The sequence below is a fragment of the Engystomops pustulosus genome, chromosome 5, assembly GCF_040894005.1.
Source record: "Engystomops pustulosus chromosome 5, aEngPut4.maternal, whole genome shotgun sequence".
NCBI lineage: Eukaryota > Metazoa > Chordata > Amphibia > Anura > Leptodactylidae > Engystomops > Engystomops pustulosus.
Window position 1 is genome coordinate 192,492,389 of NC_092415.1, and position 144,179 is coordinate 192,636,567.

The window sequence follows — 144,179 nt, forward strand, 5'->3', positions numbered from 1 at the left end:
TTAAGGACTAGGCCCTTTTTAGTTTTTGCGTTTTTATTTTTCACTCCCCACCTTCAAAAATCTATAACTTTTTTATTTTTCCGTGTACAGAGCTATGTGATGGCTTATTTTCTGCGTAACAAATTGCACTTCGTAGTGATGGTATTAAATATTCCATGCCGTGTACTGGGAAGCGGGAAAAAAATTCTAAATACAGTGAAAATGATGAAAAAACACATTTGTGCCATTTCTTGTGGGCTTGGTTTTTACAGCTTACACTGTGCGCCCCAAATGACAGGTCTATTTCATTCATTGGGTCAATACGATCACGGGGATACCAAATTTGTATAGGTTTTATAATGTTTTCATACATTTACAAAAATTAAAACCTCCTGTACAGAAAAAAAATTCTTCATTTTGCCGTGTTCTTGCGCTAATAACTTTTTCATACTTTGGTGTATGGAGCTGTGAGTGGTGTCATTTTTTGCGACTTCTGATGACGCTTTCAATGCTTCTATTTTTAGGACTGTGCGACCTTTTGATCACTTTTAATAGAATTTTTTCTATTTTTCAAAATGGCAAAAAAAGGCCATTTGCGACTTCGGGCGCTATTTTCCGCTACGGGGTTCACGCAGTGAAAAACGGTTATTATATTTTGATAGATCGGGCATTTTCGGACGCGGAGATACCTAATGTGTTTTTGATTTTTACGGTTTATTTATATTTATATCAGTTCTAGGGAAAGGGGGGTGATTTGAATTTTTATGTTTTTTTAATATAATTTTTTTTTTTTACTTTTTTTTATTTATTTATTTTACTATTTTTCAGACTCCCTAGGGTACTTTAACCCTAGGTTGTCTGATTGATCCTACCATACACTGCCATACTACAGTGTGGCAGTATATGGGGATTTTGCATACCATCTATTACAATGTGCAGATCGCACATTGTAATAGATAGCCTCGATCATGACAGCCTCGGATCTTTGTGTGATCCCAGGCTGTCATGGCAACGGATCGCCGCTCCCCGGTGACGTCACGGGGAGTGACGATCGGAGCCAAGATGGCGCGCCCACGCACCGCCGGCCCTTTAATGCCGCCGGCAGTTTCGCCGGCGGCGATCAAAGGGTTAACACCCGCGATCGGTGCAAGCACCGATCACGGGTGTTAGCGACGGGCATTTGCTTCATTATGAAGCAAATGCCCGGTGAGTATGAAGAGGGCTCAGCCCGTGAGCCCTCTTCATACTCCCCCATGCGCAGTAAGACGTAAGGGTACATCTTATTGCGCTATGGGGTTAAAGTTTTTTCTCCAATAAAGTGGATTTAAATCTTTCTATTTTTTGCCTAGATGTTGGACACATCTTCTATTTCGGACTTACAGAAGTCCGTGCATCGGCCCACTTATATATATAATGGTGAGCTGCACCATTTTTCTCATAATTGTATAACAATGAATTCCCCTTGTTAGCATCCTCGGGGAAAGTCTTCCATAATCTCTCTGTTCTTACAGTAAAGAAACCCCTTCTATGCCAAAACTTTCATCTCTCAGAAGGTGTATACTGGTTCTGGTTATAATTTTGGACTGAAATATATCTCAGAACAGATTGGCCTCTCTCTGTATTGGCCTTTACAGGACATTTCATCGGCTTATTGATCATTTTCAGCCATCAGTCATTTAGAGCCCAAATGAACAAACAGCGATAAGAACAAGGCTACACATGGCTGCCAGGGATTCATGGGAGGGTACAACTCGTGAAACATTAACAAATTTTTTCTAGGCTGACAAACCGCAGACAAAGTCGTGCCTGTGGAGCGACCTGGTGGTACCACGCCACGGCAAGTCCAACCTGCTTTGCTGTGGGCTCTGGTGAAAACCGGGCAAACTTAGACTCCACTCCCAGGTGTCGGCCTACGTCATCGTCCGCAGTGGTAGAGTGGGTCCACTACCCCTGGAGACTGGCAGATGTATTATTAATCCTGGTTCTTATGACAACAAAACATTTTTAAAATTCAGTTGTCACAGAGACCAAAAAAATTTTCACTGGGGTTACAACTATAAAGTATGCAGTTCCGACTTACATTTAAATTCAACTTAAGAACAAACCTACAGTACCTACTTGTATGTAACCCGGGGACTGCCTGTAAATGGTTGAAAAAATACTCATGTCCATTCAGTTCAACCAAGGAAGGGAAAGGATTTAGGGGAAATAATTCTATATAATATAACCATCAATGTTATTTAGATCTTAAAGAGCATCTAGGCTCTTCTTGAAGTTCTCTGCTGCCCCTACTGTGACCAGCACCTGAGCTCGGCTGTTCCACAGTTCCCCTGACAGGCCCATCTTCACAGAAAAAAACAGAAATGTAGATATTTTTGCTCATTTACTAAACAATAAAAAATGAAATATCACATGGTCAAAAGTATTCAGACTCTTTCCTATGACGCTCATATTGAACTCACATGCTGTCCATTTCCTCTTTGATCCTCCTTGGCATGGTTCTACTTCTTCATCGAACTCCAGATGTGTTTAATTAAACTTATTGGACTTGATTAGAAACGCAACACATCTGGCTTTATAAGGCCTCACATCTCAATGTGCATGTCAGAGCATTGAAGAATCATAAGGTCTAAGGAACTGCCCAAGAAACTAAGAGACAGAATTGTGGCAAGGCACAGATCAGGTCAAGGTAACAAAAGCATTTCTGCAGCACTCAATGTTCCTCAGAGCACAGTAGTCTCCATAAACGTTAAATGGAAGAAGGTTGGGATGACCACAACTTATTTGTGTTAATTCTAAGTGGTACGTGTGGAGAAAATCAGGCGCTGCTCATCACCTGCCAAATACAATCCCAACACTGACCCAAGGTGGTGGCAACATCCTGCTATGGGGGCAAAGACAGGACCACTGGTTGTAATTGAAAGAAGGAAAGAATGAATGGGGCCAAGTACAGAGATATCCTGGATGAAAACCTCTTTCAGGGCTCCGGACCACAGGCTGCGCCTAAGGTTCACCATTCAACAAGACATGACCCTAAGCCCGCAGCTAAAATAACAAAGCAGCAACAACAGAACATCTCTGTGACCATTCCTAACCATCCACCAACCTTCACTATCCAACCTGAGGGAACTGGAGAGGATCTGCAAGGAGGAGGCAGAGGATCCCCAAAACCAGGTGTGAGAAACTTGATGGATCTTCCCAAAACGACTCCTGGCTGCACCAGCTCCCAAGCTGCTTCTACTCTAAACGGAGCAAGGGGCTGAAATCTTATCCCCAGAGGCTGAAATCTTATCCCCGGGGGCTGAATACTTATCACCAGGAGCTGATACTTATCCCTGGGGGCTGAATACTTATCACCAGGGGCTGAATACTTATCACCAGGGTCTGAATACTTATCACCGGGGGCTGAATACTTATCACCGGGGGCTGAATACTTATCACCAGGGGCTGAATACTTATCACCAGGGGCTGAATACTTATCACCGGGGGCTGAAATCTTATCACCAGGGGCTGAATACTTATCACCAGGGGCTGAATACTTATCACCAGGAGCTGAAATCTTATCCCCAGGGGCTGAATACTTATCACCAGGGGCTGAATACTTATCACCAGGAGCTGAAATCTTATCCCCAGGGGCTGAATACTTATCACCAGGGGCTGAATACTTATCACCAGGAGCTGAAATCTTATCCCCAGGGGCTGAATACTTATCACCGGGGCTGAATACTTATCACCGGGGGCTGAATACTTATCACTGGGGGCTGAATACTTATCATCAGGGGCTGAAATCTTATCCCCAGGGGCTGAATACTTATCACCCGGGCTGAATACTTATCACCGGGGGCTGAATACTTATCACCGGGGGCTGAATACTGATCACCGGGGGCTGAATACTGATCACCGGGGGCTGAATACTTATCACCAGGGGCTGAATACTTACCACCAGGGGCTGATACTTATCACCGGGGGCTGAATACTTATCACCAAGGGCCCAGTATTTATCACCAGGGGCTGAATAGTTATCACCAAGGGCCCAGTATTTATCACCGGGGGCTGAATACTTATCACCAGGGGCTGAATACTTACCACCAGGGGCTGAATACTTATCACCAGGGGCTGATACTAATCACTGGGGGCTGAATACTTATCACCGGGGGCTGAATACTTATCACCAGGAGCTGAATACTTATCACCGGGGGCTGAATACTTATCACCGGGGGCTGAATACTTATCACCAGGGGCTGAATACTTAACACCGGGGGCTGAATACTTATCACCGGGGGCTGAATACTTATTACCAGGGGCTGAATACTTATCACAAGGAGCAGAATACTTATCACCGGGGGCTGAATACTTATCACCGGGGGCTGAATACTTATCACCGGGGGCTGAATACTTATCACCAGGGGCTGAATACTTATTACCAGGGGCTGAATACTTATCACAAGGAGCTGAATACTTATCACCGGGGGCTGAATACTCATCACCGGGGGCTGAATACTCATCACCGGGGGCAGACAGTAGGTGTTCTCCTTAAGGAGACAATGCCAATTAAGGCCACCTTAAAGGCGTGTGGAGACTTAAAGCCATAATGCTCCACTAGGGAATTCTGGGAAGAATGCATCACCGGGGGCTGAATACTCATCACCGGGGGCTGAATAACTATTACCAGAGGCTGAATACTTATCATCCCGGGCTGATTACTTATGATCGTGTGATATTTCAGTTTTTCTTGTTTAATAATTTAGCAAAAATATCTACATTACTGTCTTGTGAATATGGGGGGCAGAGTGTCCATTAATGAGCAAAATGGAACTTTTTGGATCTTACCAATTGTCTGCAATGAAACAAAGAGTGAAACATTTATAGGGGTCTGAATACTTTCCATACCCCCTGTACATACATGCTCAGCATATGACCCCCTGCACATGCATACTCAGCATATGACCCCCTGTACATGCATGTTCAGCATATGACCCCCTGTACATGCATGCTCAGCATATGACCCCCTGTACATGCATGCTCAGCATATGACCCCCTGTACATGCATGTTCAGCTTATGACCCCCTGTACATGCATGCTCAGCATATGAGCCCCTGTACATGCATGCTCAGCATATGACCCCCTGCACATGCATGCTCAGCATATGACCCCCTGTACATGCATGCTCAGCATATGACCCCCTGTACATGCATGCTCAGCATATGAGCCCCTGTACATGCATGCTCAGCATATGAGCCCCTGTACATGCATGCTCAGCATATGACCCCCTGTACATGCATGCTCAGCATATGAGCCCCTGTACATGCATGCTCAGCATATGAGCCCCTGTACATGCATGCTCAGCATATGAGCCCCTGTACATGCATGCTCAGCATATGAGCCCCTGTACATGCATGCTCAGCATATGACCTCCTGTACATGCATGCTCAGCATATGACCCCTGTACATGTTCAGCATGTGTATGAATAGCTCTGGAGGTGGCTTATCTCCACCAAGAACAAAAGGATTGGACCCAAAATCCTGATCCGTCTTTCTCCTATACATGTTTCCAGATAAAAGTAGAACCCATTATAAGTTTGGCTAGTCCATAAGAAGTTGTCTCCATGTTCCACAAAGTTTTGGGAGTAAACGGGAGTCTGGGTCCTACATGGGACATGGACACCTTGTTTGAGCTGAGTGTTGCCCCCTGATCAGGTACTTGGAGATTGTTTCAGTGATATGACAGGTCTACAATAAGAAGTCTTGTGGTGTGAGGCTCCTAGTAATAGCCGGCTGCCATGGCGTCTCCTGTGCTTGAGCTTGTGACCTGGGTATGTAGGTGTGAGAGAGCAGTGGGAGAGCCACCCAATAATTCCTTCTATTACACATAAGAGGAGACTCATTGTTCGCTGCTCTTAGCCAATTTGTACATTCTTGTCAAGGAATGTGAGCAATGCGTGTGCATGGGTGATCCCAAACTATGTGACCGTCCCTATCCACACACAATGGCACCGCTCTGTCATACATGGGGTAAAGGTGGCAGTCTCATCTTCATCCCAGGACAGGGAACAAAGCTCAACGCGGACCCATACTCTGATGTTCTTCTGAGTTGTCCCTTATTGTCCAATCTCCAACAATCTGATATTGATGATCCCAAGGAAAAGTCATCAATATCATAAAGTTAAAAAAAAAAAAAAACATTGAAAGCTGCAGGTAAAAATGCCAATTGATACCTGGATTGTAGCCAATTTTAACATAACCTATTGCAGGCAGCATGCTATAGAGCAGGAGGAGCTGAGTAGATTATACTTAGAATCCTATCTGCAGGCGGCTTGTTATAGAACAGATTATACATATGCACTGCAGCAGGCAGCATGTTATAGAGCAGGAGAAAAGGAGCATAATGTACATAGTGTCCCATCTGCAGGCAGCATGTTATAGACCAGGTGGAGCTGGGCAGATTGTACATAGTGACCTATGTGCAGGCTGTACGTTATACAGCAGAAGTAGCTTAGCAGATAGTACATAGGGCCCCATTTGCAGGTAGCATGTTACGGAGCAGAAGGAGCTGAACAGATTGTACATAGTGTCCTATCTGCAGGTAGCATGTTGTAGAGCAGGTAGTGCTGATCAGATTGTACATAGTGTCCTATCTGCAGGCAGCATGTTATAGAGCAGGAGGAGCTGAGCAGATAGTACATAGTGTCCACTCTGCAGGCAGCATGTTATAGAGCAGGAGGAGCTGAGCAGATTGTACATAGTGTCTTATCTGCAGGCAGCATGTTATGGAGCAGGAGGAGCTGAGCAGATTGTACATAGCATCCTCTCTGCAGGCAGCATGTCATAGAGCAGGAGGAGCTGAGCAGATTGTACATAGTGTCTTATCTGCAGGCAGTATGTTATAGAGCAGGAGGAGCTGAGCAGATAGTACATAGTGTCCTATCTGCAGGCAGCATATACGCTGCTTGGTCCTTAAGACAGAAGTATCCTAATGACAAAGTCTCTCTGTAATGGAGATGGTTTTCATGTGTGAAATTCTCAATCCATTCTATAAAAATGCAGGTTTCATCAAATACAAAATATATATCATGTGGAAATTCCACCTGCTTTTTTCATAAAAATATTGATATTCTGCAGTTATATATAAATAATTATGAGGCACAAAATCCATATAATATGGAGAAAACTGACCTTTCTGTGGTGAGATTCATATACAGCAGAAGTGGAGGGTGCAGTTTAGTTACTATCCTAATTATTATATAATAAGCATACACATCCCCTCCCTTGCCACTAGGGGTCTCCCTTGGCTATGGCTATATATGACCTTGATTATAATAGGGCTATTGTTGCCCTGTATGGAGGAAATGTTTTTAAAAACTTTTTGAAAACTTATAAATGTAGATAAAGTATATGAGGAATGCTTTGACTTATATAACCACATGTCTCCTAATATACAGCCATTTTTTCAATTATTTATTGTATTTTAACCAGGCAGCTCAGATAGAACAGTGTCCTGCAGGAGAAACCTTAAAGGGGTATTCTCCTCTGGGCATTCACATTTAGTTTCACTAATCTTCCATATATAAACATTTCTTCAATTGGATGTTATTAAAAAAATGCTCCTGTGTGAAGATAATTTCTCATAAATGTAGCCATGTTGTCCCTTAGAAACTAGATAGCTTCCTCGGTTACGACCACCTCACATTTTGGAAGCGGTGGCCAGACATGCGCTATAGAGTCCTGCCTGACCATATGGATTCAGCATTCATTACTACAGGACGGCTGTGCGACATGTAGTAACTCCCGGACATTTCATATACAAAAACTTTTTGTTTATTTGTACAATCCCTCAGGCAGAGGTGGCCGTATCCAAGGAAGCTCATCTCGTTTCTAAGGGACAAAATGACTACATTTATGAGAAATTATCTTCACACAGGAACATTATTTTTAATAACAACTAATTGAAGAAATGTTTATATATGGTAGATTTATCAAACTGAATGTGAATGCCCAGAAGAGAATACCCCTTTAAGGACACTCAATGGTGAGTTGAAGGGGAGAGTGGTACCTTGTAAATCCACATGCATTCAGGAGTGGATTTGGCCCCATGCTATTTTTATTATCTGGGGTCTGTGTAATGCACAGATCCTATGAGGAAGGTAGAGCAGGGAGTATAGTGCTCCCTGCTCTGCCATAGCTTTAGGCTGTATTGGCACCCTGTAGATGCCAATACAGTTTAAAACATGAAGCTTCGGTAAGAAGGATCACCCTCAAACGCTCTACGATCAGAAGGTTTACACTAAAAAGGTCCACCGTCAGTAGGCCCACTCTTAGAAGGTTCTCCCTCCAAGGGTCCACCATCAAAAGGATCAGCCTTACAAAGTCCACCATCAAGGCACTTACAGCTCTGGATAAAATTAATTACTAAGTTCATTATTCACAGTTCTGCTGCACCTCACATAATAGACTAAGTTATGATTAGCCATCACTGTCAGCATATGTGCATGGCTAAAGTAAGCGCCCCCCTTCCCAAAAGTTTATTGAACTAGTGAGAACCTGAAGGTTCACCCTTTGCCGCTGCAGCTCTATGTGTTTCAGATCTGTAAATATTAGGACAGCGATTGATGTATTTGTAGACATTACCGTCAGCGTTTTATTCTCATTTGCTAAGTAGTGTAGATTTTATGTTACTGCTGATTTATTACTGTCACTTTAGCCAATTATATGTAGAAACGTGAATTTCCTTCCAGGAACAACTGCGGGAAGACGAGACAAGAATATTTTTGAATGATGACTTCACTCAGTCTCATGTTAATCCAGTTTTTTTAAGATTGTTTTTGTACATGTCCGGTCCATGTAGGGGGTGTGGTTTTTTAGTGTCAGGGCAAACTTTTACAACTTACATTCCGTACATTCCAACGAAACTATAAATTTTGGCACTTTTTTCTTACTTTTTCTTTGCCTTTCCTTCAGGTACCATAAAGTCTGCGGTGCTATTCTTGCAATCTGGTTGACACCTGGTTATGGACTTGGTTATGAGTCAGTGGGATATATCTGGATTCTTAGGGACCCCAGCAAAAATCTGATTTGATATAGGTGTCAGGACTTTGTAACGATTGGAAACCATAAGGCTAGTGTGACTGGGGCCGTAAAGAGAATCTGACAGCAGTTTTAATGATTCATATTCCAAGTTTGTAGCTTCCCCAGGTGCACTTAGGGTCTGTCCTCACACTGCTGTGCTTTTAGCTCTCTGCATTGAGCCATTGCACAGCCACTTCACTCTGCTGATTGACTGCTACAGCTTTTTCTATAAGCAGAGGGGAGGGGCTGTGGATTTATTTAACGCAGAGAGCTCAGAGCACAGCAGTGTGAGAGCAAGACTCGATAATACTATTTAAAAAATCAATTATTTTTGCGATCCTCCTCATACTTACAACATAACCAATGGCATGGAGACACAGATCTCCAGGGACAATACTTGACACTGTCTGCAGAGATCTAAGGGCGCAGCGGTTGGAGTGGACATTGAGAAACTACAATGATCGAATATAAACACAATGGGGCTCATTTACTAAGGGTCCACGGGCTGCGATTCCGTAGAGTTTTCCTGAATATTTCCATTGGCGCACGCGATCGCATTGTAGCGCATCGGCGCCGGCTTGCATGCAACAGAAATCGGGTGGCCGTGGCCATCGGACAACCCCACAGTTTCGGACAAACTGTGGAATTTAAAAAACGAAATGTGACGCAAGATCAAACACTCACATGCACCAGGAAGAAAAAGGTGAACTCCAGCGGACCTCGGCGGACCTCGGCGCAGAAGCGACTCATGCAGGAAATTGGACGCACAAACTTAATGAATCGCGCCAGAACCGAATCCTCGTCGGACAACGCACCGTGGGATTGCGCCAGGACCAGGTAAGTAAATGTGCCCTATTATTTCACAGTCCTGCTTCTTCTTTCATACATAAAGGTATAGCTACACAGAACACCCAGGATAATACCTAAATCTGTTAATTAGTTATCACACATTGACATTGAGAAACTACAATGCTGGAATATAAACACATTTTTTCACAATCCTGCTGCTACTATCATACATAAAGGTATGGCTACACAGCACTCCCAGGACAATACCTAATCCTGTTAATTAGGCGCTTCTAACATCACACAATTAGACAGTTTGCTGGAGAGATCTAAGAGCACAGTAGCGTGAAGAAATACTCAGTATATGCTATAATTCTGGCAAATAAATGCATTTTCACAGTCCAGCCACTACTAACAACACACACAATGGTTTGATTGCCTAGATCTCCAGAGACAATACTTAACATTGACTGTGCATAGCCAAAAATACTGATAAATTCCCTTTAAGACGTGCATATTAGTGTAGCTGCCCCAATGCAAGATCTGTACCAGGCCCTTAAGTCTGACCAAAGTCTGGACATTATAAACATTATGACATCACACATTGGGGGTCATTTACTAAGGGCCCGATTCGCGTTTTCCCGACGTGTTACCCGAATATTTCCGATTTGCGCCGATTTTCCCTGTATTGCCCCGGGATTTTGGCGCACGCGATCGGATTGTGGCACATCGGCGCTGGCATGCATGCGACGGAAATCGGGGTGCGTGGCTGAATGAAAACCCGACGGATTCGGAAAAAACGCCGCATTTAAAAAAAAAAAAGTGTTGCGGAGCTTGCACTTACCTTCACTAGGAATAGGCCGGTGAACTTGAGTGCATTCCGGGGAACTTCAGCGCAGCAGCGCCACCTGGTGGACATCGGAGGAACTACCTTAATGAATCCCGGCCGGACCCGAATCCACCGCAGAGAACGCGCCGCTGGATCGCGAATGGACCGGGTAAGTAAATCTGCCCCATAATCTTATTCTTTTAATATAACCTATAGGACCCAGAAGAATGGAGCCTGGTCTATACACAGGGTAATAAAAGGCGCTTTATACATCGTATACATTTTTATTCATCCTGTTCCATAATTTATGAATTCTCTTTGGAACTGTGCCTGCATCCTGTTTCCCTGGTCTCTCTCGTACCGAAGGACCTTGACAGTATGAAAAAGATTATGATTTAAAGTGATCGACCAGGCTCCAAATCTCCTCACAAGTAAAACCATCATTGTGTAGGGCATTTTATAAGCTTCCCAGACATACATTTCCTACTCTCCAGCGATGTCGCTTTTGAAAAAACTCCAGTTTATGCAATTATTTTTCTAGGTGCACAAGGGGCGGGGCTATGACTACAGTGCACCCGTTATTCTTGCTACCTTATCCAGCACTGCCAGTGTAGACAGTGATTGACATTAATCATACAAACAAGTTGTAAAGAAAAAAAGAGGTGCAGCAGCAGTTATATCTTCGCCTCTAATGCCTGCTTTAATTATTTGAGGGGTGAAAGTACTTTAGGTAATTAAAAGAAAGTTCTGTATAGTTATGTCAGGATATGTGGGATTTACATCAAGCAAAAATTCTAAAAATGTTGAATTCCAATTTTATATAAGATATTTTATAACTATAGTTGAGTGGACCCCAATCCGCAATTTCAGACAGAAGTTATGGCCTGGCGTTTGGCCTCACCCCCCTTCGGTAACACCCGTGAATAGGTTTGGCACTGATCGTAGCTGTTACCCTAATTTTCATAGCGAAAAAGGGTAACGGTGCCAGCAGCAATCATAGGTGTTACCGAGGGGATGAGTATTTGGGTTCAGCTACCCGCATCGATCTGTCAGGTTCGGGTTCGGCTGAACTTGGCAAATCTGAACCTGAATGGGTCCACTCGCCCCGATAATAACACATTAATAATATTTAATTTTACTTTAGTTTAACACTTTTATATCCATGGAAACACATGTTGTGGGGCATGACGGGGGGGGGGGGGCAGTGCCCAGCGGCAAAATGGGCCAGCGCGAAATGGGCCAGGAACAAGCGCACCTAAACTCTCCACTGCCTGAGGAGAGCTATAGAACCTCCCCTTCTCCTCCGCCCCATCCACTAGAAATACTTCAGGTTATTTATTTAGTAGGTAGTCTCTATGAAACGACGTTTATCAGAAGTGTCTGAGGTAAAACTGTTCTAGTTGCCAATAGAAACCAATCAAAACTCAGCTTTTATTTTATAAACTGCGGTGGGAAATTGAAATCTGAGCTCTGATTGGTTGCCATGGACACTTCTGATAAATCTACCCAGGTAACGTAGTAGGCCTCATTTTTAAAAACTGTCTGAGGTAAAACTGTTCTAATTGCTCATGTCAACCAATCAGAGATCAATTTTAATTTCATAGACAGCTGTGTTAAAATGAAAGCTGACCTCTGATTGGTCGAAAAGATAAACTAGAACAGTTTTGCTCTGACACTTTTGATAAATCTCCCCCAGTGTCTTTATTTTTAAATGTCAGTTCTGCTTTGTAGCTGGTTACTCTGCTCCTGATGTTGCCCCCCATCTTGCTGCAAGAGGTGCTGCTTAAGGCAAGAGGCTCAACTTGCCTCATGGACGGCGCACCCCTGATTATAGCGCAATTCTACACCAGGCAGGACCTGGCATACAACTTCCCAGCATTGCAGCTGCCCACCGGATATTTTAAGAGGTCAGAGCCTCTTGTTGGAGTCATTAGCATCATGGAGCACCATGTTCCGGCATTTGGTAAATCCCCCCATTGAGTTTATATGCAACAACCAAGTAAGACCACAGTGTAAAGCATGGTGGTGACAACATGTATCTGTCCTAATACTAAAATGTAGCTTATCAATTATTACATGATATCGTTACCAAAGGCTGATGATGGAGTGTGGTGAATCATATGACGAAATTAAAGGAATGAACATCCCCTATAACATGTAGTGTAAATGACTCCCGTTGTATATGACATTGACAATTCGAGCAGATGCCTTTCTAGTACCCTACCCAACAGCTACGGGCCAGGCGGTTCTGCTAGATGTGGTAATGCTCGGCACTGACACGGTGGATCAGCTGGGGCTGTCACTTCTCATCAGATGCAATATCTGGCCATCTGTGTCATGAAAACATACACAATCCAAACAAAATATCCCCTTCTGGTAGCGCGCTGCCTGGCCGCAGTCCCGGAAAGCTGATAACATATGCTCAAAGACCTCCTACATCAAATGTCACAGATTGCTTTTAGACTGTGAGCTCTTCTGCATAGGCTACATTGACATTGCCGCATGGGGGAGGTATATACGGCCGATATACGTCCCCGATAGACGGCAATGGGTGCATAGAGCCCTACGGGAGCAGTACGTTGCAGCACAGGTGCGGCACCGTATCGCTCCGTACCCCGGGTAAAGATAGGACATGTTTTCCCGTATTATGGCGCCATGCGCCATACATCCCTATGGAGAGGGGCGGCGGTGAGCAGCGATCATCTCCTCCTCCTCTCCCCGCTATGGTACGGCGTGCAATGGCAGTGTGGATGTAGCCTAAGTCTTATGATCTGTCTACTTATGTGTTATCATATTGGAATGGATTCAGTCTGCATTTACGGCTACAGCCATGTAAGGATTGTGGAATGAGCATGCGGGATTGGCAATACACCACAGCTATGGAGAATATTTTTGTTAACTTTTCAACCACAACGAATATGGTAAATCTGATCATAGCAATGGATTTTTGAGTCAATCCTGGTCTTCTTTGATAGGTTACATGACCACCTTCCCATTGGAAATAAAACTTGCTCTGATCCAATATGGCGGCTTTCAAGATGGCGGTCATGTATTAGACATAGCCTAAAACACCCCATAACTTGCTGGAGTATCCAGATATGTCATTTTCCATCTTTTTTTCCTGAAGTAATAAGCTTGTTTACCTGTAATTATAATCCTACCTGTGATGATAATGAGATAACTGCTGAGAAGTGATCTCTACAGATCAGGAAGTATTAGACTATTATGAGGTCTTTGTGAAAATGCCAGATTTCAGGATCTTTCTGAATATTGATAGTGACATGGCATACATTTGTTTCATCAGGCGGCTTTATTATAAAAGATTCCCATTAGAATTGAGGCTAGAGAATATGATTAACATGAGTAACGAGATTATACACATTGTACACCTCACTCAGAGGGGAATATTAGTCACCGCATAGGAGATTCCTAGAATAACTTTTCCCGACAGCATGAAAATCATGTAAATCGCCAAACACAATGCATTAGTGTGTAACCCGGAGAGCCATGATGTGAGTGTCATGTCATTCATTAGTTAAAGGGAATCTATTAGCATTTTTATTTGTTTCCTAAGCCAAATAGTGAAACCCATCACATTGTTCTCTTTACGATTGTAGATTAATTTTATTATGTTATTTGTACATAACTGTGAGAGCTGCTATATTCCCTGGGTTTCTCTTCTAACAGCATTTATGATGATGTCACAGAAAGGGGGAGGAGATAAGCAGTGAAATCATCTATTGTCAGTAGTGATGTAATGATGGGTCAGTGTTATCTATATAGAGGTCATTGTACAGTGAGGGGGAGGAGATAATCTGTGACATCATCTATTGTCAGTAGTGATGTAATGATGGGTCAGTGTTATCTATATAGAGGTCATTGTACAGGGAGGGGGAGGAGATAAGCTGTGACATCATCTATTGTCAGTAGTGATGTAATGATGGGTCAGTGTTATCTATATAGAGGTCATTGTACAGGGAGGGAGAGGAGATAAGCAGTGACATCATATATTGTTAGTAGGGATGTAATGATGGGTCAGTGTTATCTATATAGAGGTCATTGTACAGGGAGGAGGAGGAGATAAGCTGTGACATCATCTATTGTCAGTAGTGATCTAATGATGGGTCAGTGTTATCTATATAGAGGTCAATGTACAGGGAAGGGGAGGAGATAAGCTGTGACATCATCTATTGTGAGTAGTGATGTAATGATGGGTCAGTGTTATCTATATAGAAGTCAATGTACAGGAAATGGGAGGAGATAAGCTGTGACATCATCTATAGTCAGTGGTGAGGTAATGATGGGTCAGTGTTATTTATATAGAGGTCATTGTACAGGGAGGAGGAGGAGATAAGCTGTGACATCATCTATTGTCAGTAGTGATGTAATGATGGGTCAGTGATATCTATATAGAGGTCATTGTAGAGGGAGAAGGAGATAAGCTGTGACATCATCTATTGTGAGTAGTGATGTAATGATGTATCAGTGTTATCTATATAGAGGTCATTGTACAGGGAGGAGGAGGAGATAAGCAGTGACATCATCTATTGTCAGTAGTGATGTAATGATGGGTCAGTGTTATCTATATAGAGGTCATTGTACAGGGAGGGGAGGAGATAAGCTGTGACATCATCTATTGTCAGTAGTGATGTAATGATGGATCAGTGTTATCTATATAGAGGTCATTGTACAGTGAGGGGGAGGAGATAATCTGTGACATCATCTATTGTCAGTAGTGATGTAATGATGGGTCAGTGATATCTATATAGAGATCATTGTACAGGGAGGAGGAGGAGATAAGCTGTGACATCATCTATTGTCAGTAGTGATGTAATGATGGGTCAGTGTTATCTATATAGAGGTCATTGTACAGGGAGGGGGAGGAGATAAGCTTTGACATCATCTATTGTTAGTAGTGATGTAATGATGGGTCAGTGTTATCTATATAGAGGTCAATGTACAGGAGGGGAGGAGATAAGCTGTGATATCATCTATTGTCAGTAGTGATGTAATGATGGGTCAGTGTTATCTATATAGAGGTCATTGTACAGGGAGGGGGGAGGGGATAAGCTGTGACATCATCTATTGTCAGTAGTGATGTAATGATGGGTCAGTTTTATCTATATAGAGGACATTGTACAGGGAGGGGGCGGAGATAAGCTGTGACATCATCTATTGTCAGTAGTGATGTAATGATGGGTCAGTGTTATCTATATAGATGTCATTGTACAGGGAGAAGGAGGAGATAAGCTGTGACATCATCTATTGTCAGTAGTGATGTAATGATGGGTCAGTGTTATCTATATAGAGGTCATTGTACAGGGAGGGGGAGGAGATAAGCTGTGACATCATCTATTGTCAGTAGTGATGTAATGATGGGTCAGTGTTATCTATATAGAGGTCATTGTACAGGGAGAAGGAGGAGATAAGCTGTGACATCATCTATTGTCAGTAGTGATGTAATGATGGGTCAGTGATATCTATATAGAGGACATTGTACAGGGAGAAGGAGGAGATAAGCTGTGACATCATCTGTTGTGAGTAGTGATGTAATGATGGGTCAGTGTTATCTATATAGAGGTCATTGTACAGGGAGGGGGAGGAGATAAGCTGTGACATCATCTGTTGTGAGTAGTGATGTAATGATGGGTCAGTGTTATCTATATAGAGGTCATTGTACAGGGAGGGGATAAGCTGTGACATCATCTATTGTCAGTAGTGATGTCATGATGGGTCAGTGTTATCTATATAGAGGTCATTGTACAGGGAGGAGGAGATAAGCTGTGACATCATCTATTGTCAGTAGTGATGTAATGATGGGTCAGTGTTATCTATGTAGAGGTCATTGTACAGGGAGGGGGAGGAGATAAGCTGTGACATCATCTATTGTCAGTAGTGATGTAATGATGGGTCAGTGTTATCTATATAGAGGCCATTGTACAGAGAGGGGGAGGAGACAAGCTGTGACATCATCTATTGTCAGTAGTGATGTAATGATGGATCAGTGTTATCTATATGTAGATCATTGTACAGAGAGGGGGAGGAGATAAGCTGTGACATCATCTGTTGTGAGTAGTGATGTAATGATGGGTCAGTGTTATCTATATAGATGTCATTGTACAGGGAGAAGGAGGAGATAAGCTTTGACATCATCTGTTGTGAGTAGTGATGTAATGATGGGTCAGTGTTATCTATATAGAGGTCATTGTACAGGGAGGGGATAAGCTGTGACATCATCTATTGTCAGTAGTGATGTAATGATGGGTCAGTGTTATCTATATAGAGGTCATTATACAGGGAGGAGGAGGAGATAAGCTGTGACATCATCTATTGTCAGTAGTGATGTAATGATGGGTCAGTGTTATCTATGTAGAGGTCATTGTACAGGGAGGGGGAGGAGATAAGCTGTGACATCATCTATTGTCAGTAGTGATGTAATGATGGGTCAGTGTTATCTATATAGAGGCCATTGTACAGAGAGGGGGAGGAGACAAGCTGTGACATCATCTATTGTCAGTAGTGATGTAATGATGGATCAGTGTTATCTATATGTAGGTCATTGTACAGAGAGGGGGAGGAGATAAGCTGTGATATCATCTATTGTTAGTAGTGATGTAATGATGGGTCAGTGTTATCTATATAGAGGTCATTGTACAGGGAGGGGGAGGAGATGAGCTGTGACATCATCTATTGTCAGTAGTGATGTAATGATGGGTCAGTGTTATCTATATAGAGGTCATTGTACAGGGAGGGGGAGGGGATAAGCTGTGACATCATCTATTGTCAGTAGTGATGTAATGATGGGTCAGTGTTATCTATATAGAGATCATTGTACAGGGAGGAGGAGGAGATAAGCTGTGACATCATCTATTGTCAGTAGTGATGTAATGATGGGTCAGTGTTATCTATATAGAGGTCATTGTACAGGGGGGGAGATAAGCTGTGACATCATCTATTGTCAGTAGTGATGTAATGATGGGTCAGTGTTATCTATATAGAGGTCATTGTACAGGGGGGGAGATAAGCTGTGACATCATCTATTGTCAGTAGTGATGTAATGATGGGTCAGTGTTATCTATATAAAGGTCATTGTACAGGGAGGGGAGGAGATAAGCTGTGACATCATCTATTGTCAGTAGTGATGTAATGATGGATCAGTGTTATCTAAATAGAGGTCAATAGAGAAGTTGTGATATCACGTAATTGAAGTGACTGCTGCAAAGTATAGCCCTACAAAAATAGCATGAGAATTTGTTTTATTTTTATAAATATACATAGTACATTGGAAGATGTTTTTTTTAACATAAAATATGTAATAAAAATAGATATTTATTTCTGGTAACAAATTTTCTTTCCTCAATATTTAATATGGTAAATGACTGATTATTTTTCTCTCTTCTGTTTTTATAGACATTATCCTAAACAGTCCTTTACCACTGTGGCAGATACTCCCGAAAACCTTCGACTGAAGCAACAGAGTGAAATTCAGAGTCAGGTAACTGGATAGTCACAGCCCGTGGCCTTGAATAGAGAGTGAAGTCACAATGATCTGATAACTGCTGAGCTCTTGCTTGCTTGGCGCTACCAGGTCCGCGCTGCGCTCCATACTGACCTGCTTACTGGATCACAATTTTGCAGAAGACCTGACACCATTCTTGATACATCTGATATTAGAATTTTTTTAGAAACACACAAAATATTACCATTCTGTATCTAAATTATCTGGTTCCTCTGTAATTCCTCCTGAAAATGATAAGTTAATGTTACCCATATACAATGTATAGTGCATATCCATGCATTCTCCAACAATCTCAGACTTATAAGAAGAACAATAATACCAAGTTGCCAATCTTTCTCCCATACATTCCCAGAGGGATAACAGAAGAACATAGAAGTGCTCCTAAAATGCTATGTCTTTCCATACGGCTCCCTTCTTCTGAGCAAACTCGGCGGAGGCCATTGGAGGCAATGAGGGACGGATGCAAAGTATTGCATCCCTCCCCTGGCCTCCGCTGAGCGTATATGTCGTCCAGCAGGTGGGAGGTCCCCAGTGATGTCAACGCCCATAACAGGGGGGAAACAACCTAAACATCATCAGCTGCTGCTATTGGTTATTTCTCCTCCTCTCATTTACAGGGGGGGAGGAACAGGATGACGTGTTTCTGTGTATGAGCATCCAGTGGGGTACATCTTCACCCTCCATTGTAAGGACACATCTACCTAATATATCCTGAAATCCTGAAATGTAACACTAAGGCTCTCTGGTCTACATTTGTATTAAATCAACCTTTATGGAAAAAGATTCAGGCTTTTTTTACTAAGGGTCAGTGGATCGCACTTTCGTCGGATTTTCTACGTTTTCAGGATTTCTGCCGCTGGGACAGGTACTTAACTGGGGATTGTGTCACACGCGATTGGATTTTGGCGCAGCTGCGCTGGCTTACATGCGACACAAATCGGGGGCCAAACGTCAGACGATCTGACTGATTTGGACTGAGCGCAGGATTTAACTTTCAAATTGTGTGGCAAGACAATGCACTTACATGTACCAGGAAGAAGAAGGTGAACTCCTGCGGACCTGAGTGGGGAAGTGACACATGCAGGATATCGGGCGCACAATCCTCGTGAATCGAGGCAAAGTGCATTGTCATTGGATAATGCACTTTCAGGCATCGCGACAAAACAGGTAAGTAAATGTGCCTTATTATTGTAAAAGAAAAATCCTTCTAATATGTAGAAGTTGTCTCCAATGAAGAACCCAATGAACATGGCTCAAATTTGTTTCATAGAATTAAATTAGATTTTCCATTAAGATAAATAGGAAATGTTACATATGTAAATCCTGGGGTGTGAATTTAGATTTATATGTAAAACTTCTGAATGACTTAATCTGCACCAATAATGACATCAACCACAGAGTTACATTGAGCTGTCATTATTGGTGCAGGAATGAAGTCATTCAGACTCGCCCTGCAAAAAAATAGAATAGGAAATGCCGCCCTTCCTTTCCAGTGACAGCTGATTTTATTATATTGTAGTGTTAGAACATAAAATATTATCTGCACCATTAAGTCAAGTCCGAAGTGTCCCCCGACAGGGAGGCAAAAATAAATCATCTAATTAAAACAATGCAGACAAAAACTCAAGGAAAAACTGAAAAGGAAACTAAAAACTCTAGGAAACTTCTATAACATCACATTAGAGGAGTAGTAAGATCTTTCTAGTGTAAATGATAATTAATCATTCAAAGTAGCGCGAGGGGCGGAGATATTAAATAATAATATATATAAAATATATAAAAGTGATACGTTTAACTCCAAAACCTATCCTGAGCCTGAACCTGCGACCTATTTCTTGTGATTTCATGCCAGAAGGTGGTGTAAATAATATGAAAAATTTGATACTTTTTGTAACTATTAAAAGGTATTGTCCACTTTAAGCAAATAATTGATATTGTTTGTGTAAAGAAAAGTGATACAATTTTCCAATATACTTTCTGTATCAATTCCTAGATCTTTGCTTGCTGTCATTCTATAGGAAGCTTCATTGTTTACTTCCTTGGGATAAACATTCATGGTCATGTGATGCAACACAGGTGCACGGCTCGTTATATCTCTGTCATGTAATGTCACACAGGTGCACGGCTCGTTATATCCCTGGTCATGTGATGTCCCACAGGTGCACGGCTTGTTATATCCCTGGTCATGTAATGTCACACAGGTGCACGGCTCATTATGTCCCTGGTCATGTGATGTCACACAGGTGCACGGCTCATTATATCCCTGGTCATGTGATATCACACAGGTGCACAGCTCTTTATACCCCTGGTCATGCGGTGTTACACAAGTGCACGTATCGTTAAATATCTCTGGTCATGTGATGTCAAACAGGTGTACGTCTTGATATCACACAGATATGATTACTCTCTGTGATACTTACTAGCTGTGAACCTGTGTGAGATCACATGACCAGGTAGTAAACAATAAAGCTTCCTATAGAATGACAGCAAGCAGAGATCTAGAAAACTGTAAAGAATTTACAGAAAGTAAATTGGAAAACTATATAACTTTTCATTACACAAAAAGTATCAATTATTTATTAAAAGTGGAAAACCCCTTTAACCCCTTAACGCTCTGCGCCGTAGCTCTACGGCGCAGAGGTATAAGGGATGTATGAAGAGGGCTCACGGGCTGAGTCCTCTTCATACAAAGGTGGGGGTTTTTGCATTTTGCACAAAACCCCCACCGCTAATAACCGCGGTCAGTGCTTGCACCCATCGCGGCTATTAACCCTCTCAACGCCGCCGGCAAAGTTGCCGGCGGCGTTTAAAAGACGGCGGCGCGCGGACGCCGCCATCTTTTTTACGATCACCGCGCCCCCGCGCCCCCGCGCGATCGGTTACCATGGTAGCCTCGGGTCTTCTTTTGACACGAGGCTACATGGCTTAAGCAGGTTCGTTACAATGAGCCAGTGGCTCATTGTAATGTATGACCTGCAAAAATGCCATATATTGCAATACTGTAGTATTGCAGTATATGGTAGGAGCGATCTGACCATCTAGGCTTAATGTACCCTAGATGGTCTAAAAAATAGTGAAAAAAAAAATAAAAAAAAAGTTTAAAAAATAAAAAAAATTAATAAAATATTAAAAGTTCAAATCACCCCCCTTTCCCTAGAACGGATATAAAACATAATAAACAGTAAAAATCCCAAACATATTAGGTATCACCGTGTCCCAAAATGCCCGATCTATCAAAATATAACAACGGTTATGGGCGGCGGTGACCTCCGAGGCGGGAAATGGCGCCCAAATGTCTGAAATGCGACTTTTACACCTTTTTACATAACATAAAAAATGAAATAAAAAATGATCAAAATGTCGCACAGACCTCAAAATGGTAGCAATGAAAACGTCGCCTCATTTCACAAAAAATGACCCCTCACACATCTCCGTGCACCAAAGTATGAAAAAGTTATTAGCGTCAGAAGATGGCAAAAATTTTTTTTTCTTTTTTGTACACATTCGTTTAATTTTTGAAAATGTATTAAAACACAATAAAACCTATATAAATTTGGTATCACCGCGATCGCACCGAACCAAAGAATAAAGTAGGCATGTTATTTGGAGCGAAGAGTGAAAGTCGTAAAAACTGAGCCCACAAGAACGTGGCGCACGTGCGTTTTTTTTTCAATTTTTCCACATTTGGAATTTTTTTCCAGCTTCGCAGTACACGGCATGTTAAAATAAATAACATTACGGGAAATTAAAATTTGTTACGCACAAAATAAGCCCTCACACAGGTCTGTACACGTAAAAATGAAAAAGTTATGGATTTTTGAAGTTGGAGAGCTAAATTATTGTTAGGTCGTCAATAAAAAATCACAGCCCCCCCTTTAAATCTGCCATTTTTTCTTTATGGTGACATAATCCAGCACATATGTTTTGAAGCACTATGTATTATTACTTGGAAGGAAAAGGGCTTATGTTTGACAATACGCGTGAGTCAGGCTCCTCATATTCCGCTTGCCACGTATACTATATATATATAGAAGTATTAAAGATTCAGTGTGCGTACACAATGCTCTTACTGCTTCACATATTCTCCTTCAAAGCACAGCTTATCCCAGGATGAGATTTACCTCCTGCGAGGATTCATGTTCACATTCATAACAACACTACCTGCTGGATAATATTATGTTACCCAAAAAGAATTCTAAATCTATGAGAATTCCTAATTCTATAATTATTCCAATAACAATTACATTGCAAATGTAAAAATAATATCAGGGTATTTGTAATTACTGTCCTATTTTCAACGCAATTTCACGTTTATATATAAAAAAAAACTTTATTAAAAAAAAACTTTTGACATTTTTACATCTGCAGTCAAAATCACGATAAACCAGGGACACTTACTCAAAGGTCCAGGCCCCGTGACTGTGGTAATCTTCTTACGGTATGTTTCTTATCCATGGCTTCCTTCCTTCTAAAATCAACATTTACTAACTAAATCAACTAAAATTATGCTAATGAGCCTAAAGAGCCCCCTCCATAATGCAGATTCACGGGCTGTTTAGTTGTCTCACCCTCAGTTCCCTCAGCACTCCCCCCTACCTTTGCCTGCTGTAATCTCATGGAAACAAAGGAAGCTTCAGCACACACCTCCTTCTGGCTCATTAGCATAATTTTAAAAGTTGATTTTAGAAGGCAGGAGGACATGGATAAGAAATATAAGAAGATTACCACATTCCCGGTGCCTGGATCTATGAGTTAGTGTCCAGGGTTTATCAGGATGGATTTTGATGGTAGATTCCCCCCTAATGTGCCACCTAGGACTAACTTGAGGGTTGGACAGAGGGAATAATTAGGGAGTCCTTAAGGTGCCAACTCCTTATAGTTTTGGGGCCTGGTAAAATTTGTGCATTTCCATTCTTTAGCACCTTGAGGACACATCCTATTTGGGCTTTCAGGACCAGGCACTTTTTTCCCAAGAAATTAATTTTTTTATTTTTAATCTGATAATCTTAACATGGCTTGTTTTTTTGTGGGAAGAGTTGTATTTTCCAACAGCCTCACTTTTAATTATTTTTTTAGGTTATAAATGTATCTTTTAGGTTAGTGTGATTAAGGAGGCAACAAATATGTACAGGTTTTCATATCCAATTTGTGCTTTGGCGCCATATTCTGACGGCTCTTTTGAAATGAAAAGAGCAATACTATACTACGTTCTCAGCACATCGGAGCCCTTCATTGTAAAGTTACGTCTGGAGAATGCCTGATGTGTACTTACAATGGAGGGCTTGGTCGTATGCCACTATATGCTCATACAATGGGCTACATTGTTGGCTTCAACCCCTCCTCGGGAAAGCAGGAGAAGGAGTGGACACCAGTGATTGGCCGATGACGATGTTTCCCCAATAATGTGACTGTACTTATTTGGACAATTACATCAATGGGGGTCTCCCAGAGCTCATCTTCAAGGGGGTCGGGCTGGATGCAGTACTGTTTAATCTTTCTCCCCATAGGCTCCAATGACATATACATTGCTCAGCAGGAGGGAGATTTCTGTGTCTTTCCATTCTGTGTTTCCTGCCGGTTGCAAGATATACTGAGCAGTTGGAAGCAAATAGGATGCCTCCCTCTGCCAGTATATGTCTATGGCTTTGTTCAGCATATACACCGTGAGCCCTTCTGACATACATGCTTGGGGGCGTTACTACAGGGGAAGCAGCCATAGCAGCTGCTATGGGGCCAACAGTGTCAAGGGGCCCCAGCATATGACCTGACACACTAAGGAACGGAGGAAGTGCATCATTATATACATGTATTACATTACATTGTGTTACATATTGTACAGCATATATATATATATATCTCATATATGTGATGCATATATGCCGTATCTGTGATGTGTATATCCTGTATGTGTATACAGTGTATGATGTGTGTGTATATACTGTATGTGTGTAAATATACTGTACATTTGTATGTAGCATTGTATTTACTTGTGTGTATATACTATATATGGTATGTGTGCACATGAGTTTGTACATGTGCGATTGAAGCACTGTGATTATCGAAATATGTATATTTTTTAAGTGGGGAGGGGGCCCCATTCAGAAGCCTGCTATGGGGCCCTGCCTCTCCTACTTATGCCCCTGTATATGGTGAACAAAACTAGAAAACGAGATGGGAATTTAGCCTTAGGGCTTGTTTTGTGCCGGATAAGATAACTTTTTAATTGGCACCATTTTGAGGTTTGGGGTAGATCTCACACGTTGATCTATTTATTACAGGAAGTACTAAATGGCAATTTTGGCATATTTTTTATTATTATTATTTAAGTCCTTCAAAGGTTGGCTATACATAACATAATATCCTCTTAACAAAGGTTGTATTAATACCCATTTTGTATTTTTAAAAATATATTTTTTATATTATATTATATATAAATTTGGTATTATCAGTAGCAAATTGATACTAACGCACAGAATTAAAGCAGCCAAAGAAAATAAACTGTTGCTGCTCTGTCACAGTCTACACAGCAAAGCTTAAGTGAAATCTAGTCTATGATATCATCTGACTGCTATATACTGTACCAATTTAAATATTTTTATGGTTTACCTGTAGATTCCAGCGAAATGATGTGCAGATCATAATTTATTGTTGAAATTATATATTTTGTTTGTAGGTAAAATATAAAAGAGACTTTGAAGAAAGTAAAGGACGAGGTTTCAGCATTGTCACAGACACACCCGAGCTACAAAGACTCAAAAAAACTCAAGAACAGATCAGTAATGTGGGTATAATAGTTATGTGTGTGCAGCGTGGCATGTGGACATATGGTGGAGATGTGTGAATGTGTGTCAGGTTCATATGTGGATATATACAAATGTGGAATAATCACTTATTATAATTATATAGAGATGAGTGAAAATCCATCCTACCAAAAGGCAACTACAAGTATAATAACAATCTCATTGCATATACAAAGCTATAATGGAAAACCACACAAAAAGGTCATACAAATGGAGGATAAATATAAAGATATTTTGCCATAGAGGCATTAGGAGTTGTTCCAAGTTTTGAATTTATCCGCTATCCTGGGAATACAAGCTGATCGGTGATGATTGGACTCAATGATAGGTGGGGAATGTTCATCCTGTTGTTCTGTTCAATAGTGAAGGAGTGTTGGAAAATGCAGAGCAGGTCACTCATCTATCTCCAGCATCACGCTCATGGTCTAAGTGAGTGCCGGAGATAGCACGAGAATGGGACCCAAGGGTGGACCAGTCATGAGTCAAGTTGAGCCTCTTGCCTCAGGCAACATCAACTGCAGGAAGGTGGTGGGTAGAACCGGGGAATGATCATCCTGTCGCCGTGTTCAATAGTAAAGGAGTGTTGGAAAATACAGAGCAGGTCACTCTTCTATCTCCAGCATCCTATTCACTTTATTAGTGAGTGCTTTAGAAAGCACAAAAATGAGACCCAAGTGTACACCAACCATGAGTCTAGTTGAGCCACTCGCCTCAGGCAACATCGAATGCAGGAAGGTGGTAGGCAGAACAAGGGAATGATCAACCTGATGCTCTGTTCAAAAGTTAAGGAGTGTTGGAGAATGCAGAGCAGGTCATTCATCTATATCCAGCACCCCATTCATGTTGATATTGCTGCGGTTCCCATCAGAACGTGGCCCCCGTCCTTCCCATCCAATAATAATGTATCATGTTAGTTTTTGAGTATGTGAGTTTCCATGCAGTGTCTCACACTCCTGCTGACATCAGCTGTGAAGAAACACTATTTCCAATTTCAGATCCTGCTTCGTAGTAGGTCAATCCCCCCTGATGCTGCCCACCACCTTCCTGCAAATGGTGTTTCCTGAGGCGAGAGGCTCAACTGGACTCATGGCTAGTGCACCCTAGGCTCCCATTCTCGTGATGGGTGGGGGTTCGAGCAGTCGGTTCCTCACCAATTAGCTTGTCAACCTATATCCTGTAGATAGGCTTTTATGTGAAAACTTGATACAACCCCTTTAAGGAAATACCTCCTGAGAATTGTAGATCTTCATAGCATGTACTTCTCTTACTACATTTATCTTGTCTTTCTAACAATCCAGTTTTTTTGAAAATATTTCCAGTATTTTTGTAATCTAAGACAATTGATCCTGTGTGAGAGAAGCCGAAAGCTATTCCTGACCACACACGCTACAAATGTATCCTCACATCTAATGGAGAAGCCTCTTTTTATATTCATTCTACAAACCTATTTCCCAGGATCCTCTACTCTCGAACATTCAATTTAAGAAGCTTGGATAAGTTTAAAAGAAGGACCTTTTATTGTTCACTTGGAAATGTTGGGTATTTAACCAATGGAGTTGCTGCTTCCATTCTCATAGGAGCTATTGAAAAATGAGAGCTGAAATTTGGTTGGTTCATTTTTTCCGGTTCACTTGTTTTAGGTCTACATGGAATCTAAGGTCCAAGATGCCTTCCAAACCAATTCAAGTGACTTTTGTTAGATTGAAACATATGTTTGTGGTCAAAACACAGAAAGGAGCATGTTTTTATGAATATGCAAATCAGCCAGCAAGTGCATCAGGGCTGGAACACATTTTCCTCCAGAGGAGCTAGGAATGTTGGGAAGTGGTGGAAGAGGAGAGTGAAAGCATTAGCTACAACTTTGTAAATTGGCTCCACCCCTAAGACACTTAGAGGTTGATCTGAATATCCTTAAAACCTGTTTGGGGGCATTTTGGACCTGATTAAGGATGTCCAATAATGAGCATACCAATCATGTCTTGATGCCTACAATAGGAGTTGTATAATGACCACATCAGTCTATTGATAAGGGGAATGGGAATCATTTGGTTGGGGGAATCAGTGCATAAACATATAGCCAAAAAAGGGAATTTTTGAAAACTGGCAGAAACTTCAAATCTACTACACAAGCTGGTCCTTCCAAATTCTGCAAAACTACCAGAAGAGGAATCTATGAAGAGGCACGCCGGGTTCTACGTAAAACGTAAGTACTTTTATTCATAATTTATTAGAACAATATTAGAATACTATAATGGGTAATGAAATATAAGACTAACAGGAGTGCACTGGATTAACCCTGTATACCTAAAAATGTGTAATAAACAATTTGGTCACAAACAAAATGGCGACACATTTTTTGACTCGATAAAGTAAAGTATTCAGTCTATTCAACGTCCATGTCTGTAAAAACGTATCCCCAAATTACATATCCAGGGCAATTCTAACAGCATATGTCATAAATGTAGATTCCACCTATGGGTCCTGCACCTATTAAGGAAAAAGTGGTCTGCTTACCCCCTGGCCAAATGCGGAGTTTGCTGCAAAAGCACAGGTACACTGCATTCAGGACTATAGGAGTCGTGAAAATAGCCACAAGTAAAGTCTGAGATATTTTTGGTGCTCCAATAGATCTGATTGGAGAGTGGCAGCGCATGCGCCCCCTTGCCGCGGTGCAGGCAATCTGCATCCAATTATATAGCAGAGATGAAAATAGCCACACTCATAGCCAAAGCTATTTTTGATACTCCCATAGACCTGAATTGACAGTGGCTGCGCATGCGCCCCCTTGCGGCCCAGGCAAATGGAGAGTTTGACGTGCAAGTGCAAGCAATCGAGAATATAGCAGAGATGAAAATAGGCGTACGTATAGTCTTAGCTATTTCTGATGCTCCCATAGACCCGAAATGAGAGTGCCTGTGCATGCGCACAAAACTCTCCATTTGGCAAGCGTGCAAAAAAGGGTTCAATGAGGTGCTAGATGTTAGAATAAGTAAGTAAGCTCTTGTTTTTACACAACCTCAAAATTAGGTCTTTATGCCTGTCTATTAAAGGTCTTTGAGTTTTATCCATAATTTGGAGCAGTACTGGTTTTGTTCCCAAAATTATATTTAAAATTTAACCATAGACATTCCAGGCTGCCTCTATGATTGTTCCCCTCACTAAATGAATTCAGTGTGATCCTTCATGTTTCTATTCCAGCCAATCCACATAGGAAGAAACTGTATTCATGCAATTAGATTTTAAAAAGTTAGAGAATTTTTGTCAGTCATGTGACATCCTGGTATAAAAAAAGAAATATTTTTTTTAATTTCAAGGGGACTGAAATGTTATTTCTTACTGTTTGTTGTGTTCGAAGGTCGTAGATGTCTGACAGTTCCCACAGTTTTGTTCCAGACCTGGAAATGTTGTGGTAAGAATATGGCAGCCAAGCTGTCCTGGCAGACCGGAGGAGCGGAGGAGGAGCGGAGGAGGGGGTAAAGATCTGGCGGGTTTTGTATTGCACAAACATCTTATCCACAGATATAACCACAATCTTGATAAGTGCAGCCTTCCAGGCTCATGTGTGAAGCTATAATGTGACCCCCATATGGTTATCCTGATCCTACCCAGTGATGATCTAGTAAAACATCAGACACTTATTAAAGGGAAGGAGGGAATCTGCAAGAGTTTGATACAAAACATGGGCTGGACGGTGTTTGCCATTAGGCACTAGATCCTTTATGTCTAGTGCATTCAGTTGTGCAGGGGTTGTCCTCAGGAGCAGGTCATTGTATATAGCAGTGGGTACACAAGTGGTGATAGGACGTATTAGTGGAGTATAGGTCAATTATAGTATATAGCCGCGATGGGGAACCTATGGTAGGGTTGTCAGAGGTGGCACTCAGAGCCCTCTCTGTGGGCACTCAGGCTGTCACCATAGGATGGAGTTTGCCAGACAGGTTGGGTGACTTAAAGCCTCCTCCTGAAGTCCTGGGTAGCCCAGGATGTGCTGCCCTATTTCAAAGCTACATTTCCTGGGCTTCCGGGGAATGCAGGAGGAGCAAGGAGACAGTACTGGATTTTCATTGGACCTCCTGCCCTGCTCTTCTTCCTGTTCAAGGGGACCCTTGAGGGAAGCTACAATGATGATACAATGATACAAATTTCCCACTCCTTCTTTCTACTGTATTGGTGTCCTCAAGGTGCCAATACGATTGAAACCTGTGGCAGAGTAGGAAGTGAAAAGTTGCAGATTTAAATGGCACTTAATAATAAGTAGCCCAGGGCTACTAATATAGTAATCCACTACTGCACTCAGACAACAGAATGTACATGATGATGATAAAGTCCCTAGTGCTTCAAGGCAAATTATACAGGAAGAAGATAGGTATTTTTGGTCCAGTTTGCTGTGAAGGGTTATTCTGCAAGAAACAGAGAAGGCTTTGACTATAAATGTAATGGATCCTGATTGAATATTCCACCACTCGATCTGAAATCTCTCCTGACTCCGATGCAGAAGTTCTTGGTCATTCACAGTGTTGATGAAAGGTACAATGTAAAAAGCTGTATGCCTTTCTAGCTCAGGATACAGCAAGACAATTCCTAGTGTCTCGTAGCAAGAAAATTACCGATCCCAACATCCAGTTCCGTTGCCTTTATTACAGCCCCTTCTTCTTCATCTCCTTGTTCCAGTAGAGACATCAGAAAGCAGCCATAAGTGGAAAGGCAAGGACTGAAAGGCAATAATTGTCCTCTTCCTCCTGTGATATGGCCAAACTCAAAAGGGACACCTGGCAAGGTTGATGAGGTAAGGAAATGAGATCTACTTGAGAAAATAAGTTGATGGTTTCCAGGGGAATGCTGCCGCTGAAAGCAAACTCTCATGAGCTAAATGGGCCTATTGTACTGGGAATGTCCTTTATGCTCTCCCAGTCGCTCTGTTGAATTTTAAGATGCGGTGTCTTATTTTCTCAATCTGGCAAACTGTGGATTTGAAAGGCTTCAATTGTGCCATTGGCACTTTGTATGTTTCTCTTCTTGCAGTGGTGGATAAAATAGGACTGACAGAAAGCAGCATTGTGCCAAAGTACTATCATTACAATCACAATGATGACACTTTATTGCAAGACCATTTACTTGATACTTGTCTTAAAGTGTAAGCACTCTCCAGACGACGGAAATGAAGGCTACGCAAGTACCAGTCATGGTCAAGCAGTCGTCATTGAAACAACATATGGACTTCCCTCTAGATCAAAGATAAGACTTGTGACCTAGATTTGGTAAAACTGCCGTTTTGGCCATTAACTTTGACATGGTACAGCCCCAAACAGATGGAGAGTGATGTCTGGAAAAGTGGCAGAATTTTGGTAGGCAAGAAGTAAAATGTTGTGGCAAAAGTTTTGTTGGCAAGAACTAAATTGTGGTGGAAGTGTGGTGGGCACATACTTAAAATGTCATGGCAGAAGTGTGGTGGACAAGGACTATATTGTCATGGCAGAAGTGTGGTGGACAAGGACTATAATGTCATGGCAGAAGTGTGGTGGACAAGGACTATAATGTCATGGCAGAAGTGTGGTGGACAAGGGCTACATTGTCATGGCAGAAGTGTAAGGGCAAGGACTAAAATGTATCAGGAATGTGGGGGACAAGGACAATGATGTTGTGATAGAAGTGTGGTGGACAAGAACTATATTGTCATGGCAGAAGTGTAAGGGCAAGGACTAAAATGTATCAGGAATGTGGGGGACAAGGACTAAGATGTGGCAGAAGTGTGAGGGCAAGGACTAAAATGCAACAGCTGTGTGGGGGACAAGGACAATGATGTTGTGATAGAAGTGTGTTGGGCAAGGACTAAAATGTCTCGGGAGTGTGGGGGACAAGGACTAAGATGTTGTGATAGAAGTGTGGTGGGCAAGGACTAAAATGTAACCGAAGTGTGGGGGACAAGGACTAAGATGTTGTGATAGAAGTGTGTTGGGCAAGGGCTAAAATGTAACCGAAGTATGGGGGACAAGGACTTAGATGTTGTGGCAGAAGTGTGGTGGGCAAGGACTAAAATGTCTCGGGAGTGTGGGGGACAAGGACTAAGATGTTGTGATAGAAGTGTGTTGGGCAAGGGCTAAAATGTAACAGAAGTATGGGGGACAAGGACTTAGATGTTGTGGCAGAAGTGTGGTGGGCAAGGACTAAAATGTCTCGGGAGTGTGGGGGACAAGGACTAAGATGTTGTGATAGAAGTGTGGTGGGCAAGGACTAAAATGTAACCGAAGTGTGGGGGACAAGGACTAAGATGTTGTGATAGAAGTGTGTTGGGCAAGGGCTAAAATGTAACAGAAGTATGGGGGACAAGGACTTAGATGTTGTGGCAGAAGTGTGGTGGGCAAGGGCTTATGTGGTGGAAATCAGGTGCACATGGACTAGATTGTTGTTGTGGAAGTGTGGTGAGCCAGGGCTTAATTATTGTGATTGATAATTTGATTAAGACCTCGCCCAGTTTTCCGCTGCTCGGTCGGAAATTATGTCAGAAATACTTGTAGCCTTTCACTGGCGTCCCCTAAAAGCATTTCCCTTGTGTGGCTCACATCAGGAACTAGGATGGGACCAGTTTGTATCTGAACCAGACATGATCAAGGGTGGATTGGCCATTGATTGTTAATGGAGAGGTCCTAGTGGGACGGTCATGTCATGGGTGAGGGTGATAACGTGTGGGCCACTGCTTCTGTAATATGATGGTCCCCAATTACAAATGTAACAAGGTACAAATGATTTTACTCTCATGATGGCCAGAACAGAATTATTAGGAGAAAAGAAGACTTCAGCAGGTTGCAGAATACATCTAGGTCCACAGCAAGGAGAGTAATGACTTAGACCATATAAGATTTATTCATAGTTCATTAGAGATCGAGCCTTTCACTCTCTGCAGTGGTTAATGACTGGACTTTCTTTTACATGAGCAATATCATTCAATCAGCTAAAGCTTTACATTGTATCAGCGTCCTAAGGATGCCAATACGCATAGATAAGATATAGGGAGGACGTGGGTCATCATCCCACTTCTTCCTGATTCCCTGTGGTTCAGGAATTTTTTATTTTTATGGCGCCATCATATTCGGCAAAACTTTACAGATCAATCAGTCCGGGAGAATTGGAGGCATCCCAACAATCTTATGGAAACTGCCTTATCTTTAACACTTTAAGCAGCTTTAAGGGGTTACATTATTGTTAAATTCACCGGCTGTGTATAACCAAAAAAGATAATGGGGGAGATTTATCAGAAATTTCTGAGAGTTGAATTGTTCTATTTGTTCATGGCTTTCACTTGATAAACAGTGGTAGGAAAATGATTGTTGAGCGCTGATTGGTTTCCAGGAGAAACTAGAAAAGTTCTGCTCTCAGACACTTCTAATAAATCTCCCCCTACGACTTAGGCTGCATTCACACGACCGCAAGGGGGACGTATATACGGCCGACGTATATACGGCCGATATACGTCCCCCATAGACGGCAATGGGCGTGCGGCACCATACGGGAGCGGTACGTGCCGCACATGTGCAGCACCGCACTGCTCCGTGCCCCGTGAAAAAATAGGACATGTCCTATTTTTTCAGGGCATACGGCGCCGTGCGCCATATATCCCTATGGAGAGGGGCGGGGGTGAGCAGCGCTCTCCCCCTCCTCCTCTCCCCGCACGCTGCCGTGTGCCCGCAGTGCTACGGTACGGCGGGCACCAGTCGTGTGAATGCAGCCTTAATAATAGTAATTTCCCATGGAAAAACCAGAACATTTGTACTGAATCAAATTTTCTATGAAAATTGTGTAATTCCTCAATTTCCCTGTGGCGGCGCTGCAGGGAAATTGAGAACTTACTGATAGATCATCCCCCTGATTGCAGACGATCTTGGTAGCTCCGTATCACACGATCCCTTGGAAGAAATTTGTATCCAGAAAAAGATTCCTTCAGAACCTCCTGCCAAAAATCTGCTATAAACACTCAGGAATGACTTTCCCTGAACTGAATTCTCTCGCACTACTCAAAGTGACAAGCGAAAATACGGTAAAGCGAGCTAATTGCAGATATTATATTTTGCGCCAAGTTTGATATGAGGAACAGCTTTCCCCTCAGGCGGTCTGACATACGGTATATTTAGAAGTGCAGATATTGGTGTTGAACACTTTCCAATGTGCCTGGAGAGACGTATGTATCACTGAATTATTAAACGAGTACAAACACGATCAATGACATCATTGTGTCCATAGGAGGATAGGATCCCCGAACTTGTAGTATATATTATAGATTTCATATACAAAGTAGGTCCATGCAAATTGTGACCCCTGGCTCCGATTTATTAAAGGGGTAGGACACTTTACGTCATGTTTTTTTGTAACGTGTAATGTAAGGATATGAGGTAATTTACCAATATACTAACAGTGCAGAAAAGCAAACATCCTATTATGGTTCAGCATAATACAGATGGTCCCCTACTTAAGAACACCTGACTTAAAGACGACCTCTAGTTACAAATGGATCTCTGGATATTGGTAATTTATTGTACTTTAGTCCTAGGCTACAATAAACAGCTGTAACAGTTATCACAGGTGTCTGTAATTAAGATTTATTGTTAATCCTGGTTCTTATGACAATCCAACATTTTTAAAATCCAATTGTCACAGAGACCCAAAAATATGTTGACCGGGGTTACAATGATAAAATATACAGTTCTGACTTACAAACCTACGGAACCAATCTTGTATGTAACCCGGGGACTGCCTGTACATATTTATAATGAACTTATTATTTAATTGGCTGTAGGTTATTCTGTTGTAGTTATTGATGCTATAAAATATATATTAAAAATTCTATAGAAATCTATGACTGTTACTAAATTCTAACGGACTCTTCGCCAGTTATTTAGATCCCTCTCATAAATCCCATAAATCCCATTGATATGACATAAAGCCCGGACCATTACCTCACTCCTGGCTCTTGTTATACATTGTACCTGCTGACTTGGAATGACCTTCACGTTCTACGCTCCAAATTGGTTACAGTCGCTGTTTATATTACGGCTGCTGAAGCCAATCAAAAACCCAGCGGGCCTCACAATGGGACCGGCACTCGCACCACCCAGGAACCAGCATGTCAGGATAACTGGCTGCACATGCTCCTAGAGAGGTCATGCAATCCGGAATTCATTTTACAAGGATGTCTTATGGCTCATGGAGGTCGAAATAGATTTTTGTGAGATTTTGCAGCAGTCATCGATAAGAGATTGTCTATGTCTTGGCCATAGAGAAGACAGTTTTGGTTTAGGATGACGGTATGGAAGGAATGTCTACAATATAAGAGCCGGTTCACATTAGGGTTGCGCTTTCCATTTGGATTCTTCTATTAAAAAGAAAATAATACAAAGAATAATATAAAAATTTTATTATTGATTACATTGTTTTTAATTAAATTTTATTGTCTTGTGCCCCTCCTGTGAAATATTCAGGAATATTGCAATTTTTTTTTCATTTCTAATTTTGAGTTATGACGCAGGAATAATATTGTCAGGTGCCTTGTAATCTTTATGTACTAGCCAAATGGTGGTTTTCCTGGCCTGGTGGGTGGAGACCTAGCCAAAACTAGCCAAAAATAACTTTAATATGTTGAAAATTTGCAGCTGAATGACCCCTCTTTCCCTTCCCCTGACCCATTGCATCTACTTTGTTTTTTTGACTCCATAATGTATACCTCATAAGTAGTTTTATATTTACATGAATCTATATGGGAGTGGCTTAGCTGTGTGCCCTGCCCACTAAATTACTGGCCTTGGAGTCCTGAAGTCAGGAAGATTGCCTCTACCCGATGCTGTAATTTATAAATTACAAAGAGATAGCAACCCCAGAACAACTACTAACACTAAAGTAAGCAGCAGGACTGCTGAATCACTTGATGAACATTCAGGGATTATTATTAAAGCAGTAAAGGCACATGGGCAACCAACCCCTTTAAGCATTGCAGGATCCTAATATAGAAATGTTTCTGTGTATATCTGCAGACAACGCTTTAAGCTGATTTTCTCCAAATGTTCCATGCAGGAAGGTTATTTACCATATTAAATATTAACCTACCATGAACTTCTGGCTGCACAGAGAAGGAGGCATTCACCTCCTAAGTGCTTAGTTTTTCTGCAGAGCACGCTTCATTTCAGTGACTTGTATGATGTGTGCCATACCAGGCTTATCTCCCAGCATGCCACTCTAGTCCAGGCTATCACTCATGCTCGCTTTCATGCCTGGTCAAATACTTTTCTCAAACGTTCATAACCATTACTCTCTATATACTTACAACATGGCTACCACGGCCAATATACATTTTGTTATTAAAATTATTGTACATTTCAATACGAATTCCTTATTAGCTAATGAAACGGGAAAAAAATCAGAAAAACAAAACAAAAATGGAATTTTATATTAACATGTATGTTCCACTCTTCCAAAATTTTGCACAAAACCATGTCTTTGTGTTCTTTTTTTCGTGGGTGCATAGAATGTAATTATTAATTAACACCATCAGTTCCTTACATAGTGAACCCAAAATAAAACACTCTGTTTGGACTGGTTTTTCTCTTCCATTGTAAGGATACTCAGCAGCAGCTAGTGATTGGCTACTGCTACTGTTCAGGGTGCACACTATACAGAGGACAGGGATGGATGCCATACAATTGCATCCGCCCCCCCATAGTCTCTCCGCTGAGTGTATATCCTGCTCTCCAGCAGGAAGTGGGATGGAAAAGTTTTGCCTTTAGTGTTTTTTTTTAATGCAGTTTTTCCTTTTCCTTTTTTTACTGTGCAGATGCAGGCACAAAGGATTCCCCTACTTTCCAGTATAAGTCTAAGGCTACATTCACACTGCCGCATGGGGGACGTATATACGGCCGACGTATTTACAGCCGATATACGTCACCCATAGATGGCAGTGGGCGCACGGTGCCCAACGGTAACGGTACGGTGCCGCACACGTGTGGTACGTGCCGCACACGTGTCGCACCGCACTGATCCTTACCCCGGAAAAATATAGGATATGTCCTATCTTTCTCCATAGTACGGCGCCGTGCACCATATGTTCCTATGGAGAGGGGTGGGGGTAAGCTGCACTCACCTCCTCCTCTCCCCGCGTGCTGCCGTTGCCTGCCGTGCTACGGTACGGCGGGCAACGGGGGCAGTGTGAATGTAGTCTAAGGACACATTTAAAGGGGTTTTCCCACAAAGCAAGTTAAGCCCCCCATGTTCAGCCCCCCGTTAGCTCCATAGAGATGACTGGAGTAGAACACACCAGTCACCTCGGACCCCGTCAAACCCTCATTCTTGTGATCTGTGTTGGTCTCATCACTGAAACTCTTACTGATCAGCTAGGCCCGATTCTGTGGATAGGGACTAACTTGCTTGGTGGGAAAACCCCTTTAATGTCGTAGCTTTTTTAGTCTGATAAAAAGTCCAAGTTTTTGTTTTTTATTAGATTGTAAAAAAAAAAAACAACCTCTCCTCACCAACCTGTATACAGGCGGTCCCCTGCTTAAGGACACCCGACTTACAGACAACCCATAGTTACAGACAGACCCCTCTGACCTCTGGTGAAGCTTTCTGAATGCTTTACTATAGTCCCAGACTGCAATAATCAGCTGTAAGGTGTCTGTAATGAAGCTTTATGGAAAATCCTTGGTCCCATTAAAGCAAAAAATGTTTAAACTCCAATTGTCACTGGGGCAAAAATTTTTTTGGTCTGGATCTTCAATTATAAAATATACAGTTCCGACTTACATACAAATTCAACTTAAGAACAAACCTCCGGACCCTATCTTGTACGTAACCCGGGGACTGCCTGTATTTGCTTTTCATGAGGCTACTCCTATCAGGCCCGGACGGTTTATGTAAAATGGTGTTGTTGTTGAGGTCTTGAAAGTACATGGGAGTCAACCATCTAAATATATATGTTATCAGAGACCAGCTACATTGTGACGGCCAGCTACTTGAGCTATTCTTCTCTCTCTATCAGGAGGACTCTCAGATAAGAGCCGTGTAGCGCCATATACGGGTGAGCCCTCGATAAGTTTAGCACAGCTAAGGAGACCTCATCCTTGGTCCAGTTCATTGTCTCCACTCCCTACACAAGACCCTGACTGACATCTCATTGCTTTATAGCTTTATACACGTTTCTTCAAGGATTGTAAAGATGAAGGACCCCATCGTCACTGAGTCTGTGGTAGAGGACAGTGTAGAGGAGGAAAAGGTAAGTCTCCCCTCTGGTGTCTCCTAGTTTCTGGTAAGTTCTTATAGTTTATCTAAAAAAATTAACTGGTGCTTTTATGGTTCTAGGTTTTCCCTCATCCTGTGTTGGAAGACAGAAATGTTGAGTTTGCCAAAAAATGCAGCGAATTTATCAGTGATGTAAGTGACTAGGGTTTTCTTTGTCTCATTATTCATGCAGCTATGATTGAGGACCAGGGGTGTAACTACAGGGGTAGTAGCCATAGCAGCTGCTGTGGGGCCCTCAGTGTCAGGGCGCCCCGGCATCTGGGGTATTGGGTGTGAATATGCTGTATGTGTGTGTGGTGGGTATAGACTGATTTTGAATGTGTGTATATATGGTATTTTATGTATGTGTGTACATGTGATGTATATATGCTCTATATGTGTGTATATGTGATGTGTATATGCTCTATATGTGTGTATATGTGATGCGTATATTCTCTATATGTGTGTATATGTGATGCGTATATTCTCTATATGTGTGTATATGTGATGTGTATATGCTCTATATGTGTGTATATGTGATGTGTATATTCTGTATGTCTGTGATTATGATGCATGTGTGTATATTCTGTATGTATGTATATATGGTGTGTATATTGTGTGATTTAACAAATCTTTATATTTTTTAAGGGGAGGATGGGCCCTATTTAGAAGGTTGCTATGAGGCATTGCCTCTCATACTTACACCCCTGGTGAGGACAAACATTTTTGGATTGGTAGATTCAAGTTACATTTTTGTGTTCAGTAATGGCTTTAATTGAGTTGTGCAGCCAATGGAGGTTGTGAACCATTCACAAGACAGTTTAATGTCAGGGGGTCTACATTGAAGGAGTGGAAAGGGCTATTGCACCTCGACCAGGAAGACTTTGGAGTCTTTCCCAAATAGAGAATACATTCTAGTTGGGCTTTTGCATTGGGGTCTGACAGCTTCAAGTTTGGATCCAACCCCATCGATCCCAGGAATGTGAAGGGTGTGGCAATAGCCCAATTTAATGGAAGGTCCACCCATGATGTATCTTTAAGACTCCAACTGTATATCTTTATAGAGCTTTTAAGTCTGAACCTTCAAGGTCGAGCCTCATCTCTCCACTCAGTTAATATATAAAGCCTTGACATTCTGCCAGCATATGGAAAGATCATCCGAAGTTCTGCGTAACCTTATATTTCTCTTTTTATTTCTGTGTCAGATGAAATTGTATATAGGAGAGCAGTGTAAACCTCGGCAGGCAATGGCTTCTCGCTGTATTACTGTAATGCGGTGTCAGTAATTAATAGCTCAGGGGAGGCCTATGTCGTAGTATTTCAGGTGTGAAAGGAATGTAATGTCCTATTTTATTAATTAGTGGATATTATGGAAGTATTGGAAATAGGAATAAGAAATGGGAGAAATGGGGGATACGCTTAATCGTTCAGGATAATGTCATTATTGTGGTCAAAAATTATAACTTCCCTTTAAAGGGAAACTCCACATATGAGTTGGATCTTGTTGACTACTGTACAGTTTATCCCGCTGTCTTTTAGATACAATAATTTTTGCCAGTAACCTTTTTTTTAAAACTTTTATGAAAGTTTTTCAATACAAGTTATGGGACAAAAGTGTCTCAGGGTCGTGATTTTTATAATTGTTTTTTGAGCAAAACCCCTCGGTTCAGTGATAACAAGATATGTTTGTGCATCAGTGTAGCTACAGTATTCTCAAGGTATATTTGCTTCAAAATGTATAAAAACAAATGGTAGATTTCCTTTTAAGACTGCCATGGGCCCTGGGCTATATGAATATTGATGGGGAGAGTTGGACACAAACATCTCATCCCATATAAGTCATCATACATAGCCCAATGAAACCTGGACTACACCCCCTATAAGACCTGTAATGGGGGTATGGTCGAGACAAATTTTCAAAAACTTGACAGATGAGCATGAGTCAAAGTAGTAAATATTCAGGTGGACTTTTTTTTTACAGTGAGCTGCATTTTAATAACAAAATATGGCAATTTGGTGAATTTTTACTCATCTGACACCTTTTTAGAACAGAAGTGCAGAACACTATTACAGGCAGTCCCCGGGTTACGTACAAGATAGGGTCTGGAAGTTTGTTCTTAAGTTGAATTTGTATGTAAGTCGAAACTGTATATTTTATAATTGAAGTTCTAGACACATTTTTTTCTTTTGTCCCAGTGACAATTGAAGTTTCAAAATTTTTACTGTAATTGGACCAAGGATTATCAATAAAACTTCATTACAGGCATCTTACAGCTGATCATTGCAGTCTGGGACTATAGTAAAGCATCCAGAGAGCTTTACCAGAGGTCACAGTGGGCGGAGGGGTCCGTCTGTAACTATGGGTTGTCTGTAAGTCGGGTGTCCTTAAGTAGGGGACCGCCTGTAATGTGAAAATCTCAATGCCCAGGCCCCCTGAGACTCATGGGAGACAATGGGGCTCATTTACTTACCCGATTGTAAGTTCACCGAAAGTGCATTGTCCGACGATAATGCCCTGTAATTCACTAAGATCATGCGTCCGATATCCTGCATGTGTCGCTTCCCCGCTCAGGTCCACTGGAGTTCACCATCTTTTTAGTGGTGCATGTAAGTGCTTGGGTTTGTGACAAAATTTGAATGTTAAATCCCGTGCTCAGTCCGAATCAGTCGGATCGCCCGGCGGCACGCCCCCATATTTGTGTCGCATGGAGGCCGGCACAGCTGCACCACAAAAGGATTGTGTATGCCAAAATTAAGGCAGACACCTGCTAAATACCTGTGCAAACCGTGTAAACCCCGAAAACAGCGCACAGTCTGATGAACGTGAGCAGCGCGACCCTTAGTAAATGAACCCCAATAAGTCCATACAACACCAATACAATACAGCGAGTAGGGACCATGGCAGATCATTGATAACATCTACTCCCATTCTATGCAGTTGAACAACCTGAACTGAAAAGTTTGCCTCATCTAGAGTCATATTCCCAATGTAGAGGGCATAATTGGTGCTACCTCCAGCTACATTTGTATAACTTACTAAGACGCTTTGATCCTTTACCATAATAATAACACAAATAACAATAACTGATACAAAACCTCAGATTCGTGTGCAGAAAATAATGGGGCAGATCAGGTGCTGTCGCGTTGTCTCACGAGGATTCGGGTCTGCCGTGATACACCAACATCGTGCACCTGCATCGAGTTCCTGCATGTGTCGCTTCCGCGCCCATGTCCGCCGGAGTTCACCTTCTTCTACCCGGTGCTTGTTAGTGCGTGTCTTGCGACACAATTTACAATGTTAAATCCCTCACGTTGTCTGAATCCGTCGGGTTGTCTCTGTCGTGTGAAAGCAGGTGCCGATGCACTAAAATCCGATCGTCTGCACAAAAAAACCCTGGGAGAATTTGGTGCAAAACGGAAATCGTCGGGAACCCCGACGAAAATGCGTTGGACAGACCCTTAGTAAATGAGCCTCAATGTATTAGAGTATAGAAAAATTTTACATGGGACAAAAATTTTTTTTTTTTTAAATATTTTAACTTTTTTTATTAGATTAACCATGAAGAACAATAAAAAAGACAATTTTACAATCCATTGTATGAGACAACAATTAGTCTATACATTAAAAAAAAAAAAAAAAAATTACAATTGCTATCTATACAGATGCAGATGCTATAATCTTCCTTTGTTTGTATATTGTGCCCTTATCCCTCCTGTCCCACGTTCCCCCTCTAATTTTGGTCTTACATCCTATTTCTTTATAAGTACGGTATCAATTTTAACTTTGACTCTCTGTGTTCATATCCATATATCCCAAGCCGAAAAAAAATGTTTTTTGTTTGTAACCCCCCCCCCGTCATACATAAATAATTCATAATTTTTTAGCTTGTTCATCCCCAATATTACTCTTTCTATTTCTGGTGGACGATTTGTTTTCCAGTTATTTTGAAGCTCTAGCCTGGCTATAGAATATAACCTGAAAAGAATACCTTTAATATCACTAGCCAAAGACACGTTTTTCTCTATTATGTTAAAAAGAAAAATCTCTGGGGAGGCAGCAAGTTTAATCTTACACCGTCTCTGAAACAGTCCAATCACCTGTGCCCAGAAATCTGTAACAATTGGACAGTGCCACCAGAGATGGAGAAGATTTGCTTGTTCCCCGCACCCACTCCAGCATTCGTTTGATGTGCTGTTGTAAATATTTGCTAATCTATTAGGTGCTAAATGCCATCTCAAGAGGTTTTTGAGATAGCATTCGCTGTGGTTTAAGCACAGCAAACTATTTTGGACTCTTTTTCCCATTTTTGCATATATGTTAGTTTCGTATTTGCAGGGTTGGGGGAGTTCAAATCCCCATATGCGATTGAGATTCCACCTTTCCATTTGTTTTTTCCCTCCAAAAATTTTATGAAGGGTGTCCTAGCTACATTGTTAGTGTGCAATTTCCTTTGTATTCGTTGCAGGAACGACGTCATTTTCTTATAGTTAAAGAATTCACCCTTGAAGATGCTATGTGTGTTACAGACATCTTCAAAGGACATGATTATATCTCCTCGGAAAAGATCGGCCAAAGAAGAAATGCCAGCAACTTTCCATTTTTCTGCTGGGAAGTCTGTAAGGCACAGGCTGAGAGCATCCATATCAACTTCCTGCCTAGCCAGATATATATCCGACCTACTAGAGTAATAATCGCGCCAAGCTGTTATCATTGCCTTAGTGCTGTCAAGCATCAGCCCATGCATATTATAACCAAGCCAGTCGGCTACAATTAGATTTTTCAGTGTTTAGCAAACGCTTCCTCTATGGTCGTCCATTTTTCCCTCTCTACACTTTGCCATAGGCTTTTTATTGGTTCCAACAAGGTGGCTTCCTGGAATCTTAATATGTTTGGGTGTCCTACCCCACCTAAGCTTTTCGGGGCGTTTAGAGTTTTTATTAGGCAACCGTGGGGGTTTACCCTTCCATATGTATCTATCAATATATTTGTGAATCTTGTTTATGTCTTCTTTTGGGAATCTTAGGGGGATACATCTCATATAGTATAGTACCGTTGGCAAGATATTCCTTTTTACAGCGGCGATTTTATTTAACCAAGTTAGGCGGCATTTTGTCAGATATTTAATTATATTGGTTATCTTATTATTTAATTCCGTCAAGTTTTTCCTAATAATTTCTTTGAGGGAGCCAGCCAACTGTATCCCCAGGTACTGAAAACCTTCTGGGGACCATATATATGGGAAGTTTTCTTTAATTTTTTTTTCTAACGCCGTGGTGCCGTTTATTAATAACAGTTTGCTTTTGCTTTCATTAATTTTATAATATGATACAAGGGAATATAAATTAACTACCTTTTTAAAGGCGGCCAGGGAAACGGTTGGCTCCTCGCATGAAATAATTATGTCGTCGGCGTATAAACCTATTGAGTGCCTATCTCCCTTGATATTTACCCCTCTAATGTCTTTATTTGTTCTCACAGCCTGTGCCAGGGGTTCTATAAAGATATTAAATAACAAGGGAGATAGCGGGCATCCTTGACGGACACCGTTAGTAATCTTAAATTTCTCTGAACAAAACCCCAGGCCGCTTATAAAGGCCACCGGGCAACTATACATGGACATTATCATACCAATGAAAATTGTTGGGAAACCAAATTTTGTCAATGTTATTTCCAGGAAGCCCCAGTGCACTCTGTCGAACACTTTTTTGGCGTCGATGGACAGCAGTACACATGGTATCTATCACTTGGATTAGATCGATTAGATTTACATGGGACAAAAAATTACTGGCCCTAAGTAAGTGGCCATGGGTTAAAATAACATTACTTTTTGTGATGTTTATGGGTCGTTGTCACCTTAGGATAACCTTTAAGGCCTGGCGGTCATAAGAAATAAGGGGTTCAAGTCCTTTGGGAAGTTTCTTTGTGCTTTCTGGGTCCTATATATTTGTTATACTTCTATCAAAATAAATAAATAAAACACCCTAAAAGTGACTTGCAAAGTGTGATTGCACTGATGTCTATGTGACTTGTGTACAGTATTTGAAGCTATATATAGAAAGAAATGACAACACTGCCATCTCCAGGCCATAGGGAGACACAGAACCTCTGTGACGGCTGCAAAGTTGGGACAAAAAGTTTAGGAGCACAAACCACGTACAGTTCATGCTTTAATCATAAACTCTAAATTAGCACTTTAGAAGTGAAGAAGACAATAATGTAATAGTTTAGTATTAATTGTTCAGAATATTTCTCATGTTACTTATCATTTGTTCTCGTAATGGAGCAAGAGGTTTTGAGGAACTGAGTTTGGGACAGTAAACCCACCTAATACTGAATTTCCTGGCTCATAATTGGCCATGTATCCAAATAGTGGTATCAATCATCCATAGGAAATAGACCATAATATCCTTCAAATTGGGTTGACTTTTGCAGTATATCTGAAAATTATTATAGTGTTTAATCCTGGGACCGACTGGTCTTTTGGTATTCTTCTGGGCCAGTCCGACCCTGATCATAACACATATCCATGCTGAAATTCATTGACTGCTCAAATAATAAACACTTACTAACCCGGAGCCGGACTGGCCCCTTTAATACCGCATACCCCAAATATAAATAACCACACAGAAACCATTGCTTACCATTCTCAATTGTGGGTTGACTCGGGGTCGGCCACAGCTTTATTGAAACCATTGATAATTTAACCATTTCTTTGTTTGAATATATACACACTTTTAACCATTCCACTTTACATAACACCAGATAACACCCTGTATGCCTGCCATATGTAAGGGCATGTAGGGCAGTGTTACCCCTAAAAAAAACGCCCGCTGTGACAAAAAATACACGAAAACTATATAAAAAGGGAGGGAGGGAAAACCGATGAAAAAGAGGCTTAGTCACTGCTACTCAGAGTATTTGAGCATGTGCCCACCTCTTGTACCACCCACGTTACTTGCCACACCCCCCAGCACATCCCTCTGATGAATAAAGATGAGAGAGGGTACAGCAACCTCCAATTAAAGGGGCCACACATCTTTTATTGTATCCAGACTGTTAGCCACCTTTGAGCAGTCATTAGCCCAACGGCTATGCGCCTAGGGGCTATCAAGATATCTTTATAGCAAATTCTTAGATTGATGTCCATGGGCACTAGTCTAGTCCTACCTTTTGGTCTGATGACCAACCTTTTGGGCTTGGTGTGTCAAAATTTGTAAAAAAAAAAAAAAAGAACAGCATAACGTCTAGAAATATCCATAATTTTGTGATGTTTATTTCTCTAAGATAAAAAGTTATCTTCCCCCGGTACTGCTGAGCGGTAACTATGGTGGGTACACTGGCAGCAGGGTGAGATTTTGGTAATATGGTGGTGTAAGGGGCACACATGCCGGATATAATTCTCCTATCCTGTAGTCACTGGAATAGACCTTGGTCCAGCCGACTGCTGCTAACAGGACAACAGTCCACAGTACTAGTGTTCCCAGGTGTCTAGGTGCAAGTCCACAATAAATTTAGCGCAGGTAGGAGCTCTGGATTCACTGCCTAACTAACTGCCTTTACTAATGTAGGTAAGAAGGATGTCAATCTTGCCATGATATCAGCCGGAGAGTTGACCCACCTCCAGATGACACAGATAGTGGAACAAGAGCAGCAACCAGACAGCGTCATCATTTAGTGGTGGGGCAACTCTCCTGCTGAGACCACGGCGCAAATGCAACGTCCACCCACCAGTGCCTGTCCGCAGTGTAGGGGTAGCTGGATACAGTGTGACCTGGGTGGCTGGTTTGTAGTGCGGCCTAGCAAAAGTTATGTCACTGGTGGCTTGGTCCAGGTGAACAAGCCTCATCGATGCCAGAGCCAGCGGGGAGATGCAAGAAGAGTCAGAGGTCGCAATGTAGTGGAGAGTTACCATTGTTAGTGAAGGGCACTGCACTCCTCTTCAGGATACTTTCGGATACTGGTTATCCGTTACTGATCTACATTGATCAAGAAAACAGTGGTCCATATTAGTGAACTGAACAGATTTTGTTTTACAGATCAGCTACAAGGAAGAATATAAAAAATCCAAGGGCAGGAATGAGTTTGTTCCCGATACCGCTAAATTGAAAGCCCTCACAGATGCCATATCAGAGGTAAGAATCACCCACCTGCAGTCGCTGGAATGGACCCTGGTCCAGCCGTCTGCACAGCTCTAGTGTTCCCAGCTGTCTGGTGCAAGCCTGAAATAAATTTAGTGGCTTTATTGCCTTCACCAATGCAGGTAAGATGGCCGTCCTTAGTGGCACACTCTTAGTCGCTCTGAGAGCCATGGCCAACAGCGGCCATCTTACCTCCATTTGTGAAGGCCATTGCATTGCACTCTGAGCGGGAGCGTTAACCCTCCTCCAGATGCCATCTCTGTCAGGTAGTGAAGCAGATGCAGCAAGCAGACAGTGTCAGCATTCAGAGGCGGGGTAACTCTTCTGCTGAGATAGCAGCACTAACTGCCCCATCTTACTTATTGAAGGGCTCTGCATTGCAATCTCAGCAGGAGAATTGCCCTGCCTCCAGATGCTGTCACCTTGCTAAGTGTCATTTAGTGGTTACAGATCTATATTGAGCAAGAAAACAGTGGTCCATATAAGTGAACTGAACAGACTTTGTTTTACAGATCAGCTATAAAGAAGAATATAAAAAATCCAAAGGCTGGAGTGAGTTTGTTCCTGATACCGCTAAACTGAAAGCCGTCACAGATGCCATATCAGAGGTAAGATTCACCCCCTGCAGTCACTGGAATGGACCATGGTCCAGCCATCTGCTGCTTACAGGGCAATGGTGGGACACAGTACTAGTGTTCCCAGCTGTCTGGATGCAGGTTAGCAATAAGTGTAGTGTGGGTGGGAGTTCGGGCTTCAGTGCCTAACTAATGCCTTTAATAATGGAGGTAAGATGGCCGCCATTCAAGCAGGAGAGTTGCCCCAACTCAGGCTGATGCTGTCAGGTAGTGAAGCCCGAGCAAATAGCTGACAGTGATAGCATCTGGAGGTGAGGCAACTCTCCTGTTGAGAGCATGGCATGGATAGCATTAATATTACCTCTGTTAGTGAAGTGTACTGCGCTGCGCTCACAGCTGGAAAGTTGCCTCTCCTCCAGATGCTGACGCTGACGGGTAGAGAAACCAGGGCAGCAAGCAGACAGTGTCAGCATCGGGAGGCAGGACAATGCTCCTGCTGGGAGCCCAGCGGGAAAAGTGGCCATCTTACCTTCACTAGAGATGGGCACTGTGCTGCAATCTCAGCAGGAGAGTTTCCCCGACTCCCTATGCTATCAGCTTGATGCTGTCGGCAAAAACATCATGGCATGTCTTAGGTTAGCCATCACTGATCTACATTGAGTAAGAAATCAATGGTCCGTTTCAGACTTTGAACAGACTTTGTTTTACAGATCAGCTATAAAGAAGAATATAAAAAATCCAAGGGCAGGAATGAGTTTGTTCCCGATACCGCTAAACTGAAAGCCGTTACAGATGCCATATCAGAGGTGAGAATCACCTGGCAACTCTGTATACTGTAATAAAATGCAACTATTTTGGTATTTCTACCTTGGCAAATTTTCATCCAAAGTAAAAAAAAAATAAAATCGTTCTGTTTTTATGTATGTTTCAAATTTACCGAATTGTCTCTCTGGTTTCAGACTACAAACAAACCTTATGTAGTCAGATCCTGCACTTGTATCCCTTACATTCTGTCTCCTAGTTATTGATAAGTTGTACAATGCGTTTATGTAGGAAAAAGAGGGGATGACTTTGTAGTCTATAACCATAAAGGTTACGAATAGGTCTGTTTAGTTGCTTTATATGAACAAGTAGATTTGTTTTAAATTTTTTATTTTCAGTGCATTGGAGCAGGGAAAAGTCAACCCATGGGTTGCGACTCCTTTGACGGTGTAATGACAGTTTAACAGAGGTCTCCTAAGAAGACCATTGGAAATATGTTTTCTGATGGTCTTAGACACCGAGTTACCCCTATTATGTCCGTATAATTGGTATCCCTGTAATTGAATAATAAAATGTCCATGAGTCACAGCAGAGAGCCACAGTAGACCGGAGAGGCTATGAGAGCACGGGCAGAAAACTACTGTTGACTGCTGGCTATTGTACTTTGACTGTTAATTACTAGAAACATCCCTGTGACTGCTGGCTACTGGGGGCATTCTTGTGACTACTGGAGGCTTCCCTGTGGGCACTGCTGGCTATTGTGGGCATCCCTATGACTACTGGGGGCATCCCTGTGACACCTGGGGACATCCCTGTGACAACTGGCTACTGGGGGCATTCCTGTGATAACTGGCTACTGGGGACATCACTGTTACTTCTGGCAACTAGGGGCATTAGTGTGACTACTGGAGGCATTGCTGTGACTGCTGACTACTCCGGGCATTCTTGTGACTACTGGAGGCATCCCTGTGACTTTTGGCTACTGGGGACATTCCTGTGACTACTGGTTACTGGGGGCATCCCTGTGACTACTGGTTACTGGGGGCATCCCTGTGAGTATCGGTTACTGGGGACATCCCTGTGACTACTGGCTACTGGGGGCATCCCTGTGACTGCTGGCTACTGGGGGCATCCCTGTGACTGCTGGCTACTAGGGGCATCCCAGTAAATACTGGAGGAATCCCTGTGAATGCTAGCTATTGGGGGTATTCTTGTGACAACTGACTACTGGGAGAATCCCTGCATCAACTGGCTACTAGGGGCATCCCTGTGATTACTGGGGGCATCACTATGACTTATGTGGCCTCACTACAGTTACTGGCTACTAGGAACATTGCTGTGTCTACTGGCTACTGGGGGCATTCCTGTGACTACTGGCTACTGGGGGCATTCATGTGACTACTGAAGGCATCACTGTGACTACTGGCTACTGGGGGGCAGGCATTGAGACTACTGGGTGGATCACTGTGACTACTGGGGGAATCACTATGACTACGAGAGGGATCACTGTGAGTATGATTACAATTCATAACAGTAGCAAAATTACAAAAATCAGCTTCATGTTTCAGAAGGCCCCTGGGCGACAGAGACTCAATGGGCCCCTTTTCAGTGAACTTACGTAGAGGCATTAAAAATTCAAAAATGAATGCAGTCTCCAATTTCTTACAATATTGCCTTGTTTATCATACCAAACAGCCCCCTCATGGTTATTTTACATGTGGACCCCTCAGCAGCTCAGCGCCCTGACACTTGCCCAGGTATGGCCAGTGCTGGTGCCGGCTGGGTTTGCCAACAACATGGGCAACTGTATAAAAGGGTCACGGCATTAGGAAGGTTGAGAACCACTGCCTTATTATTGTGCAACTTTTATAGTGAATGACAAACTAGAGAGAAGAATTGGATTTCATATGACAAAAGCAGATAAGTTAGAAAAAGAAAAAACAGTTACTGTAGGAATAATATGAGATTTTGTTCTAATATATCAATATAGGATTTACAGTAACTCTGTCTCTACGAGTGGGGACTATCTTGGCAGTTGTTATTGTATCACCATATTCTGTTGTTCTGTTGACCATTATCCATCCATAGGGTCGACACAAAGTCATCATCACATTTTCATAGACTTTGTGGAGTACCGGCAGCTGTGTCTATAGGAAGAATTGCCTTATACCCAATAAAAGTGATGACTCTGTTGACATATGCATGTAGTCAGCTGCTCAGCACCATCGCACAGGGCATGTATGGGCCCACACACGGCACTACGTGGCACATGTGACCACAGCAGCCCGGTCCTCCTGATTTATACGTAACAACTGCGCATATCTCCGGTAATGGTTATCTCTCTCTTCTGAATTTAATGACATCTCACACAGAGACCAGTAATTGATTTCCAGGCTTCATCACTATATACGAGGTTAATGTCGTTCCTGTACCCATGAAACCTTGCTCCGTGATGGTGAAACATAGGACCACAATTCATTGTGACATTAGAAATTGGAAACCTTTCATCTGTTCTGCGATTTTCCTCGCCAGTTGATCCTTTTTAATGTTGTCAGTTGAGTAGTATTTCTTGTGTCAGGATTACAGCATGTCCCTGATGGACTGCGCTGCGGTGTAGTGTACTAAATGCAGAGAGGACCTTGTAGGAGCCCCCTGATGGATCTGCTGAGGGCCATGGCAACCTACGTAGGCCCAAAGCCTTCTTATCACCCCAAAGCTTCATTATTCTCCGGTCAACCAGATCTTCTTTGGTCAGTAGAAACAAAGAATAACCAATAACTAGGAATAATCTTTTCCAGATACAGGCAGTCCCCGGGTTACATACAAGATAGGGTCTGTAGGTTTGTTCTTAAGTTGAGTTTGTATGTAAGTCGGAACTGTATACTTTATCATTGTAATCCCAACCAGAACTTTTTTGGTCTTTGTGACAATTGGATTTTAAAAATGTTGGATTGTCATAAGAATCAGGATTAACACTAAAGCTTCATTACAGACACCTGTGATAACTGTTACAGCTGATTATTGTAGTCTAGGGCTAAAGTACAGTAAATTACCAATATCCATGGGTCCGTTTGTAACTAGGGGTCGTATGTAAATCGAGTGTTCTTAAGTAGGGGACCGCCTGTATATCTATCCCAATAATTACCTCTCATTGGCCCTTGTCAAACAGTCCCTGTTGTCCTTAAGGGGCCTTCCTCCACAAGATATTTTATAAATACTCATCTCTGAATGAAGATGTGACCACATTATCCATGTAACCCTATAAGGAGAAATAGCCGCTTCTCTCATAGACTTAAATGGGTGGCCACCTCTCCATTCAGCCTAGTAGTAGTCATCCCCATTCTCTAGGAGTGGGACCGCACTTTAACACTTTAACCCATGTAAGATTATTACACCATGGACAAAGCAGGTAACAGACTCTGGCCTCTTTACCTTCTTATCGCCTCTGCTATTTTTGGGGTCATCTCTGATATATATAGGCACTGACCTGATAGAAATCTCATGCGTGATAGCATTTTTAGGCAACATAAGGGTTGCTTTTTGGTCGGCAGGACATGACAGGCTTATGATCTACTGACAAACTGTATCAGGATGAATTATCTTGAAAAACCTGAAACAATAACTAGGAGTAAACTTTTCTCCAAAAAAATCCATTCCCATTCACTGGCTGCATAATTAGCCATTGAAAAGGCAGCTTGTCAAAGTTGGGCCTCCTCCATCTCCTTTCCATGGGCCCATACATCTCTCTGGACTCTTATTTTCAGTTTATAACGTACTCTCTCAGCACCTGTTATAGTGTTATAAATGGGTGTTAAAACGGTGATTTATGAAGGGTGCCCCAAGATTCTTTGGTTCTGAACATCTTGCTTGGATTCCAATCTTGACCTGTTTACTCTGAGGGTTGGAACATGATAGACCCTTTGAGATAGTCCATAGATTTTAATAGTCAAAGGGTAAAACATAATTTCTCCTATGTTTTTTCATTTTCTAGACAAAGTACAAGGAAGCCGGCAAGAAAGTACTATCCAAATCTCTCTACACGATGATGCCAGAAACATTGGACACAGTAATCGCTAAACAAGCAACACAGCTTCAGAGCGAGGTACTCTCAAAAAGTAGTCTGTTCCCCCCAATTTTTGTAATAAAACCCCACTGAAATCATAACTTAAAAAAGTATTATTTATAAAATATAAACATTTACCAAATAACTACAGTATGTTGGCCAAAAAGTCAAGTGGCAGCACTAGAACCTGGCAGGACCTTGCAAAATTCGTCAATTTAGTGAGTGTTGTCTTTCAGTAACAGAAGGAGCTTTGTCTTTAGAATACTGCTGACTACGCGTTGTGCCAAGTTTCTACGGCGAGGCAAGGAATTTATGTCATAGGCCCAACACTCACCATTTAGTTTATAAAGTTTTCCTTTAAAGGGACACTGTTGCATGCTTTTACCCCACTAAATTACCAGCCTCCTCAGGTAGGGCTTGAAATGTCCTTTCTAGAATTCCCTCTGTTAAATCTCTCCTAAGAAGAGTCACTTTTTGCCTCGGAGGAGTTACTTTTAAAGTCTGGAAGGCAAAACTTCACTTGAGATGGCCATATATCAGACTCCATAGCACCTACAACCATGGCTGTGGTATTTAAGGTAAGAATCTCAAAATCACACAAGGATGTGCCACAAAACCAGATGTAAAGGCATGTAAAGACACAGCTGTGAATATATTTGAATCTCTACTTGCAGCTAGAATGTGAAAGATGAGATGGTGAATGGTCAGCCTATCATCAGAGTTGTAGTAAGTAGAGATGCGTGGAACCGACGTCCATGTTCGGGGTGAGACATATTTTTTGTTTGGCTTTAGTTCCCTTGGACAATCCTAGCCATGGCTAGTTTCTAGGGGAATTTGTTTGCTGGATTGGCTGTTCGGCTGCCAATCCTGTAATATGTCCGGCTCGGGCGGCAGAAACTAAACATGGAACCTAAACCTGGATGTCGGGTCTGCTCATCTCTAGTAGTGAGGCCCTTTAATAACTTTGCCTTTAACCTATGTCTAAATACAGAACTGTGGCTCCTTGGCAACTACAACCTAGCACGACACATGCTCTATCCCTCCCTCCACTGTTTCCAAAAAATCCCAACTACTGTTTGTCTAGCAAATTTTTGGCAGTAGACCTATGAAAAAAAAGGCAGAATCTGCAGAACCCTCCTTCCCCATAAAACGGCAACATTATGGGGATCATTTACTATTTGCGCCACTGGGACAGGGATTTAAAAGGGGTTTCTGGCGCATGTGATCGGATTTTGGTGCAATCGCTCCGGCTTTCATGCTACACAAATCGGGGGTGGGCCGCCGGACGATCCGCCGGATTCGAACAAACCGCAGGATTTAACTTCAAAATTGTGTCGCAAGCCAAGCACTTACATGCACTGAGAGGAAGAAGGTGAACTCCGGCAGACCTGAGCGGGGAAGCGACAGATGCAGGAAATCGGGAGAACGATCTAAGTGAAATGCAGAAGAGTGCATTCCGGATGGGCAATGCACTTTCGGGAACTCTGAGGGACCGGGTAAGTAAATGTGCCCCCATGTGTCCTTCCAAGTTTGCGGAGGCAATCATTATTAAAACCAGGAAGGATGGATGCACACAGGTTTTTTTTTTTGAAATATGGGAACACAAATAAAAATGGCCTGGTCTTTAAGGTGTTAGAGCCTAAATGTTGGGTTGCCATGATCTACCCAATGTGGTCTCTATGTATTTCATCCTATCCCCTGCTACACCACCAATTTGTGAATAATTTCTCTTAAAGTGGCAGGCGTTCATCTTATAGAAATCACTACATCCAGGACAAGTCACAGCAATCTTTGCTCAAATTTCGCTATCTCAGTCTATTAGGAACGTGAATAGTCCTCTAATCTGCCAGAATATAAAAGGTATATGTCTTCCCTGTGATGTATGACGGCAGATGCTTCCTCTTCAGCCGTCTGCAATCCGACACTGTGCGTCTCCTGCTCTAAATGCTCCATTAATTTACTGGGATGGAGGGAAATGTGGCCGTCACATTTCATGGGAATAGACATCTGCTGGAGAAAAATTAACCATAGGCAACTACATCCATAAAAGAAACACTTTTTATTGTCATCGTAAAAATGAAATATATTCTCGCGACGGTGATATTTTCGCCGCCGTAAATAAACCCGTTTTTTGTTCTGCTCTGCCATTCAATTACTCATATATTGGATACAGTATTTCTTATTTCACACCCAAATGACATCATTGAAATAAATTTAAAATACGTGTGTAAAGTGATTGCTCGGCGGAGAAACTCATTTTCCCATAGTCTATTCTATTGTTTATTACCCTTGATGGACTTTAACATCATCTTTGTACTTTGTATATACATTGCTTCATAGTGTATTAGTATGAGGCTTGGGGGGGGGGGGGGAGTGTGTGCTACAAAGCGCCAATCAATAAATGAAGTGCAAATAAATAATCGTGAGTCAAAAACAACGATTCACCAACTCCAACGTGTTGCACCCTTTAAGAGGAGTTGGAATTTTTTCTCCAGGCTCCGGCACTCCCAAGCAATCAATGCTGTTAATTTTGCCACTAAATATGCTATCTGGGCTCTCTACTGTCAGGTTGTCAGGTTGGTCCTGGGCTGGGGTGGACAACCACTCCACCATCTACCACCATCTACCACAACTCATGCAATGTGTAAAAGTTTATTGTTCATTGGCTGCAGTTCGGGGTTTCTTAAAGGAAATCAACCAGTTCAAAAAACAAAAAAAAACCCCTACAAATACTCAACTCCGCACCTCTTGATGTTGATCCCAGTGCTGTCCTTATCTAAGCTTGACACGCCGTGATCCCCTAGAAAAGAAACTTATAATTAGCAGCATGGAGCGTGGGGACAGGATGTCTGGTGCTCCAGGCTGCTAATTTTGCACGCCTCCGCACCTCCCTCTCCCACTCTGGGAGCATGGGAGAGGGAAGTGACGTCATGCAAGAGGAATCAATCCCCCTCATGTGATGTCACCTCCATTTCCCAGCATTAGGTGTGGGGGCGTGCATAATTAGCAGCCCGGAGCGCCAGACATCCTGTCCCCACACTCCTTGCTGCTAATTATAAGTTTCTTTTATAGGTGATCCCAGTTTGTTAAGACTAGCGAAGGACAGCGCGTGATCAAAATCAAGTGGAGCAGAAGTGGCTATATGTAGACTTTTTTTTAACTGGCCGTACATGTGGCTACCCACCTACTTCATACATGCATTCTCTTTTCATTTCTTTTGTTGGAAATGGTCCCTTGCATCTATTGTTGCCGTCTATAACTTTCCTGGCACACTGTGTGCTGATGTCCAGGCTCACCCTCCCTCTTTACCTCTCTTCCCATGCTGCACTTGCTCTACCAGGCTCCACTCCAAAGAACCATCAGACCAGGCAGCCCCAGCTCTTCTCCTAGGCCAGTGATGGCTAACCTATGGCACTGGTGCCAGAGGTGGCACTCGGAGCCCTTTCTGTGGGCACTCAGGCCATCACCAGAGATGACTCCAGGTATCTTCCTGCAGTTCCAGACAGCCCAGGACTTGCTGTGCACAGAGCTATTTTAAAGTGACAGCTCTACCTGGAACTATTTTCTGCTTTATTGGTGTCCTCAGGGGCTGGTATCAATGAAAACTGTGACAGAGAAGGGAGTATAAATCACAAATTAAATTTCTGTGATGGCACTTTGCGATAAATAAGCGGGTCTTTGTTGTAGTTTGGGCACTCAGTCTCTAAAACGTTTGCCATCACTGTCCTAGCCCCTTCCTTCAGGCTCCTTCTTACCATCTCTTCACAACACCTGAATAAGACCAGTCAGGTAATGGATGGTGTGCCAGTTACACTTCATGCTTCTACCCCCAATTACCCAGATGGTGCCCATACACATGTCTTGGCTTCATACACGATACCATACACCTAGGACAAAACTATCCCTAAAGCAAGTTAATGCAATAATAACTTTTTATCAACATCACAAAGGTTTTTATGAAACACCGAAGGCTTACACATTACATAATGTATATGGGTACTGACCATACATTTCTCTAAAGCAGAAAAAGCATGAAGTATACATATAAACCTTTAGCTTCTGGTCCCCCTCCAACCCCTCCACGACAGCTCAATCTACATAATTTATACAGTTGAAAAAAGACACATGTCCATCAAGTTCAACCAAGGAAGGGAAGGGATTGGATGAGGAAGGGAATTAAGGGAAACAAATCTATATTATAACTTAATGGCCAAAGTTATATTGATGTAAAAAGGCATCTAGGCCCTTCTTGAAGCTTTCTGCTTTGCCTACTGTGACCAGCTCCTGAGCTCGGCTATTCCACAAAATGACATTACTCATAGTAAAAAAGCCCTGTCGCCCCCTTGTCTTTTGATTTAACCTGTAACAACATTCCACCATATTTTTTATATGAACCATTCATATATTTATACAAATTAATTACGCCCCCCCATCTCTTTTCAACCTCACCAGGAATTTTGGAAGGAATGGGGGTGAACAAAATAACTTTTTTTCCCAAGATTGCCTTGTAAGTCGGTGCATTTTGTATTTCAAAATGGCCTCTCCTCTTTTGTTATATGAGTTATATTTAGAAAAAAATAAATAAAGAAGCAAAACACCTTCATACTTACCTGGTCCCTGCTGGTCCTCAGCCGCTTACAAAAAGTTGGAGCTCACACAGTGGCCAGTGAATGGCTGAGCAGGCACTTCCTGAGTGTTCTTAAAGAAACAGGAAGTAGAGACTAGACAGGACTCTGTAGGCACTGATAAAGGAGCAGCGGCACTGATTTATCGAATTCTGTTACAACTTTTTTGGTAGCCCAGTTGTGTGATAATTTTTTTTGTTGCAGGTCATTTACAAGCAAAAACATGATGCAGAAAAGGGAAAGTCTACTTACGCTCAAATGCTGGAGCCTCCTGATATCAAGCACGCCATGGAAGTCAACAAGCACCAGAGCAATGTGAGTAGCTACACAGCATTGTCCAATGGGTTAGGCCATCAATGTTTACTGTTGACCTCTTGGCTCTCCACTTAAATAATCATTCATCATATTTGAGAGGTTACAATGACTTTGTTCTACTAAAAACAGCGCCACACCTGCCCCTAGGTTGTGTTTGGTAGTGCAGCTCAGATCCATTAAAGTGAACCAAACCAGACACAACCGGTAGATAGCTGAGACATTAGGGCAGATTTACTTACCCGGTCCATTCGCGATCCAGCTGCACGTTCTCTGCGGAGGATTCGGGTCTTCCGGCGATTCACTAAGGTAGTGTGCCCAAAGTCCACCAGGTGTCACTGCTGCGCTGAATTCAGTTGGAGTGCACTGAAGTTCACCGTCCTACCCTGGGTGCAGGTAAGCGCGTTTCAAGCGACCCTTTTTTTTAAAAATGCGGCGGTTTTTCCGAATCCGTCGGGTTTTCTTACGGCCACGCCCCCTCGATTTCCCCCGATGCCGGCACCGATGCGCCACAATCCGATTGCGTGCGCCAAAATACCGCGGCAATTCAGGGAAAATCGGCGCAAATCGGAAATACTTGGATAACCCGCCATAAAAACAAGATTCGGCCCCTTAGTAAATGACCCCCATTGTTCCCAGAAGAAGGCCACCATATCTTTCTAAACCCTGGACGACTTCTTCTGTTGGTAAAATCTCTCCCTGTGGATAGAAATGATAGATTCATCATGAAATATACAAAAAAAATCTACAGATCTCCTCTTGTAACTTAATCAACGCAGAAAACTGAATGAATTTACATATTAGCGAGAGAAGACGGAGACAAGTACGACGACTAATCAAGCACTGTCTGTATATTAATGAGCTGAAAGATCTGCAAACGAAGGGAATTACTTAACGAGCTGTAAAGGCTGGAAATCTGCGACCAAAGGATCAATTACGGGGAGGTTCTGTTTTTTAGATATAAAATTAGAGGACATCTTTCTCTTCTGTTTTTAGGAGTAGATTGATGAAGAATATGTAAGATGAGGACTAATCCTGAAATGTAAAACTTATATAATGCTACCTTATTATTACCATAAACAGTACACACATTATATAGAAGTCATATATATAAACGTTCATATGTTAGATTCATGTTGAGATTCCACATGGATGAAAAAAGTTACTGCCTCCCATTAAAAAGAATAAGATGTGGAGTTTGACATGGATTTTTTTTTTTGGAATGAGCTCTTATTGTGTATATTTTTTGGAATCTACTCACTGAAGTTGATCCAGTGCCAGTTTCCTCAAGGAAATTTTAGGGAATATTTTAGGGCCTCCTCCTTAGTCCATAAAAGTTTACTTTTGCTAACTTGCCGCAGGGGCTACATCACCATCTGAGTTTTTTTTTTTTCCAAATTTTCCAAACACTGAACTCAAATGGTCAAATGGTTGGCCATCACTGGTCTAGAGTAGTCACTGACCTAAACATTAGTTATAAAGAGTTCCGTGAGTTTCAACCTGAATCTCAGGATCAGAGTCAGACTAGCCCCACAGAAGAGTACCAGAAGATCCTTCAGTACTCCAGGATTAATCACTATAATAATTCCCAGATCTAAGGCAAAAGGCAACCCTGTTTGAAGGGCATTACAGTCTATTTCCCAATGGCTGAAGGAGGTTGCACCCCAGAATATTTTCTCTGTTGGGCACAAAGAACCCTACTCTAACATTGGAGGGGATGCAATGTGGGATTTCACATATTTATTTGCAGACAAAGCTTCAGTGACCATCTTTATAGGGGTATTTGAAGACCCTATTTTTAGCATAGGTCTTCAATATCGAAAAGTAGGTTTTAGACTTAGCCGTAGGCCCCGTCCGGCATACGTTCGGCTGGATAGGTTCCTCCTCTCTATATAGGGAGCCATTTTGCAAAAGCAAAAGATAGAGCATACTCTATCTTTTTTCCGTCGCCAGTTCAAATCAATGGCCACATTGTCCCTTAAAGTGAATATGCCAGTGTGCTACCTGTAATGAAACGGTACGGGTAGCACACAGCCGGAAAAGTCTGTTCACGTACAAGGGGCCTACAAGGGGCTGCAATACCAATGTTTGGCACAAAAGCCATAGCACTCCACTGAATGATTGTTAGGTCTGACACCTAACAATCAGATATTACTCATTTATTTTAAGTAAATCTTGAAATACCCCTTTAAATATGGTGAATCTCTGTAGACAATGTGCAATGTGTATGAAGTTTTTGCACTTTTGGTAATGTAAAAATGGGGACCCGAAAGCTGCAGGAACCCAAATGCACAATCTGTGAGCTGTACACATTGTGGTTGGTCGCGGTGTTCTCATACAGACCTTTGGCCTCGTGGCCCATGTGGGTATTCCTGTACACTGCAGTTCTTGCCCTTCCTACTGTACTCAGAGCGATGAACATGTAAATCTGTTTAGCAAGGAAGGAATTACAGGACGCTGCACAGCCGCTCATTGCTTTGGATGTGAAGAGGTGTTATCATTGACTGTGAAGGGATCTGCATGAATTGGAAGGAATGCGTGGAGCTATTTTTACCACTATCCTTCTCCGGCAGAAACAGGAAATTGCACTTGACTCTGATATTTATAAGTCTAATTGGAGGTTACATCAAGATTTACGGAGCAGATGTGATGAAGGAGTAAAAACGAAAAGGGATTTTTAAAGGAATATTGTATCTGTCTTGTGTATTCATTGGAGGCAGATATCCTGTGGTACTTATTGGATCTGAAAAGTTTGGACAATCCCTTCCTGTAGTTAGAATTGTTGCCCGGCATCGGGGTTCTAGAGATGACAACATCTCTAAGAGTTTATATGTTCTCTCCTTGTTGGTGTGGGATTCCTCCCATACTCAGTTTTCCTGTACAACCTAAATCATATCAGCAGCTAAATTGGATTCCTATTAGAGATGAGCGAACATACTCGTCCGAGCTTGATGCTCGATCGAGCATTAGCGTACTCGAAACTGCTCGTTGCTCGGACGAATACTTCGCCCGCTCGAGAAAATGGCAGCTCCCGCCGTTTTGCTTTTTGGCGGCCAGAAACAGAGCCAATCACAAGCCAGGAGACTCTGCACTCCACCCAGCATGACGTGGTACCCTTACACGTCGATAGCAGTGGTTGGCTGGCCAGATCAGGTGACCCTGGAATAGACTAGCCGCTGCCCGCGCTGCTCGGATCATTCTGTGTCTGGATGCCGCTAGGGAGAGAGCTGCTGCTGGTCAGGGAAAGTGTTAGGCTGTTCTATTAGAATAGTGTTAGGCAGAAGTGATTCTACAAGAACCCAACAGCCCTTCTTAGGGCTACAATAACGTTATACTTTTTTTTTTTTTTATTTGCAGCTAGTACCATATTGTGAGGAATTTGCAGGGGGACTTGCTGCCGTTGTGTTTAGCTCTTAGTGACGCACATATCCACCTCAAACACCAAAGTGGGAAAATTTATTAGGGGTTTGATTTCAATTAGGCACAGTCTGCCATTTACTTTTTATTTTACGTTTATTTTTTCATAACTCAGCGTCATCTCATCAGTGTGCTTTCATACTTGGCTAGAAAATAGCCATAGGAGAATCCAAACGGCTTACTTAGGCCTACAATAGCGTTATATATATTTTATTTCTGGTTGATCTGCTGGTGGCTGTCCTTGCTGCAGTGCATCTACTACCATATTGTGAGGAATTTGTAGTGAGACTTGCGACCGTTGTGTTTAGCGCTTAGTGACGCACATATCCATCGCAAAGACCGAAGTGGGAAAATTTATTAGGGGTTTGATTTCAATTAGGCACAGTCTGCCATTTACTTTTTATTTTACGTTTATTTTTTCGTAACTCAGCGTCATCTCATCTGGCATAGCAGTGTGCTTTCATACTTGGCTAGAAAATAGCCATAGCAATAGGATAGCATCGTTTGGTTTTAAAAACTAAAAAACACAAAAAAACACAAAAAAAAGTTAAAAAAAAAATTAAAGTTATAACTTTCATTTTCAAAATGTTTAACCCGAGGGCTAGGGGTAGAGGACGAGGGCGGGGAAGTGGGCGTCCAACTACTGCAGGGGTCAGAGGCCGTGGTCCTGGGCGGGGTGAGACACCACCTGCTGATGAGGGAGCAGGGGAACGCCGCAGAGCTACACTCCCTAGGTTCATGTCTGAAGTTACTGGGTCTCGTGGTAGAGCACTGTTGAGGCCAGAACAGTGCGAACAGGTGATGTCGTGGATTGCCGACAATGCTTCGAGCAATTTGTCCACCAGTCAGTCTTCCACGCAGTCCACCCATGTCACCGAAATCGGCACTCCTCCAGCTCCTGCACCTCAGCCTCCTCCCCCCCAGTCTGCCCCCTCCCAGGAAAATTTGGCATTTGAACCGGCATACTCTGAGGAACTGTTTTCTGGACCCTTCCCACAGTCACAAACCACTTGTCCGGTTGCTGCTGAGCAATTTTCCGATGCCCAGGTTTTCCACCAGTCGCAGTCTGTGGGTGATGATGACCTTCTTGACGTAGTGGAAGAAGTGTGTAAAGAGGTGTCCGACGATGAGGAGACACGGTTGTCAGACAGTGGTGAAGTTGTTGTCAGGGCAGGAAGTCCGAGGGGGGAGCAGACTGAGGGATCGGAGGATGATGAGGTGACAGACCCAAGCTGGGTTGAGAGGCCGGGTGAACACAGTGCTTCTGAGACGGAGGAGAGTCCTCGACCAGAACAGGTTGGAAGAGGCAGTGGTGGGGCCAGACGGAGAGGCAGGGCCAGAGCAGGTGCATCAGCGCCAAATGTGTCACGTAGTGAAGCTCCCGTGGCGAGGGCTCCCGCGGCGAGGGCTAGATTTTCAGAAGTCTGGAGGTTCTTTAAGGAAACACCGGATGACCGACGGACTGTGGTGTGCAACCTTTGCCAAACCAGGATCAGCAGGGGTTCCACCACTACTAGTTTAACTACCACCAGTATACGCAGGCATATGAATGCTAAACACCCCACTCAGTGGCACCAAGCCCGTTCACCTCCGGCCGTGCACACCACTGCTCCTTCCCCTGTGTCAGCTGATAGTCAGCCCCCTGCCCAGGACCCTGGCACAAAAACCCCATCGTCGCCTCCACGATCCTCCACAGCATCCACCAGCGTTCAGCTCTCCATACCCCAGACGCTGGAGCGGAAACGGAAATATAGTGCAACCCACCCGCACGCCCAAGCCCTTAATGTCCACATCTCCAGATTGCTTAGCCTGGAGATGCTGCCCTATAGGCTAGTAGAGACCGAGGCCTTTCGCAACCTCATGGCGGCGGCCGCCCCTCGGTATTCGGTCCCCAGCCGCCACTACTTTTCCCGATGTGCATGTCCCAGCCCTGCACCAGCACGTGTCAGACAACATCATTCGTGCCCTGACCAACGCCGTTTCTGACAAGGTCCACCTGACCACGGACACGTGGATGAGTGCTTCCGGGCAGGGCCACTATATATCGCTGACGGCACATTGGGTTAACTTGGTGGAGGCTTGGACCGAGTCTGACCCTGCGGCTGGTCATATACTGCCGACGCCGAGGATTGCGGGGCCTACCTCGGTCCAGGTCTTTCAGGCCTACTATGCCTCCTCCTCCTCCCACCCCTCCTCCACCTCCTCCTCCGAACTACCATCCGTGGGCATGGCGCCATCAGTCGGTAGCTCTAGGCACAGCAGCAGTGCCGTCGCTAAGCGACAGCAGGCGGTGCTCAAACTGCTGAGCCTAGGCGATAAAAGGCACACCGCCCAAGAACTATTACAGGGCATCACGGCGCAGACTGATCTGTGGCTGGCACCGCTGAACCTGAAGCCAGGCATGGTTGTGTGTGACAACGGCCGTAACCTGGTGGCGGCTCTGCAACTCGGCAGACTGACACATGTGCCATGCCTGGCCCATGTGTTAAATCTGATAGTTCAGCGTTTCCTCAAGACATACCCCAATCTGTTTGATTTGCTCACGAAGGTGCGCTGCATCTGTGCGCATTTCAGGAAGTCCAGCACAGATGCTGCCACTCTCAGGGCAGCTGCCCGCTCACCGACTGTTGTGCGACGTGCCCACGAGGTGGAATTCAACATTAACCATGTTATCCAGAGTTTACCAGCAGCGCAGAGCGATTGTAGACTGCCAGATGTCAACTTCCACCAGAACTGGTAGTCGGGTCAGTCAGCTTCCTCAAGTCTACAATGAGGAGTGGACGTGGATGTCTGATATCTGTCAGGTGCTGAGTAACTTTGAGGAGTCAACACAGATGGTCAGTGGCGATGCCGCCATCATCAGCCTCACCATCCCGCTGCTTGGCCTGTTGAAAAACTCTCTGATCAGCATGAAGTCGGAAGCTTTGCGCTCGTCACAAGAGACGGGGGAAGAAGATTCCCTTGTTGATAGCCAAAGCACCCTCAGGTCTGTTTCTCAGCGCATATCGGAGGAGGTGGAGGAGGATGAGGAGGAAGAGGAGGAGAATGTTGGCGAGACACAAGAGGGGAGCATTGCTCAGACCTTCACTGTTCAGCGTGTATGGGCAGAAGAAGAGGAGTTGGAGGAGTTGGAGGAGGAGGAGATGGACAGTCAGGCCAGTGAGGGGAGTGAATTCTTGAGAGTTGGGACTCTGGCGCATATGGCAGATTTCATGCTAGGCTGCCTATCCCGTGACCCTCGCGTTCAAAGAATTTATTCCAGCACCGATTTACTGGGTATTCACTCTCCTGGACCCACGGTACAAGCAAAATCTTTCCACTCTCATCCCTGGAGAGGAAAGGAGTGTGAGAATGCATGAATACCAGCAGGCCCTGGGGCACAAGCTGAAACGGTATTTCCCTTCTGACAGCGCTAGCGGCAGAGTGCGTAGTTCTGCGGGACAAGTAGCGAGGGAGAGTAGGCGAGCAGGCAGCTTGTCCAGCACTGGCAAGGGTACGCTTTACAAGGCTTTTGCCAGCTTTATGTCACCCCAGCAAGACACTGTCACCTGTCCCCAGTCTCGGCAGAGTAGGGCTGATCTTTACAGAAAGATGGTGAGGGAGTACATAGCTGACCATACCATCGTCCTAAATGATCACACAGCTCCCTACAACTACTGGGTTTCAAAGCTGGACATGTGGCACGAACTGGCGCTGTACGCCTTGGAGGTTCTTGCCTGCCCTGCCGCTAGCGTGTTGTCCGAGCGGATTTTCAGTGCAGCTGGTGGCATCATCACCGATAAGCGTACACGCCTGTCGACTGACAGCGCTGACAGGCTGACGCTTATTAAGATGAATAAAGCCTGGATTTCTCATAATTTCCAATCTCCACCAGGTGAAGGAAGCTCAACCTGAATAATTTATGCACTCCTCCTCCTCATTTTCCTCCTTCTCCTCCTCTTTGTACATTAAAGCAGAGGAAACTGGCTATTTTTTGACAGGGCCCACTGGCTCTAGCTATAGTACTTTATGCATTTAATTTTTCTGGAGGGCCACCTACCCGGTCCTCTGTTTTAAACAATTTTTGGGACTGACACATACAGGCACTCAATCTATTAAATTTTTCTGGAGGGCCACCTACCTGCTCCTCTGGTTTGAAAACTATTTTGGACTGCCACATACAGGCACTCAATCTATTTCATTTTTCTGGAGGGCCACCTACCTGCTCCTCTGGTTTGAAAACTTTTTTGGACTGCCACATACAGGCACTCAATCTATTTCATTTTTCTGGAGGGCCACCTACCTGCTCCTCTGGTTTGAAAACTTTTTTGGACTGCCACATACAGGCACTCAATCTATTTCATTTTTCTGGAGGGCCACCTACCTGCTCCTCTGGTTTGAAAACTTTTTTGGACTGCCACATACAGGCACTCAATCTATTTCATTTTTCTGGAGGGCCACCTACCTGCTCCTCTGGTTTGAAAACTTTTTTGGACTGCCACATACAGGCACTCAATCTATTTCATTTTTCTGGAGGGCCACCTACCTGCTCCTCTGGTTTGAAAACTTTTTTGGACTGCCACATACAGGCACTCAATCTATTTCATTTTTCTGGAGGGCCACCTACCTGCTCCTCTGGTTTGAAAACTTTTTTGGACTGCCACATACAGGCACTCAATCTATTTCATTTTTCTGGAGGGCCACCTACCTGCTCCTCTGGTTTGAAAACTTTTTTGGACTGCCACATACAGGCACTCAATCTATTTCATTTTTCTGGAGGGCCACCTACCTGCTCCTCTGGTTTGAAAACTTTTTTGGACTGCCACATACAGGCACTATCCAAATTAAATTGTCTCCATAGCAGCCTCCACACGTTGTCTCCATTGCTACCTCCAAAAGTCTTCCATATAGCTGCCTCCATACATCGTCCCCTTATCAAACGAGGTGTGTCAGGCAGAAATTTGGGTTGTTTTCATGGATTCCACATCAAAGTTGTTAACTTTGTCGCCACCCTGCTGTGTTATCCACAAAATATACTGGCAAACTTTTATCATTTACCGATATTATTTCAGCGCTTCTTGCGCATCTGTTGATTACACTGCTGTCGCCGCCATGCTGGAGACCTGAAGTTGCAATCATAGCAGCGCAATATGAATGCCCCATACTGTCGCTCTTAATCATGGAAGTTGTCTCCATGGCTGCCTCCACATGTCGTCCCCTTATCAAAAGAGCTGTGTCAGGCTCATTTTTCGGGTGTTTCACCAGATACGTTATGGAACTTGGTCACTATTTCGCCACCATGCTGTGTTATCGACTAAATATACCTTCAACCTTTTGTTCACATAGGAAATCATTTCACCTCCTTTGGTGAAACCTGAGTCCATTTAGGGTATGTCGCCATGAGACTCTCTAGCCTGCCGCTGCTGCCGCTGCCTCTGCATGCCGTCCCCTATAGTGTCAGGGTCAATTATTGGATGTTTTAGATGCTATCTAGCCTCATTTGGTCACTCTGTCATGGCCATGCTTTTGCCCATAATTTTGGCATAATGGTGCGATTAAGCAGCCTCAGAGGCATCCATGCATGCTGCCCCTGCTGTTTCCTGTCCATTTCCGTGGTGTTTCCATCCTTTTCTGAGGTTCCTAGGTGTTTGGCCAAGCTTCCCTGTGCAGAGCCTTGGTCCCCTTGAAAAATGCTCGAGTCTCCCATTGACTTCAATGGGGCTCGTTATTCGAGACGAGCACTCGAGCATCGGGAAAAGTTCGTCTCGAATAACGAGTACCCGAGCAGTTTAGTGCTCGCTCATCTCTAATTCCTATGAAAGTGACATAAGTGCCGACTGTTTTGGGACAAGCTCCTTTGATAACATTAACAAATGTTAACACTCAGTTGTCAATTTATTTAGAACATTCTAAGAGAACTGTATAAAACACACCGTCCAAATCGGTCGGATCGTCTGACGGCCCCCCCCCCCCCAATTTGTGTTGCATGAAAGCCACCGCAGCTGTGTCAAAAGAGGATCACGTGTGACACAATCCCAGGGCAGACACCTGTTCAATACCTGTCACAGCTGTGCAATCTCCGAAAACATCAGAAAGTCAGACGAAAGTGTGCACGTGGACCCTCAGTAAATAAGCCTCAATGTGCTATTTTGTTATCCTGAGTATTTTTGAGGATATTGTTTTTGTGAGAATACCCAATTGGAGACATTGGGGCAGATTTACTTACCCGGTCCATTCGAATCCAGCGGCGCGTTCTCCAACGCTGATTCGGGTTCTGCCGGGATTCACTAAGGTCATGCGCCCGATGCCCACTAGGTGTCGCTGCTGCGCTGAAGTCCGCCGGAGTTCACCTCCTCCGTCTCGGTGTATGTGAGTGCTATTCTTGCGACACAAGATTTCTGTCGCGTGAAAGCCGACGCCGATGCGCCACAATCCGATCGCGTGCACCAAAATCCCGGGGGAATTCGGCGCCAATCGGAAAAATTCAGGTAACCTGACGAAAATGCGCGATTCAGACCCTTAGTAAATGAGCCCCAATGTGTGTGTCTATACATTGTTTCCAAGTGCTTGTATCTTGTTATGCTTGGAATGGATTGTAAAAGAAGTGAATAAAGGATATATTTGAACCTTTTCCAATGGATGTGCTGAAGATTGTGCCTTTGTTCTACTTCCCGGGGCTTCCGATTTTCCTTTGCACAGCAGGGATGCTATATGCTGTAGTGGTGAGCTGGCTGTGTTCGATTTTGTTACACAGACCGGAGACATGACAGATCTTTAAGGACTGTATAATGTTCATTAAAAATCTAAGAGGAATCTTTGTACCGTATTTTCCGGACTATAAGGCGCACATAAAAACCTAGGATTTCCTTAGAAATCCAAATTGCGCCTTATAGTCCGGTGCGTCCTATGTATGGAGGAGGGCAGCGGTCCCTACTTACATAGGTCCCCGCTACCGGAGACAGCAGATCTCCAGCGGGAACTGCAGACCATGCGGCACGAACAACAGGCGCCATAGCGCGAACCAACTTCTGCCGCGTGGTCTGCAGTTCCTGCTGGAGATCTGCTGTCTCCGGTAGCGGGGACCTATGTAAGTAGGGTCCGCTGCCCTCCTCCACCTGAACAGACCCCCTTCCCCGGAGACCGCTCACCTCTTGCCGGGTCTGTCTCCGCTCCGCTTGCCTGCCATGCCCCCGGACCTCCGCCATGCCCCCGGACCCTGCGCCTTATAGTCCGGTGCGCCTTATATATGGAATTATTCCATATATAAGGCATTTATTATTAATGCGCCTTATAGTCCGGTGCGCCTAATAGCCCGGAAAATACGGTAATATATGGGCAAGCTAAGTCCTCCAAAAGTGCCCCCTCTGTTTCATCCAAAGCCCTTAGGCACATTGCATATGAGTGAGTTTGAGGATGACTTTTTTTCTGTTTCTTGCAGGTGAGTTATAAGAAAGATGTGCAGGACATCCACAGATACACAGAGGTGCTGGACCGACCGGACATACAGAAGGCTACGGAGAATTCTAAGATCATCAGCAATGTAATCACTTTGTGTGAATTTATTTTACATAGATATGTATTTTACAGGATAAATATTTCAAAATGAAATACAGATGCTTGCATTTCACTTCGGGTGGACACTTCCAAATATGTGTTTTACGAGATGAGCAACTTTTCAAGAAGGCTTTGCAATACTGTGGCAGATTTACTTACCTGGTCCATTCGCGATCCAGCGGCGGGTTCTCCGACACTAATTTGTGTCTTCCGGCGATTCACTAAGGTAATGTGCCGATGTCCACCAGGTGTAGCTGCTGCGCTGAAGTCCGTCAGAGTTCACTGGCGTTCACCAAGCTAGCCTGGGTGCAGGTAAGTGCGTGTCAAGCAAAACATTTTTTTTAAAAAATATGGCGGTTTTTCCAAATCCGTCGGGTTTTCCAACAGCCATGCCCGCCGATTTCCGGCGCGTGCATGTCGATGCCGATGCGCCACAATCCGATCGCGTGCGCCAAAAACCTGGGGCAATTCAGGGAAAAACGGTAATATTCGTGAAACACGATGGAAAAACGTGATTTGCGCCCTTAGTAAATGACCCCCACTGTATTCTAGAATGAGTGTTCTAGAATGCTATATGCGTCAATGTGCTACCTAGTGGTTAGGTAACAAATTGAAATCCCTATTCTGTATTGGAGTCCCTTGTAATGGATATTCCATTATCCTAAAAGGGAGACTGGACAGGGTCAATGTCATGAGATTTTTCAGGATTTAATACTCTTCAAAACTATGCTAAAATCAGGGCCGTATTTCCCGTTAGGAACTTAAGAGCCTGTGCCCAGGGCGTCCAGTTAAGCAGGGGCGTCCTCAGAAGCATGATTTGTTTTCCCAATGATTTATTTTTATGTTATACTTTGCCAAATTAATGCCACAGACTGACGTTATCCTCAACTAAAGGAGAGGTGGTCCAAAAAGTCTTTAGTGGAGGGGGCAGAGGGGTGTTATCTTTTAAAGGAGAGGAGTGTTAGTCTATAGAAGTGTGGACCAATGGTCTACTGGAGGGCACAGGGTTGTCATAATGTATGGGAGTGGAGGCATAGTGGGCTCATAGTATAGAGAACTGAGAATACAATTGGTAATTCTGCTGATGAAGGGGGTTGGTCATAGTCTAGTTATATACTTTATTCTTTGTTTACACTAGAATGGGAATTAATAATGAGAACTGCTGAGTATAATCAGGCATGAGCTGTAAACACTGACTAATACCCCATCTATGATGGTCCAGTGTTCTTGACTTACCTTGCAGAGATGATGTACCACCATCCCACCGCCTACAACTGGCTTCAGCTGAGATATCTGCCTTGTCTAGTGGAATTCCACTGTTGGTTCAATTCCAGTCTTTAGAAGAATGCATTAGATTACCAGTATATAGATTAGCGTAGATTTTATTGGATACGTTACCTTTTATCTGATAATATTATTTGGTTTAGATTGGCTATAGAAAATCTAAAGGTGACCTGAGCAGAGAACCCATGGTCCTGGGAAGACCAGATTTTGAACATGCAAAAGAAGTGTCAAAGATCACAAGTCAAGTAAGTAAATCTCTATATGACCAGTCCTCATAATTTACCTTCTTTTAGGAGTTTGGGATTTTTAAAAGTTTAAACTACCCTTTCCACCTAACTGTCCAACCATAATACACACTGGGGTGCTAGGTAGAGATGAGGGGTTCGGGTTTGGCTCCATGACCCATACGTATTGCAAGATTGGCGGACAAATTGATGCCCTTAGCAACTAGCCACGGCTATAATTCACCAGGGGTGCATCAATCTATACTGTTTTGTTTATACATTCTGTTTATTAGTGCAGTATCTGTATAGACCTGTAGAAAGGGTAATGTACACTGAGACATTTCTGACTGTATATCTCTAACTAAAGAAAAGCTAGTTATTTTCTACGGGTATAGATGAATTGTTTTGCAGAATCAAAGCAGACTCGTTTACCAGAAAAGCAGCCCTTTGATTTGCTTACATTGCTGTGTAATGCATTACATTGCTTTAGTAAAAAAATGAACTGTTCACTGCAGACCCTGACTTTATGGATTTATTTTCCATTGGGGTGCACCACGTCCTAACATCTCAACCGGAGAGCAGCAACAAATGGTGACACTTCGACGGTGCCTGGTGGACCAAGAATAGCGTTGGAGCGCCCCTAACCCGGGCACTGCATATCCCCCTGGCCAATAATAGTCATGGCTAGTTGTTAGGGGCGTCCATTTGCCAGGATAGTTATACGGCCACCAGTCTGGCAATAAGTCCAGGTTCCGCGGCTGAACCTGCATAAGAACGTTGGGTCCGCTCATCTCTAGTGCTGGGTGTTGAAGCCCCTCCCCTTTCTCCCACCAATCAGATCTTAATATTTCATTTTCTTTCAGGTAAAATATAGGCAGCAGTTAGATAAGAAGCATTGTTACAACCCTCTGGACAGTGCTACCTTCAGACAAGCCCAAGCTGCTACAGCTCTGGCCAGTGATGTAAGTATTTTTGTTCTCAGTCACAACCGATATTTTTGAAAACGTAATATATTCTCAGATTTACATGTTTTCCTTTGGGTATTGAAATTTTAAAATCTAAAAAAACACTCCCGTCCTGTCGCGATCCCCGAGGTGCATTGTCCGACGAGGATTCGGAGCTGCCGCGATTCACTAAGATCGTGCGTCCAATTTCCTGCATGTGATGCTTCCCCGGTCAGGTCTGCCGGAGTTCACCATCTTCTTCCCGGTGTATGTGAGTGCTGATCTTGTGACACAATTTGAAATTTTAATTCCACGGTTTGTCGAATCAGTCGGGTTGTCCGACGGCCACGTCCACGATTTGTGTCAGGCGCCGATGCGCCAAAATTCGATCGCATGCGCCAAAAACCCCTGTGCAACTCAGGGCAAATATTCAGGAAACCCAAAGGAAATGCGTCCAACGGACCCTTACTAAATGTGCCCAGTTGTGTGACAGATAGGTAAACAGGAAGACTAAGGCAAAAAGTCAGGGTGTGCTAGGAAAAAAAATCACAAACCAGAGAATAATTTTGAAAAAATTAAATTCAGAACAAGATAGCAGCGTGGTACAAAATCAGACAGAACAGGATATAGCAAGAAAACAGAGCTAATGTCAGGCAACAAGAGTCCAGATCAGGTAGGTAAACCAATGAACCGGCAATGAGCTCCAGTCTCAGGGAGGTTTTATACTTGGCTGATGAGCTGTCTGAGAGGCAGCTGAGTAAAAACATTTAAGGATTTTAATTCTCGTCTACCTGTTACCCAGCATAGCTAGAAGAAGATGTGACCTGTTCAATATCAGATTGGAAAGAGTATGACTCCTGGCATCCCCATCGATCAGAAGACCTGTAGAACTTTGTGGGATTGTCCTTGGCTCTATTTTGGGATGGATGATCGTGTAATCTGACACTCCCTCTTTGTTTCAAGGCCCTGCCAGTCTTATACTAATCTAAAATATATTTTATGGAAAACCCTTTTGCCCAGTTTAGGCTAACACCTTGGCCTAGAAGTTTAACTGGAAAGTTGTTTAGCATCTTGTCTATGGCTCAGGTCAAAGTGCTGGTTATTTGTTGCTATTTTTGTTGCTTTGTGATGTTGTGTTCTTTCTTAAGATTGTATCCTAGAGAAGAACAAACTATCAATTGATATGAAATAGCATTCAGCGCAGTATATAGATTAGTAGACATCTGCCCCTTTTCTTATAGCACAATCATAGTCTTCCAGTGAGTTTTTGGCCAAAGTCCGGTGAACAACATCTAGTATGTTTTTTACTTTTCTGCATCACTGGAAAGAACTACTCCAAGTCCAATGACTAATTTTCCATCAAGGACCTTCTTAGCTTCAGAATAACACAGTACAGCCAATCTCCCAGACTTAACAAGCACAAACAGCCGTCCTCATACATAATCGTAAAAGAAATCAACCAAATTATTCTCTTGCCATTATGTTCTCTCATATTATTTTTTTGGAAAACTGCAGAGTTGAATTAGGAACTAATTAAAATAAAGCATAACTATACAATCCTATTAGAAGTGCGTAGAATATGCCCACGTTTATTATGATGGTTCGCCATGGAGCACACGGCCTGTGGTTCTCATTATTCAACTTATAGTATGAAGGGGACATCATTGTTTTAAGCATCTTGCCAAGCGAAGGCAGAATTAATATAGGAAAACTGGTTTATTTAATGGCGTAGGCTCCATTAAATAAATTTATAGTATCTATTCACATATTCTATTATACTTTGTGGGGATCATTTGTAGAATACTACATGTATTATAATCTTTATAATTAGTGTTGAGTCAAAGTTGTGCCAGAAGTTGGGGTTGGGGTGCAGAATCCGGGCTCATACCCATTGGTTACACCTACGCTTTCACCTTTGGGTTTGTGTTTGGGTACCTGAACCAAAATTTTGTTCATGGTTCCACCAAACTCAACGATCCCCAACCATAATGGTCCTTTCATCCCTAAATAATGTATCATGATGACTGATTAACTTGTTGCATAAGTGAGGTGAATCTGCAGTACAAGACCAGTTGCAAGGCTATTCACAAGGCTAATAACAAATGGCTATATGTTATAAACTTATGGAATACAGTATACACCTCTTGGTCCCAAACACAGACTCAGGTTGAGTTTGCACACCCAAACTCAAACAGAGGCTAAGGTTTTGGGGTTGCACAGGACACAAATAAAGGTTTTGGGGTTGTACACGATACAGACTCGAGTTTTGGAGTTGTACATGAAACAGGCTTAAGTTTTGGAGATGTACACGATACAGGCTCAGGTTTTGGGGGTTGTACATGATACAGGGTCAAGTTTTGGGATTGTACAGGATACAGGCTCAGGTTTTGGGGTTGTACACGATACAGGCTCAGGTTTTGGGGTTGTACATGATACAGGCTCAGGTTTTGGGGTTGTACATGATACAGGCTCAGGTTTTGGGGTTGTACATGATACAGGCTCAGGTTTTGGGGTTGTACACAATACAGGCTCAGATTTTGAGGTTGTGATTTTGGTGGTGGACAGATTTTGATGGTGGACAGGATACAGGTACAGGTTTTGAGGTTTTTGAGGTTACACGGTACACAGGTTCAGGTTTGGAGGATTGCACAACAGACAATCTCACAGGATACGCGCTGAAGTTTTGAAGTTGCATAGAACACAGGCTCTAGTGTTATGGTTGCATAGGACACAGGCTCAGGCACAGATTTTGTTGGTGCACAGGATACAGGCTCAAGTTTTGTGGTTGCACAGGACACAAGCTCAGGTTTTATGGATACACAGGACACAGGTTCAGGTTTTATGGATAAACAGGACACAGGCTCAGGTTTTGGGGTTACACAAGACACACACTACGGTTTTGGGGTTGCACAGGACACAGGCTTAAGTGTTGGGGTTTCACAGGCTGTGTCCTGTATAATCTGGCCTCTGATAATATTACTTCTATTTTTCAGGTGAAGTATAAGAAAGACAAGCATAGCATGCATGATACATCCGTCGATCTTCCAAACCTGCTCCAACTGGAACACGCTCTGAAGGCCACCAAGCTACAAAGCAATGTAAGCACATGGAAAGGGACTGTGTTGTTTGATTACCAAAAAAAAATCTACACATTTCCCATTGTCTTTCTACGTATTATGTAAAAGGGATACCAAACGAAGCTCTGGGGTGATGACACCCCAACACGCGTTTCGGCTATTGTAGCCTTCGTCCTGCAGGATCTTGTAGAAAAGATGCCTCTAACTTTCAATTATATCTCTATAGATATGTTCAGTGTATACACAGGGAGCTTTCCTGACATATATGTTTGAACATATCCATAAAACGACATGTGGATGTAACATTACATTGATCGAGGTGCTATTCCTTGCAGACAGTCTATAAGAAACTTTTTGAAGAAAATAAGGGAAATTACAATTTTGCTTTGGATACAGCAGAACAGATTCATCATAAGGAGAACGCTGTGCTACAAAGCCAGGTAACAATTACTAGTAATAACGCTAACCTTACACATCCTATAATAATCACTTGCCTCTGTATGAGTGCTTCTTGTCAGTGTAGTAACCTAGTGACAAGCTCCATGTAATTATTATTATTTGTTGTGTTGGTGCCTTTTATCATTTGGAAATCTGCAGGTTTAGAAGAATCCTTATGGGCAGTGTTGGACTAGGTTGCCTTGGACCCACTAGATTAAATAATTTTGGTTGCCAATTTCCTTCAATTCCTTAGTAGACCTTAGTAGTCTACAACTTGGGTTGACTTCTGCTGGACCTCTGGGTAAGAGCTTGGACACACCAGAGGATTTTTTGGTAACCTGGTAGACCAATCAGACTCTATCTAGAAGTCTCATCTGGACTTTGATTTAGGAGTCTATTCCTTAAAGAGGACCTGTCACCTAAATTTTCGGCACTAGGAGCTGCTTACTAAAGTAAGCAGCTCCTAGTGCTTGATCAAACGCTGCAGTGTTAGAGTGATAGCGTTACTGGAAACCTCCGGTAACGCTATCAAACACTGCGGCGGGGTACAGTGTAATCATCGGACAGCTCGCAAAAAGCTGTCCGATGTATTCATGAGGGGGTGGTCCGAGGCGCTGCCTCTTCCCCGGACCGCCCCGCTCGCTCCATAGGCTGGCAGTGACTGCCACGCGCTAGACGACAGTCCCCGTCCCTAGCCACGCCCTAACCCCGTCCCCAGCCATGCCCTAACCCCGCCCCCTCATGAATACGACAGACAGATTTGCTAGCTGTCCGAAAATTACACTGTACCCTGCCGCAGTGTTAAATTGGGTGACAGGTCCTCTTTAAGGATGGGCACATTCAAGCTAATACTCCCCTTACTACTTGAAGGTTGAGATATAAGAAATCAGATCCATTTTAGCTTTTAAAATTTTTCTAAATTTTTTACATTTTACTTTACCCTACAGGTCAAATACAGGGAGGAGTATGAAAAATCAAAAGGAAGGTCCATGCTTGAATTTGTAGACACCCCGTCCTACAATGTTTCAAAGGAAGCTCAAAAGATTCAGAGTGAGGTTGGTTTTTGAAACTGTAAATGGGAATTATGTGTATTAAAGGATTGGTCCAGAAACAGAGCTACTCCTGACTAAGTCCATGGTATTGAAACTAAGCGCCATTCATTTATATACAGATGATCTGCAATACCGTCACAAGCCATGGTCAGGTGTGGTGCTAAATTTTTGGATACAGCAGCCATGTTTGCAACTGCTGCACAATGTCTTAAGAGGAAAAAATTGTGGTTTTCTATAAACATTTCTATCCACCATAACCTAATAACCTGCCTCCTCACATCCTTGATCTAATCTGTTATCTTAAAATAGTTGTATGTGAATGGAAAAATATAGCTGCTTTCTTCCAGGAAAACTGTTCATGTCTATTATGGCAGCTCAACTCTGTGTAGTCTCCATGTAGATGTAGTCTCCATTGGTGATCCGGTCCCGTTTTTCAATTGTTCCTGCCAAAGTCTGCAGCGGCCCACCCCTTTTTGTTGAAAAGCCAAATAATAGGCAAAGATGGGGCATGCTTCATTCCTTGTTTGAAATTTTTTTAGAGGCAGGGCGTAGTAGATCTCCCCCTTTCTCTTATTGCTTGGGGTGCGATAGAAACTTAATATAAGCTCCAGCAGCCTCCATCTGTATCTGGGTCCCTTCTCTCATATCTCCCTCCTCTGATTAGACTTCTAGTATATGGGGAATGGGTCTAACCGCAGCACCCTAGTTAAGTTATAATTTTTTTATTGTTATCATTATTATTCTATTAGAAATTATATCGGAAAGACTTTGAAGAAGCCATCAAGGGAAAAGCACCAGTGGACTTAGAGCTCACTCCAGCGTTACTACACGCAAAACATGCCATGCACCTGGTCAGCGAGGTGAGCCCTATACCTGCATCTATACCAAAAAATTCCTCTAATCCACTTTCTCTAATTGGTTTTCTCCATTTTCTTCTATTGGTCTCATAGGCTTTCAGGCGATACTACAAATTTGTGCTATAAAAACACATTGGATTATGAGACTTTTTTGAACTTTAAAGGGAACCTATCAGCGCAAATTGACCTACTAAACCACAATCACTAAGCTGACACACCTTTAGATCATTTTTTCATTTCTCAGTATGGTGGCATCTTCTAGAAAATCAACTTTGAAGTGAGATGTAAATTGGTTGTGTAAAGTCAAGGAGGCGGACATTTTAACACTGAAGTCAAGCTCTCTCTTCCCCAGATGGTCCTGCATCCAGAGACATCACTAACCAGATCTGCTAAAGTCCGATGCATGATGTCAATCACAGAGGAGGAGGTGTTCAGAGCTCCCCTTGACATCAGTGTTAAATTCTCCTCCTCCTTGACTCTATACAACCACTATACATTTACATCTCACTTCAAAGTAGATTTTTTTTGATTGATGTCATCACACTGGACCATGAAAGAAACAAAAGCTAGAAGGTGTTACACTGCCTGACAACATTCTGGTAGTAGTTTATTAGGCCAATTGCTGATGACAGGTTCTATTTAAATTACATAAGAGATTGTATTCTCTATTGTATAGTTCTGTGTACTTAAAAATAGTTTCCATTCACTGACAAAAGCAGAGATCTACAAAAACGTGAGGAACACACATGAATTTAGAACAATAAAATATTGCATGGTTTTTCATTATAAATGGATATAAGCCTTGTGATAAATCATATACATTGTCTGTATTACCATTAATAGAAGGAATACAGGAAAGACTTGGAGGAGGGGATCAAAGGCAAGGGCTTGACTGTTCTAGAAGATACACCTGATATCATCCGGGTGAAGAACGCTTCACAGATATTAAATGAGGTAGGTGTAATCTCTGTAATAACAATGGATTGGATCATTGTTACATATTTGTGTTTATTTGTAATTTCTTATTGTTAAGAAAGAGTATCGGAAGGATCTGGAAAACGATATAAAAGGAAAAGGCATGGAATTCAGTGCCGACATCCCAGATATGATCCGAGCCAAACGGGCAACTGAAATAGTCAGTGAGGTAATGATATTCCGTGTTCACACACTCATGACTGTGTTTTGTACTTTGTATTAATCAAATAAAGTTATAAATTAATCCTGGAAAACCCGGTAAGGGCCCGGGGAGGAGTAACAAAACAGATACGCCCCATGACCCCTTCAGCCTAATTATCTTCTCTACTCTCACTGATGAGAAAGTTTCCTCTATACAGTCAAGCTCACAACTCACTACTTGACCAAATTCCATGGCTTCTTATCTCCAACCTCACCACTGTGCTGTTGTTCCATCTTCCAACACACAACACTCATCCTAAAGAAACCATCTCTGGACCCGTTTTCTCTACGGAACTATATCGTTCCTATATATAACTATATTTCCTATATATAACTATATTTCGCCCTTTATCACTACTTCCATTTGCTTCAAAACTCCTGGAACAACGTGTCCATCTGAAAACCAATTTTTCTACCTTTCCTCCAACTCGCTTTTTGACAAGTTACAATCTGATTTCTGACTCAATCATTCCACTGAGACTGGCCTGACCGATGTCTCCAATGACCTACTGTCTACCAAGGCCGAACACCACTACCCGGCTCTCCTCCTTCTTGATCTGTCCTCTGCCTTTGACACTGTTGACCATTGTCTTCTGCTGCAGACGCTATGTTCCTTTGGCATTACTGACCTGGCCCTTTCATGGATCTTCTCATATCTCTCCAACCGGATGTTCAGTGTCTATCACTCTCACACCACCCCCTGGGTTTCCTTGGATTGAGTTAGGGGGCCTTAAATCCTGTCTGACGAACTATGTGCTAGGGTGACAGCCTGGGTGCCCACAGAGAAGACCACCTCGTGCACCTGTGCCCCCCTGGTACCACTGGTATAGTGCTTAAGGGATCATGGTTTATAGGAGTGGAAATACAAGTTATAAGAAAAAAACAGGGGGCAATAGAATATTGGAGTTGGGGCACAGGGGGAGTCATAGTCTAAAGCAATGGGGTTACCCACGTGGAGAGTTATTTATTGAATTACAAATGATGAATATATGGGTATAGCTACACCTTTAATGGGGACATGTTCCAGTTTCAGGTCAACAATGATTTAATCTGGATCACCCTTATACTTCAAAAAGAACCACCCTCAATCCAAAATATCCCTTTAAAGCTTTCTAAGTTTCATTCTGATATCATTAGCAGATGTAGGGATTATCACCTGGCACCTGAGGATTCTCGCACTGATGCTGACCATCTATTAGCAGTCTTCTTCTATCTTCTTCAGTCTTACATAGTTAGATAGATCCCAATTGTTCCAATTACTTCCCAGTCATAATACTCACATAAAGGCCATGTATAATTACTGTAATTACCTTAATGGGAACAAATGAGATCTTTCAGATGAGGCAACAACTTTATTCTAGGCTTAAACATATCCGAGAAAACAGCAAATTGTTCGAGCTCGGTTGTTAGTGGAAAATATTCACTGAGAAAATGGATCACAAAGGACTTCATGCTGTCTGCACCTGGGGACTATTGGCTGTAAATATATGCAGGGTTGGTCTACCAGAACCAGATAGAAGAAGTTCCTGGGTCTAGAATATAACAAAAAAATCAAGATCTCCAGAGGTCCCAGATAATAACAATGCATTGCTTATAGTAGCTTTCTGTATGTAAGGTATGGAGACTGTTGGACCAGGCGTTACTGCATTCTCCGCACCCACTCATATTACCTCAAGGTTGGCCCAGCCTCTGAGATAATGAAGGACTATAGAATCACAATTTAAAGGTCCATTTAAATGGTCCATTTTCCGGGGGGTAATTGAGGGAGGCTCTTGGAACTATCTTGTCTAGTAGGCCAAGAAACTAGATTCTTGTCTGTGGTGACATCCCTCTACGCACCAGCACTTTCTACTACACTTATATAGTGTATATGTCTTTACTTTGTGCTTGCTAACCACCCCGAGAGAGTTCTATTGGAAATCCATATAATGTCTTAGGTGAAGATTTCAAAACTAAGCCTTAGCCAAGTGTCATTCATTCCTGGTTAATCAGGAGATCCATGGATATTATCTTGCAAGCCAATCCTGCAGCCTTCACGCTCAAGTCCTAAGCAGTGGTTTTTATTTACCCATACATCTGAATAGGTGATAACTCATTTAACCTAATGTTGCCTGTGAGTTATTACTTATGTCAATGGCCATTCAAAGCTGAATGTGTCTGCCCTCATCAAATCGCAGAAGCCATGCAGTTTCAGGCTCGGCAAGTACCAGCATGGGAGACTGGCTGGGAATCCTAGGTTGACTCCTTTAAGAGCAGTGAGACTATGGAACTCTATGCCGCAGGAGGTTGTTACGGTGGACTCTTTGTACATGTTAAAGAGAGGCCTGGAGAGCAAAAGTATCACGGGTTATGGGGAAAAAACATTTGTTTGGACATTTTTTCCAACCTTATATACTATGATACAATGCATATTCTATCAGGACTTGAGCTCTAACAGAAGAATCGCCAAGAGAGGAGATCCATGGACAACCCATTTATCATCTGACTGGTGGGGACCATATACAGGCAGTCCCCAACTTACGGCGTTTCGAGTTATGGACAACCCGTAGATACGAACGGGGCACTCGGCACCTCGCACATGCGCAGTCCACTTCCGGGTTTCAATAGCGCTTCTTGGAGTGCTGCGCCTCCTCATTGGGCAGGCCATGGAGGTGACGGGGACCGTTGGGCGGAGCAAGAGGCTGGAGCGGGCCGTGGAGGTTGACGGGGATCGTTGGGCGGAGCAAGAGGCTGGAGGGGGCCTTGGAGGTAACGGGGATTGTTGGGTGAAGCGAGAGGCTGGAGGGGGCCATGGAGGTGACAGGGATCATTGGGTGGAGTGAGAGGCTGGAGTGGGCCATGGAGGTGACGGGGATCCTTGGGCAGAGCAAGAGGCTGGAGTGGGCCATGGAGGTGACGGGGAACTCAATCCATTGCCGATGTATAAAGTAAGTAATTTCCGGCAGTATCGGGGGGTTCAGGTAACTAAGGATGCGTTCGCTGGTGCGATCTCACGCTTCCTTAGTTACCAGCCAGTGCACTAGAAGCCAGAGATTCCAGAGATTCCAGGAAGCGTGAGATCGCACCAGCTAATGCATCCTTAGTTACCAGCAACCCGACTTACATACAAATTCAACTTAAGTGCAACCCTCCGGTCCCTATCTTGTACGTAACCCAGGGACTGCCTGTATGTGAGATTTGAGGCTGGATTTATACTAATCTGCTATATTTCAATGCAATGTAATGTAATCTATAATTTCTCATGGTTGTGAATATTGTCTCATTTTTCTCCCTACAGAAAGAGTACAAGAAAGATTTAGAAACAGAAATTAAAGGAAAGGGGATGCAAGTAGGGGCTGATATTCCGGAGTTGCAACATTTTAAGAGGGTCTCTGAATTGGTGAGCCAGGTTGGTACAATTTAGTTGATGAAGATCATGATTTTCCTGAAATATTTTATTTCTAATCATTTTTATTAGATTATTTTAAAATAATAACAACAACTAGCTGTAATTGTCTGAGTACTAACCCTAAGCATCTGTTCCATCTTATCCTATTCCTTACTTCAAATAACCCATTACTGTCTCCAAGACTTTTCTCGAGCTGCACCAATCCTATGGAATGCGCTACCCTGGAAAATCAACTTAATTTCCAACACTTTCAGATTTTAGCTCCCCCAGAAATCATATGTTTTTTTTTTTTAGAGAGGACTGTTAGATTCTATAAATAGACCTTTGTCCTTTTATCACCATTATTTCTCAAAGCCTTATCTTATATCACTTCCTTCATTTGAAATCCTAAACCCTAATGCACTTGATATCTGTACACACAGAGATAGTGGCTGGTAACTGGCTCATATCATCAGCAGGTTGTGCAGATGCCTTCATTTTCTAAATTTACTAAGCCCAGATATACACAGCATTAGGGTTTGTTGCTATTCCATATACTGCAGCTGTGATGCCCTCGACAAGGTATTAAATAACATGTAGTAAAAGAGAAAAATGATAGTCCCATTAGTTCGTTTACTGGTGTCTTACTCCTTGAGGCATCATTCATCACAATTTGTTTTTTCTTTGCAGAAAGGATATAAGAAAGATCTGGAAACAGAGATTAAAGGAAAGGGAATGCAGATCGGCCCAGATCTACCGGAGCTCCAGAGAGCTAAAAGAGCTTCGGAGATTGCAAGCCAGGTACATGCTATAGCCTGATGTGTATGGTCCAATGTAAGGACCGCCACCTAAGGGTAAAGGGGTTTCCCAGACAAAGCCTATGAATAGCCTATAAAATCTACCATCAAAATCCATCACTATAAGCCACAGGCACTTGCCCATACATCCAGGCAACATGACTGTGGCAAAATTCTTATATTTGTTTTCCATAGCCTCCCTCCTTCTAAAATCATATTTTATAATTATGCAAATGAGCTTGAAGAGCTCCTGGTGGTGTCCTTCCCTGCTGTAGCTTCACGGGTTCTTACACTGTGTAGGAACACTCCCCCTCCCATCTCACTGTGTGCCGAAACTTCCTCTTGTGCAGTGGGATTACATCAGGAAGTGGGAGGGGCTCCCAGGAGACCTTCAAGTCGATTAGCATACTTTTAAAAGTTGGTTTTAGAAGGAAGGAGACCATGCATTACAAATATAAGAAGATTACCACAGTCATAGTGCCCAGATTTAGGACTATGTGCCCCTGGTTTTGATGGTACCTTCCCTTTAAAGGAGAAAGATCCATTGCCTACAATGATGAGCCAATGCTTTCAAAAGAAAGTCAGTCATATGTAACTTACATAGTAAATGTGAAAATATAAGGTAGGAAAGAGAATTTTGTTGGTTGTGCTTCATTCAGACTCATTTTATGGTTCCAGAAAAGATATAAAGATGAAGCGGAGAGGATGCGCTCTACGTACTGTGTTGTGGCAGATACTCCTGAAATAGAGAGGGTGAAGAATGCCCAAAAATCTATAAGTTCTGTGAGTATAAAAACACATAGATGGTATTGAGTAGTGGACAATACATGTTATTTTCCACCATGTCTAAAAGAGTAACAAAATATTACTATATTGGGTATCAATGGCCCACATTTACTAAGTAATTGGATCCAAAGGATGTACAAAATTTCATCATTTTAGAACTTTCAGGTTAATAATTTTGTCAACAGCTGGGGAGAGGAGGGGGGAGGGGTGAGCACTCCCCTTTGAAAGCTGAATGGATTCCCCTGTAAAAACAGCAAAATATCAGATATGACCAGCTGTCAAAGACATCTATAGGAGCTGTGATGTGGCCGCAAATTGTGCTTCCGTATCACCGGCCGCCATACGTTTGTCTACAAAGGGCCTTATAAAGAGAACACTCCAATGGGCTGATAGTCAAAGGCTTTGGTGCAGTGCTGAAGATAGGGTCAAAATTTGAAATAAGTGACAGAAAATTAATGAACTGCTCCTATCCAGTGTCGAGAGTTCTGTCCGATGACAGAGACTAATGGTCAGTGGCGGATTAAGTGTCCCATGTGCCCCGGGCTGTTCACACGGCTAGGGCCCCCACCAGCAACCAACATGTGTCCGGATGTTAAGACTAAAACGCTACTCTATATCCTTAATCTTGTACTGTTTATAAAAATAATGTAATGATGAACTACAATGGTGCTCTCCGAACATTCCCAAACTGCATGAAACCCTCCACCCCGACTGCCGTCCAGACCAGATCTTCCAGACAGTGTCGGAGATGTGGATGTTACCCCTGGCTGCCCGGCCTCTGTGCATCCTGCAGCTAAACTCCCCCTCATACTCTAAATACTCCTAAATTTACCCCCCTTCCCCTCAAAAAAAACATGGAAAAGTTATTGACTGGAGGACAAGCCCTAGGGTAGGAAATGCAGCCTCTACTCATTAATGAAATGTTCATCAACAGAGCCCCCCTTTATTGAAGTGTCCACAGCAGAGCCTGCCTTTACTGAAATGTCCACAGTAGAGTCCCCATGTACTGAAATGTCCACCAGCAGGGTCAACCTTTACTGAAAAGTCCACAGAAGAGTCCCCCTTTAATGAAATGTCCACCCCAGAAGCTCCCTCCATCATTACTGTTATGTCCATAGCCGGGCTCTCTTTAAAAAAAAAAAAGCTATACAGGCAGTCCCCGGGTTACATACAAGATAGGGTCTGTAGGTTTGTTCTTAAGTTGAATTTGTATGTAAGTCGGAACTGTATATTTTATCATTGTAATCGCAGCCATAACTTTTTTGGTCTCTGTGACAATTGGATTTTAAAAATGTTGGGTTGTCATAAGAATCAGGATTAACAATAAAGCTTCATTACAGACACCTGTGATAAGTGTTATAGCTGATTATTGTAGCCTAGGGCTAAAGTACAAGAAATTACCAACATCCAGAGGTCCGTTTGTAACTAGGGGTCGTATGTAAGTCGAATGTTCTTAAGTAGGGGACCGCCTGTACTCACCTTCCGGCTTCTTCTCCCCGGCACCGTGGTTTCGTCTTCTCCTCGGTCCCGTGCTCCTTTTTTTTCAGGCCTGGGCACATCACTATGTCGTGGCCCCGTGACATCATGGTGTAAGGGCCTGTGCGGCGAATAAACTATGTCGTCTAGCGGGCGTGTCATAGTGATGCGCCTGGGCCGGAAGAGCAGAAGACGGAGACAGAGCCGCGGGGCCGAGGAGAAGATTGGTGGCTCTAGGAGAGTAGTCATACAGTGCATGAACATGCCCAAACCATAGCAGAAAACTGTTGTATTCTACAGTTATGTTAAAAAAACAATTCAATATCTTATATCTTTTATCCTAGGTGCTTTACAAGAAGGGAGTGGGTGCTGGCACTTCCATCAGTGAGACTCCCGAGATGGAAAGAGTCAAAATCACACAGCAAAATATTAGTGCAGTAAGAACGTCTTATTTATGGGATCTTTTTCTTTAGTCCAGCGAGATTTGTAGTCATGTAATTGTAATTTTACCAAAGCAGTTAAAGAAGAGAACTTGCCGCCTATCCTGTCTGGCTTTATATATTTATATATTCCAGAAAGTAAGAATTCTATAAAATCCATAAATTTGAGTTGGGGCCCTCTAAGGTTTCAATTTTGCAGGTGAAGTATAAAGAAGATATTGGACCTGCTACCGCAATTCCTGACCTGCCAGAAGTCCAGAGGGTTAAGGAGGTTCAGAAAAACATCAGCAATGTAAAAATAAAAGAGAAGAGAAATAAAATACCTTAAAATTTTTATGGACTATTGGCAGATTGATCTTATCACTGAATTTCCAAATTACAGGTTCGTTATAAGGAGCCACTGAGCAGAGCAACCCCCATCAGCATCACTCCCGAAATGGAACTAGCCAAGAAAAACCAAGAACACTTCAGCACGGCAAGCGTCTCACTGATCTGTAGTCTTCTTTATCTTATTCCCTATTTCCTCCAATAGAAAATTAAACGCTTAGTTAAAAACTAAACATTTAGAAGTTTTAAAACTGGGTAGTGCCAATTCTTTAGTCAAAGGGGTGTGTCCCTAAATAGTCTGGCTATGGCAGTAGTGATTGGCCAGTGTCAGAGTGTCACTGGTATCACCCAGTTTTCAATTTATTCACTGATTTCCTGGAGGATATGAGGAATAACGCCAAGTTAAACGTTTTTCCTGATCAGTTGAGGTCAATTTTTATTTTGGCATTTTTTAAGTTTGAAATTAGTTCTACGTGTTCTTTTTTGTTCATTTTATAAACTTTTATTGGACGTTTTTTTCTGTAATTTCAGGTTCATTATAAAGACAAGTTTGGCAAAGTGACATCTGTTGGCCTCACTCCGGAGATGGATAGGGTTAAAAAGAACCAGGAAAACATTAGTTCGGCAAGTGTCATTGACAGTGGTCTCATATGGGGAAGGAGTGTCAGATAGTTGACCACATGTGAATTGTGTTGAAGGTTTTCATGTACAGAGTTCAAAGAGAACCTACCAGTGACCCACCCCACAAACCACACAGAGTACCTTCTAGATGCATGTGCCTTTATCCATGGGATTAGAGACACCATTTTTCTGAAGAAGACTTATATTAATGCCCTCTGTGCCAGTTATAGAGGTGGGGAGCTGCAGTATACAGTCAAGTTACACCACCTACTCACTGATGCTTACACTGCTAACCCAGGTCAAGAGAATTCCTGAGGGAGGGGTGAGGAGCAAGTGTCACTATCAACCCCTCCTTCTTGTTGGAATGGTTAATGATATAGCAGAGTCGAGTCACACAAAACCACTGTCTCTCTCACCATCTCCTCACCCTTCTTTCAGGAATTCTCTTCAGCTGGGTCACTGTCTGCCTTGAAAACACAGGCTCTAATGTATTGGATGGTCACCATTCACTTGATATTGGTTAATTCAAGTCCCATGTGTCATTTTTTATTATCATTTCTTATCATTATCAGACAAAACCCCTTTAAGACTGCCTAATATTACAACTATGGGACAGTGTTATAAATGTCATACATATAGGGGGTCATTTACTAAGGGCCCGATTCACGTTTTCCCAACGTGTTACCCGAATATTTCCGATTGTACCTGAATTGCCCCGACATTTTGGCGCACGCGATCGGATTGTGGCGCATCGGCACCGGCATGCCACGCAACGGAAATCGGGGGGCGTGGCCGAACGAGAACCCGACGGATTCGGAAAAAACGCTGCATTTAAAAAAGGAAATTGTGTCGCGGAGCTTTCACTCACCTTCATCCAGGATAGGATCGTGAACTTCAGTGCATTTCAGGGAACTTCAGCGCAGCAGCGCCACCTGGTGGACACCGGAGGAACTGCCTTGGTGAATCCCGGCCGGACCCGAATCCACCGCAGAGAACGCGCCGCTGGATCGCGAACGGACCGGGTAAGTAAATCTGCCCCATAATGTTTCAGTGGTATACAGGAATCGTTGATAACTTCAGGATTCCATGTATAAGAAATCGATTTAATGACATGTATTTTTTTTGCTTTTCTCTTTTTGTTTTTTGATCTTTTTGTTTTCCTTTAGGTAAAGTACAGCAATGACTTACAGCAGATGAAGGGTAAATCTAGTGTCACTCTAGATACCCCCGAGCTGAGACATGTCAGAGAAACACAAAATAATATATCAATGGTAGGATGTTTCCAGGTTTACACAGCACGTCTATACACTTTGCTTTGTCGTGCGACCACTGCTATCACCTCCACCACCGGTATATCCTGTTGAAGCAAAGTCCAATTTTGCAATATAAAATGAAGGCTTAATGTCAGAATATAATAAAATATTTTATTAACATCGGTTTGGTGGCTTTTATTTAACTAACCTGCATGAAAATGAACCTGACACGGTGTGTGTGATGTATATTGTGTGAGTGCATGACTGTGTGCGCTCATATGACTAATGGAATAAATTATTACATGTGAATATATGTGTTAAAATGAGATGATATTCTCCATACAGCATGCGTAGTATTTGTTATGACCTAGTCCAATGTGTTGTAACTATACAGATGATATTACTCATGTTACAGAGGTTAACCACCTAATGGCATCCTTTATGTCCAAAAGTATCAGGCCTTAAAGGAAGTCTTCTACCAGGATCAAGAATTGTAAACCAAGCACGCTTACATGCAGGTGTGGGCGCCCCTTGGCAGAACCCACTCTTATTTTAGCTGCTTATGCCCATGTTTTCCAAAAAAAGGCTTTAAAATATTATGAGAGCCCCTCAGCCTAATTTGCATAATTTTTAAAGCCTAAAGGCATAAGAAGCTAGGAGAAAAGGGGTCACACACCAGCATGTAAGTGTGCTTGGTTTACAATCCTTTTGACTGATTTCCGGCCTCCTGCTAAATGTGGGGGCACCTGTGCTGCATCGCTGGGGTACCTCTACTCCAGGTCCAGCCTAGTGTAGAATTCACCTTGTAAATTCTATGTCAAGACCTTCAAGACTTAGAAATGTGGATGTAATTTTTGGCTATGACTTATCATGTACACAAATGTTATTGTAGATAAAATATCATGAAGACTTTGAGAAGACGAAAGGCCGAGGCTTCACCCCGGTAGCAGACGACCCGGTAACGGAGAGAGTACGGAAAAACACACAGATCGTCAGCGATGCTGCGTACAAGGGGGTCCACCCGCATGTAGTGGAGATGGACCGAAGACCAGGAATCGTTGTAGGTGAGTTTATTAGAATAAAAAAGGTTCTGGATGGTTAATACCTTGTTAATATTTACAGTGGAGTCTACTGAGAAGAAAACTTGGTAAATGAGTCATAATAGTGCCATAGAGTCCTTACATAATAGTGCTATACAGTCCTTACATAATAGTGCCATAGAGTCCTTACATAATAGTGCTATACAGTCCTTACATAATAGTGCTATACAGTCCTAACATAATAGTGCTATACAGCCCTTACATAATAGTGCCATAGAGTCCTTACATAATAGTGCTATACAGTCCTAACATAATAGTGCTATACAGTAATTACATAATAGTGCTATAAAGCCCTTACATAATACTGCTATACAGTCCTAACATAATAGTGCCATACAGTCCTTACATAATAGTGCTATACAGTCCTAACATAATACTGCTATACAGTCCTAACATAATAGTGCTATACAGTCCTTACATAATAGTGCTATACAGTCCTAACATAATAGTGCTATACAGTAATTACATAATAGTGCTATAAAGCCCTTACATAATACTGCTATACAGTCCTAACATAATAGTGCCATAGAGTCCTTACATAATAGTGCTATACAGTCCTAACATAATAGTGCTATACAGTAATTACATAATAGTGCTATAAAGCCCTTACATAATACTGCTATACAGTCCTAACATAATAGTGCTATACAGTCCTTACATAATAGTGCCATAGAGTCCTTACATAATAGTGCTATACAGTCCTAACATAATAGTGCTATACAGTCCTAACATAATAGTGCTATACAGCCCTTACATAATAGTGCCATAGAGTCCTTACATAATAGTGCTATACAGTCCTAACATAATAGTGCTATACAGTAATTACATAATAGTGCTATAAAGCCCTTACATAATACTGCTATACAGTCCTAACATAATAGTGCCATACAGTCCTTACATAATAGTGCTATACAGTCCTAACATAATACTGCTATACAGTCCTAACATAATAGTGCTATACAGTCCTTACATAATAGTGCTATACAGTCCTAACATAATAGTGCTATACAGTAATTACATAATAGTGCTATAAAGCCCTTACATAATACTGCTATACAGTCCTAACATAATAGTGCCATAGAGTCCTTACATAATAGTGCTATACAGTCCTAACATAATAGTGCTATACAGTAATTACATAATAGTGCTATAAAGCCCTTACATAATACTGCTATACAGTCCTAACATAATAGTGCTATACAGTCCTTACATAATAGTGCCATAGAGTCCTTACATAATAGTGCTATACAGTCCTTACATAATAGTGCCATAGAGTCCTTACATAATAGTGCTATACAGTCCTAACATAATAGTGCTATACAGTCCTAACATAATAGTGCTATACAGCCCTTACATAATACTGCTATACAGTTCTAACATAATAGTGCTATACAGTCCTAACATAATAGTGCTATACAGTCCTAACATAATAGTGCTATACAGTCCTAACATAATAGTGCTATACAGTCCTAACATAATAGTGCTATACAGCCCTTACATAATAGTGCTATACAGTCCTAACATAATAGTGCCATAGAGTCCTTACATAATAGTGCTATACAGTCCTAACATAATAGTGCTATACAGCCCTTACATAATAGTGCTATACAGCCCTTGCATAATAGTGCTATACAGTCCTAACATAATAGTGCTATACAGTCCTAACATAATAGTGCTATACAGTCCTAACATAATAGTGCTATACAGCCCTTGCATAATAGTGCCATAGAGTCCTTACATAATAGTGCTATACAGTCCTAACATAATAGTGCTATACAGTAATTACATAATAGTGCCATACAGTCCTTACATAATAGTGCTATACAGTCCTTACATAATACTGCTATACAGTCCTAACATAATAGTGCCATACAGTCCTTACATAATATTCCTATACAGTCCTTACATAAAAGTGCCCTATGTAAATGCATACAGTGCTCAAATCTATGCAGGGTCTTGTACATACCACTACTCTCATGATGTTCAGTGTAAGTGCCAAAATCAGTAGTAGTCAGTAGTGATACAGTGCCAGGTCAGTAGTATTACAGTGTCAGGTCAGTAGTGTTACACTGCCAGGTGAGTAGGGTTACAGTGCCAGGTAGATAGTATTACAGTGCCAGGTCAGTAGGGTTACAGTGCCAAGTCAGTTGGGGAACAGTACCAGGTATGTAGGGTTACCGTTCCCACTCAGAAGTATTACAGTAGGGTTACCATTCCAGGTCAGTAGGGTTACTATTCCAGGACAGTAGTGTTACAGTCCAGGTTAGCAGAGTTACAGTCCAGGTTAGCAGAGTTACAGTGCCAGGTCAGCAGAGTTACAGTGCCAGGTCAGTAGGGTTACACTGCCAGGTCAGTAGGGTTACACTGCCAGGTCAGTAGCGTTACAGTGCCAGGTCAGTATGGTTACACTGCCAGGTCAGTAGAGTTACTGTGCCAGGTCAGAATGGTTACACTGCCAGGTCAGTAGAGTTACTGTGCCAGGTCAGTATGGTTACACTGCCAGGTCAGTAGAGTTACAGTGCCAGGTCAGTAGAGTTACTGTGCCAGGTCAGTAGAGTTACTGTGCCAGGTCAGTAGGGTTACACTGCCAGGTCAGTAGGGTTACTGTGCCAGGTCAGTAGAGTTACAGTGCCAGGTCAGCAGAGTTACAGTGCCAGGTCAGTAGCGTTACAGTGCCAGGTCAGCAGAGTTACAGTGCCAGGTCAGTAGGGTTACTGTGCCAGGTCAGTAGTGTTACAGTGCCAAGTCAGTAGAGTTACAGTCCTCATGTTGGGATTTTCCCCATCTGATCCATTAAGGTTTATTTCCATTCTTTTTGCCATGTTTTATTCTTCATTCATCGTGTACCTCACCTTTTCTTCTGTTTTCTTTCTCATCTCATCCTTTTTCCTTTCTCAACAAAGACCTTAAGGTTTGGCGTACCGATCCAGGCTCTATTTTCGACATTGACCCACTGGAGGATAATATTCAGTCGCGGAGCCTTCGAATGTTATCTGGTACAGATGCTTGAGTTCTTCTGCCACATAATATATACAGACATCAAATTTCCCAATAGTACAGCTGTCTGAGCCTTGCCGCCAATGACTGCTGTTGAGCGGACTCGAACTGAAAAATTCGGGTTTGTGGCAAAATTTGGGGGTCTAAATGCCCCCAACAGTAGACGTTCGGTTTAGTTTAAACACCGGTTTGTCTCTCCCCAATGACCCAAATCTCCCAAATTTTACTGGTTGGGGTCCAGGATTGGGTTTTTAAATTCAGGTTCGGCTGAACTTGAATAATAATGGGTCCACTCATCTATACCGATGACCATTTTCATTTTCCATTTGGAGAGGGGAGAGGGGAGGGGTGAGCACCGATCCCAGAGCGCCGCCTAAAGGAGGGATTTCTCTGGAAAATTGGGGAAGGGTGAGGTGGTGCTGAGATAAAAAAAAGGAGTTATTAAGCTCTGGTTCCTCATTACTGGAGTGCGGTCCTCTATCTCCTAGTTTCTATGGAAGTAGGTCACCTGACCCTTGTGGCCAATCAATGGAGACTGGGGCCACACAACAGAAACGGGATCTGAAGCTTAAGTCGATTTTTTTAAAATCTTGCTCCTTCCTTGGCTGGTGAAACCACATAGCCCCTTTAAGTTTTTATAAAATGTAAATAATCCACAATATTTGTTTATTCAGTACCGGACAGGACCCTTTAATCCCAGATTAACGTGATTTTCTGTACACAGACGCTGAGTGTTCAGCTCTGTGTGACATCCATTATCCGAGATTTGTATTTCTTCTCCTCCGCTTCTTTCTCTACTTCATGCTGCCTCGTTTCTTCTTTCGCTGTTGGTCATTATAGTCTTCTTTAATTTGTAGAGAGAACTAGTCTTGGTACCAGGCAGTCTTGTCACTCTGCGGGGGCGGCCAGAGTGGGTCAGGCTGATGAAAGGTCAGAGGTCTCTGAGGTGAAGTCTAGTTTCTCTTACTACAGTGAGGGGACAAGGGCGTCTGAGGAAGGAGGTAACAAGCAGAAATCCGGTGCCACTTATAGACACCGCCCCATCGGTAATAGATGTTTAATAAAACTCTCTCACCCTCCTTATAATATGTGATATAAGGCAACTTGTTTACTGTCATTGTACTTAAAGGGCATGTACGATATGTAAATATTTTTTAATAATAATGATTATTCCGATTCATATTACTCTTATTTGGACCTATGTGTCTCCATGGTAATAACAGAAACAATCAAAACATGTATCTGATCTGAACTTGCATTAAAAGCTTTTCTCATCTGGGCATCTCCATTTACTTTAATTCAGCTGCCATACACATACACATTTCTTCAATTGGATGTTATTAAAAAATCTGTACAATTGTGAAGATAAATAAGATAGCTGTCCTTGGATATGACCACCCCTGCATCCTGCTAGTGAGTTCTGCCTGACCGTCTGGATGTAGTGTTTATTACCACAGGACAGCTGTGGGACATGCAGTAACTCATAGTTATTTAATATGCAAAAACTATTTGTGCTGTTGAGCAATGGTGGTCATATCCAAGGACAATTTAATTTTTAAGGGAAAACATAGCTACATTTATTGGATATTGGATCAGCTGGCTTAGTGCTTAGCATTACAACCTTGCAGCACTGGGGACCTGGGTTCAAGTACCAACATCTGCAAAGAGTTTGCATATTTTCTCTCCATACTTGCGTGGGTTTCCTCCTGGTCCTCCGATTTCCTCCCACACTCCAAAACATACTAGTAGGTTGATTAGATTGTGAGGCCCATTGGAGACAGGATCTGATTTGGCAAACTCTGTGCAGCGCTGCGTAATCTGTGTGTGCTATATAAATAAAGGAATTATTATAATATATTATCAAACGATACATTTTTTGTATACATCCAATGAAAGAAATGTCTGTCTATGGAAGATGAATTAAATGAAATGTCAATGCCTAGATGGGAACACCCCTTCTACTATTGCACTTTCTGGCTCCTCTTACGGAAGAGAAGAATTAACTGAAGAAGTAACTGCAGAATCTGACTACATAGATTTGTTTGTAGTCTGTAACTATGGAGACGCATAGTATTGAATAGTTGAACTTTAGAATTATGTGCCAGAGGAGATTCAGAGAGTTGTGTTATTAAACTTTAGTACCGTACATGGGGCGTGTGCCTTAGGTAGCATCGGCACCTGATTGCTGTGCGGTGCTTCACCTTTAACACTCTTTAACATACAGGATTGTGTGATAACCTCTAACATATAGGAATAATACAGATTTTTAAGGAAACTATAACATTGTTACAGGACATGGACTTCTTATAACTTATAGCCTGGGATATATTCTTCTTTAGAATTAACACTTTAGCTGCCACACAGGATAAGGACCTGTCTGCAAAAGCAGTCGCGACGCACTGAGGTTACGGTCACACGGGGAGATACAGAACAACTGTCTAAAAGTGTATAGTTAGACAGTCTACATACAAATTTACCAAAGTGCCTTATGCTGAATGATAAATCCGATGTATTTTAAGCCTCCTATTAGTAGGCAGATTTAGACCATGCCCACAACCTGCAGAGCCACACCCCTTTGGCAAACAAACGAGCAAATAGTCTTTTATTGACATATTTCAGCTGGATGTGGATATGTTTGACAAGCGTTGAGGGATGTACATAACATATGGAGCATACATACAAAACATTCTACTATATATATTTCTATATATTGTCAACTGTGATGGTGACTTTGCAGAAAGTCTTCTAGGTATCGTCTCGATTAGGGTGCTATATCGTTGCGGTAAGTCTTGCTTGTGTCCACTTTCCTGGTAAAGAGCTGCAGTACCGTTTCAGACCACTGCACATAGCATGGCGCTATGTTTGCTTAGTTGATGTTGCAGCCCTATCAGTTAACTGGTTGGTATCTGGAGTTTACCCCCTATGGGCCTCATTTATTAAAGCGTTTGTGCCCATTTTTGGAGAAGAACGTGCGCCAGAAATCCTGAATCTGGCGCCCCCTGCACACTACACAGGCTACTGCACATAGTACACACTGCACTAGTTCTGATAAATGTGGCCCATTGATCTAACACTCACGACTTCTTCTAACAGTTGTCTAACATGTGAATATCTGTGTTTTGGGGTTATCATAACATGTGTGATGTGTAGGTATAAGTTTATATCTTGGTTTACAGGTATTCGGTAAGTGCACATAACTATCATTTTATACATTGTATAATATATGAATGCATAACTATTATTAAGCGCCATAACATTTACAGCTGGATAACACTAGCTAGTGGGTCAGAGGTGGGTGTCCTAGTATATGGAAACCACCTCTAAACAGATCCGGATGCATTAGGTTAAGTGAAAATGAAGAATATTCATATATTATATTATTATATATTATGCAATGGGCAATCTATAAAACGTATACAGTGAGCTCCCCCTACTGGTAGCTTCAGGAAGACAGAATTTTATCCTTTTAGTGAATGAATGAAGTGATTTTTAAATCTGCTTAGTCAAATTAAAAATGTTTTTATCTTGTAGTAGAGACAAGTGATTACATGTCCAGGCCTGTGCATCCATAATAACTCAACATATGAAACTATCATGCATTTAATTTATGTCCCATAATAAAAAAATAATTAAAAAAACAACAACAAAAAAAGGCTTAATGTAGTTTTTGATTTATCATGCTTCACAAAATATAATAAGCAATGGTGATAGTTATGTGTCTCCTGAAGCGCCGCAGAGTATGTTGGCGCTATAAGGATTATTACTGTTGTGAAGAATCAGACTGATTATCAGTTTGTGACTATTTTAATGACTAATTATTTTATGATTGCAGCCCCGGTCGGAGCCTATCATCCATCTCAGTCTCAAGGCTTCGGCTACATGCACCAGTCCAGTATGTCCTCTATGAGGTCCATGCATTCTCCACATGCACATTCAACTTCACCCAGTATGGTGAGTATAGAGATGTATCAATGGCTACTGTATATATATATATATATATATATATATATATATATAGCAGAGGGATCCATTGACAACCTGTCATTGACAACCTAGGATTTTTCAGGTTGGGTTGTTCCAAACTTCTTCAATTTAAGAAGTATGGAGACCACTGTCCTCAATCCTGTCTATGAATTCCACATACAGTTCTATCCTCATGTTTTGGAACTCTACAGGCAGTCCTCTCTCATTTCTTCTATATGTAGTTCTCTCCTTCTCATACCTACCCAGCTCTATAGGCAGTTATCTCTTCCTCACAGCTCTAAGCTCTACATGCAGTTCTCTCCTCCTTATGTCTCTGAGCTCTACATGCAGATTTCTCCTCCTCGTGTCTATCAGCTCTTCAGCCAGTCCTCTTATCATTTCTCTGAGCTCTACATGTAGTGTTCTCATTTGTCTGAGCTCTACAGGCAGTTCTCTCCTCCTTATATCTCTGAACTATATGGACAGTTTTCTCCTCTTCAATTCTCTGAGCTGTACAAGCAGTACTCTAATTTCCTCTATATGTAGTTCTCTCCTTCTCATACCTATGAGCTCTACAGGCAGTTATCTCTTCCCCACAACATTGAGCTCTAAATGCAGTTCTGTCCTCCTGGTGTTTCTGGACTTTACATGCAGATTTCTCCTCCTCATGTCTCTGAGCCTTAAAGGCAGTTCTCTTCTTATCATGTCTCTGAGCTCTTAAGCCAGTTATCTCCTCGTTTTTCTGAGCTCTACAGGCAGTTCTCTTATAATTTTCTGAGTTCTACATGTCGTGATCTCATCTGTCTGAGCTCTACAGGCAGTTCTCTCCTCCATATATCTCTGATCTTTATGGACAGTTCTCTACTCTTCAGTTCTCTGAACTTTATAGGCAGTTCTCTCCTCCTAATGTCTCTGCTCTCTACAGGTATTTCTCTCCTCATCATATCTCTAAACTCTTCAGGCAATTCTCCTTTTACCATGTCTCTGAGCTCTTGAGGCAGTTCTCTCATCCCCATGCTTTGTAGCTCTCCAAGCAGTTCTACATGTAGTTTTCTCCTTCTCGTATATATGAGCTCTAAAGGCAATTTTCTCCTCATATCTCTGACCTCTATAGGTAGTTTTCTCCTGTTCAAGTCTCTGAGCTCTATAGGCAGTTTTCTCCTCCTCCTCCTCCAGAGTCTCTGAGCTCTAGAGGCAATTCTCTCCTCCTCATGCCTATGTGTTCCATAGGCAGTTCTCTTTTCATTCCTCTGAGTTCTACATGTAGTTCTCTCCTTCTCATATCTATGAGCTCTAAGGGCAATTTTCTCCTCCTCATATCTCTGTCCTCTATAGGTAGTTCTCTTCAAGTCTCTGATCTCTACAGGCAGTTATCTACTTCTAGAATCTCTGAGCTCTAGATTCAGATATCTCCTCCTCATGTCTCTGAGCTCTACAGGCAGTTCTCTCCTCCTCATGTCTATGAGTTCTACGTGCAGTTCTCTCCTCACATTTCTTGCTCTACAGACCGTTCAGCCTCTCCTCTGATATACATTGTCAGCTTTGAGGCCTTACATGTACCGATGTGTCTTTCCAAATTGTAACCAACAATCTGAATTTACTCTGGGTGGCCTCCAACTAAGTTGTAGAAACCTAACAAAGATGATCAAGATAATTGGCGGCTTTGAGAGCTAAATTTCTAATATCCCAGCCAGGGTTTGGAATAATTTTTGCTTTTCCTTTTTTGCGATATTTGCAGAACTTCCAAAATTCTGCTTTCACATTCTTATTATGGGGTATTGGTAGAGATTGATTTGATTGTAGCACAACATGAATAAATCGGAATGATCTAAAATGTATCGGAATGTATTGTACATGTGATATATTCGTTACGGGGCGGCACAGTGGCTGAGTGAGTAGCGCTTCTGCCTTGCAGTGCTGGGGTCCTGGGTTCAAATCCCACCCAGGTCAACATCTGCAAAGAGTTTGTATGTTCTCTCCGTGTTTGCGTGGGTGTCCTCCGGGTACTCTGGTTTCCTCCCACACTCCAAAACATACTGGTAGGTTGATTAGATTGTGAGCCCCGTTGGGGACAGGGACTGATTTGACATGCTTTGTGCAGCGCTGCGTAATCTGTGTGCGCTTTATAAATAAAGAATCATTATTATTATTACGCTAGATTATTATTTCTGGATAGTCCTAACTAGGACTGACACCGTAATATCCACTTTGTCTTCTGCAGAGAACATTCAGAGCCATGTACGACTACAGCGCTCAAGACGACGACGAGGTTTCCTTCAGGGACGGGGACTATATTGTCAACGTGCAGCCGATCGACGAAGGATGGATGTACGGGACGGTGCAGAGAACCGGGAAGACCGGGATGTTGCCCGCCAACTACATTGAGGCCGTCAACTGAGAGCCGCGCGTTCCTTCACGTTTCGGCAATCGGCACACATTATATTTTTCTGTAAGGATCGCCGCGGTCGTGAAATCTTTATTGACAATTTTTCTTTACAAAAAACAAACCGTGCAGGATTGAGTTACAGCTTATTTTTTAAGCATTAGCCTAAATTCTATGACAATACAAGACGCTCGTAGGTAAAACTCTGTCCTCCTGCAAGGACGGGACTTAGCTGAATGTTGTATCTTATAACGGGATTATTCTTTCTGATATGATGTATCTTTCATAGTTAACCTCAGAGGGCTGGTAATTGCTGACAATCCGGGGTATAGCAGTGGCATAACGTAGACTATCTATAGGAGTATAAGAAGTATTTAGCCGCTTCTGCTATATACTGTTCTCTGTGCATTGGTTAGTATTGCACCATTAGTCTGATGGGTATCTCTAACCTGGAAAAAAAAATATATTCTAATTTAATGCAAAAATATTATCTAAAAAATGAGTATTTTTAATCATATATATATATATAGTCCATAGTATCCAAAGATCTTTGTGATTGCATTCAGATTGATGGGGAAGCCCCACGGCACAAGAAGAACTCACACTTTTTAATAAATCATGAAAAAAACGTAGCACATATAAATCCAAAGATATTGGTGTGACAGTGGAAATAAAGAATCTTAAATCTCCCCGGTTGAAAAAATTCAAGGGATTTTATTTACACTGAGGATTCAGTTTAATTTGGTTTAAAATCTCCCAAGAGGAAAGTTAATGGGGTTGTACCACCAATAAGCATCTGATCGCAGAGGGTCAGATGGAGGAAAGGGGACTTGATTAGATTGTGAGCCCCCATTAGGGACAGGGACTGATATGACAAATGTGCAGCGCTGCGTAATCTGTGTGCGCTATATAAATAAAGGAATTATTATTATCAAAGGAAATCTACCACCAGGATGAAGGATTTAAACCAAGCACACATACATACTGGCGTGTGTCTGTTCTCTGGTAGGATCTGCTCTTCTTTAAGCTTCTTTTGCCCTTGTTTTTAAGAATAAAAGGCTTTACAAATTATGCAAATGAGCCTGAGGGGCTTCAGGCTCCATTAAAACATATGGAACCCAGAGTCCCTCAGGTTCATTTGCATAATTAAAAACCCTTTTTTGTAAAAATCAAAGCCAAAAGAAGAACAGATCCTGCCAGGGGGCACACACCAGTATGTCAGTGTGCTTGGTTTACAATCCGTTATCCTGGTGGTAATTGCCCTTTAAATGAAATCTGCCAGATAGATGCAGTGTTTTTAACCTAAGCACACTTACATGCTGGCATGTACCCGTTACATCAAAAGGCTTTTATAATTATGCAAATGAGCCCATGGTGTGATACCTGGTTCTCGGGAATTCCAGCGCGTGTGTGGTTATCCCGGCATTGCTCATCCGTCTGCTCCTCAGTGCAGCCGTACAAGTCAACCCACAAGTGGCTTCACTCTAAAAGGAGCAGCTGAATGCGCACTGCAGGGGTAACCCCACCGGGTGACGCCACTGGGTTCTCTGGCTGGGGAGGGTGGAGGCGGGGCAAGAAGCTTGCAAGGAGGTGTACATAACAGATGATGGAGTGGCACTAGTGACACCCCCCAGACCCCTCAGGTTCATTGCATCAGTATAAAAGCCTTTTGTTTTTGTTAAAACGAGGGCATAAAGAGCTAAAAGAAGAGCAGACTGAGGGAGCAAACACCTGCATGTAAGTGTGCTGTTTTGCAATCCAGGTAGTAAATAGTAGACAGAAAGTAGACCATAAGTACATTTATTAAAGGGCCAAACCCACTGGTGGGCAGCGGAGCTCCAAAAATTGACATGGAACTGTCCCAATAATAAATAACCCCCAATATGTCAATGTGCAGGCTCAATGTACATGAAGCAAGTGCTGCAGGGTAGAGTACCCCCCTTTAATTTCCCCCCCCCCTGAAGGGTTTGTAAATGGGTTGTCCAATGGGACCCCCTCCAATAATAAAGCCACAGTCTGGTTCCTTGTACAGCAGCAGCCATATAAGTGGTCGGTCAACCCAGGGGTTGGACCTCCACCAATATTATTCCTTATCATCTGGATATGGAAAATAAATTAATCCTGAGACAGAAGCAGTGGCCATTGTTTGGGGTCATCCTGCATGTGGCAGGATGACCCCAAACCTTTAATATACGTGAAAGGTTTGAATCAGTCAGGGAGATGGATGTTATATTTTATAATTTAACTAATAAAACTCACATCTTCTATGTTAAAGGAAATCTACTATTTGCTTTTATGCATTATGAACCGAACATACCTTGAGACTGCTGCAGCGACACGGATGCAGAAACATATCTTGTATCCTGAACGGAGTGGTTTTGTTCAAAAAGCAATTATAAAATTCAGGACCTTGGGAAAGTTGGGTGCAGACTGGCTGCTGTACATAAACATATTACACCTGGAGCTTCCTGAACTGGCCAGATAGGACTAATCAACCTGAGCTGGAGCACTCATACACAACAACTGGGGGATGGTGCAGTGATTGATTACTTCTGCCTGTCAGGGACAACACCGGGATGACATCATTCTCTGGAGCAGTGCATAATTAGGGTAAGAGGAGAAGCGCTGGGGGAGCAGCCACAGGAGCAACAGAGCCTCATTATCATAATTTTACAACTGTTTTTTCAGCAAAACCACTCAGCGCAGGGATTAAACAAGATATGTTTCTGCATCAGTGTAGCTACAGCATTTTCAAGGTATGTTTGGCTCATAATGCATACAATCAAATGGTAGATTTCCTTTAAGAAAAATGTAAGGTTGGGGATAAGTAGCGCCATGCAGCATGGACATCCATCAGGTACATCATCCAATCAAACTAATAATAATAGAACCATACAAAGGTCTTTTATAGGAGCAGAAACAGACCTTAGTAGCCACAAACGGATGAAGCAATGGAGAAATAATCCTCTATTTATGAATATGCAAATTCATCTGCAAGTGCTACATGGGCATGTCTGACTACAGAGAATCAAGTGCTCCAACTCTATTCTGTTCGCATCACCCATCTCATTAAGGCCCACCCCTAATGCACTGTCAGGCTGATTTGCATATCTATAAAATAACAAATATCTGCATCAGTTTGTGGCCACAATGGCCGTTTTCTGTTGCTACAAAGGTTCCCCATACAGCACAATTACTGGATTTGGAGGCTCTCTGGACCTAAAAGACTGCCTTTAAGCCATGTGGTTGAATTTAGAAGTGATATCTGATATGACTATGAAAGAGCCTACAATCACTGCCGTGTGCACCCAGCCTTAATACAGAGAAGCACAAAATATTACATTCCCTCCCCTCAAAGCTCCGCAAACAAACAGGATTTCTATGGCCACGCTGCTCAATATTTAAAGGGGTTGGCCACTTTTCAATAAGACTGTTCCATTAGACTTGTCTCTGCATGTACATGTACCTGTGTCTTTGCCTCCTCTGAGAGCTTCAGCCTTTACCTGTACTCACCATGATGCCCTTTGCAGATATAGTTTCCTCTCTCTCTCTCCTCTTGACCATCCTTATTGCCTCTCCCCCTGTGTCTCTCTTTTCACAGTCCGTCCTCACTGACAGACATGAGAAGAGGGAAGGAGGAAGAATCAGCATGAGTCATAACTCTGCTACTACAGCTCCTCCTATTCAGTAGATCTCAGATATGTAAACAAAGAATCGTGAAGAGTCTGCACACAGCACAAAACTAAGTAGCAGGACTGCTGAATCACTTGATGAACATTCAGGGATTATTATTACAGCAGTAAGGGCAACTTATGTAAATGAGTGGCCAACTCCTATTATAAAACTATAATGATGGAGTGTCTGCATGGTAATACATCATCAAAGCAAAGAAAATGAGGAAAAAACATACAAAACAAAAAAATATTGTTATTGTAACCAATAATCCATTCATAGAGGTGAGTGTACATAATGAAGATAAGATATAATTGGAGCCACCATTATAGTGCCCTGTTCTACCACTTTGGACAGATGGGCTTGGTCCTTGTTTTCGCCTGCATACCTTTATATGACCCTATGGCCATATTCCAACCCTCAATTATGTGAATCAAGTTCTGTACAAGTTTTATCAAAGGGAGATCAACAAACTCCATTGCAGCTATATGTCTTCTTCTATATATAAGGTTCATACTTCCTTGAGTCTGGGCAACCTACAGTTCTCAGTGTATTTTGTATGTAGATATCTAGTATATCTATTGTGCTCCTTAAGATGTCAAAATTTGGCTCCTTGAGCCACCAGATAGAAGTATCACCTTCCGAAAAAAATCACTGGAAATAGACTCCAGTAGTCCTCAAAGTAGTAGTGTCCTTCTGCTGGACTCCTGGGCCTTATAGTATACTACAGCCTGGGCCGGTCAAACCCTGGTTGCCCACTGCTTGTATCAAATATGCAAAATTGCATATTTGCAGCTTGGAATTATATATAATGACGAGGTTGTATACTCCAAGACTAAATCTTCTTGAGGTCTAGAAGATTCTACAAGACACATATGTAGACATTCAAATCACTTCCAAATTTTCTTCTGGTTGTGAATGTTTTCTTGTTTTTTCCATTTTATTCAATTTTAAGGGAACCTGTCACCAGGAGAGCCATTTTTAGCACTCCCCCAGTCCCCCCAGAGCATAGTATATACACTGCCAAAGTGTTTTTGTATTAAAAAATAGGTTTTACAGAAAAAAAGATATGTTATATTGTACCTCTCATTAGCATCTGCTGTGTGACTAGGCAGTTGCCAATTGGGAGGGGCTGGAAAGGAGCAGTTCCCCCCCCCACCCTTGGGAAACATGTGACCTTTTCAAATATATGAATAACTCCCCACACTCGGGATTGGCTGTAGAGGAGCAGGGGTGTGGCTAAGTCAAGTGATGGGTGTTTTCATATATCTGAAAAGGTCACATGGAGAAGCTGTTTCCCAAAGGTGGGGGGGAAACTGCTCCTTTCCAGCCACTCCCAGGGGACGAGTGCCTAGTCACACAGCAGATGCTAATGAAAGGTACAATATAACATATTTTTTTTCTGTAAAACCTATTTTTAATACAAAAACACTTTGGCAGTGTATGTACTATGCTCTGTGGGGACTGGGGGAGTGCTAAAAATGGCTCTCCTGGTGACAGGTTCCATTTAAGGTCAAGCAGATTTTAAAAATGCAAAATGATTTGTAGAAAGACTATTCTTCAGCTTAGGAGTCCAATGAGTGGTCCTAGAAGTAGAGATCGGGGAATCAACCAAGTATGAAAAGTAATATAACTGGAGATCTCTACTATTCTAAAGCAGTTTACACCACAACCCTTTTCGGGGTCTAACTCAGCCCCTTTCTTGGATGGATTTAAATGGATCCTGGGCTTGTCCTACCTTTGTCGAAAAGGAAGACCTAGTCAGTGTTAACAAACAACTTCCCTTGAATCAGTCAATCACTGAGTTGGATCGGTCATTAGACTCATTGGCCAGTGGCCGCTCTAATGATTGCCGGCTACCGGACACATTAGAACCCTATGATCAATGGTTTTAAGTAAAGATTCCAGGGTACTTTTCCTTTGACTCTCACCCTGTTGTTCAATCCATAATTTTACCCTCCTAATAGGAGCCACTCCTACCCCTACTGTTGTTACTATACTTGTTGCTATACTGTTCTTACCCTACACTTGTTACTATACTAATGTTCCTTTTGAATACTCGTGTTTCTCTCTGTTAAGTGTCCTTTCTTCTCTTCCCATCCATAAATCACTAATGATAATTAATATGGGGTTTCAAAGACTATGGTGACTTTAGAGGGTACCTAACCCTTCAACGAACTGTGACCCCTGCACTAGTATATTGCACATCGTACGACTGAATATTCTGAATCTTCTAGAAGTTTCCCCTCTGTGTGTGATTCTCCCTGAGCTAGTGGTAGGAAACCGAACTGCTGTGAGTTACTCCTCCCCCTCTCCTCTCCATAGACTACATTGTAATTTGACACCAATGTGAGCTCCCATCTCTCTTGCTAGCAAGATGGAATTCAGAGGCGATTTTTTAGGGAAACTCAGTTTATGATGAAGGGAGATGATATGATAGGAGTAAAGAAACAGAGAAAGAAACAATATTCTATGATAAAATGGATTTAAAATTTGTTGAAAAGTTAGTGACCATTTAAAGAAACCCCAGCACTTTGTAGATGTGGACATCATGTTATCAGATATCACTCAATCTAGATCTTTTGATTCTTAGGAGTCCATTGGGTGGTCCTACTCAATGACTCGACGCTACATACGATGTGTGATGTTTCTAAAATACTGTAAGTGGAATGTAATGATATAATTCAGGGTTTCGCTTTCCAGGGTGATGATTGATCCTGATGATGCTACGATGCTGTGTGATCATAATTAAAGATACAATAAAGAGTCTAATTGCTTATATTTTCAATTCAATTCAAGAGTCTGGACATTGTCTTTTCTAAAATAAAAGTGTACATTTACCTGAATTCCATCATTCTATGAAGAATTCAGCAGGAAGCAGAGGTGCAGTACATACAGATGAGCTGGTGATGGCGCTACTGAGTACAGGGTATGTCATTGAGTAATAGATGATGGTCCAACCTCAGTGGCCTTACATATACAACTTTCTCCAGCCATGTCTATGGAAATCCACATGTCATATCTCCTCTTGATTGGATTTCCACTAACAGTGAACCTATCACCCCTTCTGTTGACTATGTTTGCATTCTCCATCAATTAAAGGGACCCTGTCACAAGCTTTTATTCCACCAATCCACCAGTATGAAATATCCTTTCTAAATTCTATGCTTTTGTGTTAAAATTTGCCTGTTTACCTCTAAACAAAAATCCCCTTCAAAGTCATAAACTGAAAAGTTCCTAAGAGATCCTGAGATGAGTCACCCTGTGAGGCTAAAGGAGTTGAAGGGATTTTCTTCTGTATTTAGGACATATCCACCTATTTTGTTTACAGGGATCCACTGATTAATTTATCACGGCCAGGCTGAACAGAGCGTGAGCTGCGCATGTGCAGCCCCTCTCCATTCAGGTCTATTGGAGCGTAGAAAATAGCTAAATATATACACTCTGCTTTTTTGTCACTCACCTACACTGGAAGAGAAATTAATAACACAGCAAAGCAAACTCTACATTCAGCCAAACTGCACAAAGGGGGTCTGATGACCCCCATTATTCGATAGACGAGCATCCCAGAGGTGGGACATGCATTGATAATAATAATAATAATAATAATAATTCTTTATTTATATAGCACACACAGATTATGCAGTTTGACAAATATGTCCCTGTCCCCAATGGGGCTCACAATGTAATCAACCTACCAGTATGTTTTGGAGTGTGGGAGGAAACCAGAGGACCCGGAGGAAACCCACACAAACATGGAGAGAACATACAAATTCTTTGCAGATGTTGACCCTGGGACTTGAACCCAGGTCCCCAGCGCTGCAAGGTTGTAATGCAAACCAAGTCACCCTGCTGTCCTTAATATATTCAGGTGTAATGTCCTGGAGTTGGGCCATTAATAAATAACTTGGTGTTCATGTAAGTGGACAAAGTTGTGACAGGCCATTCCAATGATCTCAGGAACTCAGGTGTCTTTCTACTGGCCCATACTCAACAAGGCTTGAAATGACACCCTCAACTCCCTAGCTAAACTACACTGCCATTTAGCTGTGCCCCACTTGTGATTTAACACTACCACCAAGTGGCAGAATTCAGTACTGTTCTCTATAAATACTTGTTGACTATGTTATACTCTGTAAGGATAAAAATACTCTGTATTGACAATATGTCTGCAGAAAATGTTACATTTGCAGGAATGCAAGGTAGTCATTGGATGGTTCCCCCCAGAATGTATCCACAGACCAGGTGTATATCAGTTATTCCCTGTCTGTGATTCTGGGTTGGTCTGGAGAATCATTCTCTCACCACTGGTCAGGAGACAGGTTGGGCTATATCCCTCAGAGGATCATACCTGAGTCTTTCTTTCACCACCTAAAGGAGGGAGGAAGGTTCTGCTTAGTAACCAGAGGAATATCCCTGGCACCCAGTAATTGCGCCAAATTCCGCTGCCCATGCAGCAGAACCTGTACGGCTCCTCTACTAAAAGGACATTGATTCTAGCCACAATGGTCACTGGCCCTGGGCTGAAGATATATCACCACCACAGCCAGCCCCAGACAGATCTGCTGCTCTTAAAGGAAACCTACCACTTCTGAAGGTAGGTATGAGATGCAAACACGGGGCACCAGCTCAGGGTGAGCTGGTGCCGGTGCTTAGTCTCGTTAGTGTTAAAACCGCGGTATCGCGGTTTTAACACTTTTTAAACTTTCTAGCAGAAACTGCTTCGGCGCTGCGTGCGCACGATCGTGCGCGCGCCTACATTGGAAATGCCGCAGGCGTTGCGCGCAGCGCCGAAGCAGTTTCTACTATAAAGTTTAAAAAGTGTTAAAACCGCGATACCGCGGTTTTAACACTAACGAGACTAAGCACCGGCACCAGCTCACCCTGAGCTGGTGCCCCGTGTTTGCATCTCATACCTACCTTCAGAAGTGGTAGGTTTCCTTTAAGGATATTGTTGCCAGCCCGTCACCCTGTTGCTAATTTTGCACAATAAACTTATTTTACAAACTTATTTTACAAACTTTTTCCAGGGTGGACGAGATCTAGAACATAGGTTTAGGCTGCAGCCAATCCAACCACTCCAGTCCTACCCTACAACCTTCCCTCCACCATCATAAATACATCCATACATGTTCCTGAAAGCCTCGATGGTGTGTAACTGCACATGGCTTATCCTGTGGATATGCCCTAAATACTAGATTTCAGTTGTTTAAACAGGGCTGTCCTATTTTAAGATGATAATAGCTAAATAGTTATTAGTCCAATTTCTCCCAAAAATATAATACTTTCCATCAAAATAGATCTTAGACCAGTGGTTCTTAACCAGGGTTCTATTGAACCCTAGGGGTTTGGTGAGTCGGTCTCAGGGGTTCGGCAGAGCCTCCACCATGAAGGTCAACACACACACATATTTGATTTATCACTAAAGAAGGATTCAGAGAATGTGCATATGAAACTGGTGGGTTCAGTACTTTAAACAAGGTTAAGAACCACTGTCATAGACTCTCTATTAGGGCAAAGTGAAGACTCACTGGGGGTCATTTACTTACCCGGTCCTGTCACGATCCAGCGGCGCGTTCTCAGGCGAGGATTCGGGTCTTCCGACGATTCACTAAGGTCGTGCGTCCGATGTCCACCAGGTGTCGCTGCTGCGCCAAGGTCCGCCAGAGTTCACCAACCTATTCCCGATGCATGTGAGTGATTGATTTTGCGACACAATTTGTTTTTGAAATTCCGCGGGTTTTCCGAATCCGCCGATTTCTGTCGCCAAAATCCCGGGCCGAATTCACCGCAAAACGGAAACATTCGGGAAACCCAACGAAAGTGCAGCTGCGGAACCCTTAGTAAATGAGCCCCAATGAATCAAAAAATGTCTGTTCTAGTGATTTCCTTCAAACTCTTCAAGGCTCGTAGCTAAGATCGATGTCTGATCCTTCCATCCACTTCAAGCTTCCATAACTTCATCATTTTATCCTTTGATGTGTAATATTTCTTCCGATATTTAACCACAGCCGCGTGAGTTGTGTTATAAAGTCTTCTGGCGCCATCTAGAGCGTAACTTCTTACCGCTCTTAGCTACTTGCCGTGTCAAAAATTGGTGTTTCCAAACAACTCATTTTTGTTCATTTGCTTAAGAACCCCTTTATCCCTTCTTTTACGAGCCGCCCATCAGTGTTCATTGGTTCGTCAGAGAGTGGCGATTTCATGAGTCGCTCCAGATTGCTCGCTACTTAAGTTACCCAATCATTAAAACACCAATAAAATGATTTGGCACCACAAAATCTGACTCAGATTTGCCAATAAATCTGTGTCTACTCCATTAATGGCCGCTTTGTGAATTTCTCCTGCTCGCTTGTGTGTTTGACTAACAGACCGTAATTGTCTTTTACGGTTTCACGAGGCCTCATTTCATCATTGCTCCTTTTATGACTTAAGACTGTTAAAATGCCCTTTCCCAAGAAGTAATATAGTCTTGTGAGGGTTGAGACTCTCGTGGAAGTGAGTTGTGTTTACTCTGTGTAAATTTGCAAATAATAAGGTTTTTAAGGATTCTGTATGCTGGGGGGGGGGGGGGGTTACATGCTCCAGCGCTGGACAAAGACTAGGAGCAAAGACTAGGCTGGACAAATATTAGGTAGTAAATTTGTTTCCTTGAACCATCACAGATTTACTCACAGGGGTCAGAACAGATGGAATGAGTAGGGTTGTCCTATTAAGACATTAATGATCCACACTAAAATTATCTACAAAATAGCAATATAAAGTAGTAAGTAGCAAGCAGCATCTCCCAGTAATGTAATGCCCAGCAGCCTTCCCCTAGTAATGTAATGCCCAGCAGCCTCCCCAGTAATGTAATGCCCAGCAGCCTCCCCAGCAGGGCCGGATTAAGGTTGGTGGGGGCCCCTGGGCGCAAAACATGGTGGAGGCCCCCATTGAATGTAGTCCAGACAGGGAACAGCAATCGCTATATACCGACCCCCAGCAATAACTATATACAGCCTCCCCAGTAATCACTGTATACAGCTCCCCCAGCAATCACTGTATACAGCTCCCCCAGCAACCACTGTATACAGCTCCCCCAGCAATCACTATATACAGCTCCCCCAGCAACCACTGTATACAGCTCCCCCAGCAACCACTGTATACATCCCCCCCAGCAACCACTATATACAGTTCCCCAGCAATCACTATATACAGCTCCCCCAGCAACCACTGTATACATCCCCCCCAGCAACCACTGTATACAGTTCTCCAGCAATCACTATATACAGCTCTCCCAGCAATCACTATATACAGCTCCCCCAGCAATCACTATATACAGCTCCCCTAGCAATCACTATATACAGCTCCCCCAACAATCACTATATACAGCTCCCCCAGCAATCACTATATACAGCTCCCCAGCAATCACTATATACAGCTCCCCCAGCAATCACTGTATACAGCTCCCCCAGCAATCACTGTATACAGCTCCCCCAGCAATCACTATATACAGCACCCCCAGCAATCACTATATACAGCTCCCCCAGCAATCACTATATACAGCTCCCCCAGCAATCACTGTATACAGCTCCCCCAGCAATCACTGTATACAGCTCCCCAGCAATCACTATATACAGCTCCCCCAGCAATCACTATATACAGCTCCCCAGCAATCACTATATACAGCTCCTCCAGCAATCACTATATACAGCTCCTCCAGCAATCACTGTATACAGCTCCCCCAGCAATCACTATATACAGCTCCCCCAGCAATCACTGTATACAGCTCCCCCAGCAATCACTGTATACAGCTCCCCCAGCAATCACTATATACAGCTCCCCCAGCAATCACTATATACAGCTCCCCCAGCAACCACTATATACAGCCCCCAGCAATCACTATATACAGCTCCCCCAGCAATCATTATATACAGCTCCCCAGCAATCACTATATACAGCTCCCCCCAGCAATCACTATATACAGCTCCCCCAGCAATCACTATATACAGCTCCCCCAGCAATCACTATATACAGCTCCCCCAGCAATCACTATATACAGCTCCCCCAGCAATCACTATATACAGCTCCCCCAGTAATCAGTGTATACAGCACCCCCAGCAATCACTATATACAGCTCCCCCAGCAATCACTATATACAGCTCCCCCAGCAATCACTATATACAGCTCCCCCAGTAATCAGTGTATACAGCACCCCCAGCAATCACTATATACAGCTCCTCCAGCAATCACTATATACAGCTCCCCCAGTAATCACTATATACAGCACCCCCAGCAATCACTATATACAGCTCCTCCAGCAATCACTGTATACAGCTCCCCCAGCAATCACTATATACAGCTCCCCCAGCAATCAGTGTATACAGCACCCCCAGAAATCAGTGTATACAGCACCCCCAGCAATAACTATATACAGCTCCTCCAGCAATCACTATATACAGCTCCTCCAGCAATCACTATATACAGCTCCCCAGCAATCACTATATACAGCTCCCCCCAGCAATCACTATATACAGCTCCCCCAGCAATCACTATATACAGCTCCCCCAGCAATCACTATATACAGCTCCCCCAGCAATCACTGTATACAGCTCCCCCAGCAATCACTATATACAGCTCCTCCAGCAATCACTGTATACAGCTCCCCCAGCAATCACTATATACAGCTCCCCCAGCAATCACTATATACAGCTCCCCCAGCAATCACTATATACAGCTCCCCCAGCAATCACTATATACAGCTCCCCTAGCAATCACTATATACAGCTCCCCAGCAATCACTATATACAGCTCCTCCAGCAATCACTATATACAGCTCCTCCAGCAATCACTGTATACAGCTCCCCCAGCAATCACTATATACAGCTCCCCCAGTAATCAGTGTATACAGCTCCCCCAGCAATCACTATATACAGCTCCTCCAGCAATCACTATATACAGCTCCCCCAGCAATCACTATATACAGCTCCCCCAGACATCACTATATACAGCTCCCCCCAGCAATCACTGTATACAGCTCCCCAGCAATCACTATATACAGCTCCCCCGGCAATCGCTGTATACAGCTCCCCCAGCAATCACTATATACAGCTCCCCCAACAATCACTATATACAGCTCCCCCCAGCAATCACTATATACAGCTCCCCCAGCAATCACTATATACAGCTCCCCCAGCAATCACTGTATACAGCTCCCCCAGCAATCACTGTATACAGCTCCCCCAGAAATCACTATATACAGCTCCCCCAGCAATCACTATATACAGCTCCCCAGCAATCACTATATACAGCTCCTCCAGCAATCACTGTATACAGCTCCCCCAGCAATCACTATATACAGCTCCCCCAGTAATCAGTGTATACAGCACCCCCAGCAATCACTATATACAGCTCCTCCAGCAATCACTATATACAGCTCCTCCAGCAATCACTGTATACAGCTCCCCCAGCAATCACTATATACAGCTCCCCCAGCAATCACTATATACAGCTCCCCCAGACATCACTATATACAGCTTCCCCCAGCAATCACTGTATACAGCTCCCCAGCAATCACTATATACAGCTCCCCCGGCAATCGCTGTATACAGCTCCCCCAGCAATCACTATATACAGCTCCCCCAGCAATCACTATATACATCTCCCCCAGCAATCACTATATACAGCTCCCCCAGCAATCACTATATACAGCTCCCCCAGCAATCACTATATACAGCTTCCCCCAGCAATCACTATATACAGCTCCCCCAGCAATCACTATATACAGCTCCCCCAGCAATCACTATATACAGCCCCCCAGCAATCACTATATACAGCACCCCCAGCAATCACTATATACAGCTCCTCCAGCAATCACTATATACAGCTCCCCCAGCAATCACTATATACAGCTCCCCCAGCAATCACTATATACAGCTCCCCCAACAATCACTATATACAGCTCCCCCAGCAATCACTGTATACAGCTCCCCCAGCAATCACTGTATACAGCTCCCCCAGTAATCACTATATACAGCTCCCCCAGCATACACTGTATACAGCCCCCCAGGAATCACTATATACAGCTCCCCCAGCAATCACGATATACAGCTCCCCAGCAATCACTATATACAGCTCCCCCAGCAATCACTGTATACAGCTCCCCCAGCAATCACTGTATACAGCTCCCCCAGCAATCACTATATACAGCTCCCCCAGCAATCACTATCTACAGCTCCCCCCAGCAATCACTATATACAGCTCCCCCAGCAATCACTATATACAGCTCCCCAGAAATCACTGTATACAGCTCCCCCAGCAACCACTGTATACAGCTCCCCCAGCAACCACTATATACAGCTCCCCCAGCAACCACTATATACAGCTCCCCCAGCAATCACTATATACAGCTCCCCCAGCAATCACTATATACAGCTCCCCCAGCAATCACTATATACAGCTCCCCCAGCAATCACTATATACAGCTTCCCCAACAATCACTATATACAGCTCCCCCAGCAATCACTATATACAGTTCCCAGTAATCACTATATACATTCCCCCTATAATAACTATATACACCCCCTATAACAACTATATACAGTGCCCCTATGATAACTATATACACCCCTATAATAACTGTATAACAATTACAATATACAGTCCTGCTATAATAACTATATACAGTCCCCTATAACTATATACACCCCCCTATAATAACTATATACAGTTCCCTGTAATAACTATATACAGACCCCTATGATAACTATGTACACCCTATAATAACTATATACACCCCCCTATAATAACTATATACACCCCCTATAACAACTATATACAGTGCCCCTATAATAACTATATACACCCCCCTATAATAACTATATACAGTTCCCTGTAATAACTATATACAGACCCCTATAACTATATACACCCCCCTATAATAACTATATACAGTTCCCTGTAATAACTATATACAGACCCCTATGATAACTATGTACACCCTATAATAACTATATACACCCCCCTATAATAACTATATACACCCCCTATAACAGCTATATACAGTGCCCCTATAATAACTATATACACCCCCTATAACAACTATATATAGTGCCCCTATAATAACTATATACACCCCCATAATAAATATATACAATCCCCCTATAACAACTTTATACAGATTCCTATTATTGCTATACACCCCCCCCCCACATAATAAATATATACAACCCCCCCAATAATAACCATATACAGTTCTAGATATAATACCCCCCCCCCCATAACAACTATATACAGTTCTAGATATAATACTAAAATTGTACTCACCCTCCATCGTTCCCACGATGCGCGCTGTCTTCATCCTCCCTCGTGTTGTTAGGGTGGAGATCGGATGTAAACAAAGATGGCGGCGCCCTGCTACAGCCCGCGCCGTGAGTCGCGCCGCGGTGACGTCACATGCTGTGATGTCACACTCGGCGCCGTGACCCAGCGGCAGGGCGCCGCCATCTTCATTTACATTGGATCGTCTATGGCAGAGCAGGGAACTTATTGTTCCCTCGCTCTGCCATAGACTAAAGGCAGAAACATCGGCGGGATTCGGCCCGCGGCCCGGGTAGCCCGGCGCCGAATATAATGCTGGCGATTCGGGCGGTCATGCGACCGCCCGAATCGCCCCAATTTGGTGGGGGCCCCTCTTAAAGGCGAAGTGGTGGGGGCCCCGGGGCTCGCGCACCGCGAGCCCCCCCTATGATCCGGCTCTGCTCCCCAGTAATGTAATGCCCAGCAGCCTCCCCAAGTAATGTAATGCCCAGCAGCCTCTCCCAGTAATGTAATGCCCAGCAGCCTTCCCCTAGTAATGTAATGCCCAGCAGCTTCCCCCAGTAATGTAATGCCCAGCAGCCTCCCCAGTAATGTAATGCCCAGCAGTCCTTCCCCAATAATGTAATGCCCAGCAGCCTCTCCCAGTAATGTAATGTCCAGCAACAAATAGTAGGTACTAAATTTGTTTCCTCAAACTGTCACAGATTTACTTACAGGTGTCAGAACAGATGGAATGAGTAGGGTTGCCCTATTTTTTCTCAAAAAGTTGCACGCTTGTATAAATTATGGAAAAGTCCGGAATGGAATTTCCCGAATTGGCTAATCTGGCAATGCATCAGGGCTACACAGGATGCTGGGGGGGGGGGGGGGGGTTACATGCTCCAGCTCTGGACAAAGACTAGGAGCAAAGACTAGGCTGGACAAATATTAGGTAGTAAATTTGTTTCCTTGAACCATCACAGATTTACTCACAGGGGTCAGAACAGATGGAATGAGTAGGGTTGTCCTATTAAGACATTAATGATCCACACTAAAATTATCTACAAAATAGCAATATAAAGTAGTAAGTAGCAAGTAAGTGACATGAATAACCCAAGGCACCTAATTTTACCCCAAAAACTGGAAAAAGCTATTGACTCGAGTATAAGCCTAGGGTGGAAAATACATTGGTCATGGACTCCCCCAGTAATGTAATGCCCAACCGCCTCCCCCAGTAATGTAATGCCCAGCAGCCCCCCCCCCAGGAATGTAATGCCCAGCAGCCCTCCCCCAGTAATGTAATGCCCAGTAGCCTCCCCAATAATGTAATGCCCAGCAGCCTCCCCAGTAATGTAATGCTCAACAGCCTCCCCAGTAATGTAATGCCCAGCAGCCTCTCCCAGTAATGTAATGCCCAGTAGCCTCCCCAATAATGTAATGCCCAGCAGCCTCCCCAGTAATGTAATGCTCAACAGCCTCCCCCAGTAATGTAATGCCCAGCAGCCTCTCCCAGTAATGTAATGCCCAGCAGCCCTCCCCCAGTAATGTAATGCCCAGCAGCCTCCCCCAGTAATGTCATGCCCAGCAGCCCTCCCCCAGTATGGTCATGCCCAGCAGCCTCCCCTAGTAATGTAATGCCCCGCAGCCTCCCCAGTAATATCATGCCCAGCAGCCCTCCCCCAGTAATGTAATGCCCAGCAGCCTCCCCAGTAATTTAATGCCCAACAGCCTCCCCAGTAATGTAATGCCCAGCAGCCTCCCCAGTAATGTAATGCTCAGAAGCCTCCCCCAGTAATGTAATGCCCAGCACCCTCTCCCAGTAATGTAATGCCCAGCAGCCTTCACTAGTATTGTAATGTCCAGCAGCCTCCCCAGTAATGTAATTCCCAGCAGCCTCCCCAGTAATGTAATGCCCAGCAGCCTCCCCAGTAATGTAATGCCCAGCAGCCTCCCCCAGTAATGTAATGCCCAGCAGCCTCCCCCAGTAATGTAATGCCCAGCAGCCCTTCCCCTAGTAATGTAATGCCCAGCAGCCTCCCCAGTAATGTCATGCCCAGCAGCCCTCCCCCAGTAATGTAATGCCCAGCAGCCTCCCCAGTAATGTAATTCCCAACAGCCTCCCCAGTAATGTAATGCCCAGTAGCCTCCCCAGTAATGTAATGCTCAGCAGCCTCCCCCAGTAATGTAATGCCCAGCAGTCCTTCCCCAGTAATGTAATGTCCAGCAGCCCTCCCCAGTAATGTAATTCCCTGCAGCCTCCCCAGTAATGTAATGCCCAGCAGCCTCCCCAGTAATGTAATGACCAGCAGCCTTCCCACTAATGTAATGCCCAGCAGTCCTTCCCCAGTAATGTAATGTCCAGCAGCCCTCCCCAGTAATGTAATTCCCTGCAGCCTCCCCAGTAATGTAATGCCCAGCAGCCTCCCCAGTAATGTAATGACCAGCAGCCTTCCCCTAGTAATGTAATGCCCAGCAGCTTCCCCCAGTAATGTAATTCCCAGCAGCCTCCCCAGTAATGTAATGCCCAGCAGCCTCCCCAGTAATGTAATGCCCAGCAGCCTCCCCCAGTAATGTAATGCCCAGCAGCCTCTCCCAGTAATGTAATGCCCAGCAGCCTTCCCCTAGTAATGTAATGCCCAGCAGCTTCCCCCAGTAATGTAATGCCCAGCAGCCTCCCCAGTAATGTAATGCCCAGCAGTCCTTCTCCAATAATGTAATGCCCAGCAGCCTCTCCCAGTAATGTAATGTCCAGCAACCCTCCCCCAGTAATTTAATGCCCAGCAGCCTCCACCAGTAATGTAGTGCCCAGCAGCCCTCCCCCAGTAATGTAAGCCCGGCAGCATCTCCCAGTAATGTAATGCCCAGCAGCCTTCCCCTAGTAATGTAATGCCCAGCAGCTTCCCCCAGTAATGTAATTCCCAGCAGCCTCCCCAGTAATGTAATGCCCAGCAGCCTCCCCAGTAATGTAATGCCCAGCAGCCTCCCCAAGTAATGTAATGCCCAGCAGCCTCTCCCAGTAATGTAATGCCCAGCAGCCTTCCCCTAGTAATGTAATGCCCAGCAGCTTCCCCCAGTAATGTAATGCCCAGCAGCCTCCCCAGTAATGTAATGCCCAGCAGTCCTTCCCCAATAATGTAATGCCCAGCAGCCTCTCCCAGTAATGTAATGTCCAGCAACAAATAGTAGGTACTAAATTTGTTTCCTCAAACTGTCACAGATTTACTTACAGGTGTCAGAACAGATGGAATGAGTAGGGTTGCCCTATTTTTTCTCAAAAAGTTGCACGCTTGTATAAATTATGGAAAAGTCCGGAATGGAATTTCCCGAATTGGCTAATCTGGCAATGCATCAGGGCTCGGTTTTGCAGCCAGATCTTGTGCAGTGAGCTCTGCAGATTTTTGTGGCAGATAACTTTTAAAAAAGCATTAGCAAAGCGAGTGTATGAGCTTGGCAGCGAGTGTGCATTGATCTGAAGTGTGTGCAGTGTCTTAAGTGTGACTTACGTTTAAGGGACTTAAGTTTGAGGGGCTTTAGCAGGTAACTTCTGTGTTCTGTGTTACTTTGACTGTAAATTCTTCTTTCTGTGCATAATTCTATTGTAATCCCCATTAGAATAATGGACTCCATAAGTGGCATTGCTACACGGTGTACATCCTGTGCCATGTATGCTTTCCTTGAACAGCCGTTCGAGGGGGAATACTGCTGTGTGGGGTGTGTGAAAATTGCTCATCTGGAAGCCCAGATTCTGGATCTAAATGAGCAAGTTTCAAGGCTGCGGGCAATTGATAATATGGAACGTAGTTTGCTGCTCCTGGAGCACAAACTCTCTGGGGAAGATGGTTGTGGGGAGGGAAGTATGGAGGTGCAGAGTGAGGGGGCAGCTAGTTGGGTAACATGTAGAAGGAGGGGTAGAGGGAAGAGGTGTAGAGAGTCTAGTCCTGATCTGGTGCACCCCAATAAGTTTGCCAGGCTGGAGGATGAGGGGGATATCAGCTCTGGGGTAGCAATGCTGCAGAAAGATGTGGCCGCTAGCAACCAGGGGAATGTGTGCTCCAGTAAGAAGGGTAATGGGAGCAGAGGTAAGGTCAGACAGGTGCTGGTAGTGGGAGATTTGATTATTAGGGGAACACACAGGGCAATCTGTCACAAAGACCGTGCATACCGAACAGTGTGTTGTTTGCCGGGTGCTCGGGTTCGGCATGTTGCGGATCGGGTTGATGGATTACTGGGAGGGGCTGGTGAGGAACCAGCGGTCATGGTCCACATTGGCACTAATGATAAAGTAACAGGTAGGTGGAAGGTCCTTAAAAATGATTTCAGAGATTTAGGCCATAAGCTCAGGGCAAGGACCTCAAAGGTAATTTTCTCCGAAATACTGCCTGTACCACGTGCCACACCAGAAAGGCAGCGGGAGATCAAGGAGGTAAATAAGTGGCTCAAAAGTTGGTGTAGAAAGGAGGGGTTTGGGTTCATGGATAACTGGGATGACTTTTCTGTGGGCTACAGGCTCTACAGTAGGGATGGGCTGCACCTCAATGGGGAGGGGGCCGCTGTTTTAGGGGAAAAAATGGCTAGAAGGTTGGAGGAGTGTTTAAACTAGAGACCTGGGGGGAGGGCAACTACACTTGTGCAGGGCAAATAGACTGTGTACATAGAGAGCTGGGAAGAGCCATAGTCCATGGGGGAGGAAGGGGGGCTGAAATGAGATTGGGGAATAAGGACAAAAGGAATACGGACAGGGAAAACCATATAAAGTGTATGTACACAAATGCCAGAAGCCTCACAAACAAAATGGAGGAACTGGAACTCGTGATGTTGGAGCGGAAATATGATATAGTGGGTATCAGCGAGACATGGCTGGACAGTAGCTATGACTGGGCTGTTACTATAGATGGTTATAGTCTTTTTAGAAAGGATCGTATAAATAAAAAAGGGGGAGGGGTTTGTTTATATGTGAATTCTTGCCTCAAGCCCGTCCTGCGAGATGACATCAGTAACGCAAATGTGGAGTCCCTATGGGTGGAGATAAGAGGAGGGAAAAATAAAAATAAAATATTACTAGGGGTTTGTTATAAGGCTCCAAATATAATGGAGGCAGCAGAGGAAATGCTGATAAGTGAAATGGATGCGGCTTCAAAGCATGGTGAAGTACTTATCATGGGGGACTTCAATTACCCAGATATTGACTGGGGGGCAGAAACCTGCAGGTCCTTCAAAGGTAGCAGGTTCTTGTCAACAACAAAAGACAATTACCTGTCGCAACTAGTCCTGGAGCCAACAAGAGGGGGGGCACTGCTGGACCTTATCCTTACCAACAGACCTGATAGGGTATCAAAACTACAGGTTGGGGGGAACCTGGGGAATAGTGATCATAATATCATTGATTTTGTATTACGCTTTACTAAGCACGTTAGTGAAGGGGCAACCAACACTCTAAACTTCAGGAGGGCAAATTTTCATCAACTAAGGGAAGACCTAAAAGGCATAGACTGGGATAATGCTCTCAAAGACAAAAGCCCCCCCAAAAAATGGGACTTTTTCTCATATATTCTGAAAAAGTCCTGTGAGAAACACATACCTTATGGGAAAAAGCATAAAAGGAACAAGAAAAACCCTATGTGGCTAAATAGTCTTGTAAGGAAAGCAATAAGCGAGAAAGATCAAGCGTTTAAGGTGCTAAAACGTGAAGGTAGCGATGAGGCATTACAGGATTATAGAGAGAAAAATAAATCCTGTAAAAAACAGATAAAGGCCGCAAAAATAGAGACTGAAAGAAATATTGCCAGGGAGAGCAAAAATAATCCCAAATTATTTTTCAAGTATATAAATGATAAGAAACTAAAAACAGAGAGTGTGGGTCCCCTTAGAAATAACATGGGGGTCATGGTGGAAGGAGATGAGGAAAGGGCCAATCTACTGAATGTCGCCTTCTCAACTGTCTTTACCCAGGAAAATCCCCTGGTGGAAGACACAATGAGGAATAATGTAAATTCTTTTTATAATGTCAACAGTTTAACCCAGGAAGAGGTACGGCGCCGCCTCGCAACCACTAAGATAGATAAATCACTTGGGCCAGATGGCATACACCCCCGGGTTCTGCATGAATTATGTACCGTGATAGACAGACCGTTATTTTTAATATTTGAAGATTCACTGAGGACTGGTTATGTTCCACAGGAATGGCGCATAGCAAATGTGGTACCAATATACAAAAAAGGATCAAATAGCGATCCTGGAAACTACAGACCCGTAAGTCTAACTGCTGTGGTGGGGAAAATATTTGAGGGGTTTATTAGAGATGCTATCCTGGAGTATCTCACTGTGCACAACCTTATAACCCAGCGTCAGCATGGGTTTATGAGAGATCGGTCCTGTCAGACTAATCTGATTGGTTTCTACGAGGAGGTAAGTTCAAGACTGGATCTGGGGGACGCTGTGGATGTTGTATATCTGGACTTTTCAAAGGCATTTGACACAGTGCCACATAAAAGGTTGGTATATAAAATGAGACTGCTGGGAATAGGAGAAAATCTGTGTATCTGGGTAAGTAATTGGCTTAGTGATAGAAAACAGAGGGTGGTCATTAATGGCACATTCTCAGATTGGGTTGATGTTACCAGTGGAGTGCCACAGGGGTCAGTATTGGGGCCACTTCTTTTTAATATTTTTATTAATGACCTTGTAGTGGGTTTACACAGTCAAGTTTCAATATTTGCAGATGATACTAAGCTGTGTAAAGTAATAAATACTGAGGTCGATAGTTTAGCATTACAGAGGGATTTGTGGAAGCTTGAGGGATGGGCAGAGAAATGGTTGATGAGGTTTAATGTAGATAAATGTAAAGTTATGCACTTGGGCCATGGAAACAAAAAGTATAATTATGTTCTAAACGGTCAATTACTTAGTAAAACTGAAGCTGAAAAGGACTTGGGCGTATTGGTGGATGGTAAACTTAATTTTAGTGACCAGAGCCAGGCGGCTGCTGCTAAAGCAAATAAAATAATGGGATGTATCAAGAGAGGAATAGATTCTCATGATAAAGACATAGTTCTGCCCTTATACAAATCCCTGGTCAGACCACACATGGAATATTGTGTACAGTTTTGGGCACCAGTATATGAAAAGGATATAATAGAGCTGGAACGGGTGCAGAGGAGAGCAACCAGGATTATTAGGGGAATGGGGGGACTAGAATACAATGACAGATTACAGAATTTGGGATTATTCAGTTTAGAAAAAAGACGACTGAGGGGAGACCTCATTACAATGTACAAATACCTGAACGGACAGTACAAGGATCTCTCCAAAGATCTTTTTATACCTAGGCCTGTGACCAGGACAAGGGGGCATCCTCTACGCCTAGAGGAGAGGCGATTCTACCATCACCATAGACAAAGGTTCTTTACTGTAAGAGCAGTGAGACTATGGAACTCTCTGCCGCAGGAGGTTGTTATGGCCGACTCTATGTACATGTTCAAGAGAGGCCTGGATGACTTTCTGGAGAGAAAAAATATCACGGGTTATGGGGATAAAACATTTATTTAATTCTTGAAGGTTGGACTTGATGGACTTGCGTCTCCTTCCAGCCTTATATACTATGATACTATGATACTATGATACACAGGATGCACCCGAACCCCAAACCTGAACCAAGACTTCAGATCTGCTCATCTCATGAAGCTCCCCTCACTAATGATATGCCCCATGCAGCCTTCTCCTCTTTAATGAAATGCCCCATGCAGCCCTCTCCTCCGTAATGAAATGCCCCATGCAGCCCCCCTCACTAATAAATAATGCCCCATGCAGCCCCCCCTCACTAATAAATAATGCCCCATGCAGCCCCCCCAGAAATACATGCCCCATGCAGACCTTTATTATATATATATATATATATATATATATATATATATATATATATATATATAAAAAACGTATACACTTCTCATCTTCATGAGTGGCAGCGCGGGAAGAGAATTTTTCTTTTCACTACCATTTAAGGCAGCCCCCTTACTATCAAGCATGACTTTGAAGAAACCTATTGGCATGACTTTTGACTAGGGTCAGGGAGTAAGAAGACTCCTTACAAAGACTTCGCCAATCAAGGCCACCTTGTAGAAGAGTGGAGACTCATAGCCATTGGTTCTCCACTAGGGGATTCTTGGAAATATGCAAATACATTGTTCAGGATCGGATACAGAAAACATTGCCTATTTTATTTATCTTGTAAGGCAGCCCCCTTAACAAAACAACAGATACAATATTTTCCTTATCCCATCCTGGAAAATGTAATTGCAGCCGCTATGGGGCCTGCAGTGTCAGGGGGCCCCAGCATCCGACCTAACATAATAAAGAATGGAGGATGTGCACCATTATATACATATTATACTACACATTGTACAGCTTGATATGTATATAACATATATGTAATGTATATATGCTGTATCTGTAGTGTGTATATGGTGTATGATGTGAGTATATACTGTGTGTATATATGCTGTACGTTTGTATATGGCACTGTATGTGTGTATATATGCTGTATGTTTGTATATGGCGCTGTCTGTATGTGTAAATGCTCTATAGGTGTGCCTATGTGTATGCTATTGTATAAATGTGTGTGTATGAGTGAAGAACTGTATGTTTATGTATATAGGAATATAAATGTGTGTGTATATATGAGTGTAATATGTAGATTTTTAACTGAGAAAGGGGGCCTCATTCAGAAGTTTGCAATGGGGCACTGCCTCTTCTAGTTACACTACTGGAACCATAAGATGGACAAATCTGGTGGAGGCTATCCACATGATTCTCCTGGAATTCTTGTACCACTTACCAAAGCCATGAGGATTTAGACCCATGGACCCAGGACAGTGACACAATGATGTCCTTATACACTCACCGGCCACTTTATTAGGTACACCATGCTAGTAACGGGTTGGACCCCCTTTTGCCTTCAGAACTGCCTCAATTCTTCGTGGCATAGATACAACAAGGTGCTGGAAGCTCCTCAGAGATTTTGGTCCATATTGACATGATGGCATCACACAGTTGCCGCAGATTTGTCGGCTGCACATCCATGATGCGAATCTCCCGTTCCACCACATCCCAAAGATGCTCTATTGGATTGAGATCTGGTGACTGTGGAGGCAATTTGAGTACAGTGACCTCATTGTCATGTTCAAGAAACCAGTCTGAGATGATTCCAGCTTTATGACATGGCGCATTATCCTGCTGAAAGTAGCCATCAGATGTTACAGGGTACATTGTGCTCATAAAGGGATGGACATGGTCAGCAACAATACTCAGGTAGGCTGTGGCGTTGTACCAAGGGGCCCAAAGAGTGCCAAGAAAATATTCCCCACACCATGACACCACCACCACCAGCCTGAACCGTTGATACAAGGCAGGATGGATCCATGCTTTCATGTTGTTGATGCCAAATTCTGACCCTACCATCCGAATGTCGCAGCAGAAATCGAGACTCATCAGTGCAGGCAACGTTTTTCCAACCTTCTACTGTCCAATTTCGATGAACTTGTGCAAATTGTAGCCTCAGTTTCCTGTTCTTAGCTGAAAGTAGTGGCACCCGGTGTGGTCTTCTGCTGCTGTAGCCCATCTGCCTCAAAGTTCGACATACTGTGCGTTCAGAGATGCTCTTCTGCCTACCTTGGTTGTAACGGGTGGTGATTTGAGTCAGTGTTGCCTTTCTATCAGCTCGAACCAGTCTGCCCATTCTCCTCTAACCTCTGGCATCAACAAGGCATTTCCGCCCACAGAACTGCCGCTCACTGGATGTTTTTTATTTTTCGGACCATTCTCTGTAAACCCTAGAGATGGTTGTGCGTGAAAAAACCCAGTAGATCAGCAGTTTCTGAAATACTCAGACCAGCCCTTCTGGCACCAACAACCATGCCATGTTCAAAGGCCTCAAATCACCTTTCTTCCCCATACTGATGCTCGGATTGAACTGCAGGAGATTGTCTTGTCCATGTCTACATGCCTAAATGCACTGTGATTGGCTGATTAGAAATTAAGTGTTAACGAGCAGTTGGGCAGGTATACCTAATAAAGTGGCCAGTGAGTGTATATCTTGAGTCATTTGTATAATTTTTGGTGGATCTTTGATCACAGGGCCTTTCTTCGAAGTCACGCCTCCTTTGTCAAGGCCAGGCCCATTATAATAGTGTCTACCACTCTTGATAAATCTGGTACAATCCATGTTACACAGGCATGAGGCGAGTTGAACGTCTAGGCTCAGGCAGCGCCACTTGCAGTATAATGCGGAGTGTCTCTTCATATCTAATGTCAGCAGGGATGTGAGATGCTGTATGGAGAACCCACTTACTAAAAAAATTATTTGATATATTACTACTGGATCTGGCATAGAGGGCGCCATTCTATAGCTGCTTCAAGCAGCAGAGAGTTGAAAGGGAACCCGCCACCACGTTTTTTACAAATATAGGTTCCTATAGAGCCCCTTCTTTTAGCTAAAATAGTTTCCCTCAGAACCCCATAAAATCAGAGTTATAATCTTGCCTGGTATCCATGCATCTTTAGAGTGGTCGAGGTGCGTGGCCTAATGTCATGTGACCAGGGTGACATCATCACAGGTCCTTAAGCTACTTAACATTAACAAACTGTACCCCATGTACATATCAGACCACATAAAACAATCACAGCAGCCTGCATGGACTTCTACTCCTCTCCATGAAGGCTGCTGTGATTTCATGTGATACAATATGCTGTGATTTCGTGAAATATATGCTTGGTGTACAGTTTTTTTAATGCTAAAAAGCTAAAGGACCTGCGATGATGTTACCCTGGTCACAAGACATTACAGCTTCATACAGAGATAGGATTGAGAGGAGCTGCTGGGTTCAGCCCGAGGAGGCAAACACTTATAGATAACACCTGTGATCGGTGCTAGATGGCGGCCTTGGTGAAGATTGTCGCTCCCATCTGGGGGTGGCGCTTTGCACATTGTAATGGATTAGCTAGGAAAATCCCCATATACTGCCATACTGTAGTATGGTAGTATATGGTAGAATTAATCAGACAACCGACGGTTATAGTCCCCTAGGGGATCTGAAAAATAGTAAAAATAAAAAAAAGTTAAAAAAAAAATTATATTAAAAAAACCCCTAAAAATTAAAATCACCCCCCTTTCCCTAGATGTCATATAAATATAAATAAACAGTAAAAATTAGGTTTCTCTGCATCCAAAAATGCCCAATCTATCAAAATATAATAATGTTTTTTCACTGCGTTTAACCCCGTAACGGAAAATACCGTCAAATGCCATTTTGAAAAAGTCACACAAAGTCGCTCAAAAAGACACCACTCACAGCTCCATACACTGAAGTATGAAAAAGATATTAGCCAGAAAATGGCAAAATCTAAAAATTCGTAAATGTATGAAAATATGATAAAACCTATACAAGTTGTTATGCCCGTAATTGCACCGACCCAAAGAATAAAGTAGACATGTTATTTGGGGCGCCGTAAAGCCGTAAAATCCAAGCCCACAAGAAAGCGGTGCAAATGCGTTTTTTCACCATTTTCACTGCATTTGGAATTTTTTTCCCGCTTCCCAGTACACGGCATGGAATGCATGGAATATTCAATACCATCACAATAAAGTGAACTAAGCCCTCACAGAGCTCTTGTAAAAATAAGAAAAAGTTATAGATTTTTGAAGGTGGGGAGTGAAAAATAGAAATGAAATAGCAAAAAAGGGCTGCGGCGTTAAGGGGTTAAAAACACTTGTGGCCGGAGGTCACTTACAGTTCGCTGCTTTCTTGCTGATAAAGGCTGTAATTTTCTTTTAGCAGGAAACTGTCAAAAATGAATTCTAAAAATATTTAAACGAGGTTCGGGCTCTCTAGGGTGTAACCCCTATGCTGCGCGTGTAACCCCTATCACAGAATTATGCGCACCTCTGCTATGTATAACTAGCTCCTCCTCCCTCCCCTTTACTAAGCCGAGAGCCAATGGTGTCAGTATAGTCTGGGCATAGTATTGCACGGCCGCACGGACAATACAAAGTATTATAACTGCGCATGCACAGGGAAAGGGGAGGGGCTAATTATACACAGAAGAGCAGCGCATAATTCTGTGATACCAGAGCACCGAGCGACATAGGGGTTACACCCTAGAGAGCCTGAACCTCATTTACATATTTTTAAAACTCTTTTTTCTCGTCTCTTTGACAGTTCTTTGCTAAAAGAAAATGACAGACTATATCAGCAAGAAAGCAGCGGACTGTAAGTGAGCTCCGGTCAGAAGGGGTAGATTTCCTTAAAACCACTTAAAATTTTTATTTTTTGTTTTTCATTTTAGAGGCACAAAAACAACAAAAATAATTAGTTGGGACCTCTCTGTATAGTATTAAAAACATTTTATTGAACTGTACCGCACATGCCCATCCCTCCGTGGCCTCCAGGGGCGGCACTTGGAATTTTGGTAAATTTTGTGGGCTCCTCCACCCCCCACAGTGTAATAATTTGTGAACAGTGAATTCCCTGCACCTGGGAAGGGAGGAGGGTTTTCTTTGACTAGGGGCCCCTTCACCTCTTTGGGGCCCCCTGAACACAGTCATATTACACCCCCCGATGGCGGCCCTGTTGGCCTCATTTGACCGTGACTCTACTGGGGTCCACTGGGTTTCTCTCAAGGTTTCTGTGGATTTGAGTGGAAGAATGGCAATGTATGCAGCGTTATTCTTCCTGTTACTTCTGATGGAATTTACCAAGATTCTTTCTAGAATTCCAAAGCAAATGTAAGTGGCCTAATCCTGATTCCGGGCACGATTTCATCAGATTCTAATTCACTATAAATTCTAGAAAAAATTATAGAAAGACTATAACTTATAAAAGTTTAAAGACTTTGAAAATAATTCGATATTTAATTTCTCAGAATTTTTTTTTTTTATTATTTTCTTTTGGTGATGACAAAGTATCTCCACCAGGTGGCAGCAACACCCCAGGTTTCTGTAATTGTCTATAAATCTGCTCCCAGTGAATAGTAAAACGGATGCGCTGAGAGGACAATACACAAGAAGGGCCGTGTATACTTTACGAGTAAGGACTGTCTATGTGACTTGTCCATCAAATTATTATCCTGGCACATCACTAAAGTTTTGTAAATTTAAGAACCTGTAAACTTAATTTGCCATAGTAACTAATGTTCCTTTAGATTTTCTAATCCATCTTTTTACTACCTACTGTTAAAGATATTACACTGGACTCAGACGCCATCTTACGTATTGTCGGACATTTTAAAGACTCAGCATTCATTTCATATAATTTTGTGTAGTGATAACTAAGTTTGGGTGTTTCCCTCTTTCAAACAAAGGCTTAGTGCTCACTAGCACCACCTAGAGGAAGGTATCCAGGCGAGCACCTGGGAAGTTTCAGTATTTGCATGTAGCCAATAGTATTAGACTCCTTTGTGTGCTTACATCCAATAGTGTTACATTTCCTGGGTGAGAACACCCAATTATAGTTGTTGCTTTCCTACTTACACGCCTTATGTAAAGTGCCTTATGGTTTTCTATAAATGTCCGTCCCTCAATAAATTTATCAGTCTTGTTGCTAACTTCCTGCAAGGACAGGTCTTGTCTTTTCATTCAAGTTAGTCAATTCCAGCGCTGGACACAGACTCATTTAATTTGAAAGTCACCTTACAATGATTAGGGGTTTGAGCCCCAGATATAAATCTATAAGAATTGGCTTCTCCTGGGTGGCCATACTTTTATGGACATCTAACCATCGAGGTGACCTCCGCAAGAGTCCAGGCGGCCAGTGACCAGCACTGACAATGAGCGCTCGTCGGGGTAAGTCAAGTCTATTTTTGTCTACCTTGACTGTAGTTCTGTTTCACTGGCTGAAAGGGACTGGGTAAGGTCATCTCCTTGTGTGATAATATGTACTTTGCCTTACATGTACATATATAATAGTATGTTCACGATGATTTCGGCAAAGGATCACTTGTACGGTGACCGACAGAGACTGGACGTGACTATGTATGTTGTAGAAAAAGGTCTGCAGTGCCCTCTTGTGGATTGTTGATGTAGTTCAGAAAGTTTGTGATGGTGTTGAGATTTTGTTCATGTAAGCGCGGATAGAATCTGGAAGTTTGCAGAGACAAATTCTGGCCAAATTTACGTATCGTTCCTTCGGGATTGATGCGGCCCCGTGATGCGGAAAGGACAGTAGAGACAAGAGGGACACTGACGGGAATTTTACAGTTGAGCGTTAACTCCTTGATTTCTGAAATATTGTGTGAAGGTCTCTAATTTGTACTTACTGATAGTTAGCGGGGTAGTCTGGAGCTGTATGTACGGAGGATATCTATAGCCCTTGAACAAAATCAGGTATTCCACAGATTCCACAAAATGGGTAGTGAGCAAAGTAAGACTGTAGCTGGACACTGCAGACCTAAAAAGGCAACTGACATAGTGTCACACAGGAAAGGTAAAGAGTGGGTAAAAGGAAGTTATGAGGTATTGAAGTTTTTGGGTATGTTAGATGATCCCCTGAGTGTGCAGGGGTAGGAGACAGCACTTGATGAGAATGGTGGCTGGCTCAAAGACAAAAGTGGCACACCCAGGCAGAAGGTTGTTTTGATGTAAGTAGAGAGTTAATGACAAAGGAAAGTGGATGGGGTTGATTACTGGAGACTGAGACCAGTGACTATGGACGGACCAGGACAGAGGGACAGGAATCCTAGAGAGTGCCCATTAAAAAAAAAAAAAAAAATCTTTTGGAATGCAGAAGAGCACCCTCTTAGACTCCACCCCCGTATCTGGGGGGTTAGAGAAGATGACACGCCCTACCATTTTTCAGTGGCGGCCATCTTAAGACAGTATATTGTTTTCAAGTCCCTGAAAGTTAATTGCCTATGATTCTACACTGTAGGCTGGTTGTAGGATAGCAGCTGAGTCACCCTTGAGGTGTCCTGGCGGATGTTTGAAATAAATGCCGGCAGGTGAATATTTTCATCAATTTCAAACATTTGCTAAGGGTCTTGAGTGTGCAACGCTGTTTGTTTATTTTGTTTATTTTATTTTTAAACTTATTTGATCTTGACAATTGCAGAAAAATTACTAGAAAAAGTGTTGCAATGTCTCTGGTACCTGCTTTCTGGAGTTGAAAGAGTTAATCAGGGGGAGATCTCTGTGCAGCTGTGCAGCTGGGCTTTGTCTTATCTACGTCTGTGAGAAGTGGCCTTGAAGCACACAGAAAGCATCTGTGTTGAGTGGGGGAAACAGAGCTGACAATCTAAAAGACTTAAAGGAATTTGCTTGTGATAAGAATACAAAGAGACACACTCTAGGAAACGTAGACGGCCCCAACAGGGCGGGACAAGGGGGGTGGTAATGGACATGGATGTCAGCAAGAACAGTCCCCCTCTTCTGAAAGCCCCCCCCAAATAGAGTTAGTGCCTTTCATTGTAGAACTCTTCCCTGTTGGCAAATGTTTTCCTCTCTGTGCCCCTACATGAGGATTTCCAGTACCTATTTGCCTTTACCAGTGTAGTATTCCAGTATATCTGATGCAGATTCCCACAAGGGGGGTAAAACTCCCCCAGCCAGTACTCCATACTACACGGCCCTACAGGGAGTAGACTGGCAGACTAGCCCCTTACTGGATGTTCTCCTTTTCAGTATGCGGAGGACCTACTGTTTTTGTCTGCCAGGATGCATTTATTGACCTTATGTGTTTTCTGTTCCAGAAGGGTTGAAAAGTTCCCAGAGACAAACTCCAGTACTGCCAGGAGAAGGTGGTCTTCCTAGGCTACTGCTTCTCAGCCACAGGCAGATACCTGACAGAGGAAAGAAAGCTGGCAGTCCAGAATGTGCCCCTGCCCTGAGGCCCTAAGCCTCTTCACATGTTTCTAGGACTGGCCAGCTCCTGCAGCCTGGGATAATGTCTGCTGCCTCCAGCCTGATGTTGCCCCTTGATAATTGAATTGCCTTTTCCCCATTTGCCCTTAGTCAGGAGGCAATTGATGCCTTCTATAGCCTTAAGGTAGCAAATCCTGTCTGCCCCGGCCCTAGGCACATCCCACTGGATCAAACTTTTGTTTTATTTTGCATTGAGTATCTAGGCCACGCCACAGGTGTCTAGTCCAGGAACGTGGTGGCCTCCCCAGTGGCCCATTATTAGGCCCGGTTAGGCTCAGTCGTGAGGGGAGCCCCTCATGTGTCAGTAGCTGCAGCCAGCAATCTGCTCAGCAAGGTCAGTGAGTTGCAAACTCAAACCCCACATACCTTGCACAGTGTCCTCACCCAAGTACAGCCCAAGCATCTGAGCCAAGGCCAGACAGCTCAGACTCCAGTGTGCACTCCTGATGCCCCAGGATACACTGATAAGGTGCACAGCTCTGAATCCTTCATTCTATCGCCAGTCTTCCAGGATTCAGAGAGGGGGGAGAGAAGGGTGATTAACCCAGATGTTGAGTTTTTTCTCATAGATGGCTCCAGGTCTGCAGGAGAAGACAGACGGTTCTACACTGGATATACAGTGGTCAGTGGCGCACATGAGGTAGTACAAGCAGAACCACTCCCTCCACACAGGTCAGCGCAGGAGGTGATGTGACGGCACTCAGGGAAGTGCTACAGCTGGTGGAAGGTAAAAGGGCAAACATCTATACTCAAGGTATAGTTCTGGGGTCTAAACACGACTATGAACCCATATGGAAGGCTAGAGATTTCCTCACCTCTGCAGGGACCCCCTTTAAGCATGGCAAGCTGGGTAAAGAGCTCACGGATGCTCTCTTACTCCCACAAGAGGTGAGGAAAGTAAAAGTTAAAGCACACACAATTTGGTAACTCCACAAGCCAAGGGCAAGTATGTGGCTGACGGGATGGCGAAGGCAGCTGCATAGATGGGGCCCGGAGACTGTCCTGAAGTCTCACCGGTGAGTTCTGAGCTAAAAGTTTGATCCACAGGTGTTCCAGTCCCTGGTGGCCCGAGAGTCATCAGAAGTGAAGGGAGTGTGGAGGAAAGTTGGAGCCCAGATGCCGATGAGACCTGGATGCTGGGAGAGAGGGTGTGCCTGCCCAGAGCCCTGCACCCGACAGTAAGTCAAGTAGCCCACGGACACACACACATCCAAAATGGCCATGCTAGTGCTCATAAACCATAAGTGGTTTGCCCCGGGCATTACTACCCCTGCCACTAGACTAGTGAAAGCCTGTATAGTCTGTGCCCGCCACAACCCGGGTAAGGTGGTAAAGACCCCACAGAAGGTGACACCCAAGCCGCTGTATCCCTTCCAAAGACTGCAGATGGATTTTATCCAGCTACCAAAAGTGGTACGTAGGAATACGTGCCTGTGTGCATTGATCTTTTTCCAGGGTGGCCAGAAGCTTTTCTCATGACCAAGGCTACTGCCAGAGCTGAGGCAAAGAAGTTGGTGAGTGAGATTTTTCTGCAGGTTTGGACTTCCAGAGACCATAGAGTCCGGTCGCAGAACCCACTTCACTGGACAGGTAAAGACTGAAGCCTTGTCCCTACTGGGTGTAGAACAGGCCCTGAACACACCTTACCCTTCCCGAATTAGTTGTGGGTTTGAGAGAATAAATGGCACTCTTAAGTTAGAGATCCATGAGGCCATGGAAGAAACAGGGAAACCATGGAGCGAGTGCCTTCCTGCTGCCCACCATTCAGTTAGGAAAACCCCCAACAGAAAGATGGGATTGTTTCCCTTTGAAGTATTTTTATTTTTTGGTTATGCACCCAGACTATGACTCTACTTCCCATAGACCCTATAGCTGACGGCAGGAAACCAGGTGGAACATGCCACACAGCTGAGCCAGGCCTTGGAAAAGGTCTGCAAAAGTGTTTCTGATTACTTTTTTCTAGATCCAGTCAGAGACCTCAGGACGCATAACCTGAAGCCTGGAGACTATGTGGTGGTATAGAGACGCACCAGAGAGACAGTCTGGAGCCTCGCAACGACGGTCCTTTCCAAGTCCTGCTGACCAGCGCCACGTCTGTGAATCTAGAGGGAAGTCAGCACGCTTCCACGCTTTCTATTGCAGATTAACCTATTCTTCTTGCTAGCTGGTTTCTTCTGAGTGACTGTATGCTCAGGGACACCCCAACCATGACTATCACTGTATCTATAGGGCTGACCAGGATGCCCCCAGGGTAGGAGACTTTACCCACGGTTGGTGCAACAAGACAATGACCTTCTATAACAATGACAGCACAGATAACCCTGTATTAGCAGTGTCTGATGTGTACTGGATTTGTGGGGATAGGAGAGTCAGGTCAGGCCTAGAGGCTGGGAAGGTGAGTGTACGGTGATAAAGTTTGTGCATTCCTTCCTCGTGATCCCCAGGGATAAGGTTGATCAGACACGTAAAGTAAAGGTAGAGAATCACAAAGGATTCTGGAGGTCTGAGAGAAGCACCTAGATGACAACGTTTATTTAGATACAGTGGGAGCACCAAGGGGGGTCCCAGATGAGTACAAGGCCCACAATCAGATATGGGCAGGTCTAGAGTCCATTATTCCCCAGAGAGCTATGAGTAAAGATGTTGATTGGGTAAACTGGTTGTATTGTAATCAACAGAGATTTGTGATTGTATCCGAGATGCTTCCCAGAACCGCATGGCTTTGGACATGATCCTTGCTGAGAAGGGAGGAGTCTGTAAGATGGTGGGAGTGGCTTGTCGCATGTACATCCAGGATGACATCGCCCCCTATGGATCCATTACCCATGCACTTGAAGAGATTGAAGGACTGTCCAGGGAACTCGAGAGAAACTCTGGGGTGGACACTTTGTCCTTCACTTTGTAGTTGGGGGATTGGAAGGGTTTCCTTTAAGTGGGGGTGATATTGGGGATTGTGATTTTGCTCTCGTCACTTATTGCGTGTTGTGTGGTCCCCCTCATCAAGTCCACTATGTCCCAGATGACCGTCCAGGTGGTAAGAACCATGACAGGAAAAGTCCCGGTGTGGAGGATACCGTCTTGTTGAAGAACCAGCCTGACAATAAACCCATAAACTATGGAAACGATTATGTAATTTGAGTATGCAGGCCTGTAACCCCCGAGTGACTGGCCTCCAGGGGATCTGGTGAAGAGTTAACAAGTCCAGCAGGTAAGGGCTTAGCCTTCCTGTATGTACCTGGAGTTTGAGGAGGTCACCCTGGACAAAAGTTACAGGCCATGCAAAGCTCAAAAGGGGGGAATTGTTAAAGATATTACACTGGACTCAGACGCCATCTTACGTATTGTCGGACATTTTAAAGACTCAGCATTCATTTCATATAATTTTGTGTAGTGATAACTAAGTTTGGGTGTTTCCCTCTTTCAAACAAAGGCTTAGTGCTCACTAGCACCACCTAGAGGAAGGTATCCAGGCGAGCACCTGGGAAGTTTCAGTATTTGCATGTAGCCAATAGTATTAGACTCCTTTGTGTGCTTACATCCAATAGTGTTACATTTCCTGGGTGAGAACACCCAATTATAGTTGTTGCTTTCCTACTTACACGCCTTATGTAAAGTGCCTTATGGTTTTCTATAAATGTCCGTCCCTCAATAAATTTATCAGTCTTGTTGCTAACTTCCTGCAAGGACAGGTCTTGTCTTTTCATTCAAGTTAGTCAATTCCAGCGCTGGACACAGACTCATTTAATTTGAAAGTCACCTTACAATGATTAGGGGTTTGAGCCCCAGATATAAATCTATAAGACTACCTATTACTTTGTATCAGAAATGTGTCCCAGAATTGTTGCCCCATTGTTCATTGTGAAAACCCTCAACTGGTGCAAACTAAACACAATGGGGGTCATTTACTAAGGGCCCTATTCGCGGTTTCCCGAGGTGTTACCCGAATATTTCCGATTTGCGCCGATTGTACCTGAATTGCCCGGGGATTTTGGCGCACGCGATCGGATTGCGGCGCATTCGTGCTGGCATGCACACAACGGAAATCGGGGGGGCATGGCCGAACGAAAACCCGACGTATTCGGAAAAACCCGCCGCATTTAAAAAACGAAATTGTGTCGCTTGGGACGCGCTTACCTTCACCTGGTCCAGCTCGGTGTATTCCGGTGTGTTCAGTTGATTTTCAGCGCAGCAGCGTCACCTGGTGGACGGCGGAGGAACTACCTTCATAAATCCCGTCTGGACCCGAATCCTGTTCAGAGAACGCGCCGCTGGATTGCGAATGGGCCGGGTAAGTAAATCTGCCCCAATGGGGCAGATTTACTTACCCAGTCCATTCGCGATCCAGCGGCGCGTCCCCCGACGAGGATTCGGGTCTTCCGGCGATTCACTAAGCTCGTGCGCCTGATGTCCACTAGGTGTCGCTGCTGTGCCGAGGTCCACCAGAGTTCACCATCCTATTCCTGGTGCATATAAGTGCGTGACAAGCGACACTTTTTTTTTAAAATATCGCAATTTTTCAGAATCCGTTGGGTTTTCCGATGGCCACGCTCCCCGTTTTTCGTTGCATGAAACCCGGTGCCGATGCAATCCGATCGTGTGCGCCAAAAACCCGGGGCAATTCGGCACAAAATGGTAAAAATCGGTAAAACCCCACGGAAAAACGCGATTCGGACCCTTAGTAAATGTGCCCGATTGGGGAACATTTACCAAGGGTTGCGCACTGCACTTTTGTCGGACTCTGTGCAAGTTAAAGGGGCGTGTTTGTGTGTGTTCTCAGTTTTCGCCACATCTATTATTGTGCCTCGACACAATTGTGTCGCTCACTGTATAATGAAAGTGCACCAAAAAGAAAAAGGTCCACATTTCCCAAAACAGTGCAGGGAGCGCCAGACAATTATACACCGTGCGCCAGTATTGAATTATCTGGCGCAACCTTTACATGAGTGAAACAAACTGCACTAAGGCAGATAGCACCAGTTTGTTATATATCTGGGGCATTAAATGTTGTAATTCTGATCTGTAGCGCCTGGTAGACATATCTGCAGTCAAATTATATGCAGGATATTGACATATTGGGGGGGATTTATCATACGCTGTTTATACCCGACCCTGATTTATCTGTGGCTGCTCTGCTTGGCAAATCTGATCTGGGTCCTGACTGGTGCAGGCTATAAATATTGTGCAGGCACAGGTCAGGTACACCCCACACCGGCCAGCTCTGACTCCCTATTTCAGGATTACATGCCAGAAAACTGTCATATAAGCCCTGATAGATCCCCCCATTATATGGATATGTATTGTCTTGGTGGAGGGGGTCATCACTAAATTTATCCCCAGTTAGTTTCTTGGTCGGCTGGAGAGGGTTTGGCCAGCTCTCCTTCCTTTTTAAGGTTGAAGTTCCCATAGTTCAGTGGTGGCGAACCTATGGCACGGGTGCCAGAGGCGGCACTCGGAGCCCTTTATGTGGGCACCCAGGCCATCTCCCTGGAACACCAGGCAGAACTCAAAGAATCTTCCTGCAGTTCCACGCAACTTAAAAGATGCTGCTTCCAGTCATATTTTGATACTTACTTTGTTACTTGGGACTGTAGGAAGAGGGAGAATGAGTAGACAGGACTGAATTATCTCTCGAGGACCTTCTGCTGGCCCCACGATTTTCTCTGTACAGAGGGAGACTGGAAAGAAGCTAAAATGATGAAAATTTTCCATCTTTCTACTGTGTTGGTGTCCTCAGGAGGCCAGTATGATTGAAAATTGTTGAACAGGGAGCAATAAGTTACTGCTTTAAGTTTTGGTTGGCACCTCGCGATAAATAATGGGGGTTTTGGGTTGGAGTTTGGGCACTCGGGCGCTAAAAGGTTCGCCATCACTGCCCTTGTTCAACATCTATCCAATAGCTATCTCTGCGGCCCCTATGCCCCCAAATAAAGTATGAACACTTGCCTTCTACTGAAGGGTTAAGATGTGAAATTGATGTTATGTTGAAACAATTGTTATCCTGCATAATCCCCAGCTGGTGATTGGTTGGTGGCTCAGCATCCACGCTGTAATTAGCTCTGCAAAAGTTTATAAACAGGAGCTCATTCCAAGGTGATGGTGGGCTCGGCTTAGTCTTGGTCTGTAAAATTTAGTAGAGGAGGATAATGCTATCGGGGTATTCTTTGTGAGATCATCTCAGACCCTCAGCTCCAGTCAAGGGAAATCTTAATACTTCATAATATATTGATGTTTTTGACAATTATACACTTCCAACTTTTTGGGAACAGATTGGGGAAGACCTTGTTTTCTGTTTCAGCATGACCAGACCCCAGGGCACATAGTCCATATGGATAGGGTTGGGGGGAGTCTCGTGTGGGAGAAAAAAAACCGGTGGAGATTGTTATACAGGGGGTCTCATCCAACACCTATGTCTGATCTCACACATGTTCTTCTAAATGAATGGGAAAAAGTACCGAGTACTCCAAAATCTGGTAGGAATCCTTGACAGAAGGCGTGTATCCATTATATATATATACAACAGTATCTCACTGTCTGAGACATAGACAATAGTCTGCTCTTCCCCCTCCTCAGGGGACATGTTGAGTAAAGAGCATTTCATCATATAGTGTGAATAATACGAGGTAATGGATTTGGGGCAGACGTTCCTGATGTGACCTGCTGCTCCTGACTCTTTACATTACGATGTGCGGCTTCTATGGTATTAATAATGAATGTCACCCATCATTTCTGCATCCAGGAGAATCCTCTACAGTCTCGGCCCCTTCAGTCGTCTCCTTACTTACACAATGTAAGAGCCATGAGGGCCGCCGAGGTAATCTGTCTACATTGTACAGTATCGTTTGGTTCCATCATTGTGTTCAATTCCCTTGGTTTGACATCCATCCAATCAGAGGTGCCAGAGACCCGGAGACCCCACAACACTGGAACCCATGAAGATCTCTGTACTAATCCTGAGCTGAATTTATTGGGATCTGTCCTTATTACCATCATAGGGTCCGGTGTCGGAAGAGGAGTCCACCAGTTTGTCCTTCACACCATTGGCTCATTTCGGACTTTCGATAAGGTTGACTGAAATACCTCATTACTAAAGGGCAGAGTAATATCTGTAATGAGACCTATCATATGCCATGTAAATTCAATTATCTTCATATGAGGTACAGTGTCTATTGTGACCCCCCAGTGCCTGGGGCCATCTGTGACTTCTGCCCCCCCCCCCCCCTTATAACTATGACCCAGGGGTTCAGCTATAGGATGGAGATATTTGAGACAGATGAGTGGACATCATGGGACGTACATTTATGATAAACTCCAGAATTTAGTAGCAATTGTAATATGAACCAGTAGTAAGAAAATATATGGAGAGAAATTGGGTCTTTTTTCCTACATTTCAGACATTTGACTTTTTAAAAGGTCTCAACTAGAGATGAGCGAGCACTAAAATGCTCGAGTGCTCGTTACTCGGGTCGAACTTTTCCCGATGCTCGAGTGCTCGTATGGAATAACGAATCCCATTGAAGTCAGACCTGGGTGATGGCAGGTAACCAGCAGTTGTAAAATACACACATACGGGACATAGTAATGATCTTCACATTCCCACAAAATGCCAGAATTTTGGTCAACCCCCCCCCCCTAACCAAATTTGAATAAATTGTTATAAAAAATATCTTTCTTGCCCAAACATGGAATCTGTGAAGGATATAACTTATCCTGTAATATGCAAGCCGTCTTATAGCTCAGTGGTAACTTTTTAGTGAAAAGTGACCATCCTCATAACAAAACCTAAAAACCAATATCAGGATACAAGGCTTTTGTAGTGTTTGGGAAAATTATAAATCTGCCTCCTCCCACCAGTAAAATCGTTGCCCAAACGTTTCCTGCCTTTGTCTATGTTGGTCTATGTGACTCCACCCAATTGTATTTGGCTCCTCCTACCACCACTTTGCACTGGCTATCACGGGGTGAGGGAAATGGTGAGAAGACCAGCATTTTCCCACACAGTACTCACTGCTAAATATACCATGCAGTAAGTGGGACAGAATTCTGGTAAGAACACGGAGAGGACTTCCTGTCTGCTCTGGTCAAAATATAAAGACAAGATAAGCTGTGTAAAATAGGGAGGCGGTGTTAACTGGAAGTGTAGTGAAAACTTGACTCTTCTTTTCAGAAGTTGACTCGTATACTCATTTTCACATGAGAAAAACAGCTGTAATTAAGGTACAGTGCCCCAGTGGCTGATAATTTTTGATTATAGATGGAAAAATGTCTTTATTTCAACCAAAACGACATAGACTATAAACTAAGTAGAGGTGGTCCCCTACTTAAGGACACCTGACTTACAGACGACCCCTAGTTACAGACGGACCCCTCTGCCCGCTGTGACCTCTGGTGAAGTCTCTGGATGTTACTATAGTCCCAGACTGCAATGATCAGCTGTAAGGTGTCTGTAATGAAGCTTTATGCATAATCGTTGGTCCAATTACAGCAAAAAATGTTGAAACTCCAATTGTCACTGGGGAAAAAAAAATTGGTCTGGATCTACAATTATAAAATATACAGTTTCGACTTACGTACAAATTCATCTTAAGAACGTGGAACCTATCTTGTACGTAACCCGGGGGCTGCCTGTACAAGCAAAGACATAATAAAACACAAAAACATCGTAATAGAAAAAATAGAATATTGCGGATACAAATCTCCATATTTTTCGATGATAAGGGGAGGACTTTTAACCCTTTACCAGCAGGTATAACTGATGTGAGGGGTAAAATTCTGGTGACAAGTCTCCTTTTAAGGGTCTTTAAAAGTTAAAAAAAAAAGTTTATCGCATGTTGTCTGCAGTAGGGTCCTCCATCAATCACATGTAATCTGTGAGGAACACAGATATACAATCTGCACGCAGCACCTCCGCTGGAGAAATGATGTATTACATGGAAACTTTACAAATCAATAGGTTGTCTGTATGATGAATGGATGTGGTGGGTCCTTCCGAGGGGGAGGGATGTCCCCTATATAATAGACATCACACATTGATGTAAGCCCTTAAGATGTTTGTTTCCTTCATATTTCCTCTTACTGGATGACAGTATTCAGTCGGCACACAATCTCTACTGTTTAGCTCGTCCTAATCCTCTTTATTGTCGTCTTCAATAAACAAACCGTCCCAGCAGGGCACGGATTCTGCGGCAGGAGAGAGATTTCATACACAAAAAAAGCTTACGACACATCTCCCTGAATAAGAACACATTGCTGACATGGTACAATCCCGCAGATCCCATTATTCATCTAGTAAACAGCTAAAAGAAACAACAACAACAAAAGTAAAAAAACACACAAAATGTTCCTGTAAAACTATTATAAGTGTTAAATAAATTATTATTATTCAATGGAGGAAATCAAGAGGGAGCAATTATAGCAACTGGTCTGTAGAGAGGGACGAGACGAGTCTATTACAGGCGAAATGTTAGAGGAGATGGTAGGACATGTAAATGAGGACTTTACTGATCTTCCAGGATTTGATTTCAGCGTAGGAAGAAGGAATTATCCGGTTATGTACTTATACAAACTAACAAGCTTTATCGATGCGATGGAAGACGCAGAGCTCCCCGTGTAGATTTCTTTCATATCCATTAAGTATTGAGGCTCAAAGGAAGAAGAACATCGAGGAAGAACAATTGTTATATAATAAAGGTATAAAGCGAACATAAAAGAAAGTAAAGCATAAAGCATATGATGGGAAATAGTGAGTAGGAAAAGGGTCTACGACTGTAGAATGAAAATAATTTATAGGTGGTCTGGGGTTGTCTTCTGCAACAGCCTACAGGAGGAGACAAAATTTTAGAAAATATGTGGCCAATTTTTACCTGTGGTCATGGTTCGGAATCTTTTCAGCTATCATAAAAAGAGTCATTGGGGCTCATTTACTAAGGGTCCGTCGGACGCATTTTCGTCGGGTTTCCCGACTATTTCTGCCCCAGAATTTTGGCGCACATGATCGGATATTGGCGCACCGGCACCAGCTTGCACAAGACAGAAATGGGGGGGGAGGGCCGTCGGACAACCCAACGGATTTGGACAAACCGCAGAATTTAAAAAAGGAAATGTGTCGCAAGATCATGCACTTACATGCACCGGGAAGAAGCAGGTGAACACCGGCGGACCTCGACGCAGAATCGATGGATACAGGAACTCGGGCACACGTTCTTAGTGAATCGTGCCGGACCCGAATCCTCGTCGGACAACGCACCGTGGGATTGTGACAGGACCGGGAAGTAAATGAGCCCCACTATTGCTTAATGTGCCAAAAAATATAAACTAGGATTCTAATACGTTCATGAAAAAGTAGCATTGTTTCTTAATTTTTAGCAATTTTGCTAAATCCCCCCTCCGGAGCTCATGCTCACTTCTACTTCCTCCCCTCTCCATAGACTTCTATGTGATCTGACATTTTAGCAGTTCTGTCTATCTCACTAGCAAGATGGAATTCAGTAGAGATTTTTTATCCGTAGAATTGCAATGAAATCATGGCTTGTACACCAGGTGATACCTCCCCTTCTCAAATATGTTCTGCAGTTCATCAATGACACATGTACTAATAACATATTCTTAATGTGTACAGTCTTTAAACTTTATGTATTGATTGTATACGTGATATATATTCCACTTAGCACTTTATTGCACTTACTTTGTATATGTCTCACAAGACAAGAGACAATATTATTCCCTAATATAGAAAAGAAATGTATCCCGAACAGCGGAAATAATATAAAGAAGAGGTTATTAGGGGCGACAACATTGAGACACATCAGGGATATCAATGGCACTAAGATCACACAGCAATAAATGGTGTTTATTGCATTTACATCCTCCGGGATCGAGCGATGGGAAGATCCCAGTAAGACTGCAATGTACAAAAACAGTTCATATGTATTTCTCTGTATTCAGCCATCTTCTAGTGACCTCCTAATATAGAGACGCAGGTCCCGTGCACAGGAGCACCTAGAGTTTTGTTGGCCTTGCATACAAATCAAAAAGAAACCAACCCCCACCAATGTGATGACCTCCCAGCTGCTGTGTGCCACTGTGTACACAACTAGCTGATGGACACTAGGCAATGACAGGGCCGGCATTAGGGGGTGGCAAACTGGGATCTCACCCGGGGCCCCCTTTTCTTAAAGCGGTCCCCTGCATGTTGACTTTTGTGGGCGTAGGATGTATTGGTCTTTTATTACCCCTTGATTGAATGCCCTGGTGAAGATACTTATCATCATCCATCTCCTTTCTGTATATCTATCATCTATCTGTCTAGTTATCTATCTCCTATAATTTGTCTATTTCCTATATTTTATCTGTCTATCTAACCATTTATCTATCTAGCTTTTTGTCTAAGTTAAATAAAGTGTAGGCAGCACTCCAAAAATCCAAAATTCCAAAGGGTGGAGTTTATTGAAACAGTGGCGACGTTTCGGTGTGAACCACTATCATTGAAGCAGTAAGGGACTATGACAGTGGTGGCGAACCTATGGCACGGGTGCCAGAGGGGGCACTCAGAGCCCTTTCAGTGGGCACTCAGGCAATCACCAGAGACGACTCCAGGTATCTTCCTGCAGTCCCAGACAGCCCAAGACCTGCTGTGCACAGAGGTATTTTAAAGTGACAGCTCTACCTGGGACTACTGGAGGAGTGGAAAGGTGTGGACAGATCTGGATTATCATTGTAGCTCCTGCTCCGGCCCTGACAATTCTTCCTGTTTATGGGACCCTGGAGGGAAACTACAATGATCATCCAAATTTCTTCTATTTTCTGCTTTATTGGTGTCCTCAGGTGCTGGTATCAATGAAAGCTGTGACAGAGAAGGGATTATAAATCACAAATTACATTTCTGTGTTGGCACTTTGCGATAAATAATTGGGTCCTGGTTGCAGTTTGGGCACTCGGTCTCTAAAAGTTTCGCCATTACTGGACTATGAGCATCCACCGACCAAACTTGAAACGCTTGGTGGGGGAGTGACATGGAAACCAAGGTTCTATCTTGTCCCTTATATAACCTGAAGCTACAAGGGTCTTCTTTTGCAATTATTTTTAATTGGGACCACCAAAAAGAGTAATGGAAGATGATTTTATGGCTAGAATAGAATATTTCACCTTATAAATATATAATAAATGCCACCTAAACCCATTTGGATCATTCATCTGATCAATGTTTAATGGGTCCCAGTCTTCCGGTAGATGCATCCATCCTCCACTTAGATCCATTTGAAGCACTTTGATATCAGCGCGAAACTGCAAAGTACTTAAAGTAAAATATTTTATAATCCAATTTTATGAAGGGCATAAAAGATAGATTTCATTTCATGGCGGGTCACCTCCATCTTGAATCCATTTTCATTCATCAGCCTAAGATGTGGCATAAAAGTCAGTGCTGTTTATCCGGGACTATTAGGAGGAGTGCACCCCCCAGCTTGAAAGCTTCCATCGGCTTTCATGTCGGCTCCTTTTCCTTGCATATTCTCGGAAGTTTATTTCGCTAATGATGGTCATTTTTATGAATTTGGATCATCAGAAGAAAGATGGTAATTTTTTTTCTGCATTGATGTCTTATTGTAAGAGTCAGTAGTTAGTCACTGAGTGAAATCCGGGCCAAGCCAATAGACATGGGTCAAGAAAATACATGGCAAAGGTCATATTCCTCCTCAGCTTCAAACAAGACAGCTTTATACATGTTTTCTTTTAAAATTAAAAGTTTTTCAAAAAGATTCTGCTGTTTCTAAATATTGCCATCTGTACATTCTTGTGATAGCTCCCCCTGGTGTTAAGTTTTACTCTCCAGCAGAATGTCCATTTGATGTATCTTTGCTGGTGGTCACACATGCTCAATAGTTTTATGCCTGGATCCCTTTGAACCAGTTGGTTAAAGTAGTTCCTACTTTTGGATATGTCACCCCCCCCCCAAAAAAAAATCATGACCTCTTTTCACAAGCTATGGACACAATGGGGCAGATTTACTTACCCGGTCCATTCGCGATCCAGCGCCGCGTTCTGTGTGGAGGATTTGCGTCTCCAGGCAGTTCCTCCGACGTCGCTGCTGTGCTGAAGTTCCTCCGACGTCGCTGCTGTGCTGAAGTTCATCGGAATGCACTGAAGTACACCAAGCCAAGCCGGGCCGGCGACACTTTTTTCTTAAAAAATCCGGCGGTTTCTCCGAATCCGTCGGGTTTTCGTTTGGCCACAACCCCCGATTTCCGTCGCGTGCATGAGCCACAATCTGATCGCGTGCATCAAAAACCCGGGGAAATCAGGGAAAATCAGCGCAAAACTGAAAATTTTGGGTAAACCGCCGTAAAAACGCGATTTGGGCCCTTAGTAAATGACCCCTACTGATCGCATGTTTCTTTGTCTAGACATGGAAATTTTTTTCAGTTTTTTATTTGCTATTAACTAATCTATGAATTTTTTTTTTAGTTTTAGATATTTTGCAGGAAATTTCTTTTCATAATCATGACTACATACAAGACTGGGTGCAAAAACAGGCCAAAAACAGGGTAAAGTTCTGAGATGTCAGAGGCAAAAGAAGTTGCTTGAAATTTTGAATAGTTTCTTTTCTTAATTTTTGTTATTATGTCATTAATCATAAAACAGAGCTTAAATAGTTAGCTTTTATGATTCACAAAATTTTATGGGCATTCTAAAGTAGGCGGAGTTATTGCCAAGATGGCCACCATCCTCAACTCCCATGATCCCTCAGTTCTCAGTAACAGCTCCTCCCTTTTGCTCCCAGTGATGATGTAACAGCCTGTCCTTCTCTGTCACTGCCATCACTGCACGTTCCCTCACTGAGATAATGTCTTACCACAACACCGGCCATACTGGAGGCACTGCATCCAACCGACTACAGCCAAACATAGAGGTGATCACATGACCTGCCCAGGCAGGTGCAGGACATTTGATCTGAACTTGTGACCAACTGCCATTTCTGTCCTGTGTCTCCTCCACAGGGACAAAGTCACAGGTCTAATTAAAGGGCCAGTAGCATTTTAATTCTCCATCATACTGTATGTCCACAACATTTTTTCTGCTAAGGGGAGCAAAATTTGAGCTTATATTTTACTGATCCAATTGAATATGAAATATGCTTATTTCCTTTAAAGGAAATTCACTCAAAACCAGGGACATTTCTCATAGATCCAGGCGCTGTGACTGTGGTCATCTCATTTATTTGTTTTCCATGGCCTCCTTCCTTCTAAAATCAACTTTAAAGCACATCTACCACCAGGATGAAGGATTGCAAACCAAGCACACTGACATACTGGTGTGCGCCCCCTCGTGCAGGATCTGCTCTTCTTTAAGCTTCTTATGTCCTGGTTTTTAAGAATAAAAGGCTTTGAACATTATGCAAAAGATCCTAAGGGGCTCCAGGCTCCATTCACACCTATAGAGCCCAGAGCTCCTTAGGCTCATTTGCAAAATTTTAAAATCCTTTTTTTGTAAAAAAAACAGGAAATAAGAAGCTAAAAGAAGAGCAGATCCTGCCAGAGGGGGCACACATCAGTATGTCATTGTGCTTGGTTTACAATCCTTCATCCTGGTGGTAGATTTTAATAATTATGCTAATGAGCCAGAATTGATCTGGGAGACTTTTCCAAGAATACCTTTACCATCGAGAACTCCAACAACGAACTCCAATATGAGTAAAGAAAAATAACTGCATGATATTTGGAGCAGTATCAAATGTTTTTTATTTTACTGAAATGTTGTGTTATATATTTGACATCTACCAAAATTTTTAAAGGAAACCTACCACTTGTAGTGGCAGGTTTCTGATGGAAATACCGGGCACCAGCTCAGGGTGAGCTGGTGCCGGAGCTTATTTTAGTTAGTGTTTTAAACCGCGGTATCGCTTACCGTGCACGCGGCTCTCATTCACTTCCTATGTAGCCGCGTGCACGGTAAGCGCCGAGCGCGTACCTGCCTGCGCCGGCTATAAAGTTTAAAAAGTGTTTTAAACAGCGATACCGCGGTTTAAAACACTAACTAAAATAAGCTCCGGCACCAGCTCACCCTGAGCTGGTGCTCGGTATGTCCTTCTTATACCTGCCACTACAAGTGGTAGGTTTCCTTTAAGTCCTCCAAAATCTTCCTTATTATGTGTGTTTTTTTATGAAAACTGTATTAACTTATCAGGTAAGAAAACGTGTATCGCTATAAACCAGCCTGTGCTATTAATATCCGTAACCTCAGCCTAAAGGACGTTACATGGTGAGTGATGTCTTGAGAAATGACACAGGACAGGGGTGGAAGAATCTCAGAATTATGATTTATAAGTTGGGGTACGATTGCTTATGTATGAGGGTAAGGTTGATTTTTCTGACAGATGTTGTGGTAGCAGCTTTGCCAATAAATACCAAACTCATGTCAGGGATTCTGACACTGACGGAAATTGATGCTGTCACATTCAACCTAAGACGTTGTAAAAAAGTGTCGAACGGCCTGTATTTTATTAACTATACGCTGCAGAGCAGTTGATCCAATCCATTTTGTGTCCAAATTTTGTTTGAGTTTATTAAGCAGTGAAATAATGAGAAAATGAACTTATCAAAGTGAGATAATATGCATACTACAGTATACGGGAAGTATACAGGCTGCCATGAGGCTTAAAGCGAACCTGTCACCAGGAATGTCATTTTAAGCTGGTGACAGGTTCCAATAGCCTGTGCTATGCTGATTTTAAAAATGCATTTTAAATCATTTGAGTATTTTTAATAGTTTATTTCACATTACATGGCTCCCTGCCAGCAGCATATGGTGAGTCCCAGGGGAGGGGCAGCTGCATCCTGTGTGCCTGTGTCTGTTTCTTCCCCTCAAAATACAGCTCCCCCCACTCCCCACTTCCTGTCATGTGCAATGATCAGGCAGGTGATAATGTGAAGTAGAGGAAGAATGCATTAGAAGACACAGTCACACACAAGCTGCAGCTACCCCTCCCCAGGGAATCAACACATGCTACTGGCAGGGAGCCAGGTAAAGTGAAATAAAATATTATAAACTACTGAGATGATTCAGAATGCTGACAAAGGCATAGCACAGTCTATTGGAACCTGTTACCAGCGAAAAGTGACATTCCTGGGGACAGGTTGACTTTAAGAGGACACCCCCTCTCCCCCAGTCTGTCTCCCAATAATCAGTGTAATTATTTTTTTTAATCTCTAAAGTCAGATGGGTGGAGCAATGCTGTGTGCTTCAGCCCAGGATAAGTATACAAGCGGTCCCCTACTTAAGAACACCTGACTTACAGACAAGCACTAGTTACAAATGGACCTCTGGATGTTGGGAATTCACTGTATGTTACCTATCTTGTACGAAACCAGGGGACTGCCTGTATTAGATATTGCTACACATGTAAGGTCACTTTTAGATCTTTTGAGGGTCACTTTAAAGAAAATCTTTAAAAAAGTAATAAACGGGCAGATACTCACCTACGCTTCTCTTGATGTTGATCCCGACACTGTCCTTCGCTAATCTTGACAACCTAGAAAAGAGACTTATAATTAGCGACCCAGAGCGCAGTAACAAGATGCTAGATGCTGCGGGCTGCTAATTATGCAAGTCCCCTTCGTGACGTCACCTTCCTCTCTAACATGTGAGAGAGAGACATAAGTCACAAAGAAGGTGTGAATTCACCTCTCTCGTGTGACATCACTGGGTGAGGGGCGGGGGCAGGGCGTGCATAATTAGCAGCCAGGAGCGCCGGACATCTCGTCCCTATGCTTGGGTTGCTAATTATAAGTCTCTTTTCTAGATGATCCCAGCGTGTCAAGATTAACGCAGGACAGTGCCGGGATCAACATGAAAAGGAGTGTAGGTGAGTATCTGTACATGATTTTTTTTAACTTTTTTAAATAGTAGATTTAGTAGAAGTCCAATTCTCTCCTGTGTATACAGCATGTGACAAGCTATAAGAGGGGATGGTGGACTTCTGATTTACTCTTTCTTTTCCTGAGCTAACATATAGTCCATTTCTGTATTTTCATTGTGTTTTTGAAGGTCAATTATCTCAACTCTGTGGTCTATTCACTGGAAAAGTCTCGATCACATCCTTCTGAACTTGCTAGAAGGGTCTTCCCCATTTAAGAGCTCAGGTATCCGGACATGCTGTATGTAACATAGATTGTTTTGTCCAATTCATTGCACTTCTCCCGCCCAAGGTAAAATCACTATGTCTGGAGATGCTCTGAAGTTTCCGCTGATTAGATCCCAAAACAATTTTGTCTTGCTTTCGGAGAGAGTGCGGAGTCCAAGGCTACAGAACAGACTTATACAAAATACACTATATACAGTCCATTTCTGAGCTTTCTACAATAACATACGGAAACAAAATATATTACAGTTTTTATTGCACTTCTTGGGTTTCCATATTGTACTGATGTTCCTTCACTATATCATTGACTTTAGAGACGTTGCGTTTGTCTGTTGCAAGCCTGAACTCTCTGTGTTCTTCTACTATTATAACTGATGAATGATAAGAAGTGATGACTGGACCTGTTAAGGTTCTGGTTCACAGAGTTCAGACAAACCCTGAACAAAAATGACCATACCTGAACAGTTCCACCCACCGGTAACACCTGATCTCTGGCACCGATCACCGATCAGCAAAATTGTAGTCAGAATTTAAACACCGACACCATTTACATGCTAATTTTGCCAACTAACCTGAGAAGTCATTGGGGAGCCGCAATCCTAGGGAAAATGACAAAATACACACCGGCAGCATTTAAAGAGTTAAAACCCCAATGTCAGCACCAGTGTTGCAGAATACTGAAACCGAATCTGAACTTTTGGCTGAACATTGTGGTTTGGGTCCGCTCAAAAAATGAATCGGCTTTCATGCATTTTAGTAAAAAAGCCAAACCCATCAATTTGGTTGGGAAAGAAATTTGGTTCGGCAGTGTCCTGACAATCCCCCTGTAGATATCATTGGTAAATTGGTAGAAGTGGCTGTAGCAGAAACATACCTTTACGGATACACAAGTCAGGCTTGAAGTGCACTGGAGGAGGGACAAATTTGACAACTTCTTAACAGACAACTTCAAATGCTCTGGCTTTCCTCTTGTTTG

At 43.1% G+C, this 144,179-nt stretch overlaps 1 protein-coding gene across 1 annotated transcript; it reads left to right on the top strand.

Annotated features, from left to right (window-relative positions):
• Positions 1-29,312: 29,312 nt before the first annotated feature.
• NEBL (nebulette) lies at positions 29,313-95,908 on the top strand. Its single transcript, XM_072154194.1, is given in 30 exon segments — positions 29,313-29,503; positions 29,648-29,762; positions 37,139-37,226; positions 37,313-37,384; positions 45,269-45,364; positions 45,883-45,978; positions 46,656-46,751; positions 50,699-50,809; positions 55,600-55,710; positions 66,542-66,643; positions 68,085-68,186; positions 69,029-69,127; positions 72,103-72,207; positions 72,522-72,626; positions 73,572-73,679; positions 74,426-74,536; positions 75,377-75,487; positions 75,567-75,677; positions 78,987-79,097; positions 79,767-79,877; positions 80,552-80,656; positions 82,480-82,572; positions 82,775-83,050; positions 83,434-83,532; positions 84,690-84,794; positions 85,669-85,840; positions 88,780-88,872; positions 89,731-89,874; positions 92,706-92,824; positions 95,058-95,908. Coding segments are annotated over 29 exon segments (3,234 nt in total). The 5' UTR covers positions 29,313-29,503; positions 29,648-29,757; the 3' UTR covers positions 95,235-95,908.
• Positions 95,909-144,179: the final 48,271 nt, after the last annotated feature.